This window comes from Sitophilus oryzae, unplaced genomic scaffold (genome assembly GCF_002938485.1).
Source record: "Sitophilus oryzae breed Bouriz unplaced genomic scaffold, Soryzae_2.0 scaffold_637_pilon_pilon, whole genome shotgun sequence".
NCBI lineage: Eukaryota > Metazoa > Arthropoda > Insecta > Coleoptera > Curculionidae > Sitophilus > Sitophilus oryzae.
This window is the reverse complement of record NW_022147237.1, coordinates 1133981-1278159: the sequence shown is the minus strand read 5'-3', so window position 1 is coordinate 1278159 and position 144179 is coordinate 1133981. Positions and strand designations below refer to the sequence as shown.

The 144179-nt window shown below is 31.3% G+C and overlaps 2 protein-coding genes across 2 annotated transcripts; one reads left to right on the top strand and one right to left on the bottom strand.

The window, feature by feature from the left end:
- The first annotated feature begins 29656 nt into the window (after positions 1-29656).
- LOC115887752 (calcium-activated chloride channel regulator 1-like) lies at positions 29657-98553 on the top strand. The gene is made up of 5 exons (XM_030907239.1): positions 29657-30279; positions 92153-92306; positions 93172-94370; positions 94433-95078; positions 96562-98553. The coding sequence occupies exons 1-5, from the start codon at positions 30124-30126 to the stop codon at positions 98028-98030; spliced, it is 3624 nt and encodes a 1207-aa protein (XP_030763099.1). The 5' UTR covers positions 29657-30123; the 3' UTR covers positions 98031-98553.
- Positions 98554-103513: 4960 nt separating this feature from the next.
- On the bottom strand, positions 103514-127448 carry LOC115887775 (voltage-dependent calcium channel gamma-8 subunit-like). The gene is made up of 6 exons (XM_030907272.1): positions 127370-127448; positions 117346-117435; positions 117137-117277; positions 108311-108506; positions 108063-108251; positions 103514-105227 (listed from the first exon to the last, which is right to left on the bottom strand). The coding sequence occupies exons 1-6, from the start codon at positions 127446-127448 to the stop codon at positions 104798-104800; spliced, it is 1125 nt and encodes a 374-aa protein (XP_030763132.1). The 3' UTR covers positions 103514-104797.
- Between the last annotated feature and the right edge of the window lie 16731 nt (positions 127449-144179).

Here is a 144179-nt window from a genome sequence, read left to right as displayed (position 1 = left end):
GAGAATGGGTGCAGATATAGAAAGGGGACAAACACAATAGGCCTCACAGGTCGCAGTGTTTCCGGCAGAGGGCGGCCCCTTGTTGTGAAAAAAAAGGAGACAGTGTCCTGTTAAAAACTGATATAGAAAATTATACACCCAGAGAACCAATTTGAAAAATTCAATTACACCAGAGAAGAACTAAACCAAAATTAAAAGCGATTAAATAAATGATAAAAGAAAAATGTACGATACATTCTGAAGCAAATTTACATATTAAATTTAATATTGTACCAACTCTGACTATCGCGATACTTTCTGATTTCTTTAAAATGCACCCTTTATAAGTTAGCAGGCAAAAGTAAACGAAATTTTTGTCCTTGCATTAAACATGGAAATATACTGTACGCAAAAGAGACAGGACTTGTTAAAGCATTTGAAATTCACCGAAAAACTTTTCTCTGGAGCTCGTTAAAAAGTCTACCAAGAGGGTTTACTTGGAAACTCTTTATTTTGAAATATATAACAATGACTAACGCTCTCACAGACGATTTATAAATACTAAAACATTACTAGAAAGTATTTATTAAATATTGACAAAATATATAAACTATCTAGTTTTTAATGGAGATTCAATATCTTAGAAAGTTAACAATGACATAAAAATAGCAGTCAAAAGAGTGTTCTCTGTATTGTTAGATTTCTTAGATATTTTCATTACTGTTAGATTTTTAATATTGTGAAAGTTTTTTAATTTTACATATTTTAGTTTTTATTTTTTTCCACTTCCTTAAAAGTTGCAATATCTTTTTCAGCGACAATATACACGATTTTTACAGTCATAATATGGTGTCCCTAAACATACTTCAGAATCTCAAATATTGAAAAATCCTAGATTCCATCTTTGAATAATATTTGTTGTTTGCTGAGCTTCAAATCGCAAGTTATATGAATTTATTTTCTTTTCAAAAAGCCTTGTGATGCATTTTTGCTGTTCGCGAGTTTACTTTAAGAATAACAGATTTTTGAATCTTTTTCAGAATGCTCCTAACAATTTCACATATAATAATAATAATTTCACACAGAACAAACAAAATTTTTAAACCAAGAATATGAAAATTCTTAGAAATATATGCTTCCATTAAGAATATTTTTCTCTACTTAAGATATTTTTCAAATAAGAATTTCAAAGTTACTTTAATGATAGAAAAATATATTTTTAAAAAAATTACTTGTTTTAAAAATATATGCTTTTAATGAAGAATTCTGTTATTCTTCGTTATAGTTACATATTTTTTCTTGATTTAAATATATGTTACCAAACCAAACCAAATCATTTTAATACAGGAATATTGTCTTTTTAATAAAAAAAAATATAATTTTACGAAAATTAAAGCGAAATTTCTGCAAAAATCTTGTAAATAGTTCAATCAACAATTTCTAAATTAGATTGTTTTAATACTAAGAATACAATTATTTGTCTTAAATGAAGCAAATATATTTTCTTGAACGGAACCGAAGACTTTCTTCATCTAAAATAAAAGTATAATATTAAATTAAATAAATATATTCTCTAATGAAAATAATAAATCTAAGAATATAATATTCTTTATAGAATAATATATTCTTTTCGTTGTGCACAAAGCATATATTATCTCAAAATAAAACAAGTTGCTTTGAAGGAAGAATTTATTTTTCTGTGTACACAGTTCAGTCCATATTTTCAAAATAATATATTAAATAGCTTCCAAAAGGGTTTCTCAAAAAGAATAATGATATATGTTCTAAAAATTGCAAATAGAAATCCTTTTTTTTTAGAAATAAATGTGATCATATATTGAAAGATAATGATTTTGATTATTTTTAATGGTTCGGTTTAAAAACTGGTACTTCCAGCAATATATGACTTTTTCGAAATATTATTTATTAGCTTCATATAGCCTCATATATTCTTTTTAAGATACAGTGTTTATGCTGATGACTAAATTTGATGATTCTGCTATATGTTTTTCAAAAACTTCAAAAGTATTTTCTTTTCTGCAAGAGAGTTAATTTAAAACACAGACTGATATCAAAATTAACCAATTTTATGTAGAGAATGTAAATCTGCAATTAAAAATAGGGGTCGTCATTTGAAATAAAAAAATGCTGTCAACTTTAAACAGCTATCTCCGAAAATGTTGCAATTCTGAAAAAAAATTAATTGAGAGATATCTTCATCAGATTTATAAACATGGATTTTGCAATTATCAGGCCACTTCAAATATAAATTCAGCCAGAGAATGATAAAGCGTTTAAAAAAAGATGTTAAATTTGTATTCTTTATGCACAAACTGATCGAATCTCCTATATTTCCAGTCTATTTAAAGTTGAGCTTCTACAACCTATCCCTCCTTTGAACTCATATGTTATCTAGCTAAGTCTCTGCAGGGTCTGCTTTACATCCGAAAATTTCACAGTACAGGAAGAGAAATGGACTTTTTTTTCGTCACAAAAGCACACACGTTCCTCGTTAGCTGCAACTACCGACTAGGTATTTATTTTGATAAATGACATTCCCGAATTTAAAATTTATATCGTGGAAATCCGATATCGTGTTTATTTATACGATAATGTGTTTTTACTGCATAGCGCATAGTCAATTTGCTATCATTTTAAATGTTGAAAACACAAAATAAATTATTGACGACACCTTCCCGATTAATATTGCATCAATTTACGTAGCGCAACTTTGGCAAATATTGAAATAAATATTTATGAATGAAGCAAAATATATTTTAAAATAAAAAAGGTATTTTACATTTTGAATGGAAGAACAAAATTTAATTTTGCATGCTTTAATTTCATTTATAAGATAGCTGAAGATTAGTGAATTATTATTTTAATATATGCAGCTAATTACAGTGGGTTTTCTATTGCATATTCATTTTTATATGCGCTTCTATGTTTTGTTGTTGTTATGCTATTTGTCATCATTTTATAGATTCTTTTTCTCTAATGATATAGATTCATCTTAGATATGGGATCTCATAAGTATTTTTACTACAATCAACTTGCATCACAGGTGCCATGAGAACATGTCCGACAGCAGGAATGGAGGTCATTCTAGACCACCACTGAACATTGTCGTCGGTAGTTATGACATTGTGACAATGATTACAATGGTCATTGACGGAAACAGTAGTGGGAGAATTTTCAGGTCAGTGGCTTGGAACTCCCTCAAAAAAGAAAATTTCACTTCTCCAACTCCCAGTGGATGACATACCAAGAATTTACAACTCTAAGAAACACTTCACTGTAGTATTGAGTAATAAAATGGATTGGAAGGAAAAAACGCTTACTCAGCATGTAAAAGACCATACCGTAACGTGGTATACTTATGCTTTCAAAACCAAAGCAGGGACAGGGATAGGAGTATTTTGGTCGGGCAAAAAAAAAGGCACTTACCCCAGTATCCTTCAGGCAGAAATTTACGCTATCGAAAGATGCGTACAATTTATTTTAGATAGGAACTATCGAAAACAGGAAATTACCATCTTATCCTATAGTCAAGCAGCACTAAACGCGATCAACTCAGTAACCATCAATTCGAAGTTGGTCAAAGAATGCCTAGAGAAGCTCAACAAGGCAAAGAAAATAAGTCCTCCTACTCTGGGTGCCTGCTCATCAAGTGATAGAAGGCAATGAAAAAGCAAATGATCTAGCTAGAAAAGGAGCGAACACTCTCACTAACTGGACCAGAACCGTTCGGTTTTCCAAACGGGAACCAACTGAAAGCGGAAATGAAGAATCTGCAAGACTCCATCCCGAGGGGTGTCTCACTAGGGTAAAAAATGTACATGTATTGCCAAAATGTCATTTTATACAAGACTGCCAGTGACTGCCGACGACTGCCAGTGACTGCCGACGACTGCCAGCGACTGCCAGTGACTGCCGACGACTGCCAGTGACTGCCAAAGACTGCCAGCGACTGCCAGCGACTGCCAGCGACTGCCAACGACTGCCGACTCAGCGGTATCTTAAGTTCCGGGCCTTTGTCGACCCTTGACATATACTCTTTATCAACACATACAGGGTGGGCCAAATTGGACGCTTTTAAAGGGAAACACCTTTTTCTGTAGGAGATAGACGAAAACTAACATCGGTGTCTGGAGCTTAATTTTTATCAAAAACATGACGGTGAAAACCACACATAGATATCTGTTACCGTTTCGGAGTTACGGGATGTTTTCAAAAAAAGTGCATTTTAAACAAATCACCGTAACTTATTTGTTATTTATATAATTTTTTTTATTTTTATGAAAACATTTCCAAAGCACCTTTTTATATAGAATTTAATGGTTTAAGAACTTAGGTTTTAGGAATTATGAATAGAAAATTTGATTTTTTATATGGGACACCCTGTATATTTTTTATTCATTGAAAAGAATTTAAAATTAACTTGATATTTTGCTCGTTTCCTCTTCTCTCCAGATATACAGTTTGTAAAAATTCGCCCACTTTGAATAAGTCGGCTTTGAACGGCGGAATAATATTTGCAATGAGAGATGCAGAATTTTATAACAATTTAAATTACATTTAACAACATCAACACATTTAAACTATATCTAATAACAATAAAAATTAATATCAAACCATGACTTGAGAAATAAAAATTCATAGGAACTAAGTCCGCCGCGCCGGCCTCGATGTCCAACGCCTGGGATCTTGGTTAGCTATTCAATTATTCTCGAAATTGGCTGCAAAAATTTGCTGATAACTTCAGCATTCTGAGGCGGTGCCATGTCTTGCTGGAAAAATAAGTTTTCGTTTTCGATTTTTTCGAATATACAGGGTGTCCCAGAAATAAGTGCAAGTATTTTAAGGTGTGGTAAATCTCAATAAAAGAAACATATTTTCTCTTTTTCGTTTTTCAAATAAGTCCAAAATAACGGGTTTATTTTACTTTGAAAATTTCGAAAAAACATGATTTTTTGCTAAAATTCTGAGATCTGATTTTTTTTTCTTGTAAATTTAATCTAATACCTATGTTGCCATATTATCAAGAAATTATGTTTTTTAATTAAAAACTAAAAAAAATACAAAAAATTTCTCAAAAAATTTCGAATTTTCAAAAAAAATTCCTCATAGGCGTGTTCCTCATAGGCGTGTTCCTGGGATTGAATTATGCTACCAGTTAAAATACTTGCACTTATTTCTGGGACACCCGGTATATACAGGTTTCAAAAAACATGTACCATCTTTCCTCACATAAAAATAAGATTTATTTTCATATCAACATAGGTCCGATTCTGCTTTGTTTCGTAGCTACAGAGTGTTAAAGTCTAATAATATTTTATCGATTTATTGTAATTTTCTTCCAAGTGCTTTTAGCGATTCGAATGAAATTTTGAGGGTAAAAGTTACTATTAATACGATATATTTTAACGCTAAAAAAGTGTCAACATATTCACCAGGGACGTGCATATGGGTTTTCTTTGGAATATTTTTCAAAAAAAGCATGTACGCCACTGCCTTTTTTTTCTCTTGTTAGCGCAAAAGTGTAAGCCGTTTAATGCCGATTAAAAGTTGTCTCTTCATATTTTGTCCATTTCGCTTTTCATTTGATTCATTTTAATAAAAACCTTTAAAAAAAATTAATATCATTAACTTGCAAAAGTTTTAAAAAGTACTTTTTGATTCCTCATCAAAAATATGAAAAAGTTATTATAAACATGGGCATGGAAATGCATAGTTTCAGAGTTACAGAGTGTTAAAACTTTTTAATATTATTTTTTTTGTAATAATTATCTTAAACATCATTATTTTTTTATTTGAAAATGCTGTATGTTGGACTGTATTGGAGTAATGATAACAAACAGTAATAATATTTAATAATAAGTTAGGTAAAATATATAATTTATTAATTTTATTTTTATTTTGATTTTATTAATTTTAATAATAAAATTGCATTTATCTCATCATGGAGCAAATACTGGCAAAATATCAAGAGATAACTTTTAATTGGCATTAAACGGTCTACATAATTTTGATACCAAATGAAAAAAGTCAGTGGTGCACATGTTTTTTTTTGAAAATATCCCAGTGATAACCCGTATGCACGTCCCTGATGCATTTATTAACACTTTTTTAGCATTAAAATATGTAACATAGTAACTTTTACTCTCAAAATTCCGTTCATATCACTAAAAGTACTCGGAACGAAATTATAATAAATCGAAAGATTATTGAGACTTTAACATCCTGTAGCTACGAAATAAAGCAGAATCGGAACTATGTTGGTATGAAAAATAAGTCTTATTTTTACGTGAGGAATCTCCCCACGAGAGATGGTACATATTTAAAAAAAATAATAATATAAAAGTAAATTATACACCCTGTATAATTTTTGTTTTTCGATTAGGGGCAGATCATCAATAAGAGGTCCACAGCCTACTAGATAAAAGTGACGAACTTTTAAAAATTCTGTATTTCAACGGGGACTATAACAAAATATTAAGTGTGCTATATTTTTGGAAAGGTAATTTTAAGTTATTTTCATTTAATTAAAAATATTCCGAGAGTGTCCCAAATAAAAAAAATATTTTTTCTAGTGATAACTCGAAACTTATTATTAATTTAAAAAAAATATACTTAAACCATTAAATTCTACGTAAAAAGGTGTTTTCATAATACATACAGAATAATACAACAATATGAAAAGTAATGTTTTTATTTTTACTTACTTACTGACGGCTACGACTGTCGACTTCGTAGCTTCAACGTATCTGTACCCCAGAAGCAAACTATAGGGAACTTCTAGGGTACAGGCTCGGGTACAGGTATGTAGTTTGTATACTTATACCCCCTAATACTAAATCCTTGGTGCGTCCGGACTGAACTCGTCTGTGATCCAGTCGCATGCATTTTATGCAGCGCTGCAGTATGGCACGTTTTTTTTACTAACAATAGTAGAAATAAACAATAGCCTTCCAATTACGAAGATGAAAATTATAAGAATTTTATTTCTTCCTGATTAGGCAACTTTCTTGGACCCATTTACTTCGAGATTTACTCCTACGCCAAAATTTTTATAACAATTGTTATCCTCGAATCATATATAGGTGGGTATATTTTTATTTGTTTGGTTGAAATTTCAAAAATTATTTTTTTTTATAAAAATGAAAAATTTAAAAATTATTCAGGGTTTCTATTTTGCAGAAAAATAGTTATTTGTACTTATTCAGGCCTATGTCATATCATATACGAAACATAATAACTATAATTAATATATTTCACTGTCTGTTTCTATTTCTTTAATCGGTGCGTCTCGATTCTAGATCGAGACGCACCGGGCTCGATGTGGCACCGAAAGCACACCTCAACTGCAATAGCGAAAAATCGTAGTCGGCGGCACAGAATATACTAACGAAAAAGAAGCCCAAGTTACTTATAATAAATCGGTTTGTAAAATACACTTTTTTATTTTAATTATTTTTATTCGCTTATTATGTCAAACGATTACATAATATGTTTTAAAAATAAAATTACAAACGGAAACAAAAGGAATTAAATAATCTGAAAATCTACTAAGTTTATTGATAAAAAAGTTATTGATGCAAATTGATATATTAAGTATAACCTCTTTGGTATAACATTGTTAAACAAACATTAACAAGTCATAACTTATCAGATCATAGAACTAAAAAAAGTACTATTACATAAAAACAGGTGATACAATACTTCAAAATTAATTTTAACATAATATCAAAACCGAAAAATCAAACTGCAAACACAACCACACTTATCACAACAGAAATTAACACATACTTCAGGCAAATGTCCAAGAAAGACTGATCGTTCTGATTGGTCCTGGTCGTAGCTCACGTATTGTCTGTAAGGAAAATCCCTGTACAAACATTTTTCCATTATTTTGACGATCAGCGCCAACAGTCGTCGATATTTTCACAAAAATAATTCAAAATATTTCATTTGATAATAAAGTATTGATATCTCGGCTCTATAAGATAATAATTCGTTTAAAAAAATTATAATAATTTAATGTAAAATTGGGTATATTTTTGGGATTTCCTGGAAGATCGTATCAAAAATGATACGAGTGCAATGTGACCTTCGATATACAAAAAAGTTACCGAATTGTACGTAGAATCTAATTATAAAATAAAAATAGGGTATTCTCATTAAAGATATATGTTATATCCGAACAACAATCACAAACCCAAACATTTTTTGAAGTACCCTGTATACTCTACAGTAATTTTAAAATGTGCTCCTTAATCTTCCTTATAACTTTTCTGTTTAACATTTTGTTCTAAAAAGCGTTAAAAAAACAAAACCAAAACATTTTTGATATACCTTGAAGTCGATAGCTTTTCTTTATATATTATACTGCAGTTATTATGAATTAATTTAACATCATTACATAAAACAAAAATCTATTTGAATCTATGTGAAATTTTCGAGAAAATTTTCTTTTATCCGATCATCATGAGTCGTTTTATATATATTTTGTTAAATAAGAATTATGCTGCAAGTTTTTTTACATTAAATTGAAAAAAGTATATATATATTTGCTTCAAAATTGACAAGTTTTTATACAAAACATCCCAAAATTTGCCGATTGACTTCTGAATTCCAAGAGACTGCCAGTGACTGCCGCGACTGCCTAGCGACTGCCAGTGACTGCCGCGACTGCCTAGCGACTGCCAAGCGACTGCCGATCGACTGCCGAGTGACTGCCTATGACTGCCATGTAATTATAGGCGACTGCCGTAAGACTGCCAAAGACTGCCAGCGACTGCCAAGAAAATGTACATGTAATTCCAACAGTGAGACACCCCTCGCTCCATCCTAACTTGGAATGGGTGTCCTCCGGTCTAAGACACTCGAAAAAGTTCCTCAGAACTTACGACCGAGAAAAATCAAAGGTTTTTTTTAAGTAAAAACAATCTTCGGATTGTCACGGGGTTTCCAACAGGACGCTATCTCCTCAACGAACACCTCAGTAGGCTGGAGCTGAGAAACAACGGCGAATGCAGATTCTGTGGGGAAAATGGGGAAACACCAGAACAACTTATCACTGTGTGCGCCGAGACGACGACCATTCGTGCCATGAACTTTGGTACGGCTGATGTCGAGGATGGAGAGCTGACCTCTGAGGAGCCGTCTCAGATACTGGCTTTTGTTAAAGCCCTGAGACTGTATGATGAGTTATAACCCGTTAAAACTCAAGAAAGGTGAACACACAATAGATCTGTAAGGTCGCAGTGATTAACTCTCCTCCTAAAGATTCTACATTCTACAATCAACTTACCTTTGGATATTCATTGTTTACCACCATTGATCAAGCGTGTTCACCAATCTGGATCTATTCAATCTACTTATTTGTGGCCTCTTCGTTTGTTATTCCAAACATACATGGCAACTCTGGCAAAAAGGAGAAGCAGACTGAAGAAACAGAGAGGGGCACAAACATATCATCCAAGAACTTAATTCTAAAACCAAAAAGGACCTGTTTAATACTCAGCAGGAATAAATGGAGGATAAAAACATGTCTCTTGACAGCATATAGGGCTGTCAAAAACTCAACTTGTATCAAGTAAGCCCTTGCTGCACACGATAAAGATATATAGGTTCGACTTTAACTTTATATTCTTCATTGCTGGTCTTATTAATCTCATTTATTTACTTATATAGCTCTTCAGTGTTGTCAAAATTTAGGAAAATGTCATCAAAAATTTTTGGATTAAGGTAAATACCTTAATCTATCTTTAGATCTGTGTTGATTGTGAACAAGCTTTGGAGAAGTTTTACCTCCTTGTGTCTTTGTCTGTATTGTTGTTTATCCCTAATTTTAGGATTTGACAAAATTACTTAACTGTTACTCTGGTCAATATACAGGGTGTCCCAGGCTGAGCGTTCATTAGAAGTTTCTAGAGAATTACAAGATCTAGATCCGAGATTTTTTGCACATCCCTGTTTCACAATGAGATCTATCAATTAAAAATATTTTCAATATGGCGGCACTTCCGGAAATGCCGAAGTTGACAGCTACTTTCTTATTTTAAAAGGGTATCCCCATTTTTTATTACATACTTAAATTATCTGTCAAATGTTATGAATTTTAATAGGAAAGACTATGCTTTAAAACTAAACCTTAAATAACTCCAAACGATTTATTTTAGGTATAGGAACATGTATAATCAAAAATTAACGAATTAAAAACCTTTTCACTAATGAAGTAAATATAGTTGGTTTCCATTTGAAAAAAAATTATTTATGATAATTTTTCAATCTCTCTATTCCATGACAGCTACGGCCAATATTATATGACATTCAAACAATTTAATTTTTGAAATAGTCTTCTCTTATGTCTTCGCTTTATATCACAGTGGCTGTGACAATCATTAAATTTGACGTTTAGGCTATACAATTTTTCTTGAGAGGCAGTTTTTTCCTCCAATTTTTTTTTCTCAAAAACGGTTAATGTTATGTATAAAGTATAGAGTGTTTGATATCAAAATTTATAAAATTTTACAGAGAATTTAAGTGTGTAATAAAAAATGGGGTACCTATTAAAAATAAGAAAGTTGCTGTCAACTTCCGGTATTTCCAGAAGTGCCGCTATATTAAAAATATTTATAATCAATAGATCTCGTTGTGAAACAATAATGCGCAAAATCTCCGATCTAGATATCCGTAGTTGGCTGTATATGTTGGCTAGAATCTCAAAGATTTAAAATAAATAGAGCTGAATTAAAGAAAATTTATATAGAGAAATAATCAGGTAATCCTCAAACTAATAATTTAATCATCTGCATATATGATGCTAACATCTATCACGAAAATAAAAATGGGTTATCTATGGGTGAATCTAAAATTATAGGGTTGTTTCCATATAATTTTACGTATTTTTATTTTAATTAAATAAAGTTAAGAAATTAGTACAATAGAGTTTGATTTTTTTTACAATTGGTATCCAATTTTGTACTAAAATTTCTTGTGTATTTTCTGGTGGTTATTTTAGTGGAAACACGAGGGCCTTAAACCGGAAAATTTCGCCTATAACGAAAATATTTTGACGTTTATTTTTAAAGGAGTGTGAGGCAAAGACTAACAGTTTGTAGTGTTTGAAGTGAGGGTTGTTAAAGAAATATAACGAAAGTATTTTTCGCGTAGTTCGGCTTTTGAGATCGATATGAAAACGTGACAAAGTCTAACTGTTATGTTTCGTTTCTTGTAAAGAAATTAGTCTATAAAAAGGATGAAAATAAATAAAGTAACATGTGCTTTATACTATTACACATTATTGTCTGTCCAACGAGCCAGATTTTGACAGACGACACACAAAAAATTACAAAAAATGCAATTTTCCTTGTATTGTTAGGTCACTGATTCTCTAGTTAACAGACTATACCAATATTCATCAAACGTGAACTTAAACAGATATTTTATGGTAATTTAAATCTAATATAATATTTAACATCTGACATGTGATTATAGTGATATAATTAGTGTAACTTGTGCCACAAGTTGTGGCTTATGAATTAAAATAATAGACAACAAGTGTACTGTTGTGTGTACCCTCGCTTGACAGACTATAATATACTCAGTATACCGGGTGTATACGGTAACAAAGGATTCGTAAAATAATGCTTTTTGGAAACATACCAATGAGCTACCCTCGTTCAAAATTGAGTTATGATTAAAAGTACAATTTAAGCATCTTTTCATCAGCCAGGAATAGTCACGAAAAACATTAGGGGATGACATATATTTTCTAAGGCTTCTTGGTGATTTAATCACAGCCATGGCACACTAGATTGAAATTTAAAACACTATTTTTTCTAGCGAAGATGTCAAACGTTGACATATGATATGACGTTCTATTCAGAGTGTAATTTTCACTCAAATAAAGTAAAAATATACCGAGGGTACCATTTAAATATCAAAAGTTGCAGTAATTTCTGGTGAAAAAGGAGGTGACCGAAACGAATAGAATACGTCAATCAAACCTGATTTATGTAATATTCATATTTGGTATGTATATGACGTTTTGGTATGTATATTGACGACTCGTTTTATGATCTGACAAAATAAAAAAGTTATAGGTATGAACCACGTTTGAAAAACATCCTGTATATCGAGAAATAATGGTTTGGTGAAGTTAAAATCACAATTTTCTTGTTTCTCTATATTATTTATAAATATTACCGAATTCTAGGATTCCAAATATAAAATATTTTTCCATTATAGAGTTAAAATTTTTTATTTTAACGTAATTGCAACTCAGTTCAAGTAAAAAATATTTTAAGATATACTTCTACACGTGCCGCGCCGAAATAAATTGAGAAAAAATGCTAATGAAAATATTTATTATTAAAATATTCAAAAGAAAAACCCAACATGTCATGCTTATGTACCCTTAGTCTAAGTACTGTAATTTGTGGCTATAATTTATATCGATAAATTCGTAAGACTTACTTTAAGCTCGAATATGCAATTTGGCCTAATGGTCTTTGAAATTAATTCAATGTTTCGGCTACTTGGCGCAAGGTAATATTTAAACGAACTACCTCTCATAAAATTGTTTAATTTACAGAGCAAGCTATAAATAGACTTGCATTATTTGCTCTCGGGTTGTTATACAGGGTCTTTTATAAGTAAGGTATAATATTTGAGGTGGTAATTTCATGTTGGTATATTTTTTTGAGAATATGTCCATAGAAGCCTATGTGTGGATAAAGATGAAAATGTTTAATTTATAGAGAGAATATAGAATAGAGATTTTGTAAAAGTATTTTAAAAAGTTTCATAGAATAGAAATTATCTTATAAGAACAGCTAATGGTCTGTCTTTTAGGAGTCTATTACGCTGTACTGTTCGGATCCCTTTCAGCGGGCGCCACTTATGGGGTATTTTACCTCAAAACCTGGCCAATAATATTTATATTTTTTTTTGCATTCTTCCGCCTTTTAAAACACGAGAAAATAAGGAAATTGCTTCAAATTTTAATACATACCTAGCGTTTTTTTATTGACAAGATTAAGATTGAACTATATAATGTAAATACATAAGTTTATTCAGGGTGTCCCTCAATAACATGTCAATACTCGAGGGAGTGATTCCTCAGGTTATTTTATGGAGAAAAGTTCCCATAAACATAGGTCCAGAAATGCATTGTTTCTAAGATACAGGGTGTTGAAAGTGAAAAACACTACATTTTTATTCAATAAAAAAATTGTACCTGCCAAACTCGCAAAAATTAGCAAAATTTCTTATCAACGCCTTCTAAAGGAATACTTAAGCTACAAAACCACCCAGATTGATATACTTGATAAGGTTCGATTACATACTGAAAGTTTACATAAACATTCTGTTAAAATGAAATAATATGTCTATTATTGAAGTAGCAGATTAATATTGTTCTAACTACAAAATAACAGTTATACTAAAGAGTAATACTAAACAAGTCTTTCTTCAACCCCTCCATACTAATATAAGATCAATAAAAGATCGCGATTAGCAAAAAAAACTAAGATAATTATTATTAAGTAAATTTTCTAAAAGCACAGCGATACACAACCCGTCTATTCGAAGAACAATTTATGATTGACGCGGAGTGGTCATTGACCCCTACCACCCACCCTTGAATACATTGATGTTTTTACAAATAATTCCTGGTATTGGTTGGTTGATATCTTGAATTTAGATTTTTGAATATTGGCCAACTTTTTGGGTTAAATACCCTTTAGTGCGGGCGGATAAAGGTTGATTCTCACTATACCTTCCACATCAGCTCCCGTCCGTTACCCTTCCGTTTACATAAAATATTATATCATGTAAATGAATAGGACAATGCACACTATTCGTTCCGTTTCCCTACCGTTCCATATCCTTTCCTTCCATACATTTTTTGGGCGGACGGACTGAAGCTTATCGGAAACAGCGTTGTCAAGTTCTTACATTTGTACCAGCTCTGTTAAAATTTTGCTGATATTTATTATTTCCCTTCTTCTTAATTAAATCTGTTACCTTTTTCAAAAGATACAATTTTTTTAAATAAAACTTTCGTAATGATATAAATTCTAAAATAAAAAGTATGGAACTGATAAAGAACGGAAGCTTACGTATAGCGTCAATACAATAAAAATACGGAACGAATATGGAATGGATATGGAATGGAAACGGAAGGTATAGTGAGAATCAACCTTAAAGCGGGTGTGTGGCCGAAGAAAATATACATTATATTTCAGAAATCTGCCTAAGGCTTAGCCCGATCCTGTCGTGTTAAGCCACACCCAAAATTCCAAACACACGTTCTTTGATTAAGGCTTGATTAAGGTTTGCAGAGCTTCAGCATTTGCCATAAAATAGCGAGCAATTTGTTAAAACCCATATAAATTATATATTGTGTCCACAGATTGACTCCCAAAAAGGGAAAACTTTTTTATTCGTGGGTTTATGAAAAAAAGTCACTCTTCATAAAAACTCCTGCTTGAGCTTAAACGACCAATAGGCATATTATTTTTACAAATGTATATACCGAGTGTTAAAAAGTTTTAAAAAAACCAAACCAAACCCTAAGAATAAAGTACTTGTATATGTAAAAATACGATGAAAAGTTATTAATAAAAGTTCTAGGGATTGAAAAACTACACCACGTTACCAAATTTTATCTCACTACCTAAATGTACAGGGATTGGTAAAAGATTCCTCTCTATATAAAATACCATTTACTCTAAATTAACTTAATTCTTTTGAAACACCTGTTACAACCTGCCTTTATTATCTATTATTTGTTTGCAACAATATTTTTTTATTTTTCATTCGTTTCGTTTTCTAAAAAAAGTTTAATAATTAATCGTGTACGAGTTTTATTTTATATCCTCCCTTGGTTAATTTAAAAAGGGAAGTAATGAAATTGCGTAAAGGTAAACAAGGATTTTGATTTGGGAAACAAAAGTTATTCAAAAAAAATTAAGTTAATTTAGAGTAAATGCGGTATTTTATATGGAGAGGAATCTTTTACCAATCCCTGTACATTTAGGTAGTGAGATAAAATTTGGTAACGTGGTGTAGTTTTTCAATCCCTAGAACTTTTATTAATAACTTTTCATCGTATTTTTACATATACAAGTACTTTGTTCTTGGCGTTTTCCATATTTTTTAAACTTTTTAACACTCGGTATGTCCATTTGTAAAAATAATATGCCTGTTGGTCGTTTAAGCTCAAGCAGGAGTTTTTTATGAAGAATAACTTTTTTCATAAACCCACGAATAAAAAAAATTTCCCTCTTTGGGAGTCCCCGTGGACGCACTGTATATCACTGTGATCAAAAAACTTCAATCTATTTCCGTATTGTAAGGAAATTTTAAATTATGCCTTTATTTTCGAGCAAATTTAGTCCAAGCATAAGGAACATTTTGTTGATATTTGACCATCAAAATCTAAAAAATAAAGAAGTTGTCTAAAAATGTGCTACAATACGAGTATAGTATAATTCTTTATCTTTAATTTCCTTCTTCATTTGTGTAATAATACCTCGCCAGTTTTACATAAAACGTTAAATGCTGAACGCTTATTTTGCTACTTTTTCGGACTAGTGAAATGGACTCTAAACTTATCATGGTTTCCGACGACTTCGAGAGATATAATACTTAAAAAGTAAAATGACTCGTTTTACTAAAACAAATTTAGTGGCCGATCGTTGCTCAACTCGAGAATACCGGGTGGGAATCCCAACAAGAATGGTAGTTTTATTTATTTATATGAAATTATGTATCGAAATCCAATGCCATCAATCTGCCACTCAAGCGTAGCAATGCCAAATCACCTTTAGTGACTTTGCTTAGTAGTACTTCTCAAATAGTGTCTCCTGGATTGGGAGATAAAATACAGGAGTTTTTGGTCACATTTTCCACTAAAATTTAGAAATTAATTTGAATAACCTTTGTGTGATTAAGTTAATAGATGACATTTTCTTAAACCACCGATAATTGACTTTTATTAACTGTACTTTTAGATACCGCCTGTCATGGCTATTGTTTGTGCTATAAACTCTGTCCAACGAGTCAGGGAATATTTACGACGTTATGGACGGCATCCAAAAAATGACAGAAAACCCAATTTACATGTGAATTAAAGAAAAAAACAACTATCTGAGACGGTTTTACAGAGGTTAGTTCTCCATATCCACTATCAGTTTTACCAAAATTTATGGCACGAATGGTTGTCTTCTCAATGATGAGGTGTTCTTCCGTATTTCCCCCTGTTTCCCCATTTTCCCTACAGAATCTGCATTCACCGTTGTTTCTTGGCTTCAATCTCCTGAGGTGTTCATTGAGGAGACATTGTCCTGTTAAAAACCCCGTGACAATCCGAAGATTGTTCTTAATTAAATCAAGGAAAATCTTTGATGTTTCTCTTTCGTAAGTCATGAGAAACTTCTTCGAGTGACTTAGATCGTTGCAGGATTCCCATTCCAGGTTACGGATGGAGTCTTCCAAGTTCATAAATTCCGCTTGGAGTTGGTTTCCACTTGGGAAGCCGAACGGTTCTGGTTCAGTTAGTGGAGTGTTCTCTCCTTTTCTAGCTAAATTGTTTGCTTTCTCATTAGCGTCATCTCTTGGTGGGCTGGCACCCAGAGTAAGAGGACTTTGCCTAATTTGTAAAGCTTCTCTAGGCATTACTTGACCAACTGCGAATTGATGGATACTGTGTTGATCACTTTTAACACTGCTCTCATTAGATAAGACGGCTATTTCTTGTTTCCGATAGTTCCTATCTAACATAGGTGGTGCGCATTTTTTGATGGCGTACAGTTCTGCCTGTATTTACAAAGGCTAGTTCTCCAGTGGCAAGCCGAATATTGCTCTTAGTTAAATGAAGGAAAAACTTTGTTTGCCATTGGGTATCAACCACTAATCAATTCAGTATCAATTTTAAAATCATCTAACACAGCATCGTCAAATTTTCAATTATTGATGATCGCTCCGTACCTACTTATCTGCAATATTTAGATTTCAATTTAAAGTAGAAATTTGTAATTGACTTAAACAAAACTTTACATAACAAAACTTCTAGAAGTATGAGTATAGAAAAAACGAACCACGTAACCAAAAACACCTGGCACTGCGTTATTAAAATTTTCAATGGACCAGACTAATAAGAAACCGCCGAGCTGCATATCGCAAACGGGGCACAAAAACTGGCAAAACCGACTCATTGATACCGCGCCGTGGCCCGAGGCTTTTGAAGTTCGCTTTTTACCCCGATGGAATCCGGCCTCGCTTATATTTCTACCGGATTGAATAGGAGAAAACAAATTCGAAGCATCCGACTCGGCGCAACAAAAACATAAGCGAATAAATTGATCGATGACAAATTGGAGAGTAATTGAGACCGCGTTGAATGTTTTAGAGTTGAGTTTTTTCGTAAATTGCGTGCGACCGGCGATGGTTTAGAAGAAATGACTGGCGTGCTTGGCTCGAACGTGCACTCGACTCGAACGTTAGTTAATTTAAGAATTTCCAATGTCGTTTTAGATAATGCCTCAAATTGCTATCAAATAAATGCCAGTCGTATGTTTTTCTTCTGTAAATGAATTGAGCTTGTTTGTTCCTGCAATTTTCTGTAAACATCGCCAACCCCATTATACAAAAAAATAAGCTTCTTGTAAAAAATATATATATATATATATACTTTTGTGACGGACTCATCTCTTCAAAAAAGTCCTATGGGTATTTCGCTACTGTAAGAACATCTACAAAATAAAATAGTTATTTTTTGTAAACACTGCAACGTTAATCCAACGGAGACTAATTGTCAGCAGTGATTTGCTAATAAACAAATTTGCCAAACGGACAAAAAAAAGCTTAACATTTCGGGAAGTATATCTCTTCTCGTCGTCGGAAGCAAAAACACAAAGAAAAAACAGTTTTAAATATCTAAATGCAACTATTCAAGAACACTTTAGTTTTTTTTTCAAAACAGATACCTCCATAAAAACCGTTGACGTGTTAAAATGACATTATATCAAGTTAAACTTCAAAATTTACAATTGCTATCTGATAACAATTATTTAGTAAGGCAAAACCAAAAATGTTCAATCTTTCTGTATGATTATTTTTTAATTTGTTTTTTATTTTTACGTTTATTTATGTTATGATCTTTAAAATCAAAGAAGCGATTGTCATACATTACTAACCTCTACAAATGCACGAGCAATACATTTATTTTTATTAGATTGTATTAAAAAGCCTGTTTATTTTTCTTATAGGGGCTATCGCTTCTTTCATTATATTACATACATTCACGCTCGAGCCGCAGGCAAGAGCCACAAATCGAATGAGTGTACAAAGAAGTTTTCGAACGAGTTTTTTACGCTATTTTTTCTACGACTACAAATTAGCAGCAGACTCACTCAGTTCACTCTTTTGTCAGTTTTGTGGAATAATTTGCGATGTAATGATGACACTTTTCTTACGGCTGCATTGCGTTTGGCGTTTCAGCTAAACATAGGAGGTTAAAAATGTTAAAACTGACAGATGCTGTGTGCTAAATCCTTAGCACACGACAGTTTACAAAACGCCAATTTCAGATCGAGTTTTCCGTGTGTCAAACTGCATTTTCCAGGCTAGTCGTAGAAAAACATAATATTTTCTCATTGCAGTTTTTTAAATAAGTCCAAAATTACGGGACGGCATGAAATTTCAATTTTAATGAAATTATTAACTAGCATATTTTTACATAAAAAGGACCGACCTTTTAAGTTGATAATTTATATATTTTAAATATCCTATTATATAATACCTATCTGTCCATCTTAATTAAGGCGTGATTAAATCCAAATGAATTTTACTGTATCTATATACTATCGTCAATTTAACTGAGTGCGCGTTTAATGAAATTCCGTTGCTCAAATTAAATTTGCTTAAATCGACGTTATATAAATGAAATACATATATAATTTCCTGTCATATGAAATAAAACGCTAAATCATGCCTGTTTTTATTTCGGTAAATATAACAATTGCCAGAATTGAATTAAAGTATTTAGGATATGTCTGTCCAATTTAAACAAAGCCCAACTGCCATGTATAATTTCATTTATTACCGTAATGGCGGTATATTTTATACAAATACTGTTTATATTTAAATCTATTCGAAATTATTATTACCGAAATGTTTGGATATAGATTCGGAAAAGGTATATTGCACAAGTTTATTAATTTAGACACTTACGCCAAAATAAAATCAGATATTGAAATTAATTTAAAGTCTATAACTGAATTAAATTTTCAGAGTAAGAATCAAAGGAAGTTATATTGTTTTGAGTCCTAAAATCCTGGCTTTTATATCTTCCAAAGATTTAATTAAGACGTTATAAAGTTATAGGATTTTGTTTATTTAATTAAGTTCTATTCGTGGGGAGCAAGTCGTCAAAATAAAGATTTTATCTTCAAATATATATTCCTTATTAAAATTCTTAACAGCATTGTCTTTAGTGTTAAAATAGTTAATAAAAGTATTAATTATTTTATTATACAGCGTGAGTCTGAGGTAAGTTCAAATATTTTTAGAGGTGGTATATTCTGGCCCGAGGTTTAAGAAAATTTAATGTAAGGTAATATCATTACCATCATCATGAACGAGCCTAATTTCCACTCTTCTCGGTCCTGTGCCACTTGGATCCAGTTTCCTCTAAATCTCCTTAAGCCATCTGACAATCTTGTCGGAGGTCTGCCTCTGCTTCTGAGAGCATCCTGTCTTGGCCGCCATTCTAGTATTAGCTTGGTCTATCTATCGTCCGTTCTTCTGGCAATATGTCCAGCCCAGTTCCATTTGAGTTTTAAGCAGATATATAGCATCTGTTATTCGTCTACGCTGTTTTATAACTGCATTGGGTATCTTGTCTCTTAGAGATATACCAAGCATTGCTCTTTCCATAGCTCGTTGGGCTACCGAAATTTTTCGTCAGTGTAAGTGTCTCGGCACCATATGTAAGTACTGGCATAACGCACTGGTGGAACCTTTATAAGCACATTGGATTTTAACACATATCTTAGTCTTAGTTTGCCGAATGTTGCCCATGTGAGCCCTATTCTTTTTGTATCTGGTGTCTGGTTATCGCGACCAATTATTATTTTGTACCCTGGTAATATGCTGCCTTTTAAGTATTATTGGCTAAATACTATTATAGTGGATTTTTTAAATAATTTTACTGACATTTTTCTGGGGCGTAAATTAGATTGAAAGGGTAATATCGTTTTTGAAATTATCTAATTTTTTTTTAGAAAATACACTTTTGAACTGAATGAAACTTTTGAACTCTTGAATAGAAAAATATTTATGTATGTGTAAAGGATATGGGTATAAGCAGATTAAAAAACTCTTCCCTCGGCTCGGCCTATAAAAACTATACTAATAAGTATCTATAAGATACATAGTTGCAAGTATTTTCATTTAGAAAAATTGCAACATAAAAGCTTTTATATCCAATTATTTGATGCATCCTGCCAGCATTTATTTAATAAAAATATAAAAGATAGACATAGGAAAGTAAATTTAAATGGCGATTAAAATTTATGTCGCGCACAAACTATAACAGTAAATTCCGCAAAATAATGTATACATTTTTAATATGCACAGTATTTAGTGTAGTGAACATTTCCCTCTTTCATACTTCATTGTTTCAACTTATCACCTTATTGTGTATATTTTTATGCTTGTAACATAAACTTTAGTATTTTGCGTATTATACAGAGTTAATCGGGGGGTTGTTTTTTAACATAATATTAAAACACCCTGTGCAATAATTTCTGCGTAATTTTTTCTAAAATATAATTTTACAGTCGGAACCATGTCCCTTGAGCATTTTATTTTTTGGATCATGTCAATACATGCCTAATTCTTAAGAGCAAAATGAACGTGCCACCAACAATTTGCAATTTTGTCAATTATCATTTCTTTTTGAAGTTATTTTTCTATATGACAAGGCGGCTTTGGTGATTATTGTGAATTATATAATACTACTAGCGTGTACCAGCGACTTCGTTCGCGTCGAATTAATCATTTGTAATGGTGATGATAAAGCAAAGCAAGAATTTCCATTAACATACAAACTGGATTAAATTTTCTCACATTTATGTCAGCATGAGAAAAAACAATATGGCGATATTATTTTATAACTTGGTAATATTTGAGAGGTAGTTTCATCTCGTTGTAATTTGACTTTCGAAAAATCCGTTTGCCAAAAATAAGCTTTTTACGTCAAGCAGTTTAAGTAGAATCGTGGTTAAGAAATTACCCAACTTTTTGGAACACCCTGTATGATTTTTTAAAAAATTTCAAAATATGTAAAAAAACCAAATAAATTATGCTTGTTCAAGCGTTTTCCCGAAAGACTAACCGTTTTTTAAATAACAAATATTGTAATATTTGAGGGGCGTGAGGGGCTCTTGGAATTTGAGATTCGAGAAACCCCTCCTTAACGAACCTCTATACCCCACAGTCAATCCGTTTGCCAAAAATCAGCTTTAAACGTCAAGCAGTTTAAGCAGAATCGTGATTACTTAATGGTCATATTTTATGAAACACCCAGAATAAATTTATAAAAAATCTTAAAATATGTAAAACAACAAAATAAAATATACGTGTTTAAAAGTTTTTCCGAAAAGCTCACCGGTTTTTAAATAAAAAATATTTTAATATTTGAGGGATAGTTCCACCCCCTTAGAATTCGAGTTTCGAAAAAGCCCTTCTTATCGAACCTCTATTGCCTCTACACCCTAAAGTCAATCTGTTTTACATAAATCAGCTTTTTACGTCAAGCGCTTTAAGCAGGATCGTGATTAATCAATGACCAGATTTTTCGAAACACCCTGTATACATTTTTAAAAAATCTTACAATATGTAAAAAACAAAATAAAATATAAGTGTTTAAGCGTTTTTTCGGAAACTTGACCGTTTTTTAAATAAAAAATATTGTAATATTTGAGGGGTGGTTTCACCCTCTTGGAACTGGAATTTCCAAAAATCCCTTCTTATCGAACCTCTACACCCTAGAATCAACCTGAATGCCAAAATTGAGCTTCTTAAGTTGAGTGGTTTGAGCAGGATCGTGATTAATCAGTATGTCAGTCACTTAAGGATTTTATATATTAGTATAGATGAACTGCCCATCATGTTCGACGTTTGGGAAATGCTTGGCAGGAGGGTTAGAGGTCGCTAAGAGGTACCAGGCTTCATTAAATGAACTTCGCTTGGTCCTTAAAGAGGAATAGGAAAACATAACGCAATATGATATACGCAGCCTCAATAACCGTATGAACGGACGTATACAGGCAGTTATAGCAGCCAAGGGAGGCAATACAAAGTATTAGGGTATTGTTTGCATTTTTTTTTCTTTTTGTATACTTGAGTATTGCAGATGCGAGGGGTGTCTCACTTGGGTGAAAAATGTACATGTACTGCCAAAATATCATTTTACTGCCAAGCGACTGCCAAGGACTGCGAAGAAGACTGCCTATGACTGCCATGTAATTATTATAGGAGACTGCCGTAAGACTGCCAATGACTGCCAGCGACTGCCAAGAAAATGTACAGGTAATTCCAATAGTGAGACACCCCTCGTGCAGATGTTTTCTTTAATATCGTTAATTCTGTTATCATTATTAAAGTTTATTAAAACTAGGATGGTATCGTTAATATTTAAGGTTTTCTTTTTAGTTTAGTATAGAGTACCCAACGCAGCGTATATGACGTTACGACAATAGTCACCAAAACCCTATCGTCATATTAAAAAAATACATAAAAAATAATAATAATTGAAAAACATTGCAAATTGATCGTAATCAGTTATTTCCTTCTAAAAAATTAACCAAAGCATGTATTGATATGAATCAAAAATCAAAATGCTCAGGGGACATAGTTCTGACCCTAAAATAAAATTTTAGCAAAATTTACACACGAAATTATTGCACAGGATGTTTTTAAGTTAAGGTAAAAAAACGACCCCTCGATTAACGCTGTATAATATGCAAAATACTAAAGTTTATAGAAAACTGAAGTAGGGGTAGAAGGCCGATTCACCATCAGGAGCAGGAGCAGAGCGCACTGCGCATGCGCGTAAATCAGCTAGGAACATGTAAAATACGCTAATAAACAAGAATAAACAGGTTTGGTTTGGTTTGAACAGCTTTTGATCAGCTTTGAACCGCTTTTTAGCTTAAAACAACAGACCTGTTCATTTTTTGTTCATACCTGTTTATTTCTGTTTTAAAGCTGTTCAAACCAAACCAAACCTGTTTATTCTTGTTCATTAGCGTATTTTACATGTTCCTAGCTGATTTACGCGCATGCGCAGTGCGCTCTGCTCCTGCTCCTGATGGTGAATCGGCCTTCTACCCCTACTAACTGAGTTTACGAATTAAAGTTGATATCATTATATACAGCTTGCCAAAAAATTCATGAAAATAGTGCTAAAAATAACAAAAATATAACGCTTTAAATTTAACCAAAAATTTTTCCGTTGCGTTTTTTGCATGAGAGTGTAGATTAAATTACAAGCAATCAAACATTTAATTTACAATTTCGATTCATTTAATGAAGTTCGAAGTTTCCCATACCCTTTCATTCTGTCTTTGGCGTTTAATCTCTAACGGTCGCGCTCGCTTTTTTGTCAATAAAGCTTAATCAAAAGCCTCGTTTCCAAAGGCGAGCCTGCTACTAAGAGGCGCTTGCATGCGTCTGATACCTCTGAATTATTTATTTGCGAAACCAAAGCTGATTTTAATGAATTTTAAATGAGGCGACGCTCCACCCCATCGTTCTAATTAACACTTCGTTACTACTGCAATTAAAATATAGCCGGGGTGAAACACTAAAAAGATTTACTACAGTTGTAGGGTCGACGGGGCATTTGAATAAAATATCGTTTCATTTTAATTCCGGCCAGTGTTGCCGAATCGATAGTTTTTGCATCGCTGATGGCCTTATTGTATTAACAGTAATGGTGGGAGGAAAATTGAATTAAATTCTACCTACTTTCTTTTTTTTTGAACTGCTTGAATCCTTTTTTGCTGTTGATCAAATCGGTGTGAGAAAATATGAAGCTATAAAATGTTGTTTCGGGAGAGTTGAATATCCGGGAAAGTTGAGTTATTGAATGTTATTACATCCAACAACACCTTAATTACGCTTTTCTTTACGTGTTAACATTTTTTCGGCAATTTTATTAACATTTGAAATTGTCAACAGCGTTACATCACACAAACCTCGTACCTGTTTTATAGTTTCAATAAGTGCGCTAGCAAAAAACTAAAATACCTAATATTATGACAAAGCAACCATTTCAATATTATTTTAATGCGATCAACATGTACTGTAACCGGGACGGCGTAAAATACATAATAATAATTTCCTATTTCTGCCATTGAAGCGCTGCGGTCGGGATTGGTTGAAATCAACTGAAATGCACAAGCCTATAACAGGTCGAAAAAAATTAGACAATCAAATATATTTTTTCCTAAGCTACCTTGGGACACTATTCGGTACAATTGTCGGTATCGGTAAGTTACCGACAGCTATCGGTACGTACTGCCAATGAACGTCGTGTGGATTGCTGTTGTCATAGTTTTAGCTGTCATTAATAGGACATATATAGCAAATTTGTACCAACGAGGATCGGTATCTCTACCGTGCCCTTGTTAACCTCACGTACAAATTTGCAATATCTGCCATAGGGCCGATCGGTAACTATGACCACAACAATTAACACATTTTTACTATATACAAATACGGTATCGAGAGCTGTCGTAACTTACCGATAGCGACGATTGTCGATGCCGTGTACAGAATAGCGCCCCTGTTAAAAAAGAGTTTTTAATATAGCCATGGTACACTCGATTAAAATTTAAAATACGATTTTTTAATTAAAAATGTCAAAAGTTGACATATGATATATCATTCTATTCAGAATATAATTCTTCACCGAATAACGTAAAAAAATAACAAAGATGCCATTTAAAAATCAAAATATCGATAAATCGATATTTTGATTTTCGAATCGAATAATTTTTTAATAAGGATTGAAATATTTCTGTTTCTATTAAATGCCGTGAATGTTACGTAGAATATTGTTTAACGTATATAACATTTTTAACAGTAATTTTTCAATATACGTGTCCATTAATTTAATTAATTGTATTGATTTTAAAATTAAATTATTATTATTAACCTAAACATATTCCATTCCATAAAACCTATTTATCAATCGAAATTAAATTTCAAAAATTGACCAACTAAAATAATCAAGTTGTTAAATGCATATTCCAATATTTTTTTGTATTTTTGCCAATTCTCTCTAATAAATGTATACATAATAATGTCAGGATAATAATTTTCCACCCAAATTAATACTGAAAATTGGAAATAATCCATTTCAATTTATAAACCCTATCCGAAAAAGAAGCATCGCATGAACACACTAAATAAACCATATTATTTACTTTTAATCAATCATATAAGTACGAAAAAAAGATACATTGGTATAACGGGTTTCGTTCAATGTTTAAATATTTATTTAACAGAAAACTCTGTTTTGGTATAAGAAAAATGTTTGTTGGCGTTATAGAGTGAAATTTTCGATTATATCATATACTGAAAACATGTGTCATACTTTGCTCTTTCGATAATCTGAAAATAACGTTTTTTGTTAGAGTTAGAAGAAAGAAAAACATAAGATATCACTAAAACAGCCCGAAAATTGGATTAGGCTCTTCCGTTGTTTTGTATTGTTTTTCGTTGTTTTAATATTTTATAGAGCCTCGTTGTTTCTAGGTGATTTTAAAAACATTTCCTTTTAATTTACTAGAAAGCATTTGAAAGGAAAAATAATATGTATAATAGGCGTTTTGTTATTTAGATCCATGTTGATTTTTTTCTTTCATCTTTATAATTTACTCTTCATCTTCAAAAAAATATTTCTTTTTCTGTTTTTCATGATGATTTAAATTAAATCAGAATACATTTTATTCAATAAATGTTACTATTCACTGAATGTCTGATGTCATCGTGGTAAACCATCTATTTTAATATGAGAAAATATTCCTTATATTTTGTTGGAAATATGTAAATGTATGCAGTTTTTATATAAAAATGGAATAACTTGCATTAAATATGTAAAGTATGCAACGATATGCATTTTGTTACTAATCCCAGTTTTCTTTATATTTATTAAACTTGCTGAGTTTTATTTTTTTTTTAAGTCCTATTACGAAATGGAAACCATTAGAGAAGTTTAATACACCGGGTGCGTCTCAAAAGTGGCTCACCCCTATAACTTTTTTTTATTTTTTAAATAAAAAAAAAGGAGATATGGTATGTTAATATATGACATAAGTTAGGATGGATCACGTAAGACGTATTCAATTGTTTTTGGTCACTTTCTGTTTCACTTTCTGTATTTTTAAATAGCACCCTCGTTATTTTTTTAATTATTCGATATAAAATGACACAATAGAATGATTGAACTTTTGACATTTTCGCTTGAAAAAAAATCTCGTATTTTAAATTTCAATCTAGAGTGCCATGGCTGCGTTAAAACACTAATTTTTAATCAAGGAGCCTTGAAAAAATAGTTTTGATCGTTTAATGTTTTTCGTGTCTTATCCTGGTCGGTTAAAAGATGCCCAAATCGTATTTTTAATCATCTCTCATTTTTTTTTTCAAATGGAACAAGAGTGGCTTATCAGCATATTTAGAAAAGGCTCTTAAAATTTCATTCAAAACGCAAAAAGTAGGTAGTTAATAAAATTATAATAAATTGAAAAAATATTAAGACTTTAACACCCTGTAGCTACGAAACAAAGCATGATCAGACCTATGTTGATATGAAAAATAAATCTTATTTTAACGTGAGGAATCTTTTTTTGAAACACCCTGTATAGACATATGTTTGCAATATTGAAGCAGCTATCTCTAAATTTGAAACAAGTGCTTCTTTTTATGAGCCTAATAATGATCCTTTTGAGTTATCTATACACGTCTGTAAATCCAAATTAGAGAAAATATATGTTATAAATGTTTGTGGGTTGGCCCAGACTAATCTCTAAAACGTTCGAACCCATTTCAATGGGACTGTCCATTGGCAGGTAGAAACAAATATTTTAAGTATTTTGAAAAGGTACGTCCGTTTATTATTAGTTTTCTTAAATTCCTTTACCCAAACAAAAATTATATTTTTCACCACAAACAAAATAAACAAAAAATATTATTCCATGATTCCATTGAAGTACTTGTCTTTTGGCTTTGTAACCAAGGTTTCCTAATAAGGTTTTGAGATGTCTACACACGTCTCTGAATTAGACGAAATATATTATTATGTATTTTACCAAAATTAAATCAACAAAAACAAATGTTATTCCTTAATTCAACTCAGTGGCTGAAGATGTTCCAAAAAATGTTCTTTGCAAATACTTGTATCAAAACTAAGAACAATAAAATTGTTCTTGACAGTACTGACAAGATTTAATTTTATCGGTCTTTAGTTCGGAGATCATATTGTATATTTTTTGAGTATTTCATGTTGTGATTTCAAATTTTGTAGAAGTAGGTCCTTTGGTTATTTTTGATTCTAATGTTACTTTAATTAAATTGTGATCAGAGATATTAGAGGAGATAATGTTCATTTTAATTGACTTATCTTTAATATTAATTTGTGATAACATTATCAAGTGTCGAGTTGTTACAATGTTCATTGTAACGAGTGTATGCGCATGTTTTCTTTTTATTCAGGATTTTGTAGTTTCGTTCTCGATATATGTTGTAGTAGTTGTTAATCAGAGTGTTTTTTCCATTATATTTATATTGAAATCTCCCATGATGATATGACTTTTCTTCTTATTTACAATATTATTAATCAAAGTGTATTATAATTTAGTAAAATCAACATGAGGAGACCTATATATAATAAGAATGATTGATATTTTTTCTTGTACTAGTCTATGATGCTGTTTATTTTTTCTTTATATTCTATTCCATGTTTAAAATTGTACTGGCTCTATCGAGAATGCTAATATTTCAAACAAAAATGCCAAAAATGTTTTTTTTTTTCACAAGCCGCCGTTATTCCAAAATGAAAAGCATAATTTCTTCTAGGTTGAAGCATTTACGGATCCATTTTAGAAGCAATTGCAAAATAACTAGAGATGAAAATATACAGAAATAAACAAAAACATACTTTTTGTAAAACCAAATAACAGCTAGCAAAACTGTAACTAAAACTATCAGTAAACTTTAATATGAAACCTTTAAGGTGGTTTTTATTGGTTATTTTCAGTAAATTATAGTAATCAATATTTCAACACATAGAGTGCTAATATTTCAAACAAAAATGCCAGAACTGATTTTTTTCAAACGTCGTTATTCCAAAATGAAATGCACGATTTTTTCTCGGTTATTCTGTTGAAGCATTTTATTTAATTATTTATTTTAATATTAATTTTTATATAGTTTTTATTATAATAGTTGAACTATATCATGTAAAATTTTAACATTGAAAACATGTCAGCAAAATAAAACACTATTTTTTTATTACAATACACAGCAACTGCAAAGTAACTATAGATGAAAATATACAGAAGTAAGGAAAAAAATACATTTTGTAAAATCAAATAACAGCTAATAAAACTTCTAAGCAAAACAGTTATCAGTAAACTTTAAGAGTCCATTTCACTAGTCCGAAAAAGTAGCAAAATAAGCGTTCGACATTTAATGTTTTATGTAAAACTAGATAGGTATTTTTACACAAAAGAAGAAGGAAATTAAATATAAAAGATTATACTATATCCGTATTGTAGCACATTTTTAGCAACTTCTTTATTTTTAAGATTTTGATAGTCAAACATCAACAAAATATTCCTTATGTTTGGACTAAATTTTCTCCAAAATAAAGACATAATTTAAAATTCCGTAACAATACGGAAAAAGATTGAAGTTTTGTGATTACAGTGATATATAATATATATGGTTTTGTAACAAATTGCTCGCTATTTTATGGCAAATGCTGAAGCTCTGCAAAATTCAATCAAGCCTTAATCAAAGCACGTTTGTTTTGAATTTTAGGTGTGGCTTAACACGAGAGGATCGGGAAAGCATATTTCTGAAATATAATATATATTTTCTTCGGCCACACACCCGCTTTACTCGACCCGAAAGTACAGCGTCACAGGCTCTTAAGATGAAACCTTTAAAGTGATCTTTATTGGTTATTTTCAGTAAATTACAGTAATCAATCTTTCAACACATACGAGTGTTTCAACTGTTTACAAGTTTATATGAAACTGAGAAAATATTTAATACATTTCAAAAATATTATCTATTAACTAAAAACTACGTAAAAAGTGTTAATACATTTTATTTACAATTATAAGTATATAACTACAAATAAGTGCTATTACAGCGTTGGCTATTAACAACTCTGTCTCTTCCCTACAACTACAAATCCCGGCACTTTCACCAAAACTTTTCAAAATTCATCTCGACCTCTCATCGCCAGCGCGCCATACACTCGTACACACATAGGAAGAAGAAGAGCACGACCAGTGGTGGGGATAGAAGACCCCTCGAGCGCCTGCTACCTGACTTACTCAAAACTCGTGCTTTACCGTAAAAACGCATCAGATGCATCCTGCATTGCCGCCGTAGAGTAGTGGGAGTCACACCAGTCAGTCCGTCTTCGCGCGACTACGACATCGCACAGCGTTTCGGCCGTTCAAACTCGCACAGTCCTCAGTTTGACGCCATCCGCTCGCAAGCACCGTTTGCCGGCGTGTTGTTGAACTCTTTCGCCGATCCATCCGCCAGTTACGTGGCTCTAACTGTTCACCAAAGCGGAACGTCATCGGCAGTTGTTTTGTTGATATTCGGCTGAGTATCCGTGGTTACCCGGTGGAATCGATAAGACAACAGAAAACACCGGCTCCTCAGTCGGATTTTGTGATTTAGTTTGGAAAGTGACTGGATTTTTTCGTGGTTATTTTTGGAGCGAGAACGACCAACGGTCGAAGATGCAATCCTAGTTTACCATTGACGAACTGTTTTTTGTTTCACTGAAAAAAATACTAGAAGCTGATTTCTGCGATGGAGTTGAAGACGTCTGCCATCATCTTCAACCTGTGTCTTCTCAGTATCGTCACCTGCTTGGACCTTAAAAACGGAGCGTATGAAGAATTGGTCATCAAGATCGCTGATAATGTTCCTGAATCTGATTGCAGAATAATTTTGGAAAATTTAGAGGTAAGCTTCATTTGTTATAACAGCTGAGGAATAGAAAATAAAAAATACCAAAATAAAACACCAGTTTACCAGAACACAGTACAGAACCATGTTAGCATCATCGTCAGATGATTAAAACTGAAAATTTAAACTTAGTTTTAATCATCTGATGATGATGCTAATGTGATTAGCGAAACGGTAGCGATTAGTGTTTTTTTTTGCTATTTTTGTTTTTGCTCTTCAGTGATTATGCCAGAAAAATGTTGTAACTACTTAATAGCTGTTACATGTTTTTCATTGGTGACAAAGTCACAATCTGCGATACTGCCACTGACAGTTACTTTTAAATAATCGATCTGTTTTCTGTGGGCCACTCTGTCAAAGACACAGAAAATTTGATCTGTAGTTTCTGGTTTGCTAATGCAGAATGCTCATTGAGATCTTTATTAACGCTTTATAGGGCAGTACTAGTTGTTTTCAAGTTTTATCAAATTGACTTCAAAAATATATAAACTAGCTCAAAGGCAGCATATCTTCTTAATAAAATTTTTCAAAAACTTAACAAATTTTTAACGTTTTTTCAACCAGAGACTGTTAAAGCACATAGATAATATCATAAGATCTAATGTATAAACTGTATGTGTCATATCCAATGTAAGAAACAAGTGTAAGTTCATTTTGATTATTTCTGTTAGATCTCTACTCAAAAATATGTCCAAATCAAGTAAATCAAGTTTTGTTTTTCGAGAAACTCGCATCCTATGAGAAATGATCGAAATACACAGGATATGTTAACGATTTTAGATAATATCACCCGAGCCGTAACTTTGGTGCACTAAATAAAAAGAAATAAACGTCAGAGATACTTTGGTTTCTATATTTTTAAATTTTTATCTCACAAAATTTGCATAGAAAATGTTTAGACGACAATTATTACCTGTATGATATACAGCAAACTCAGTGTCACCATTGCTCACTGGTAGAATATTCAACTGCTTACACTAACTTTTCACGCCAATTCGGCCTACGTATAGATATGGTTGATTAAATGACTAAGGCGCGCATAGAAATAAGAATAGGAAACAAACTGGGCGACTGATTAGTTGGTTAAATTAAAGTAGTCGATTTAGCGACCATCAAGCTATAAAAGGTTAAAAATATTCATATGATACAGGTGGCTTTATATAGGAGCATGTCTTCTTATATAGAGGAAGCATTTCTTTAACTCTTTTTTGCACGGTTCGCAAATAATAAATAATTATCATGGAGTTTAAGCTTAACTAGCTTAATGAAATGATTATTCCAATTAAGGCATTAATTAAACCTAATTGAACGATTTTATTAAAGTGAAGCTCATAATCCTATTGTGTTCATTACTTCAAAGAATCTGATTGTCAAGCTACAACGTCAGTATTATAGCGGTATGGGTACCAGTAGAATACATCAGAGTTTCTAAAGCCCTTATGCATAAGCAGTCAGATATTCGATAACTTCTTACATTACAGAAAGGGGGTACCTGTTTTATTCTATTTTCGTGGCTGCCCTATTGATCAAACAAATCTATAACGGATAAATTTAAAATAAAAAAAAGACTCTACCATAAATTCTGAATTCTGATGTGGTGCATGCAAGAGCGAATCCATTTAATTTCAGAGGTATTTTTACAGGAATACTTTTAAGCTCCTCGGTGAATAAAAAAACGATTCATTAGCGATGATTAACAAATTACATGTACGAGGCTTTACAAATGCAACAAGTTACAGGTTATTTATCGGATATTGCGAAAACCTTTGGGTTCGATTCGGTAAAAAACAGGTGCGCTTAATGAAGCCGATTTTGAAAATGTTCGCGGAAAATATGGCGAGGGAATTACTTCCAGTCGGAATTAAAAAGCAGCGATTTATTCGCTAAAACATTCATTACGTCTATACAATTAAAAATTCGCCATGGGAGGTAAATTATCCAATCCCCCTGATGCGCTCCAACCGAGTTAATCAATTTTTCTTGTAGTTGCTTTTACGTGTAGTTATTAATTCGTTTTTTTTAACTTTAAAAACATAAATTATGTTGTAGTAGGCCTAAGATTGTAGTAAGAGGATTAATGTATCGAGAGTAAAAAACTATGTGGTGTTTGCAGTGCAAATAATTAGTAATTATGGCAATATATATTTTTTCAATAATTACTTGATCGTCTACGATATTGAATTATGTAATGTCATTATTTTTTATAGGAATTAATAGCTTCCTTCAATTTTTATTCAGTTTTATAACAAGGTGGATTTCAAAAATAATATGTTAGAGGAAATGCTTGCATTTTGCTTGATGGGTAGTTCGGGCATTTTCAAAGAGTCGGATCTTGAGTTACACCAAGCTTTGTGGACTTACATCCAAGTTTCAGTACTGCCGAATCTATATCATTCAAACTTTTAATTTAACTAAACTTTGTGTTGCATGAAGCAATCTGTGTTCAACGGTTTTGTAGTCCTTTAGGGAAATATGATGTTTGCGCATTGCCAAATCCTTACCACCTGATGTTAAAGGCTCTATTTATTTGCTGGAAGTGCCTTAAGGTTCAAATTTATGACTATGAGGCAAAGCATTACGAGTTTTACATACTAATAAAAGATAGTCGAGATTCAATTACAGCCGTCCATCAAAACTGCTGCATAGGGATTGCTTCATAGATAGAGAAGCTAATCTTGTAATTTACTAAAAACTGACATTAATTATAGAAAGACAAGGAAACGATGGAACTTTTCCAAACCCAGAAATCTACTTCCAATTTTTTTCCAATTTTAAATTACCTACGCCATTTAAAAATAATTTTTATTCAAAAGAAAAATAAATTACAACCTTTTTAAACCTAACTGGTAGTAAGCACCGTTAAAAAAGAGTACGGGCTAACTAAATTACGTCTAGGGATTGACCTCCAAATTACTATCGATTGCCATTTGCCAGCCATCTTTGACGCCTTTTTTTTTCAATCGTATTAATTAAAAAAAATAACTTTAGAAATAATACAGCATAAAACATTTGGTACAAAGTATATAAAGAAATTAAATAATGACACCATAGTAAATATCATAAAACTCTAAAATAACAAAGGAGCAAACTTCTTTAAGAAATATATTAACTTAATGCAGACTTCCTTAACTTAACTGACAAAGGCATATTCAGAATGACATTATATTTCTGATCGCATACACTCTTCACTATATCTTTGCATTCTTTTTGCTTGTGTCCCTTATAGGTCGATCAATCATTTATATTATATATTATCCAAAAAATAAAATTACATTCATTTCTTTATTTATTGTATAGGCGAAATAAGACTGAATATTGAAGAACCATTGACTAATATTTTCAAAAGTTTTGGGCGATAGTTAATAATATAAAATCAATTCCTTTTAATGCAGAATTTATAAGCAAAATCCCCTTAATGTGTTTCAATAGGTTACAAGTACCAAAAAATCACCGCACGGAAATTTCTGTAGTACTAAAACCACTAACCGTGTTATAGCACTAATAATGGCCTCAGTTCCTCTTTCCTGGCAGACGCGTTTCCGTTGTGTACAGGGTGTGACAAAGTCCGGTCAATCCTTTATTTCTGTTTAAATAACCAGCTCGGCGAGTCTTCCGGCAATTGCATCACCGCGCTCCGTTGATTTTTACTAATTCCGATGCTCATTGTTTCGGCAATTACTACAATCCTTAAATAAATTCTAGGTCTCTTTTTTCCTATAAATAAACGGTATTTTGTGTAAATTGGTGTTCGAGTATCTCCGGAAAAAATCGGAACCAAAATAATTTGCGTGAAGTCGTTTTGTTGGTTCATCGAAATGGTTATGGCCCGCCGTAAAAATTCAATTTTTTAAGAAAGTTTCGCATATTTTTTTCCGTAACTACAGCATAAAAAATCGATTTATAAAGAGAAAACCAAATTTTCTGAATTTATCCGAATTATTATGCGGAGCTGTTGTGTTTTTGATACAAACGACATTAAGTAATTACTTCGATTCGTTAATCACGAGTTTGTTAATTTCCTAAACGGTATTCATGAATAACGAATGATAATAACGGGGTATTCGCAGCGTCAACAGAAACACACAATAATAGGGCGGGCTAAAATTATTCGATAGAAATTTGGCCGCGAGAGGTAAATTATTCATTTTCGTAATATGCGAGGAAGTAGATTTGTGTAATAAGGTATGCTAATTCATTTGTATAAAGAATAAATGGGTTGATATAAACATGTTTTATTATTTTCTTTTTAGTCAATTGATTAAGGCTGATACACTATGAAAAAGTGTAAAGTTAGAAGCATCTGTCACGGTATGGTTTTTTTTGATGAACTGAATTTTTCTGCACTTTTGGGGTATCATCTAAACCAGAGTTTCATTTATATAGAACATGAAAAATTATTATACAATATCATATGTGTGTCATTTGTTAGATATTTTTAAAATAAGATTAATTAGTTGCATGGTTAAATGAAAGACCTGTCTTTGTTTAAAAATCAATGATATTGAATTAAGAAAGGAAAAGGTAATAAAGACAACAGTCATCAAATCGAATGTAAAACAGTCGTCAAATCGAAACATTAAAAATAAATAATGATTTGTTATTAATGTTTCAAAATTGTTCGATATTTCAAGCAAAAATACAAGGGCAGTAATGAGTAAATGATAATCGAGTGATATTTGAATATTGTGAATTCATCCAGTTATCTGTAGGTATTGTTTTTTTAACACTGCTCTTCAATGCATTATTGAAACAGCATTGTAGTCTTTTATCAAAATTAACTTAAAGAGTTCTAAACTTTAGCTTTTAAGCTCTATGCCAAAAATGAATACTAAAGAAACTTATAATGCTGGAGGATACATAGCCAGGTATAAGATTAATGCAATCATAATATTATATAGATTGATAGGTTTATAAATGATTGATGGACCTATATAAGGGACAAAAGCAAAAAGAATACAAAAATATAATGAAAATTGTGTGTGATCAACAGTATAATTTCATTCTGAACATGCCTACGTTATTTAAGTTAAGAAAGTCTGCTTTAAGTTTTATGTTTTATGATTTTATTATTTATTTTTAATGGCGCTTACTACAAGTTAGCCTTAAAAGAGTTGTAATTGATTTTTATATTTAGTAAAAATGATTTTTAAATTGTGTAGGTAATTTAAAATTTGGAAAAAAATTGGAAGTAGATTTCTAGGTTTGGAGACGTTTTCTTTCCTTTTCTAATCTTTTTATAATTAACGTCGATTTTTGAAATTTTTTTTGTCAATATTTAGTAAATGACATCTAGAGATTGACCTCGATAAATTATGATGGATTGTCATTCCCCAAGTTCCCCAGTTATTTTGAGAGACAATATTGTGTTTTGTATACATTTTAGTTTTATATGTAAAGTATCTTCGTAAAGTATGTCAAAATTCGGCGGAAACTGTATCTTTTTGAAAAAAAAAGTATTTTAATTATTAATTGGCATACAGTAAAGCTTCATTCAGAACCTCGCAATTAGTGGAATAAATTATTAGTTTCAATTACACTTTATTCTTTTAGTTTACGATCATTCACAATCAAATACAATTAAAATGAATAGAATATCCTAGCAACAGCTTGCGGTAGTCGTATCCATAGAGAAAATCTAATATTTAGCTTATAAAACAATCAAATTTTGATGTCTAAACCAAATTTTGTCTTGACGGATGATAATCAAAGGCCAAAATGACATTCGTGTAGCAAATTTTTAATTATAATTAGTGGAAAAGTTAAAAGTTTTAAAACTTTTTCCACTAATTAAAAATTCCTACCGCGAATTTTGAGGTTCTGAATGGTTAAATTAAAATTACAGAAACAAACTCCTATGCTAATTGAAACCACTAATTGCGAGGTTCTAAATGAAGCTTAAAAAGTTAATAATTGCACACCTAATATAAACAATTACTTATATATGCACTATGCAGCGATAAAATTTCTCTCAAACATATCGAATTTTTTCGCCCCGCGCCTATAAAAAATTCAATTCCTCTAAAACCTAATCCATTTTACCATGAACAACGTTCGAAAAATATGTTCGCCGCGTAGAAAAATATGTAACCCGAGCCATTTGTGGCACTTAACATTCTTGCGGCTCGGATAAAGAAATGGATATAAAAATGGTTCTAAACCTAACCCATTAAAAATGTCTTTCCTGGTGAAACAATTTTAACTGCTTCGTTGATAAGCGCGCTATGCTCGGATTCCTAATGGTATCCCGGACAATGATTTTCATAGAAAAATGCCCCATTCGAGATAAATCATGTTTTTTCTAATTAGTATTTTTGAGAAACAATTTTCTATTTTCAAAATTGATAACTAGGAAACACTAAATACTTCGTTAATGTGTTTATAAATAATAATTTATCTATTTTCCGGTATTTTATGTTTGGAACGTAACGTCCGCACGATAAAACTTTATTTTTCAGTTCAACAGCAATAAAGTTAGTGCATAACGTACACCCCACCGTATTAAGCCTCAGCTGAAAGAATACAATCTATATATCGTCATGGCAACCATGCGTAACATTACTTAGCAGGTCAAGTGCATAGAGAGGTAGCGAACGTTTACCCATATGAGAAATTTTTTACCATGAATATTATAAATTACATGATTATATATTACGGATTTTTTTTTGCTGTACAGTTATATTCACATATTACATCAAATAAATGATTTTTACTCATTATTTTATATGAAGATTTTATTTTTACTTTATAACATAGATGAGATACTCACAATAGTATGAAAATCGCCTAAAAATTTTTTCATAATATATGTTAATGTGTTTTGCATAATAAAATATAAATTGTACTAAACCACTGTATACTGTGAACAAGCCAAACCTTTGCTAATAGAAATAAAAAAATAATATTTCTGAAATCTTAAAAAACTGACAATTAAAAGCTTGTTATTTTAATACCTTTTTTTATTAATTTATATAGGGGCAGCTTCAAAAATTTTCTTTGATTTAAGTAAGAACAATCTTCGGATGGTCACGGGGTTTCTAACAGGACAGTGTCTCCTCAATTAACACCTTAGTAGATTGAAGCTAATAAACAACGGTAAATGCAGATTCTGTGGGGAAAATGGGGAAACATCAAAACATTTCATCACTGAGTGCGCCGAGACGACAGCCATTCGTGCCATAAACCTTGGTACGACTGATATCGGGGTTGGAGAACTAAGCTCTGTAAAACCATCCCATATACTGGCTTTTTTTCAAAACCCTGAGACTGTATGATGAGTTATTATTACTCCAGAAAGGGAAAAACTTCTCCCTCCCATACAAATTACATCTACATCTACAAAGGGCAGCTTAGAACCATCTATCTCAGTCCTGATATTATAAAAAAGTTTTGAAAGAATATTTTACATGATGAGGTTAGGTTTGGCCATAACCAAACAGTGATCATGACAATGAGCCACTGGTTATTTTGAATCACTGTTGGGAGAAGAAAACTTACTATACAAATCACTTGAACTACTACACATAGTAGTACATCGAAAAAAAATATACACATTTTAGTTTAATTTGTCATTATATATTTATTGATTTATATTTTTTTTATGAATCTGATGTTCTAAAGCGGACTCAGAGTGATAATGAATTGGAAGATGATGATACTGAAGTCCACCAAAGTGATGTGATGGAGATGGTTCAAGAAAAGCGTGAATCATCTACTTTATCGGTTCAATTAGAGAGATCAGCTTGTCAGCGGCTTTTTTTCTTAAAACGATTTGCGTAACCAACAGAAACGCATAAGTTTCAGGTTTGGTTTGGACACCCGTCGCGTCGTAAGAAGCCAATAAACAAAAAAAAATTAAAAAATATGTAAATGTAAGTGCAGAATTTATTTCAAAGAGTAGATATATTCTGGAAATGATGTGGGCTGAATATGAATTTGAAGAAAACAACATTTATGATTATTACAAAAAACACGAAAATAAATTTCTTTGCAGTAGAGACATAAGCTTAGGAACAAGAATACTCCGATGATATGTGTTTTTAACCTTAGGGTATGGTGTCGAAGCATGGACACTTAAAACAACCGAAATCAACACCTGGTGGCTTCCGAAAGTTTGTGTTATCGTCACACGTTACGAATTTCTTGTGTCGACAGAGTTACAAATATCGAAGTGCTACTCAGTATGAACAAAGGGGAAGAAATATATGAAACCCTTAAGGGAAAAAATAGAATATTTGCACATGGTCCTAAATACAAATGACTGCAGAATATTATGGAGGAAAAAATCCAAAGAGGACGTAGTCCTGCTAGAAGAAGAACCTCAGAAAGCGTTATGGAATGACATCCTATGGATTATTTAGAGCGTTAAGATACGATAGTTGAAGAAGAACAAATGTAACTAGTTATAGAAAGAATACGTTAATTTTTTACTACTACACGTCTATTAGAAGTAAACACAGTGAAAAATATAGACCAAGATAGTTTTTAGAAGTAAGCTTCTACGAATCAAATTAATTTATCTTTATTTATATGTCGATAAAATTAATTCTCTAGCTGGGAACACGGAGCGCAGTTAGTACCTGGAGCCTTAATTACGCAAAATGCAATGTTTTCATGGCCAAACCGTGGCAGCCTAACATCATTAGGCCCGTCAAATAATCAAGCCGAGAGCCGCATTAAACGAGGAATTTTCTCACTGCACACCTTTGACCTTCGCCGCGGCGCAGTACCGCAGCAGTACCATCCAAGTCCCAAGAAGTAACGGGAACCCAGCATCACACTTTCTTCCGTACGACAGCGTAAGAGACTTATCTTCGTATTTAAATGTGATCGAGGACAAGTTATTTAATTGTAAATGTAGGACCCGTGCTAATCGAGGGCTTAACGGAACTTTTTTCGGTAAAACCGGTAGTTTCGATTAAATTAAAAAGTGGAAAGCTTAATTTCAATGAGCTCCGTCGATTTTTTGTCGCTTTAATCGTGATATATCATTTTGTATCGGTACGTCCGTGACAGCTGCTTTAAAAAGGCACAATAGCACGTGCTCACGATTACTATATATTTTATTACTTATACAGAAAGAGGTATACAATGAGTATCCGCTATATATATCTAGCCCTTTTTAATCTGTTGAAAATTTGGTTGAGAACAAAGACTTTTTTGGCATATACACCAAATATAAATTCTATGAACGAAATGAACCTCTATTATTCATCTCTGTTATCTATTTTAGAGGGATAAAAGAAGTATAGATAACCTCTGTTCCTCTGATTATTGATTTCAGATGAAAATAGGTGTCTGTGTGTTTTTTGACATGAAAATTGTATTTTGATGTCAATATGACTCCTATTTATAGGGGACCTACACGTTTTAACTGTTTTGAAGAGTAATAACTTTTTGTCCGTACCTGTATAAAACTACTGATTGAAAAAATATACATTTCCGTGACTTTTTATGTAAAAAATGTCTCTAGGTAAAAATTGCTACGAACAACCGTTCTCAAGATATTTAAAATGGAAATAGTCAATACATGTCATTATTGACAAAAAAATAAAGACAGTAGATACGTAGATACTAAAATAATAAATTAGGAAAATCATCATTTCTTTAAATTAATTATAAATTTTTCTGCCAAAAAATGATGATAAAATAGTTTCTGTTCAACTTTTCGCACAAAAACATTTCAAATTTATGATTTCAGTCTAATAACTGTTTAGTCAACATGTTTAATTTATGTCAATGATTATAGGTATTGATAATTTCGATTCCAAATATCTCGGGAACTATTACTCGTGGCGATTTCTACGAAGAGACCCTTTTTACGTAATAAAATGTCGAAAATTTATATTTTTTTACTATTTTATTACTCTTTAAACCAGTTAAAAAATATGTAGGTGGCGGCCTCTACAAGTAGGAGTCATATTGACATCAAAATCCCAAATTTCTCATGTCAAAAAACTCCCAGACACCAGTTTTCATCCAAATATTGATTTTACTTCATAAATTATTTAGAAAAAATCGAAAATAAATATGAAACTTTTACACCCTGTATCTCCGAAACTGAGCATTTTAGAACATACATTCATAAGAATTTTTTTACCTATTTTTATCTGCAGAATATGTTTCCGGAATACAGTTCGGACCACTCTGTATATTTAGTTTCATAATTGGTTATGGTATGATTCTCCTTTTATATGTAGTTACAGAAAAATACCAGTCTATCATAAAACTAATATGTCATAACATTGCTTCTGTTTTGGTTGTAATATTTTTATTTCTGTCTGGTTTTAATCATTATTTAACCAGGAAATCATGGTTTCAAGAAAAAGTATTAAAAATTAATTATGCTAATCAACTAGCTAGTCATTATTACTAATTATTTTAATGTGATTTCTAATAAGCCTTACAGTTTATTATCGGTATATTTTTAAATATTTCTTTGGTTTATTAATTTCATATTTCTTTTGTTTTACATATAAAAGATGTAGTTAATGGTGATAAAATATTAAAATATCGAAAATATAATATAATACTAACATTTACTCATAGATTTCATAAAAAAATATAAGTTTAACTCACTCTCCAACTGCATTCAGCTTAACTGAAGATTTATTACTGATATTGAATTTTAATACAGCGACAATGTCAAAACCATCGCGCCATCTGTTCAATTACTTGCGAACTAGCTGCAGCTTTATACCGCTAAATGGAATATGTTGGTTGATTTGCATTTCAAAGAGGAGCTTGAATTAATTTGAAACGATGATGTATATCTTTGGACAAACCGAGTGGACTCGTGAATGTTTATGTCATATTGGCTATTGGGCCTATTTCGAACATATTAGATCTTCTCTCCCTATTTAGTGATACAAATTTCATAAAAAACATGCCATGGCGTTCTTCTGTATATATTGTTACCTTCATTTTTAACTTTACTATAAATTATTAATCTACTTGTCTTTCAAGCATTATTACTTTAATTATACTTATTTATTACTTATTATTACTCTATAAAGGTACAATTTTATTTGAAACTTTACTTAGCGTATAAAAACATTTATTTTCCTGCGTCTGAAATAAAGAATAAAACTCACCAAAAATGCCACCTACTTCTTGTTTAAAATGTTACTTTATATATTTGCTTCTGAACTAGTCAAGAAAAATAACAACACCAACAATGACATGTTTCTTTACTTTTCGAAACTGTCGAGAAATAAAGTTTCGCCCCATTTTACAACACTATAAAACATGTTGAGGAAATATGTTATGCCCAATAGTACTAAAAATTCGCCGTGAATGTCACGTCGGCTTTCAGTGATTTATAGCTAAACTTTTTCCCAATGCACTACAATTTTTAAGTAAAAAAGGAAATTTCTTAAAAAAGTAATGCTTGAAAGGTTGATTTTTTCTCATTATGATTTTGGGAATGACTTTAAAGTTGTTAATAATTGCAAAAACATTTATATGACATTAATTCTGTACGCGCAATAAAAAGTTAGTGAATGCGAGTACAGAATCCGTGTTATATTTAAAATAATGTGTGTAATTTACGTTGGTTAAAATAGTGCAAAATTTTCCCTATGCGTTGTGCAACAACCTGTGTATTACAAAGTAACGGTTAGTTAAATTTCCTATTATACATCAGGAAATAATGTTCCATAAAATAATAGAAAATTAGCTTTAGAAAATTGAAATTAAAACAGTTTTATTAAAACATTTTTTAGTTTAATCATAATGTTACGTTTCTTTATTATATTTTGGATTTGTTTTCTTTTTTAATAAAATATCTACAAAAAGTGGGTTTACTTGTTTTCGTCTGTTGTTTGAAATATAAATTATTTATCAGGAAACTTTTTTATTTCTTTATTTTAGACTATTTTATTTCTTTATTTTGAGTAAAAAATTCCTTCCTATTATTATAATTTAATTTAATTTTGTGTTTTTTTTTATTTTCTTACTGTCATCTCCAAATACTACTAACATGTTTATGCCTTTTAATTTATAGTATTTGGTGACTTTAGTTTCATTTATTATTGGATACCTTATTAATGGTAGTTCCAATCCTTTTTGTATTTTTTTAAAATTAAATTTGCATTTCAATTTAGAATCCACGGCAAATTTTTTGAGTAGATATTTTATACAGCATAGTTAACTGTGTTAGTTGTTTACATAGTAAATATAATCCGCTATAATGCTTCAAGAAATTTTTCAGCAATCTCAATTTTTTATACAGGGTCTGTAAGAATTTTTTTGCGAAAAAATAATTTGAAATTTTCTGGAAATTATTTAAATTTTATTGGTTTGGTTAGTACTTACTTATTACGGTTTTTGGGATGTCTCTCAGCATCATCAAAAAGGAAAATCAAAAATAATACAAAAATTATTAAAAAAGACGCAATAAGTTCATTTAGAGTCATGTCTATATGCCGTTGACATTCTGATTTTTGATTACCTATTTGATTTTTGTTAGACCACTAAATATTTGAAGTAAGCAATTACTATATAAAACTACAAATCAAAACAAGAACAAAGGTTTGGACAATTATGGTATAGCACGGAGATTTCCTCAGAAATATTTTTTATGAAACCATAATAATATAAAACTTTACTTTGGCGCACACTATACTTTTTTAAACAATGGGGAAACGATAAAAGCCGAAAGATAAAGAAAGTTGTTGCTTAATAACGTTAAAAATAAAGTTTCTTTGCAATTGTTGGGCTCGTTATTCGAAGAAATAAGTAAAGCTCTTCCCCCATAATTGTTTCAATAACGGATTTGCTTTCAGCGGCGGCGATTTCATTAGTATTCAAAGGCGAAGCTTTGTGGGCGAAGTCTTCCATAAGGTAAGGTTCATTACTCAGCCGACTTCCTTACGTTAAGCGAACGGTCTCCTTATTGTGTTTTATTTTAACATTTTTGGGTGTATCGTCTTCCTCCAAAGACGTTTATGGCGAGAGTTAGTTTGACAGGAAATAATGATAATCGCCCAACAATAGTTTAAGTTTATAATAGATTTGTTGTTCTATTAAGAAACATGTATAAAACAATATTTTTATAATATGTAAAAAACCACTGAATTTAGAATTTACAAATTTCTCGGTATATCTTTCCTAACTAACGAAACACATTTGATGATTTTAGGTAATATGTTATACACTTAATCGATCATATTGTACTACCTAATTACAACTATCTTATTTCTGCTATTATTTAGATATTTTACTTACGTGTGTGATTTTTAAATGGTTACATAAACGATAGCTACACATTGCAAATATCTATACAGGGTCCGGCAATAGTGCGTCGGGCATCTGTAGCTCCTAGAATAAAAAAACTTGTGAATTTTGTTTAAGTGCAAAACTAAAGTATTTCCTAGGATGTATTTCAGGAAAATATTTTAACTTCTATAGGGTGGCTCAAAAAAGTGTGAGCGGATCGGGATGATTTTTTTTAAATGGAACACCCTGTATATTATTGCATTTATGGCTTCCTTTTAGATCACTTTACTTAATCCTAAGACATGAGTTAATATATTTCGTTAATTTTAGAGATATCAATAAATAAATAAAAATTATATATTTTTCAGCCTTTTTTAAAAAAATTATTAATAATACAAGAACTGTCCTGAAATCAAAACTATATTAGATATTTACTTTAGATGGTGTGTACTTACTTTGCTATAAATATGGAAATCGTAAATCATACAGGATGTTCAAAATTCTACGCCAAACTTTCTAAGATATAAAATAATTTTTCTCCGTTTTTTTAAACGGAACACCCTGTATATTATTCTTTCAATAGATGGAGAATTAAAAAATGAACATTTTTTGCATTTAGAGTATTTCGAAATTTTAAACGGTTTCGCAGATATCCGCGGTTTTATATTTCATATGGCATTTTCCACAGTAAATTTTTATCAAAGCCCTCCATTAAAATGACAAAGCTGTTTTTCCCGTGTAGTCTTCAACAATCGATGTTTTTATTCTTATTTTTTTTTTCATTATTCCAATCAATTTTCATAATTTTTGTTGTTAAAAGATCTTTGAACAAACCTATGTAAGTATGTTTAATAATGTTTTATTTCTTTAGTTATTTTATCTCTCTTTTTATTTATTATTTTATTTTATATTATTAACTTTTTTTGTGATTTTTTATTTTTATCTTCAGTTTTATAAAAAAATAGAAATCATCTCTTAAGGCCCGCCTAAACATAGAGTTTCACCTGCCATTTTAACCTGTCTAGTCAAAATATATCACGTAAAACTTTGTGTGGGTAGACGAAAAAACAGACTTTTTTACTTGAACCAAATTAAGAGGGAAGACTGTCTAGAGAATTGACTGATCGCTCAGTTTTACAACAAAATTGTTATTTTGCCTGTAGTAAAAAAAGTAAGTAAATTACAGGAAATTATATGGATATACCTGAAAATCTAATGTTTTGGCATAGTAATTTTATATAATTATTGTTTAAAGACATTTAATGATTATTACAAAATAATTGCTTCTTTTGAAATTCTCATCCTCTTGTTTTGATTTTTAGTATACTATAATATTATTTTTACTACTATAATAATTAAATTTCATATATTCTCAGTTTCTTTTACAGTCTACGTTTCCAACGGTCCTAGTTTATCTCGACTGCAGTACTAACTTGTGAAAATATTTGTTCTGTAGTAAAACAAACATTTATGTGTGTGCCGACCTGCTTTAAACGTTTTGTCGGAAGACGTACTTCCAGGTAACAACATCATAATTTAAAACTAATTTAATGAAAATTAATTATAATTAACCGTGCGTGAAGTTCAGTGACATTGCTTATCATTAAAACTGTCCGTTATCTGGTGATATGTGTACTTCACAGTACCTGTTACAGTACAAACAAACGTATTTTAAAAGGAGAGAAAAAAGTTAAAGAGACAAAAAATTACGTGCAGTGCAATAATAATAATCATTAAAAATTTATAATTTAACTAGTCGTCAATTTAATTTCTTATGTGTTCACCTGTTCTTGTTTGCAATTGAACTTTATTACTAATAATAGCAGTGGAGTTATATAATTTGCATTTTAAGTTTATTAGAAGTAGTACGTTACCTATACCGGGTGTTGCATCGTCGGACGGGACATAGGAAATCCCATGTAAATTTTAATGGGGTCAATTATTGGCTTCCCTAATTATTTTAGAGAATAATTCTATTTAGGTTTATCGAAGAGCACTAAAACCCACATTCAAAAGAATAACTTTAGATATTTTTGATTAGTCCGTTTACGAGTTATCGCCGATTTCTTTAAAAATATTTCTCCTTTCTTATGGCCCTGTATTTACTAATTAGCACCAGTCAAGGTGAAAGATAACTGTCAAATGAAGTTGCCGTTTCAGAAATTTACGTATTTAGTGCTTTATTATTATTGGAAACTCCTTCCTACATCGGAAATCTTTAAGATGTATACAAATCAATATGAATTAAAGTAAAATAAAGTAATCAATGACAAGGTTAATTATAGTATTATTACAATATTCAATAACTTATTAATTTAGGTACTATTAAATGACAACTTCATTTGACAGTTATCTTTTACCTTGACTGGTGCTCATTAGTAAATACAGGGCCATAAGAAAGGAGAAATATTTTAAAAGAAATCGACGATAACTCGTAAAGGGACTAATCAAAAATATCTAAAGTTATTCTTTTGAATGTGGGTTTTAGTGCTCTTCAATAAACCTAAATAGAATTATTCTCTAAAATAATTAGGGAAGCCAATAATTGACCCCATTAAAATTTACATGGGATTTCCTATGTCCCGCTCGACGAGGCAACATCAGGTATATCTCCAGCTTGAAAAATAAACTACATTTCCTTTACAATTTGAAACTGAAAATCAAACAAGCGCAAGTAGTTGAACGAGATGAAAGTTTTCATTTACTTTATACAAAAATGAAACAAAAACTTTATTTACTCCACGTAGTATATTATATCAATTACTGCTGAGTTATTTGTCTTTACATTTGAGTAAAATATTTTGTATAACTAGTCATCTTTTCAATTAGTGGTAAAATGATCCAATACGAGATGGGGTAAACACAAACTTTATATAGTCTAATATCTATCGAGAGTAGAACATTCCGACCCGAGTATGAGTAAACTTGAAACGTGTGCATCGTAAAGATGGCATACAGTATTGGAAATTGGAAATGAAGTTATATATGTCCATAGTTTCAAATTTATTATCAGTAATCAATCGAATTATGAGTATATATCATTTTACTTTACATAATTGAAACAATCATTATGAGACTTGTTTATGCTCTTACTATTATTATATCAAACCAAATCAAATAGAAAGACCAAAGAAGCAAATATATATCAACAAAATCATAGCGACCATGATGGATTTTTAATATCCTTCAATTCCGATTTATCAGGGGCGATATTTGATAAAATTGTTAACAAAATATATTAATAATTAAAATTAATAGTTAATATAATTACTTATTATCAAAAATACAATACGCCACTGAAACAATAATGTATTCAGATTGGCCAATCTTAATTATTTTTGACAAGCAGTAAAAAATCCCTAAATGTAAGAATCAAACATAAATAGTCCCTCCCAAGTGCGATGAAATCGCGAGTGAATTAATTTCGGGAGACGATAATGCAATTTTATCGTCGTGTATAAAACAATATTATTTTCCATAGCGAGTTACGTTTTAAAAAATATTCAGAAATTATTATTTCAAGGAATTTATTACGAGTAGAAAAAATATTGTGCTGGGTTAGCGTTGGTTTCTATGTAATTTGACAAACAAATAAAGCTGTCTCTTTAGTTGTCAGTTTTGAGTCAATATTTTTTAATTCTCTTTCGTGTCGATTGCTGATTGAATTGGAGCCAGAAATGGATCAAAACGAGATAAGTAATTACCAACAGATATTCAGGCTGAGGCGACAAACGCCATATCCAAACTACTTCCATTTAAATCCCGAATAACTTATGAAAAGATACAAAAATTTTCAAAAATGGAAGCAATTAAAAAACGTGCGAGAAGAAATAAAGTTTTTAACCTATCCTCGCTGTTAAAGTATCATTTAATCTACCCTTGCGGTTAAAGTACTATCTTATCTACTATTTTTGATAGATATAAGGCAATTTTAACAGTTCCTATAAAAAAAAAACATTCTTAATAAGTTAAATACAAAATCCATAACGATTCACAGACATTTAATCCGGACATCAAATCTGTCTCATTCTTTTCTTTTCTTAATATTCAAAAACTATAATCTCATAAAATTTATATCGTACGCACAGTGTTACAGAACACCTTTTCTATTGTACCCGCCCGCGTGGGAATATTTCAGGTACATAAAGGGACGGTAACCTGAATTCGAGTGGTCTCAATGGCACCAACCTGTGTGAAAAATATTTTACAGAAAGGGATATTTCTGTTCGGTGTCCCACAGTCCATTGAGCCGATGATGGGCACCTGATCTTTTCAGTTTATCGGAGAGCTTAAATTTTATTTTTTCAGTTAAGCCGGAGTGAATTTTATTTAGAAGAAAAGGATTTCGTTTTGGTGACATTTATGAAAACTTAGTGTACTATAAATAATAATTGATTTAAACATTTATAATTAAGTATAGACAAAAATATAAAAAAAAACAATAAAAAATAATTGTTGTAGTAGTGGTTTCGAATAAAAATATTAAGGAAGGATTATAATATTATTCATATATTCATGCATGGTGGAAGAAATCGACATCATAGGTCCCCATCTTTGACAGTTCTGTTTGACGTCTCAATTGAAACATTTGAATTTGATTCATAACTGTGTGGATTTGTTTGTCTTTATTTTTATTTATAATTTATACTACAATTGGATTTGCTTAGAGGTAGTAAATATAGAAGGAATTTATTTTTGTCATAGAATTTAAATTAACAGTGACACTAATGGGATTTATAAAAAAAGACTGTAAAATTGGTGGTTGTGCAGCGTGTGGTAGATCTCGCTCAAAAATCGAGGGAAATAGTGGAATAACTTTTCGCTGGTAAGTCACTGTACATGGTGGGTCAAATTCGACGCTTTTAAATGGAAACACCCTTTTCTATAGGAGATAGACAAAAACTAATATCGGTGTCTGGAGCTCAATTTTTGTCAAAAACATGATGGTGAAAACCGCATATCGATATCTGTTACCATTTCGGAGTTACGGGGTGTTTGGTTTGGTTGTCAAAAATATGCATTTTTAACAAACTTTTACGCATTTTTAACAAGCACCTTTTTACGTAAAATTTAATGGTTTAAATATATTTTTTTTTAAATTAATAATTTAAGAATTATCAACAGAAAATTTGATTTTTTATATGGGACACCCTGTATATTTTTAATTTATTGAAAATAATTTTAAACTTACCTTTCTAAAAAATATAACACATTTCATATTTTGCTCGATTCCTCTTCGAGATATAGAGTATATAAAAATTCGCCCGCTTTAAATAAGTAGGCTTCGAACGGCACCGGCTGTAATGCAAAAAAAAATTTAGCTCTGAGTATCAATTAAAACGAAAATAATATTTGCTATGAGAGATGCAGAATTTTATAACAATTTAAAATATATTTAACCAACATCAACACATTTAAACTATATCTAATAACAATAAAAATAAATAGCAAACCAAGACATGAGATTTTGCTACAGGTGTTCGACATATCGACCGTCTTCTGTTTTATGGACAGACGGGGCAGCTTTTGAACATTTCTCGCGGAATTCATTAACTCAGTAGGGTGAAAGATACCCTCTCATAACTGCTAAGTATTTCTAATTCTTGTCGAATTTCGAAGGGGCTAATATAACAAAATATCAAGTGTGCTATATTTTTGGAAAGGTAATTTTAAATTCTTTTCAGTTAATTAAAAATATAGAGGGTGTCCCAAATAAAAAGTCAATTTTTCTGTTGATAACTCTTAAATTATTAATTTTAAAAGAATTATACTTAAACCGTTAAATTCTACGTAAAATGGTGCTTGGGAAATGTTTTCATAGAAATACAAAATTTTCCATAGCAAAAAAGTTACAGCGATTATTAAAAAAGCTACAACGTAAAATAAAACAACATATATTGAGTCTACTATGCATTATATTTTTATACGTTTTGAATAACGTTATTTTTGAAAATTTCAGACTGAAACTATGTTTCTCTTGTTATAACTCAAAATTAGCCTAAATGTGCAGCATACCTAACATGGTTAAAAACTCATTTAGACGAAACAGCATAAAGTAAAAATGCATAAAACCTGAGATACTGAAATATTTCACTATAAAAATTTTGCAAGCAATGCATTTTTCTGAATATATGAAAATACGTTGCATATTTCTAGTATTGTTTTTTAATAATGACAATAAAATATAGCGGATTTATTCTACATTTTCAACATAAATTAATATCGTGCGCTGTTGCATCAAAAAAAAACAGTAATATATTTGCAACGGACGGAAACGAAAATTTAGACGTGCAACTTTATTAACATACAAAATGAATTTATTACGTTATAAAATTTTTATTACGCTGCATTATTTTCCCAGGTAGAATACGGGGCTCTGATATTGTTTATTATTAAATAAAAATAACGTATATATGGTGTATAGTCTAGAGTTAGGCTGGGGCCACACGTGACGGACACTTGCTATTACGGACTCATTACAGATTTTTCGGTCGTCTGCCGTACGAAAAACACAATTTTCGAGACCGGTTATTTAGGTGTAGTCGCGTCCACGATAATGCCTGCTATTATCGAATTTTATTTACGAAAAGAACAACAATGGACGATCTTTTCAGACTGGTCCCATTATTCCATAACAAAAATAGCAATTTTGTATCAAAAGAAATCATTAACGATGAAAAATTAAGATGGGGACGTCATTTAAATCGATTTAAAAGTACTTTAATTCGTTTGTAATAAAAATAAATTTTCTAAATTAAGCTTCTATAATTTTTAGAACGGATATACAAGATGTTTTAATTTTTAATTTTGTTTTTTGAAGTAAAATTTACTTTTTTAAAGAGCCTCGACAAAAAGTCTCGTTTGAAATAGATCTTGAACATTCCTTATTTTATTTCCTGATTTATTCTTATCTTTTGCAAAATATTACAGCATAGAATCTAAAATTACGAAATTTTCAACATTTCAATAGACCAAATTATCTCCGGTCGTCAGAAACAGAAACAAAACAAAGAAAAATAAAGGAAAACTATTTAAAACATCTAAAGGTAATTACTAAAAGAACACTTTATAAAAAAGTATGTTACATCTGAGTAAAAAAATTATTATATTAAGTTATTTTTATTTATCCAAAAAGTTTTTGAGAAAGACAAATAGCTAAGCATACATCTGTTTCATTTTGTTATAACTATCCTGGAAAAAACTTTTCTCATTATTTTCACAAAAACTTTCAGCTGTTTGTTTATAATATTGTCTTAAAGACCTTTATTCTGAAGTAAACGGCTTAGTTTTACAAATTATTATGTCCAATGACCTTTGCTTAATATCTTTTAAATATCCGAAATAATAACGATCACATATAAAGAAGATTGGATGTTTTTAGGCAAAATATAATAGTGTGCCCAAAGAAATCGTTAGAAGCTTATATCGTAAACCTCAAACCTCATACCGTACCTGGTTTTTACTAGAATTTCATAGTTAATTTAGAAACTTCCACAGGCACTAGACAAGGATGGGTCTGTAATTTGTCAGTATTCATATAATTTGTTACACTATTTATAGAATTATATTTATTTCACGATGTAGTAAGCATAGTAAATTGAATAATTTGTACATTGGGTGGCATATTGGGGTTATAGTGTATTTATTGTATTAGTATTGTAAAAATTGGTCAAGTGCGAGTCGGACTCGCGCACGAAGGGTTCCGTACCATTCATTATCTATACAAAATTAGACACTATATTATATATATATATATATATATATATATATATATATATATATATATATATACATATATATATATATATATAAACTTTTTTTCCGGTTTAGCTGAAATTTTGAATGCGAGTATAAGTTATTAAAAAAAAATGAAGAAACACATTACTAAAAATTGTAGTAATCAATAATAAATATGTAAAAAGTCAAAACAAAGATGTAAAAATATGTAAAAATTAAAAAAAACGATTAAAAAAAGTCGCCTTGACTAGGATTCGAACCTGCCTTACTACGACTCCAGCGTCATAGCAGCGTAAAATCCTAACGCTTTAACCACGGGGCCACCGAGGACTTCTTCTAGAAAGATTCTATGTAAAATTCTTACTTAAAAGATAATGTTTAATGAAAGTACTTTTTTATTTATAAACATTTATTTAAGTCTGTTTTTAGTCTTTGTTCTTATAACGGTAACATAGATACATTATCTGTAAAAATTTCAACTGTCTAGCTATAACGGTTCATAAGATAGACCTTTGTGACAGACGGACGGACGGACAGCGATGTCTAAGTAACAGGGTTTCCGTTTTTATCCTTTGGGTACGGAACCCTAAAAACACGATTTATTTACACCATTTTATAAGAAGGTATATGGAAGCATGGCAACAATATATACTGAACTGTAACTTTAAAAGTACTCATTCTCATTATTTATCCTTAGGGACAAAAGTAAAGGCATGTTTTTAATGCTAAAATTGTAACTAATTCGTTACTGTTTTCTTCAAAAGCGAATATCACCACCATAAAAAAATTTAATGATATTATGTATCAAAAAAAACAAACCAGCGAAAAAAGATGCAACTTGAGAATAAAGTGGTTTTTAAGTTCTTTACTTTAATATACTACTCCACAGGGTGTTTTAAACTTTCACCAAAATAAAAACATTTTATTTTCCCTCGTATAGTAGCTAGATGGGAATTTTAATTTTTAATTTAAAAGAAGGTTAAAATGTCAAATAACTAAGCCACAAATTGCTTAAAAAATCAGCACAATCGGCACTTTAGAAAAAACAGACCGAACTTTATAATACATGAAAAATATTTACAATAAATGTAATATAATTATATTTTATTTAATAATTACGGGACGTAAAAAAGTAAATTTGGTATACCTATCCCATCTCTGATAGCAGCATCACCTTTTTTTCAAAGTTAACACCGTTTCGTGACTATTAATTAAGCGTAGCTTGATTATTAACAACATCGATGTGCACTAAAATCATGTGCACTCCATCGGAAAATCACAAAATATGCCATAAAAATTGGAGAACTATTGGAATATGTAGCGGAATTCAATTACCTCGGCAGTTTGATTTCGGAAAAGGTCCATATCGATTCTGAAATTCATCACAGAATTAACAGCGCGTGGAGAGCATTCTGGAAGTTAAAAGACAGGGTTTTCTACAGTCATGACTTGGGCACGAAAACGAAATTTGCAGTGTCCCGAGCAATAATAATCCCCACCATGTTATATGGAAGCGAAACCTGGGTGCCGCATGCCGTACCGCCGCCACATGAACGCATTAAACAAGTTGCAACAGAGACACCTTAGACAACTGTTAAGAACAAATCATACCACCATATATCAAAGGTATCGGTTCTTGAAAAAGCTAACTGCGAGAGCACTGAAGTCGCGATTACTAAATCCTGCTTAAGATGTGCTGGTCACGTATGTAAGATGCAAGAAAACCACCTACCGAAATCTCTTCTTTACAGTGAGCTTGCAGACGGTAAGAGGAAACCGCGTGGACAACTCAAAAGGTACAAGGATATTTTTTCCAATAACAACCAAAAACAAAAAGTAAAGAGGCAACAGAGTAATGAGATTTTTGAATGCCCCAGTGCGGAAGAGAGATAACATCACGTATTGGGCTTTTCGGTCAGAGAAAAGCTCATGAAAGAAAACGCCTTGGGTAACCATCTTCTGATGCGTGTCAAATACTCTTCAGCGAGTAATTGCAGTAAGTAATTTGTATGTAATAATTACGGGACGTAAAAATAGAATTTGAGAAATCCCATCCCTGATGGTAGTATCACATTTTTCGAAAAAATTCTCTGTTAAGCGCGTTGGCATTCTTCAAAGTTAACGCCGTTTCGTGACGATGACTGTCGAAAATGTATGATCCAGAGTATCAATTAAATTTTTTGTCTTCGTTCGGATGATTTTATTTCATGGCGCGTTAACGCTTTCAATTTGAAACGAGAGCAAAAAAACACAATTTAATTTGTCCCAGGTAAGTGGCGGACGGGTTTTATTCCATTTACATCCGATATGTGTCGCATGTTTTGTGTTATTTTACTTCAGCACCGGATTAATATCGCGGACGAAAATAAAAAGCGGGGATAACGTACGCAAACAATTCTTTTCCTCTTTGGCTATAAAACATAGACGGCAAAATACGAAATAGATTGGACGTTTCCGTGGAAATATTCAATTAACTACTGGGCTTTCGTTAGCCGCTCAAAGATATGATCAAAGAGTAATTTAATTCTAACTTAATCTGTTACTGAAACTAGTCAAGGAAGTATTATAAAGACTGGATTTTCAATGAAAATAGAAGCTATTACTTGGCTGATAATACTTGGCCAAAATCATAGTAAACGAAGAGTCAATTTCACTAATCCGAAAAAGCAGGAAAATAAGTGTTCGGCATTTAACGTTTCACGTATTTTTACAAAAATTACGAAGGAAATTAAAGATAAAGGATTATACTGTATCCGTATTTTAGCACATTTTTAGACAACTTCTTTATTTTTAATATTTTGATGGTCAAACATCAACAAAATATTCCTTATATTTGGACTAAATGTTCTCGAAAATAAAGACATAATTAAAAATTCCGTTACAATACAGAAATGGACTGAAGTTTTGTGAATACAGTGATATATAATTTATATAGTTTTGTAACAAATTGCTCGCTATTTTATGGCAAATGCTGAAGCTCTGCAAACATTAATCAAGCCTTAATCAAAGCACGTGTGTTTGGAATTTTGGGTGTGGCTTAACACGACAGGATCGGACTAAGCCTTAGTCCACGGCCACACAGAAAGCGTTTTTAACGTTTTTAGCGTGAAGCGTCTTTAGCGACTAAAACAAAATAACAAGATTATGTAGGAGTGGCCACACCAAAGGCGTGTAGCGTTCGGCGTGTCTCGCAAAAAACGCAAATGAAAACAAATTAGTTTGTTTTTTGTAGCGTCTTTAGCGTTTTCTAAGATGAGACCCCGTCATAGGCGGACGTTATATTTAATAATACAATAAAACTAAATTAAATAGTATGCATTTTTTTATTTTAGGGTGTTATCTAAAAATATGTTTATAAAGAACAGCTACTGTTTAGGAAGATTGTATTAAATTCAAAAATTTGAAGGAAATGTATGAAAAAGTGTAGTTTGAAATGTTGAAAAAGTAATAAATTAAAGGAATATTTTCTTACGCGTAAAAAATAGTTTTTTATGCGTAAAAAGTGTTTTTTTTTTTCTGCGTAAAAAAGTTTTTTTAACAGAAACAAATAGTTTTTGACGCGTAAATTTTTTTTTTACGTGTAACAAATAGTTTTATACACGTAAAAAATAGTTTTCTACCAGTAACATATAGTTTTATACGGGTAAAAAAGTAAAAAATAGTTTTTTACGTGTAACAGTTTTATTCGCCTAAAATAATAAAAATAGTTTTTTACGTGTAACAAATGTATTTTACACATAATAATTTGATTCACTTTTACAAAATTTGTATTAAAATATTAATATTTTTGATAAACACGTGGACTGCTCACAAATACACGTCGCGTCACTACGTATTTTTAGCTCGTGCTTCGTTAGCTCGTGTGTCAAAGCCGTCTCACCAGCTCGTATGTCACGGCCTTGAATTTTTAGCGCGCGTAAAGAAGTTACTCCAAAATGTTTCATAAATCATGTCCTGAAATTGCATTAGCAACTAGAAATATTGACTATTCTATTATATAATTATAATTATTTATTATATTATGTTATAATTATAACAAGTACTAACCACAACACTACAACATAAAAAACTATACACTTATAAACTAAAATTCCAAATAAAATGGTAAATAATAATTATTATTTTTACACACACCACTAGCAGTAGATTGTGTTTGTCTCTGAATATATGCCCCGGCCCGTCCACAGTTCAATCCCAGCATCTTTTATCTTCGTCTCTTCAACGCTAACGGCGCCGATCTCGTCTATCTCTTTCTCACAGGATTGATTGTTGGACGGGCCGGGAATCCACGAGCTTGCGACGTTACTAAATTGACATCTTGATAGAAACTGCAGACCTGCCGCGTCTTTTGCGTGTTTTTAATGGACACAAATCGAAAAAAGCGCTTAAAACGGTAAAATCGCAAAAAACGCTTGAGACGCAAAAAACGCAAAAGGCTAAAAACGCTTTCTGTGTGGCCGTGGGCTTAGACAGATTTCTGAAAAATAATATATTATATTTCCTTGGGTCACACACCCGCTTTACCTGATCCAGAGCGACCCGAAAGTACAGCGTAATAGACTCTTAAGGTATTAATTAAAAAAAAATTAATTAAAAAATAAAAAAAAGCATATATTAATCATATTCATAGGAACTTTTTGTTTTTTATTTTGTTATATCACCAACTGAAGTTTGCAACACTACTTTTTTTACACCCTGTATTTTTCATGCCTACTAATTCTAATTATATGAGACACTTTTTGTTTTAAATATTTAACACATTCAAAGTTACAAATTTCGCAAATTTCACACTGTAAATTTTGTGTTTCATGTCATGCGAATATTTGGTACCCACAGTATTTCAAAATCCTTGATGAATTCATTTTGAATGAATAATTCGTGCTTCGTGATTTATTTCTTTTTGTCTGATGTTTTTTTGAGATTCTAAGAAACGGAATATGAAATTATATGTCAAAGTATTGTTTTATTACAGCATATCATTGTCGAGATTTTTGTTATTTAAAGGTCAAATAATTCCAAACTTATTATATTACTTGTTTTTTCGACTGATGTAACCTTTAGATGGGTGGAGTGCTTTTTATAGAATCTATGTTAATATACCCCTACTCACTAGATTTTAGATCTTAGTATATATTTATATATTTATGAGTTTAATTTCTCATCAAAAGATCATCTCAATTATTATGTTGAGATACTGACATACTATGAGATACACATTTATATAAATTTAGCCTAGGTTATGTAAAATTAAAAAAAAATGTCTTCTGTAATGGAAAACATAAAAAACCTCCAAACTATAAATACTATGCATAATATTAAGTCAAGTATAACGAATTTATTGTGATATACAATTTCGTTCTAGTTGTTCCAATTTTGCGGAATTCTTTTTTACAATGAATTCTTACAAATTTTCTATTTCTCTATTATTTTATACATTACCTTGGCACACTACATTTTTTCTAGGTTTACACAATTAGTCATGTGTTAAATATATAAATACCATAACGAATATGAATCAAAAAAATGAGAACTGATATTGGAACGTTTCACAGTAATTGTGGTTTGAGGTTTTGTTTTCCTATATAGTAATTTTTAAAATCACTTGTATGGGTATTATATACCTTAGGTATTAAGTATCTAAGTACGTATATTGAATAAATAACATTATTTTTTTCATTGCCTGGTACTCTGTAAATGTCATTAATAACTTATTTGTATTATTGTTACTATTATTTCTAACCGCAAAATTTCCAAGCTGTAACATCCTATAAAATATTTATATTCTCTATGTGACAACTACTTATGTGGTTGTTTCTGTTATAATAAATTGAATATATGTGATTCAAGACATTCACAGATTTACCATAAGATTTTATAAATGAATCAGCATTTTCTGGAAACACACAGCTTGCACAGCTAATTTTATTATTTTCAATAAAAATACGCTAGTAATATAATCCATAAAATAAGTTTTACTGCTATTGATTAACTTCACCGTTAAAATATCAGTTTTTAAAGTAATATGTCTGCAGCTTTGTAGTTTAGAATTTTTACATATATTATATTTTATAAATAACTCTTATCATGATTAAGATAAATCAAAACTACTTTTTTAGAAATAAACATTCTTAACAGTCTATTACGCTGTACTTTCGGGTCGGTCTCAGGGGTCGGGTAAAGCGGGAGTCGAAGGAAATACATATTTCAGAAATCTGCCTGAGGCTTAGCCCGATCCTGTCATGTTAAGCCACACCCAAAATTCCAAACACACGTGCTTTGATTAAGGCTTGATTAAGATTTGCAGAGCTTCAGCATTGGCCATTAAATAGATAGAATTTGTAAAAGCATATAAATTATATATCACCGTAATCACAAAACTTCAATCTATTTCCGTATTTTAATGGAATTTTAAATTACGTCTTTATTTTCGAGAAAATTTAGTCCAATCATAAGGAATATTTTGATGATATTTGGCCATCAAAATCTTAAAAATAAAGAAGTATATATGGATATAGTATAATCCTTTATCTTTAATTCCTTCTTCATTTGTGTAAAATACCTACCCAGTTTTACATAAAACGTTAAATGCCTATTTGTTGCTACTTTTTCGGAATAGTGAAATGGACTCTTAAAAAGAATTTTAGTAAAAATACAAAATATTAAAATGTTCACAATGAATATGATACTAGCTCGTCAAAATCACCAATCAGATTATCAAAAAATTACCAAAAGACGTCAAATTTATAGTTACTACAAAATTTACATTATCAAAAACTAATTCATTTGAATTATAATATCTTGTTAAATTATGTGCAAGATCTTTCACATGACACAGAGATTCACATAACTTTTCAATTCAAGAAAACATCTTTGTAGGTGTACACGTTTCTTTTCTCGGAAAACAAAATATACACAAAAAAGACGAAAGTAATAAACAAATGAAATACGGCATTTTAAAGCAAAAACAAATTATTTGTCCTGTCCAAACTGGTCGCTGGGCCCAAAAAATAAACGATAAAATTCAACGACCATTTTGAATTAATTATAATTCGAGGCGGAGTCGCCAAAGTAATAATCATAATTTCGAGTGATAGCATCGGATATTACATCGCCCAAAGCAGAAGAGAATCCCGAAATGCAAATGAATGAACGGATTTGTCGCTGGCTTTTTTAATTGAGCCCGTACCAAGTTACAGAAGAAAATAAAACGATACGGAAAAGTTTTTAATTTAGTGTTCAAGGCTCGGCGAGTCCACTCCATCCTTTGTTGTTTCATTTCAGACCATTTAAACTTATTTCCACTAAAACAGTTGTCATATGCAGTTAAAGTAATAATTACGGAAATCGTGTTGGGTTATCCAAAAGGTTTGTTTAAACGACTGGAATTTAACAGCAAAACACAATGTTTATACCTTTCCGGGAGGATTATTACAGGAAATTATGCAGATAATTTACTACTGAAACAGAAATAAAAACAGATATTCTTTTGTAAAGTGCCTGTAGATTTGAGTCCAACAGAATCAAGCTTTTTAGTGGCTCAAACAACAAAATACAGGCAACATTTTATTGATATTATTGTATCTTAATGTAGCTAGATTAAAATTGGTTTTTTGCTTCTGAAGTCGGAGGAAGTTTTTTACAAGAGACACCATTTTCCAAGAAAATAACTAAGTATTTAATTTTTTTATATTTCTTCAGCTTTTTTGCAGAAATAGTTTACGACTTTGAACTAAAGTAATTAAAGCATAATAAACTAAATATTTATTATAAAAGAAGCACAATTACTTTATTATAAACATTTTTTATAGTAAGTTTATACCGAGAATATACACAATTTTTGTATAACTACATCTGTTCCCATTAAGTAATTAAATTAAACATTTTGTGGTTATATTCAATGCTAGTTTGCAACTAATAGCACACTCACATCTCTCTAATGACCTAATATAGCGGTTGTTAAAATTCATAAGAGAAGCTGGTTCAGTTTCAAAATAATGGATGTAACATGGACGGAATCTTTTATACGTTATTACAATAGGAAAAATAAACTTTAAAAGTTGTTCTAACCGCTAATATGTTATAACGATTAGAATCTGCTAAGTAGTAACGTAATTTTGTTTGTGATCTGTAAATTATTACATTTAAGTTTTTGTTACTCGTAGGTGCCTTTTTCTATGTTTTTTTAGATAAAATATCCAGATTTGGTATGTTAGTATATGACATAAATTAGGATTGATTGACGTATTCAATTGTTTTCGGTCACTTCCTGTTTCACCGAAAATGACTATAACTTTTGATTTTTAAGTAGCATCATCGGTATTATTACTTCATAGAAAATGATACTCTGAATATAATGACATATCATATGTCAACTTTTTACATTTTCGAATATGGTTTATTTGAAATTGCAACATGCGATTCAAAACGACAATTTGACTAAAAATACCAAGTGTGTGGTACCAAATTATTCGTGAAAAAATGCTTTTTCCAAATATGCTAGTGAGCCACCCTCGTTCGATTTGAAAAAATTGAGATATGATTAAACAGACGATTTGGATATATTTTAATCGGCTAGGACAAGACAGTAAAAGCATTATACGATCCAATCTATTTTTCTAAGGTTAGCCATGACACTCTAGATTGAAATTTAAAATACAATTTTGTTTTAAGCGAAAATGTCAAATGACATATGATATGTCATTATATTCAGAATGTCATTTTCTATCGAATAAAGTAAAAAAATGCAGAGGGTGCCATTTAAAAATCAAACGTTCTAGTCATTTTTGCTAAAACACTAAGTGGCCGAAAAGAACTGAATACTTTAATGAATCCTAATTTATGTCATAGACTAACATAACAAATCTCGTTTTTTTATCTGAAAAAAAAAATAAAAAAAATTATAGGGGTGAGCCACTTTTGAGACGCACATGGTATAGTATCTGAGTCGGTTTTACAGAGGTTAGTTTTCGGTCTCCAATATCAGTCGCACCAAAGTTTATGGCACGAATGGTTTACATAGTATAAACTAAGAGATATTAGAAGATTTGAACACAGTGACTTTAACGATATTAATCACTCGCTAACATAATTGATCAAGGAAACAAATTCTTGCATAAAACACAATCGAACTCTTCATAATCATCATACTAGGCATGTAGCAACGTAACCACCCACGTAACAATTGTATCAATTTCTCTTTAAAAGAATCTCCTAGAATTATTATACCTCTCCTTAGAAGAAAGAAAAAAAAAGTACACATCCATACCGGCTTTCTATTAAATCCGATTAGCAATCCACATATTCAAATCCATATTCATAGTCGCAACACAATACGTCATTGTTCTCCGTTTTGACGTTGAGGAATAACCAGTAGTGTGTAATGGGGCCTCGGGTTGACCGATAGCATCGGTGAAACGGCACCGAGATGCCTGGGGTCGTATGAACTTGGGCTTATTGGCCAACCTGATTGCCAGTTTGACGTATCCACCCGTCGGTAGAGAAAAACTAGGCAGAAGGGAAAAAGAACTAGACGTATAGGTATGTTTTGCCAGAATGGCAAATTGTTTTCGATTGCAAATTACTTCGGTTTCCTGTTGATTTTAATTCAAATACAGGACCAGCACGCGATCTTTTGTTTTCTTTTCGAGTTGATAGAACTGTAGTTGTACAAACTTAATTTAAGGTAAATAGTTTCCATGTCGGAAGTGTCAATTTTCTAATACATCTGCTACTGGATTAAAAATAGTTTGAATTTTTATTTCTATTATAAACTCATAATCAGTGGAAGGGTTAGGATTTTGTTCTTAGCTTATTAAAACATTTTTTTGATTTGTGTAAATGTTGGTAGCAGCAACAAAAATGTAATGTTTAAAATAAATGACTTAGATTTCTTGATTATACAAGTGTCTAAAACGAATTATTTGTGACAAAAGTTATTAGAGCAAAATATTATGCTTACAACAATAACTGGTAAAATGTATCAAGTTAATCTTTAAACTAGGAGAAATTCAATGCTCAAGTGACCCCTATTGTGTCTTTTTGTATCTCTTTGTGTCTTTTTTTTATTAATAAAACCCAGTAAAAATATTAGCAATAACATAGTGAAAATACAAATTAACAAAATCAATGAAATATATAATTTAGTGTATCAAAAATAGTAATGTCCTTTCAAATTGACATTCATAATCTTCTATTTCTCTCAAAATTCGTCTGTTATTTTATGTCCTACAGTTATTAATTAAATTTTTCTTACAGTATAAAAATTTTTAGTTAGGAAAACTTATAAGATGTGTTATAAGTTGATATAATATTATTAGTTAAATAAACTAATAAGACCATTCTCGATAAAAAATTTCAAATATAAATTCCAATCGCAAATAGTTGTTGTAAAACCAGCAGTACAAATGATTTTCTTTCAGAGTTCCACTTCCTATTGAAGATAAATAAGATGTAATAACCTAGACGACACAGAGTTGTTATTATTAAGAGGCATCCCTAGATTTATGAATCATGAAAGGAGCTGCAGTTCTTTCAGAAGCTTCTTTACCATTTTTCATCGTAGCCATTGTCAAAGGAAATCTTTTAGTAATGACGGTGCGGTAGTGGAGAAGAAAAGGGAAATATTTCGGATGGACTGTTCGGAAATGCACCGTAATTGTAGCAATTTAATCGAGGGGTGGGCGACGAGTGAGGGAGAGACGACTGGTTCCGATTCGGGAGGGTGAGGGTTGCAAATCATCTCGAACATATACGGCCTGATTAAATTTGCTTATTAACTTGAATTATGCTGATTATGGGGATCATAACCGCACCGAATGGCGTCTATTTGAATCTAGCATTCTCGTGTATCTATTTGTGACAACCAATGTATCTCGAAATGTTTCATTAACTTCAAAACAGTTTCCCGTTTATGTTCGATGTACCAAAGTTTATGCAGTATTATTTGAATTTAAAGTTAAGTTGAGTTATATCAACAAAACTGCATCACTTTATGCCAGATTTAGAGCTATACAGGGTGAGTTTTAAATAAGAGCAAATATTTTTAGGGGTAGTATATTTTGACTCCAGAAACGCGTCTAAGAGGTTTTTTTTTGCAAAAAAAAATCTTGATAATATGACAACATAGGTAGTAAATTAAATTTCCAAGAAAGAAAACCCACAAAAGATCCAGTGGTTCTGAAAATTTCAGCCAAAAATCTTTTTTTGTTTAAATTTTGAAAGTAAAATATTTTGGTTATTTTGGATTTGGTAAAACGGTAAAGAGAAAGTATGTTTCTTTTATGATTATAGTATAACCTGAAGAAACAAAATAATCTGAATTTTCTATCTACTATATTATTCTATCTAATAGTATCTACTATATACCGAGTGCGTCTCAAAAGTGTCTCACCCCCTATAACTTTTTTATTTTTTCAGATAAAAAAACGAGATTTGGTATGTTAGTATTTGTTGACATAAAATAGGATTGATTAACGTATGCAATTGCTTTTGGTCACTTCCTGTTTCACCGAAAATGACTACAACTTTTGATTTTTAAATGGCACCCTCGATATATTTCTACTGTATTCGATAGAAAATGACACTCTGAATAGAATGGCATTTCATATGTCAACCTTTGACATTTTTGCATATGGTTTATTTGAAATGTAAACATGCGGTTCATAACGACAACTTGACTCGAAATACTAAGTGTGTGGTACCAAATTATTCGTAAAAAAATCTTTTTCCAAATATCCTAATGAGCCACACTCGTTCCATTTGAAAAAAATGACATATGATTAAAAATACGATTTGGGCATCTTTTAACTGGCCAGGACAAGACACGAAAAACATTAGACGATTAAAACTATTTTTCCAAGGCTCCTTGATTAAAAGTTAGTGTTTTTAGCACAGCCATGGCACTCTAGATTGAAATTTAAAATACGATTTTTTTAAAGCGAAAATGTCAAAAGTTGACATATGATATGTCATTCTATTCAGAGTGTAGTTTTCTATCAAATACATGACCAAAAACAATTCAATTCGTCAATCAATCCTGATTTATGTCGTATACTAACATACCAAATCTCGTTTTTTTGTCTGAAAAAATAAAAAGCTATAGAGGTGAGCCACTTTCGAGATGCACCCGGTATTGTAGCAAATTAAAAATAGAGAAATAATTAATTTAATAAATTACGAATGAATGATGCCAGGTAAATGTCAGCTATGCTGGAGAATTTAATTCCATGTAATTAGTTTTTGATATTTATTTTACTTACATTTCTGAGTCGCGGAGATTAACCCTCTCCCCCTCATTCTACTTATTCTACATTTCTGAGGGGACACAATAAGGTCGTGGTGATGACAAATTCCCTCCCCACCTTTCTAAATGGCAACCTATGAAGAAACCACGTTTTTATGATTTTCTTAATTTTGAAATGATATTTTATTTTTGAACATATGTAGTGATTACACATTGTAAACTATCGAGTAACAACGCGTGCCAAATGCTTCTCCCTTTAAGCACCAGCTCCATATGCTAAACGTTCGATCGAATAAACCCGATCGCGTCCTTCCGATAGCTTAGGAAAATCACCGAAAAGGAAAAAACGTCTTAAACTCGTACGAAAGCCGGCAACATATGGCTCCCACAGGAACCCATGGAAGCGTCAAAAACGTTGGAAACGAAAGCAGAAACGCCGCGCCGGCCGTGGACGAGTGGGACGGTGTCGAATTTCAATTAGCTGGATGATTTTTCTACGGCCTCGCCGTTTAACAAATTAAACTGCCCTGTCAGATCGGCTGATGTATGAAGACGCGCCAAAGGTTTACGCAACGGCGGACACGACCGCTTGCTCATATACGTTATGGAAGTTGATTAAATCCACAAGCGAGGTGAAATGGACAGGTATCAATTTATTAACCGAGACGGAATTTATTTAAATAATTTCTCGACGTGAAAAAACGAGAGGGATTTTAAGCGGTCTTGGCCATAATTCAGCGAATCATTTTGACAGGAGTAATTTAGTTGTTGGTATGGGATGAGAAAAAATATGCTTTCTTCTTCATATTTATTCTTTTATGTTTGAGAGTCGAACGTAAACATGAATCACTAATAAAAGATTGATTTTTTGAATGTGTACAAGGTTTTAACTGTTTTTAACTTACTACACTCATTGCTCTTGTGACACCCTCCTTCCAAGTCTTCTTAGGTCTTCCACGTTTTCATCGATATTGGGGTATCCATTGCATAATTTGTTTTGGAAGTCGTGTGTCATCCATCCTCTGGACATGTCCGTACCACATAAGTTGTTGGCGTTCGATGTCGGTTGCCAAAGATCTCTCTATTCCTATCCTCTGCTGGATTTCTCCGTTTCGGACTCTATCTCTTCGGGAAATTCCTAAGGTTCTTCTATAGGCATCCATTTCTACCGCTTCCAGTTTTTTTCGGTTGGCTTCCGTTATTCGCCAAGTCTCTGCACCATAAAGTAGACTGCTCTTTACCAGGGTCTCGTATATATTGATCTTCCGTTTCTTCCCTATTTCATTACTCCAAAATACTCCATTCAGACAGCCAATTGTTCTTCCTGCTTGTGATATTCGTTTTTTAATTTCTTTGTCATCTTTAGCTGTTGTATCAAATATCACTCCTAGATAGGTGTAGTCATTGCAGGCTTCTATCTCTTCATTTTCTAGATGTACGCTAGATAGTTCTGCACCATAGGTAGATATTTAGTTTTTCCTGTATTTATTTCCAAACCCCATCGTTGATATTCCTCTTGTAGTTTCCTTGTCATGTACTCCAAATCATCTTTATCGTTGGCCATAAGAACTTGATCATCTGCGAACTGCAAGGTATATAGACAGGTATCTCCCAGATTAATGCCCATTCCATTACATTTTCTCTTTCATTGTCTCAAGGCCTTTGCTACATATATTTTAAATAATGTGGGAGAAACACAGCATCCTTGTCGTAGACCTTTATTGACCAAGAATCTTCCAGAAAATGTGTTGCCTATTTTAATTTGTGATGTCGATTCTTCGTACAAGATTTTCAGAGCTCTAATTAAGGTGTAGTTAATGTTGGTGTCCTGTAGTACCTTGAATAGTCTGTTAACTGGAACGGTATCATATGCTTTGTGAAGGTCAATAAACATGAGGTGTGTCTCCTGATCAATACTACTTTTTTTCTCTATTAGTTGTTTCAGACAGAAAATATTATCGGTACAGGTTCTCCCAGTTCGAAAACCAGATTGTTCCTCCTCTTCTTGTTGTTGGTATTCCTGTTCTATTAAATCTCTAAGGACTAAATATCTACCTAGTCAATAACATTATGACTAATATCAAATTCACTTTAACAATAGTTAAGAAGTTTATCGATTCAACCTCATCATGTCAGAGAGGCGTTTTCTAAAACCAGTTCAAAAATCATTCCTTTTCCATTTTTAATATAGAATAATGTTCATTTACTCACAGGTTTAATAGTTTTGTAGAATGTATTACTTATTAGAACGAGTAAGAGACAGTTTCTACAGGTATCACCCAGAAACTGAGAGAGAATACAATTTATTTTTGGATTCTAGTGACAGATATCTGTTACTGTCAGATTTATATCGTTGGACATGGCATGTCAAGTAACCAAGGTTCAAACCATTGCGATGATTTCGTAGGTTGTCGAAAGAAAGATTACTGTTGTGTTCTGAACGATTTAAATATCTTAAGAAACAATTATTGAGAATAAGATTCCATAACACCATGAAAGATTTAGATTTTCTAAGGAAAAATTAATGGAAATAAAGCTTCATTCAGAACCTCGCAATTAGTGGAGTAAATTAGTGGTTTCAGTTACACTTTATACATTTTAGTTAACGATCATTCACAATGTCCAAAAAAAACACAATTAAAATTAATAGAATATCCTAACAACAGCTTGCGGTAATCAGTTGTATCCATAGAGAAAGCCTAATAATTAGCTTATAAAACAATAAACTTTTGATTTCTAACCACATTTCTCTCTTGACATATGATAGTCAAAGGCCAAAATGACATTCCTCGTAAATTTAAAATATAATATAATCACAGATATAATAATAGCTCCCGTATATAGCGTTTAACGCCTTGGGAGTAGCAAGGTACAGCTTGCCATACTAGAGCCGTTCGGTATACAAGGAAGGTAATGTGGCTAGCACTACGCTTCAACCGGCTATTATTACCTCAGGATTGTGAATGCCAAGTACTCATTTAAGGCTGAGTCGACCTAGGTACCCAAACTATTTTTATTTTAATAAAAATAGTCGGCTGATGCAATGCCGGGTGTGGGAATCGAACCCACTATCTTGAGATTGGTAGACGAGAGCATGTACCTCTACGCCACCGGGCACCTTTAAAATATAATTAGTGAAAAAGTTAAAAGTTTGTTAACTTTTTCTACTAATTGAAAATTCCTACTACTAATTTTGACGTTCTGAATACTTACATCCAAATTAGAGGAACAAACTTCTATGCTAATTGAAACCACTAATTGCGAGGTTATGAATGAAGCTTTCGATTTAAAATGTAAAATTTAGACTCCATAACGAGAAAACGTTAAAAACTATCAATATTGCCAATCTGTTGTTGAAGTTGAAGATGTATACTTTGTTCTCCGTACAACAATTCAAATCAAAAAAATATTGTTTGAGGATAAATTTATTATTATTTTGGTTAGCATTTGGAGTAAGTTGACAGTTTAGTAAACAGTTGATTTCTTTAGACCAAAACGAATCAAATGCTCAGTTCAGTATGAAACCATCCCATCAGTTGATGAATATTGAAAATATTTAAAGATTGCGATGAAACACGGACTTGGTACACCTTGTAGCAGCTTGTAACTTATTTTCTGAGTTTGCAAAAAAAATGAGGTCTAATAAGAAGGAATTTAGAAGGAGATATTGTGGAATGTCAACTTAATAATGATTATCCTTCCTCTATAAAAACATACCAATTACTTATTTTATTCATAAAAATCATTTTAACAAAGCGGAAAGTATCAATATAAAAAATCAAAATTAAAATGATCCAATCCAATTAATGTTAAAAACGACTCAATTAATAAAGTAAAAGTAATTTTACGAATATCTAGTCTAAGGAAGTAAGAGCAAATTTTTAATACTTAAGTCGATATAAATGTAACACTTCAGTTCTGTAATAGTAATTTTAGTCGAATAGATCATTTTTCAATGAGTGTTCATTGCGGATATCCTCCACTTCTTATCCCCATAAATCTTGACTCAGCCTTTTACAGGAACTGACTAACTGATTGGTAAATATAACGCGTTCTCCGAAGAATTATTTGCAATTACTGCGAGCGAAGAGGCTGCTGCGTAAGACGAGATGAGCGCTGGTTGATGGAAAGTAGGTTATGATCCCTGCTAAGGTCTCGGCATCTCGGCATTTCGCTTGCATCGTTAGTTGAGACATCGATACGATCGAATATCTGAGGAAAGTCGACGTATAATAGAAGTTATTAGATGTTCGATGCGGTTTCTAATAGAAAATAAGCAGTACAGGCTTTTCGGTATTTCACGTTAAAATGAGTCAGTTCGTTATTTCACCATAAACACTTATTAGCGACTAATAATCACACAAAATAAGGATATTTAATAAGAAAGCGTTAAAACGCTTTTAAATTAACACCTTAGTGTTCTCAATTCTTTTGGAAAAATGATGCTGAAATGAGACCATTGTAAAAACACTTTGTTTCTCTGAAACCCTAACAAATATTCCCAAACGCTAAACAGTTAGGTAAAAGTCCATTTCACTAGTCCGAAAAAGTAGCAAAATAAGCGTTCGGCATTTAACGTTTTATGTAAAACTGGCTAGGTATTTTTACACAAATGAAGAAGGAAATTATAGATAAAGGATTATAATATTATATCCATATTGTAGCACATTTTTAGACAACTTCTTTATTCTTAAGATTTTGATGGTCAAACATCAACAAAATATTCGCTATGTTTCAAGTAAATTTTCTCGAAAATAAAGACATGATTTAAAATTCCTTTACAATACAGAAATACATTGAAGTTTTGTGATTACAGTGATATATAATTTATATGGTTTTGTAACAAATTGCTCGCTATTTTATGGCAAATACTGAATCTTTGCAAACCTTAATAAAAGCAAGTGTGTTTAGAATTTTGGATATGACTTAACTCGACCGGATCGGGCTAAGCCTTAGGCAGATTTCTGAAATATAATATATATTTCCTTCGGCCACACACCCGCTTTACCCGACCCCTGAGAGCGACCCAAAGAGTACAGCGTAATAGACTCTTAATGAAGTTTCAATAGTAATTTGGAATATTTTTATTTAGAAACAATAGACAAGAGTGAAATTTGAATATAGAACGTTCTATTTTAGTGCATAAATTTTAGGTCGCAGGTTACACCAACAAAATTCAGGAAATTAATTAAATTATCGACTGGCAAAGTGATGCCAAAGGCTTCTTTACTATAAAGTTACAAAGGATAACTTTGTTATATATTTGAGTACAGTTTTGAAAACTAGAGGGATAACAAAAATACACTTCGCAAATAGTTTATCTTTCGTTGGAATCTCTTTTTGTTTCTCTGTGTTCAACTTTTGCACTCTCGTTTTTTTTAATAAATCTGAACTTTTCTTTCGTAAAATTATTTGCCTCTGGTTTGTAATGTGTTGGGTTTGGTTCATTTCTTTATCTTTGTGTTATTTTTCCGTTCCTGTGTTATTTCCTGTAAGTATTTTAGTATTTTTTGTAGACAAGATTAACTAAAATTAATGTAACCACAAAATATCCATGTTTCTCGAAAAAGTTTTTTTTTCAAAAAAATGAACTCTCGCCACAAAGGTTTAGATAAAATCATTCTGGTTTGTGTAGAATGTAGAATCATTTTTCTCAGTTGTTTAATGAAATCATCTGTCAGCCTATTTCTTGTATATCTTCAATATTACCTCAAACTATTCAATCGATTTAATTTAAATCCATATTCTTAATATAAAAAATAATTGCTTTTTTCACGACAATTATATTGTTTCTCCAATTTTCGCCACATCATTAAAAATATATAAATCTATGAATTGTATTGCCACCAACAACATCAATATTATAGTATTTATAAAACAGTAACAATGAGCTTCGATCATATCGATTAAAATAATAACATATAATCTGAAAAATATATTATTACCAGATATAAGCCTTTTAATGTATTGGCACCATCAATATCGTACGCGTTTAAACTACAGGATTTATGCATAACTAATTCCAGCCCTTTGAACGATGCGAACACATTGTTGACGTAACTTCCGGTTTTGTTGTCACTTATTTGAGCCGATCCGATTGGAGAACATGATTATCGCAATGCGACGCGATTGATATATTTTGTTTGCCTATATAAATCACAATAATTGTAACGTCAGTATGTGAACAACACAAACAGAATTAGACAAAAGCTTTGGTGTGTTGATATTTTGTCAGACGGTCAAACAGGTATTGGTAATTTTCTCACATTAAATTATTCATATTCGCTACATTTTGACGTACGGGTTTCTATATTAGACAGTTGCATAATTTATTGCCTGTTTAGGTATTCTGATAAATAATTATATCTCTCTGAATGTATATTTACTTGTATAAGTTCAAACAAGGAATTACAGAAGAAAACGTGATTAATAATAAATTTTATATATTGACGGTTTGGTGAGAAATAATGAATCTATTTGGTTTTCATTGTTTTTTCTCACCAAGCATGTATAAATAAACTAATACTCTGGTTTCGTATAAAATTAAATAAGAAAAAAAAATGTAATCGTGTTATATTTGTCCAGATTAACACCGAAAGGTGTTAGATACATATCGCAGTTAAATATACCGTAATAAGTTCTGATACTATGCGTGTTATATTTTGTTGCAAATTGACTAGAAAAACAATCATTCATTCTTGACTGGCTAACTAACTAAGACTTTTTTGACACGCACTTTGGAAATATCGTATAACAAGGTACACTTTGTTTCAGAAAAGTTTAGGGATATACATATTTATTATAATTGGTAATTACATTATTTTTTGGAAATTATTTATATTAGATATATTATAATATTAAGATATTATTTTCTAATGTTTAATTACTCTTAAACTAATTTCTCAAAATGTAAACAACATATAATACGTCCACTTTATTAACGCTATATTATTTTCTTTTTTGTTTATAACATTAAAAATAACAAATGTAGTGAACAAGTCACAATAAGATAAATAGGTATGCTACTATTATGAGGTGTTGGTGTTGGATAGGTATCATCATCAACATCATCATTTTCAGCTTATTCAACCATTTCCAAATAATTGGGCACATTCTTGTCTATTGTTAGCCATGCTGGCACAAGGTATCCATGCTAATTTCTTAATATCATGGTCCTATCTCAGGTTTAGTCTTCTTCTAGCTGTCTTAATTCCTCGCAGGTACATATTGTAATTTTAGTGGTCCATCTATTGTCCTACCGTCTTGCCAGGTGTCAAAATAAAAAAAATCAAAATCATAAACAAAAAGATATCATATACAGAAAGATTAAGCATTTTTGAGGTTTTGTCTTATGAAGTACTTGTAATCAGGTTGTAATTGTTTATTTGAAGTTTGACTTCACCACAAAGGATAACAGACAATTCTTAATGTATAAATGTTAGTCGATAACAATAATATATGTCATCTCTGTCAAAACTCTTTTAGCACCTAACTTCTTAGTTTTCTCTTGAATCTAATTATTAAATGCTATATTGTATTAACACAATTACATACATTATTAATTACGAATTTATGTGCCTTAATATACCACATATTTAATAAATACCGTTCAAAATATCGCTACTTGATAAAAAATTAGTTAGTTTCTAAGAAGATTCCAATATCTTTTACTTTTGGCTTTAACATTCTTTGATATATGTTACAGATACTTCTGCATACCTCCTTCGTCTATTTTTTGAACATCAAACAAAAACAACCCTAAAACGTTTGATTTTTAATAAACATCAAAAGCAATGTTACCGAACGTTGACAACAACAACCTTTTGTGCAGCTACTCCTTGTACTCTAGCTCTCTACATTTCAAGTCTGCTCGCGACATCTTTACCCTTCGTAAAGCAGTCTTCCCCACGCACATCCTTTTGATATTTCACCGGTGCGCGGTGGGGCCACGCACCGTCATATTATATCCCCCCTCGTGCATAATCCTCGAAAAGTTCAAAGGAATGTTTGCCAGAAGGAAATAATCGAGCCTTCTAAATAGTTTTCTTTGTCTCAAATCGTCGCATTTAAAGTTCTTCGGGACCGCCGCTGCCGCCTCGGGCCTTTTGATATGCAGATAAGGCCGGTCGGGTTTGAATTGCACAAAATATGTAGATGCGCATCGTGAGGGTAGGGACGGATATAGTCTATGACGATTCCGCCACTGCGAAATTTAATTACGAGGAGGACCTGTTCAAAGTCAGATAGGGTGCATAAACGGTCGACGACGTTTAAGAGTTTTAATTAAGGATCGAGAGATGGAAGAGTGGGCGGGAAAATGCGACCATCTCTTTGGAACTGGTATTAATTGTTATTGCGCTGAGGTTTAGATTAAAGTTAAGCGACAGTGGGGCGATTAATGAGCGATATAAAGCGTCGAAAATAAGGTGGGAATAGTATTTAAATAGTTAGCTGGCAACTACATCCAGTTTAATACCTCTGTTTTGTTCTTCTGTTTGAACTCTGTGAATAACGTTAATTTTAAACGTTTATGGTTTTATACCTTTATTTATCAATTAAATTGTATAGGCTATTTTGTCTAAAACATAATTTTAGCTGGTGTAAAATTCACCCTACGAAACACTATCCACTAGTATATCATCTAAAAAAACGGACATAAATGGAAATGCATTTTGATATCGCTCAAATTCAGCAAAAGCCATGAAGCTCCATCTGTGTGAGTTGAGTGATAACCCTCTTAAGAGCTCCTGCATCTTTGAAGAGCAAATTTAACGCTCAATAAAATAAGCAATATAACCCCATATGTGTCATAAATTTTATTCAATCTTGGGGGGCTCTTTGACAAGGAAAGTGACAACAGATTAAATCTATACAGATACATCGTAAGTGTTTAGAGATATTTAACATTTTCAGACTCATTCAATTAGTGGATAATCGGTCATTTATATGGCTTTACAAATGATTTGAGAATTTACGTTTTTTACGGCTTCGTTTTGAAATTCTCCAATTCGTTTTCTTTCAAATTTTTCGACAAAATTTAATATTGGTCCTATAATAGGAGAGATATTCTTATGTCATTTTAGAAATGCAATAAACGATTCCTGTCGTAATTTCAATCCTATCGTAAAAGTTCGACGCCGATAGAAATCAGTTTTGGATCGCTCTTTGGGGAACTTTATACTTGTCGTAGTCTCTTTCGCTCCTCTCTCATTCGTTAGTCTCTCTTTAATAAATTATCTCCTTTACAAATCTCGCGTTAACCTCGATTGCCCACTTTTATGTTTCAGCTGGGTAGTCGGTAGGACTTTTAAAGGTTTATATATCCTCGTTTTTAAAGATATCTGTGCCAGATCTGTAGTTTCCGCTTACACGTCTGAATTGTTTATATCCGTATTTGTTAAAATGTTTTAGCAACAGTTTTGCTGAAAATGTATTATAAAAAGTATTCGAAAAATGCCAATGTGCCAAATTTTAGGGGTCATTTCCTCATGAAAAAATTTAGAAAAAAGTTCATTTTAACGTTAAATTTTGATGAAAAATCGCCAACTGAAATTTAGCCGGTCATTTTTGGAACACCCTGTATATTATGATAAAGGTTATCGAGATATAACTACCCCCCCCCCCCTCCCTGCAGATATATATTACAACCTTTATAGCAAACTTTTAATGAAGGCAATTAAATGAAATTAATACCACTCATTCCAAGTTTTGTTAACTTATTCTTGGACTTGTTAGAAATTGAAACGTAACCTATATATAGTTCATATCAAATAAACGTTTAGGCACGTGATTAAGCTTGACTGGCACAGCGTTGCCCAATTTAACATATTTTCTTTTAATCAAAAGATTTTAGGAAACAAAAATAAATGAATTATAAATATATAAACAGTTATTATTTACATCAACAAAACTCACCTTCTTAACAGTGTTCGATTGCAAGGTCTGCTAGTAAAAAAATTAAGCTTAAAGTATCACAACACAATTCATTTAAACCAAAAACTCGTGATACATAACTAAAGTGTCAAAACGAATGACAATATCAGAAAATAAATAAATAAATGTGTCGACTTGACATTTTTTACAGCAGAGCTACCACTTTTTAGAGAAACGTTTTTGCATTACGTGGTCTTGTTGGTTCAATCTTTATTTTTGCCCATTTTTTGTGGCTTTAGTAAAGTACATTATTAAAGTAAATGTTCCCTTTTGCTCATTTCCTTTTTGTAATGTTTAGTTTTTACTTTAAAGAACGAAATTTACGAAGTTTCCGGTCTGTTATTAAAATGTAATAAGTTGTGATATAGCATTACGCATGGGAACAGAGATTAATGATAGACAAAAAAAGAGCAGACTAATAGAAGAGACATTATTTTATACTTTTTACTATTTATATTATTTTTTCTTATACTCTTAACAAAAATTTTAACGTTTATCTATCCCATAATGTATAATTTACGGGTATTTAAGGAAATATAGCCGTTATTTTTATGATAACGGCTCCAACTTTAGCAGTATTTCTGCAAACTGCAAACGACACCATAACATAAAAACTTTGTAACGAGCATGTGCTTAAAGCATACTTTTACCACTCCTGAACTTTGGAAAATGCATATTAATTCTCATCATTTCATATAATTATAATATGCACGTAATTAATGAGTAGATTTTAGATTGTGTTTTGTAGAGAAGGATGGAAGTTAATCACTCCGACCTTATAGATTTAATATGTCCCTCTTTCTTGTGTTTAAGTCTTCATACAGTCTCACGGCTTTGACAAAAGCCAGTATCTGGGACGGTTTTATAGACGTTAGTTCTCCATTTCCGATATTAGTCGTACCAAAGTTTATGGCACGAATGGTTGCCATCTGGGCGCAGTTAGTGATGAGGTGTTCCGGTGTTTCCCCATTTTCTTTACAGAATCTACATTCGTCGTTGTTTCTTATAGCTTCAATTAGAGGTTCATTGAGGAGACAATCCCCGTGACAATCCGAAGATTGTTCTCACTTAAACCATCATAATCCTAATCAATTAGTAAATATAATTACAAAATACAAAAATTAAATACTTGAAAGCCTACCAAAAAGTTTTAGGTAAGAGGTTTAAATTTAAATTTAAATAATACTTAACTGAAATAATAATGTAAAAATATATTAGGATTGAGTTTATGCTATAACGAACCATATTGTATATTTACATACGGACCATTTTAATCGTTTAAAAACTTAAACTAATTTGAAAGTAACTGTTGGCTGGGCAAACCCATGGGAACGCCGTGAGAACCTTACGTTGCATCTCGTGACTCGGAGGTGCTTCGTACGAAGCCTAACTGAAGTAATGTAAATATAAATACACTCTCGAGGATCTTCTGCCTTCTGGTCAATTACCACTTTAAGAACTTCAGGGACGGATCCGCTCCAAAAAAAAACGTTAGTTTTATAACATATGATACTTTTTTTGACACTTTGCTATAAGCCTTTGTTGAAAAATCATTTACCTACTCTATTTGTAATAAATATGTAACTGCTGATATTTAATTACAATAGATTAATTCATTTATGAAAATAAGCCTTTTTTACAATGTCATTATCAACAGAAACTCATTAAGTTTATACAATTGTTTTAGAAATAATTATTTTGAATTGTTCATGTATACCGGGTGCGTCTCAAAAGTGGCACACCCCTATAACTTTTTTATTTCTTCAGACAAAAGTACGAGATTTGGTATTAGTACAACCAAACCAAATAGCACCCCCGCTATATTTCCACTTTATTGGACAGAAAATTACACTCTGAATGAAATGACGCATCATATGTCATATGTATAGGCATTTTCGCATATGGTTTATTTGAAATTGTAAATGAAACTGACTCGAAATACCAAGTGTGTGATACCAAATTATTCGAAAAAAATGTTTCCCCCAAATATGCCAATGAGCCACCCTTTTTCCATTTGAAAAAATTGAGATATGATTAAAAATACAATTTGGGAATCTTTTAACACAGCCATGGTACTCTAGATTGAAAATTAAAATACGACTTTCTTAAAGCGAAAATGTAAAAAGTAGGCATATCATTCTACTCAGAGTGTCATTTTCTATCGAATAAAATAGAAATATACCGAGGGTGCCTTTTAAAAATCAAAAGTTGTAATCATTTCCGGTGAAACAGCAAGTAATCAAAAACAATTGAATACGCCAATCAATTCTAATTTATGTCATATACTAACATACCAAAAGTCGTTTTTTTATCTGATAAATTAAAAAACGTATAGGGGTATATAAAATATATGGGTTACTACTATTAATAGGTAATAGTGTCTTTTTTTTTCGATACATTGTATTATTTTTGTTAACTAGAATTGAATAGGAATGCTTTCTTCTTATTCTAATATAATGAAAGATATTGGGAAAATATTTCAGACGTTTTTATGATCCACTGTACAAAGTTATAATCATAGTAATTGAATTCCCCAAAACAGAAAATTAAATTACATCCCACTATTATAACGTAATTAGGTATTTTGGCTTAATATGTTCAGTTATAAATTACGTTATAATTTCTAATTATTTCCCCATATTTTGCCACACGATGCAATAATAATATACCGTGGTAACCGAATTCATAAACCGCGGCCATAAATATTTATCATTCGATATTTTAAAGCTGCAACAGCAAAAATGGAAACTTGGTGATTAAACATGTGTTATGTTATAATAATAGCGTTACATGCTGTATAGTTATTCTAGTTGTTTTATATTGATTGCAAACAAAATATTTGCTCTTAAATAATATCGATTAATAACAACATACATATATCATGTTTTGAGATTGTATTGTTTTAAGTATCAATATCTGATATTTATATGTTTTTAATCGTAACAATGAATTGAGTATCTCTTACAAACAAGGTTGTAAACTTTGTTTAAATACTTATGTTTAAATCTGTGTTTTGATTTTTTAAAAACATGTTTTATTTAAAAATAAGGAAACATGTTTTTTTCACAACCCTGCTTTTTTCCAATAATCCCTTATTATTTCCTTTCCTCTGCCGGAAACACTGCGACCTGTAAGGCCTATTCTGCTTGTTTCCTTGCTATGTCTGCACCAACTCTTATATTCCTGTACTCTACAACTTGTGCAGGTCCTTGATAGGATGGGAGCATAGTTCCTACGGTTCCAGCATTGCTTTCCTAGATAGAAAATGTCACTTGCGATCCAGAGCTTTGCAGTGACATGTCATGTGCTCTGCTATTTCGCGATCTTTATCGCAGAGTCTGCAGCAGAGACTTCCTTGAAAAAGGTTGAGCTTGTTCAAGTAGCACTTGAGAGCCATGTGTCCTGTCCAGAAACCCGTTATTCCAAGCACGTTATTCCTGCTAAACATTAGCAGTTCCTTTGTTGTTTTAAATTCAACTCTGCTTACAATACTTCATTAGTTATGCTAGATTTTCTATGCCTTTGTAATTTAATACGATTTATGAAATGTCTATATCAAGATAAATAAAAAAATAAAAATTACTTAATTTAACTTATTCAAATATTCCTAGTCCTGATCTGGACCTTATGTTTCTTTGGCAGAAACTGAAAGAGCGGTCTTTACATAATTACCTAACTAGGTATAACGAAACTGAAAAAAAAATATTACTTAAAGCGATCTTTAATTTTTCTCCCGCTAATGTGGTTTTTTACCTTCCTTCAAATAATTTAATGATAACCTTACTCGAGGAACATGACTAGAAGAAATAATGACGCCACTTACGAAATTATTCGATGAACAATATGATTTCTTCGCAGCCAGTAAATCTTAACACTTAATATTTCCCTCTCTAGATTTTTTTTGTTATAATTTGCTCGAAATAGCGGTTAATTTTGTTACATTTACTCACCATAGCGTCGTCATAATAGTGTAATAATCCCATTGTTTCGACTAGTTCATTTGGAAAACAATAAAGTAGTTTTCGCTTTAGTCATGCTCGTTATAGTACGGTTTTGACACAAACATCTTAAATCGAAATACATTTGATTGAGGTCAATACGAACGTTTCAACATCAGCTTTGTTTAACAGTGTCAAGGTTAAATATTGTTTGATACTAAATAAAAGCAAAATAATTTTATTTAGTCCATTTTTTATGCTATTAAATTTTATTGATTTATACAAGTAATTGTTAAGCGATTTTTGAAAAATACGGAGCTAACAAGAATTATTGAAATAGTTAGTAATACTACTGTGTGAGAGGATTTTAGGATTAATTATTGGTACTGAAGCAAAAAAGAGATTGACAAAATTTTTTAATTTTTTTAAATTTTAAGTTAAAAAAATAATATCTCTCTCTTGATGATATGGCAACATAGGTAGATTAATTTTACAAGAAAAAAAAACCAGAAAAGATCCAGTGGTTTTCAAAATTTAACCAAAAAATATATTTTTTAAATTTTTAAAGTAAAATAACTCGGATATTTTGGAGTTATTTAAAAAACGGTAAAGAGAAAATATGTTTCCTTTATCAAGAGCCCTCAAAATATTTGCACTTATTTAAGGCTCACCCTGTATATTTTAATACAATTACTCAATAATTAAATTAGAATGACTTTAGATTAATCCATTTATTTCTCATCTCCTTTTGACTAGTCTCATATCATCTTGGACAAATAATTATTTATATTAATAACGTCAAAAAATATTCATATGACGCTATAAATAATTCAATTTCTTAGATTTATTACCAACCAAACGTGCAAAGTCACGTGAATAGCCGACTCTTTCAATCATTGTTGTTCGCTCCGTATAAGTAATACTTTTCTAGTCATTGAAAATAAGAAATGTCAATAACAGATTATTTCTTCAATAATCGTTACAAAACCAATCCGACACTAATCTCCGACCTAGCAATAACTCACTTTTAAATCGGATTAAAGACGTTTCTAGAGCGGGCTTTTCGTAAATGGCAACAGAGTTCAACGATTTTCGATGTATTATTTTTGTGCAATTTAATTTATTTTCTGTCGCTACTGCTCTAATCTTTTTCAAATAAGTCACACTAAATAAAATTTGACACACTCCAACACTGTCTATTCGTCTTGTACAAATTGAATACTTAGCACACAAAAATAAAAATATCTTGTGTAGATTTTTAAATGCTTGCTTCTCTAATGAAACCTAATACCCTAGAGATAAACTATAAGAACTGTCATATTTAAAACAATTAAGAATTATGTTATATTTACTCACCATGGTCAAGCTCTTATATAGAATGGAATCCTGGACCCTAAAAATAACTATAATGAGGAATATCGGATACTGAAAATACCTTGAACACATGTCAAATAACCTCAGGAAGGACAAATACCATCTACTACACCTTATCATCAATGGTAAAAGTGAATTGTAAGCTAGGTACAGGCAGAAGACAAGCATCCTGGAAGGATTGGACAGGAGTGAATGTTCAAATACTCGTCAGAACAGCAGAAAGACGAGAAGGATTCGCTGTGGTTATCGTCAATCGTTGAGAAAAGGCACCTACAGAAGAAGTAGAAGAATAATTAATGATGAGCTAGACTGGTTTTCATCTTCCGGTTTTGGTCTTGCGCAAAAAGCAAGACTTCGTCTTGCATTTGCACTTTGTCTTGTCTTGCACTACGTAGATTGCCTTTTAAGTTTTTACAAAAAGTAAAACAGAAACGAACAAGTTCGAAACAAAGTGTTTTATTGCTTTTCGAAATATTCGCCCTTAAGGTCTATACATTTTCGAATACGCTCAAACCAATTCTGGAAACATTTTTTCCACTCTGAAACTGATATCGTAGAAATATGGTTCTGAAAGTCTTCAACGGCTTCTCGAGATGATGAAAATCGCTGTCCGCGCATCTTTTGTTTGACAATGAGGAACAAGAAAAAGTCAATAGGCGATAAATCGGGTGAATAGGGGTAATAAAACATTAATCCGATGTTATTCCCCTTCAAATATTCAGTTGTTTGACGTGCTTTACTTTATGGAAGCTTGTTCATTTTCCTTATTTTATCGAAGACCTTTGGCAAATAAATTATTGTATACCATTTGGCATTAACAGTTCTTCGATCCTCTAATGGAATGGTTGCAACGTGTCCAGCACAACCGAAGAAACAAGCGATTGTAAAAACTTAAAAGGGAACCTATGTATTAATAATATATTATGTAGAAAAAAAGCAATAAAAATAAGTTTTTTTTCCATGGCAACTGTTAAAATTGCCTTATATCTATCAAAAATAGTAGATAAAATAGTACTTTAACCACAAGGGTAGATTAAATGATACTTTAACATCGAGGATAGGTTAAAACTTTATTTCTTCTCGCACGTAATTGCTTCCATTTTTGAAAATTTTTGTATTCCTTTTCATAAGTTATTCGGGATTTAAGTGGAAGTATAGTTTGGATATGACGTTTTTCGACTCCGCCGAGCCCGAATATCTGTTGGTAATTTACTTCTTTCGTTTTGAGCCATTTCTGGCTCCAATTCAATCAGCAATCGACACGAAAGAGAATTAAAAAATATTGACTCAAAACTGACAACTAAAGAGACAGCATTATTTATTTGTCAAATTACATAGAAACCAACGCCAACCCAGGACAATATTTTTTTCTACTCGTAATAAATTCTTTGAAATCATAATTTCTGAATATTTTTTAAAACGTAACTCGCTATAGAAAAAAATATTGTTTTATACACGACGATAAAATTGCATTATCGTGTCCCGAAATTAATTAATCTTTTTGGTCGACAATAAAATACCATTTTTTCGTCTTGTATAAAAAATAACTAAAAGTATAAATCGTGGTTGTGGATAAAATTAGGTTTAACTTTGACGATGCTTTAATGAATGTTGTGTATCGTGATGACTATGACCTTTCTGGGCAGTTTTCTTATTGGCCATGCAACAATAACAAGCCACCTGTACAAAATGGAAACTTATTAAAACAAATTCTTCGACGTTCTAGGTGGCCTAATTCATTACAAATCTTTTCTTCAAAGTTTCCTTTCATTACTTCTTAGGCTTATTATCTCTATACAGTAAAACTTTGAAATGAACAATGGTACAATTGTAATCTTTGACATAGCATTTAACGTACTCTATCGATTACCGAACATCTTTAGACTCCGACGTAACAAAACCTAGTAATTGACCGCAATCCGATCTGAAATTCTCACTCGGTTGCTTTTTCCTCTGCCGTTCGTTAAGCCAAATTAACCGTGAAAATATCACGTCCGACGACGAATCGCTTCCATCACCGCGAACAACTACATAATAATGAAAACCGATCGACAGAAAAAACTGAAAGGAGGAAAAGAGAAGAAAAAACGGCCGGAGACGCGAGAGCTTTTTCCGACCGAGGCAGCGGCCAGATTCTCTTTAGGTTTTTTAATTAAAGAAAAGCTTAATTGAAGTATCTGGCGGGTGCAAGGAGGGAAGGAGGATGTTGCAGAGCGCAGGCCGCAAAAAGAACTCTAGTAATTCAATTTCGGTATTTCGCGCTGCTGGGTTCGGGTTTTAAAACGTCCGTTCGTGTCGCATATTTCTGTTAATTTTCTTTTTTCGGTTGCGGGCGCTAGACGAAGAAACGATTAGTTTATTCGGTTTAAACGTAGCGTGAATCTTGCAGCTACGTCAAAGAATTCTCGTTCTAATAAGTTTAAGTCGTGGAATTTATACATGGGTCTAGGGAGTGGAATTTTCTGTAACCAAGATTCGTCCGCTTGTAATATGATGCATTAAAAGAGTTTTCGAACGATTTTCTTATTGTTATAATGTTAAAGAAAGAGATAAAAAGACAAAATTTATCTTAATTAATTTTTTATTAGTTTTCGTTAACCTAAATAAAATATGATAGTACGATATGTAGAATAGACAGTAGTATGTTATACCATGAAAATTTTGAACTCTTCTTCGTATGTTGAAGACGTATACCCAATTTGAACAATTTTTGCAAAGCCGATATTAACTAAGTTAAGAAAAACTGCATCTCTTTTTAAATATAAACTGAAAAGGAAAGAATGCAAAACCAGTCAAATGTCAACATGTCTTAAGTTGCCGACCTATGAGTTTATCATTGTTAAATGTAATTTTGTGTACTATCTACACTACATACTACGTTATAGTATCTACGGTTAATGTCCTCGAAATGCAATTTGAAATTTAAAACTTGTTTGAAATAGGCAAAAATCTAACAGGATATTGACAAATTAAGGTATGTTGGCATTTGCTTGGTTTTGCATGCCAGATCAAACAATACCTTTTAATTTTTACCTGTTTTTTTTTCTAACTACATAGCAAAAAACGATTTACAACTTTGCTGTAAAATCAGCAGACGAGCAAATATTTAGACAGTTCAAAATTTGCATGCGATTTCCTTATTTCCAACGAAGATGCACCACCCGGTATATTCACCATAATATAAACTCACTTAAGGTATATTCAGGCTGAGCGTCGCGTCGCGTTTGCGTCGCGTCCGCGTGTCGAAATGGAATCAATTCATTTAACTTAAATTAGACCGTTCAGTCAGACAGCGTCGCGTTTGGCGTTGCGCTAGCGTCCGCTGAGCGTCGGGGTTTGAGTTCAATAGGGCGGACGCGACGCTCGGCGCTCGCAGCCTGAATGTACCTTTATATTATGATTATTAATGAAATATGAAAAGTATTGCTATGAATCACTTACAAGATTAAAACATCTTATTTTTTACAATATTCGCTTTCAAATCTTTAGACATTTGTCAGAGAATATTCTAAGAGGTCCAGATGAATGAATTTATACATGCAGATTAACAAGGTCCAAATAAAATGTTAGAAGTGTTAACTGATTCACATCAAAGGCTTACAATCACAGAAAATGTGTCTTGTTGCAGTGTACAGCTATAAAAATTCAAGGTGTATCAGGCTATCATAACTTACAGATTTTAAAGCATAAGATAGCAGAAGAGTCTTGCAACAACATTATTCAAGGAATTTTTGAATATGTATGTCGAACAGCAGGGTGCCAATAAATAAGCAGTGCGCGCTTATTCAGTTTGGTTATCTAAGTAATAGCTAAATTATAAAGCAAGAAATTGTTGTAGACCTTTTACAGTTACACAGAGTATATTTATGTCGTTGAAAAATGACATTTGCAGACGACACAGATAATATAGTAACTCAAGATAATGTAGTAAACTCAAGAACCTGGACGACTCCATCCGTGACCTAAAATGGGAAGACACTCGAAGAAATTTCTCAGAACTTACGACCGCGAAAAATCAAAGATTTCCCTTAATTTATTTCAAAGATTTCCCTTCATTTAAGAAAGAACAATCTTCGGACTGTAACGGAGTTTTAACAGGACACTGTCTCCTCAAAGAACACCTCAGTCGATTGAGGCTAAGAAACAACGACGACTCTGTGGAGAAAATGGGAAAACACCAGAACACCTCATCACTGAGTGAAACTTTAGTACGACTTATATAGATGGGATAGATGGAGAACTAACCTCTGTAACTGTAACCACAGTAACCTCAGATGCTGGCCTTTGTCAAAGCCCTGAGACAGTATGATGAGTTATAACTCAAGAAATGGGGAAACAGATCTCTAAGGTCGCGATGATTAACACTCCTCCCATACCATTCTACATTATAGGAAAACAGAGACGGGACTATAGACAAAAAAAGGATAAAACGAATTAAATAGCTTGCAATTTCTAGGAGAATCTAATAGAAGAAAAGATAACACATGCTGCAGTTTACTAAATATATTATTGGGAAAACTAAATTTTTGAATAAAAATAAATACTTTTTAAACAGACCAATATAAAAACATAATACAAGCTGTAAATATTATTTATTTAATAAGAGTTAGAGGAGTGAGAAAAAAAAACAGAAATATTAACCTTTATAAGTGTAAGAGAAGATCTGTATTGAGGTTATTTAGACAGCACTGTTAAAAAAACCTCTGAAAGAGAAAAGAAAAACAATAAAAAATGCAAAAATGAATAATAAAGCAAAAATAATATGTTAATAATTGGAATAAATACAATAAATATTAATAATGATCATTTCAATTTAAAAACAAATAACGAGACTTTTGTATTCGGATATGAAATATCAATCATTGGTCATCAAGATTTCTTATTGGTGTTTTCGTGTTTCTTATTTGTAGCCGAGACACTAACCTTTGCATAAATAAGTTTTTGTTTATTATTATTAAACAAAAAACACGAAAATTAGATTGACTAAATAAAATAATTCGAACTACACTTATGTACAGTACTGTATAAAATTATTTCGGCGGTCATTGTCATCTACGGATACCGGTATAACAAGCTTAACAAGAATTTAATTAACAAAAAGTTATAAAACTATTTTTATCTAAGCAACTTGATCTTTATCTCGAAAAAATTGGTACTTAAATTAAAATTTCACGGAGACATCAACAGTCGCTTGGAGCAGGCACGTTCTGGCAAAAACGCTTTCAATAAAGTTTTTACCGGAAAATAAAATATGAATGACGTATTTTCAAACTATGATGAAATTGAAAATTATTTAAAAACTTTGTTCCGCATGACTCACTCTCAAAGATAATTTTAATGCCAACACAAATACGTAATTTAAACAAACTAAATGTTTAAAACCTTGTTTGATAGTTATTTTAAGATATGGCACGTTTAAATCACTAATCAAGAATACAATAAAATAAATATTATAGGAATGCTTTTAATACGTTAAAAAATTAAAATTAAGGCCAAACAAACTTTAAATTTTAAATGCCTCAGCGCGATTACGATTCGTAATAAACAAATCTAACAAATTGGATGGTCTATTATACACCTGTCGGCTGTTTTAAGTGTGTTAAATCGACAATTTAAGGCAGATGGCCTAGTTTTGGCCTAACGAAAAGAGAAAAGGTACGAATAGTGCGTGGAAAACTGACATGAAAACTTATGTAGTAACATAACGGCTAAAAGATATATAATTTGTAATACAAATATAGTTGGATATTAACAAAACCATTAGTAAATGTAGGATGTTAATACAGGAAATGTATTACTTTCACTAAAAGTTTATTTTAGTATATTTTCATTTACCCTTTAAACAACAGCTTTGAAACAGTATTATGATTATGATTATATTTTGGCACTTTCTGGATGTTCATTAAAAAAATTATGATTGATTAAAAATTAAATTATTAATGATGCATTATTGCATTTAATATAATATCTCCAGTTCAAATGTTACGTTTAGTGATAGGATATTGAAATAACCGACATCGCTCGATTATGAAAGAGCGATGCAAGTGCGAGTACCAAGCGACGAACGCAAGCGATCCTAGAATGAAATAGATTGAAATCCGATTTTAATGTGACATACTCGATAAAAAGCCGAGCTAATTTTCTACATACATTGCAGGTAGCAAATTTATACGACGCCGTATATATATTTATCCGTTGCGTACCTGAGGGACAAAATTTTACGACCTACATCGATAATGCTTTGAAATAAACTAAATCAAGCGATCAAGCGAATCGCTCGCCGCTTGCTACTTGCCACTCATCACTGCGCACGCAACTTACTGCTTGGCGGTTGGCGTTAACGAGTACTTACAACAAGCAACGGGTGAAAAACCGTATTTTTAAATACGAGTGATATTTCGCTCGAGCGATCACTCGGTTATTGCAATCGCTTGAAACTCGAGTACTCGATTATTGAAGTTAATCGGTTTTCCCATCACTAGTTACGTTTATTTCAATCAAGTTTAATTTTACCTCTAACTCTTCCTAGGTATGATCATTAACCATTGTTATTACTAGAACTGCCAACAAAACTGCTATAACAGCTTTTTGATACATCTACCTGGTTTAAAAACAGTTCCATTCAAACGGTTTCATTTCAATTTCAATCCATTTTTGCCTCTTTAAACAGAGGAAAGCTAACAAAGCCCACAATGTCGAATTGTAATGAATATTAAATTTTAATTTTTGAGGCCGAGTTTAATTTTCGCCGTCAAGGGGATTTGAAACCGTTCCTTTACAAACAGAAAAAGGGAATATGTTTGTAAAAGGTTGATAATTCATGTTAAGGTGATAATTGATTTTCCATAGGAGAGTGTATATTTTGATTTAAGATATTCTAAAAAATTATGTAATAAATAAGAAAATCAAAACAGTTTTCAATTAAAATATTTATAATATGGTAATATTTTTAATACATAGGTAGTTTAACTGAAAATGAATAAAAATGGTAAGTAAACTACAATACTAATAAACAAAAAAAAAGAAAATTAGAAAACAATAATTTTGAGAAAATCATCTGAATATGTAAACATTATTATTTTCATATAACAACGATTTCTTATATACAGGGTGTTCCTTAATGATGCTTATATTTAAGGGGGTGATTATTGGACCTATTCTAAAAGAAAAGCTTCATATGAATGTATGTTCTAAACATCTGATGGTTAAACAAAGCGTTTGCTTTCATGGGCTTTTCTGTGACTGAAGAGCACGATACGTGATGTTATCTCTCTTCCGCACTCCGGACATTCAAAAATCTCGTTACTTTGTTGCCTCTTTACTTTTTGGTTGTCGTTGTTGACTGAGTTTCCAATTCTTCTCCATTGCGTTCTATTGCGCTTCTTCCTCCCACTGATTCCGCATGCTTATCCCTTTTAAATTTTCATGGAAAATATCCTTGTACCTTTTAAGTTGTCCACCCGGTTTCCTCTTACCGCCTACAGGCTCACTGTAAAGAAGAGATTTTGGTAGAGGGTTTTCTTGTATCCTGCATACGTATGCTGGTCACGTGATGGGCTGGTCACGTGACCAGCCCATCTTAAACGGAATTTAGTAATCATGACTTCAGCGTTCTCTCTTTTTATAGCTAACTTTTTTAGCGTTTGAAACAAGGTGGTACGATTTAATTCTTAACAGTTGTTTAAGGTGTCTCTACTAACTATAATAATAATAAACAAATAAAAACAAATTAAAAAAAGTATATGTCGGAAATTACAAAAAAATGTTTTAATAATGATTTACTATACAAAGGTTCTTTTGATCTATGCAAAACCACAAAACGTCGACTGTTTCTCACAGTGGTACACACGGCCAGGCTAAATGTGAACCTAAATATTATCGTAAAGTGAACGTCTCGTGGCATTTGCTTCTAAAAAGCGATCGTGATCGCGGGTCACGATTTCGAGCATCTTCTCTGCCCACCACGCTCCGGTACCACCTTCGATCTTTACTAGATTAGTTGAAATACAATTCTGTTCCATTTGGTAGTACGGATCCTCTTCAACTACGCCGAGAAAATTCGAACTATTTGTTTGAAAACACGGCTTTGTTCGTTGACATTTACTTGCGTCCGTTTGCGGCCGAGAAATGTTAAGATGGTGGGTGATGGGCGGGAATTTTTAGACTGAGAGCAAAAAAACATGATCGTTGTTCGCGTGCTTGAAGAATATTATTAGTTACGGCTGTAGTAATAGTAGAAAAAAATGAGCGTGTTAAGCGTGTATAATATAATGGACAGATATTTCCTTGAACATTATGAAAATTATTTTAAAGATATATTTTTTCAGTATTTTATTGTTCGGTCATTAGTCTTTATTTTTTAATAGCTGTATTATGCAAACATCTATGATTGATCTATGATCCATTCCTATGATTTATTTTTTGTAACAAGTAGCTAGATATCCTGACTCAGTTATACATATAAATATTTAACTTCAGTATGTCTATATAAAGAATATGAAGAAATACATAATAAAAGGAAAAATCGATGGAAACCGTAGCATAGGGAGGAAAAATAAATCATGGCTACGTAACATAAGAGATTGGACCCACACCGACGGAAACGCTCTTATTCACCAAGCTCTGGACAGAGAGTCATATGCCATACTAGTCGCCAACCTTAACAGAGAAGGCACGTAAGAGGAGGATGTCTATATCCTGAATGAATTAATGTACAACGAACTAGTAGACAGAAAAGACATTTTGGTAAATAACACAACACTGGAAATAGTAAAAGAATATACATATTTGGGACAACTAAACACAGCTCTGGATCTCCATTACCATAAATCAACAAAAGAATTAAGTTAGCATGGAGTAATTATAGAAGATAGATAATCACTTTATCTAAAGACGAAAACATTCGACCAATATGTACTACCAGTCATGACCTATGCATGCGAAACCTGGACATTTAAAATGGAAATTGCAAGAAAACTGCAGGTCGCACAATGCTCAATGGAACGAAATTATACTGGGATTAACCAAGAAAAACTTTAAAAGAATAGAGTGGATACGACAAAAGACCCAGGTAATAGATGTCATCCACAGAATCAAATCCCTCAAGTGGCAGGACACCTGGCAAGACGGAATTCAAACATGAGATGGGGCCATGATATTAAGAAATTAGCAGAGATAAGTTGAGCCCGCATAGCCAAAAATAGACAACAATGGACCCAACTACAAAGAAAGTATCTCAATATGTGAGGGAGGCTACACCATAAATGGAAATGGTTAAATAAGCTGAAAATGATGATGATGTTTAGTATACTCATTTTTTACAACCAAACCAAACATAGCAATGGCCCCATTAATATTTGTCGAAAGTTACCAAAGAAGGGTGAATGTTCTCAAAATTCTCACTTTTCTCGAGAATAATTAGAAAAAAATTCAGAAAAATGTTAAGAAAATATAACTGATTTATTTAACGTTTAATAAGTAGAAATACTCAAGCAATTTATAGAACATTAAAAACAGATTCACATTATCATTCTTCAGAAAATTGTTGTTTTATGTTTTATACAGGCAAACTAGCAGGCTAACCAGATAGAATTTTAGTTGTATAAATAAACGGTTTGGTGTAAACAGAAAGTGAAATGAAAGACCGCCCTAAACAGTTAACTAACTGAAAAAAGTACAAGTTTTGGTTTCGGTACCGTGGGATTTTAAAATATTTAACTATAACCTTGCGCTTTGCCCAACCTATCGTTCGCGTTCAGGTGCTAACTCATCAATAAACAGTTTTCGTGTTTGTCTTTCCTTTTACGTTGCACGTAGTTTTTAGTTTCCAACCGTCAGTTAGCCGCGAAGAGAAGTGCATGTAGAGTAGCCGTAACTAAAGAAGAAGCCACCGCGTCATCAATGACGACATGATTTTATTGCCACCGTTTAGACGCCCGGAGAGTCGATGTGAGCATGAAAATAGATACAGTAGTTATTCAAACGCAAAACTAATATTTTGAAATTACTTAGCGTGGCATCACTGAATCCAAGGAAGCGTTCACTGTTCACCGGTATAAGTAACTTTGATGCTTGGCTTCTTCTCTCGACGCGGCTACTTTACCGATTCTAAACATATACATTTATCATATCTAAAGTGAAATTTGTCACACGAGTTAAAAGGGAGAACAACGATTGTATAAATACATGTTTCGAAATAAAATGGATGCTTAATGTATTTAAATAAATAGAACAACGCATGTTTGCGTGTTTTTAACCGTTATTATTCGGTTACAATGTAAATATTTTGTTGCTTTTTAAAATAAACTTTCAAAATACGCGAATAAAATATGTATGTTTGTTTATTTTTCATTTTTAATACTTTTATTATAAAAAGGGTAGAGCAATATATAATTCAAATAAAAATTCTTTACCGTAGCTGCTGTTTTTTTTTAATAATCGGTGAGTTAAATATATCCAGATATTTTAGTTATTTATTTTCTTCATATTACGACTAAAAATATTTGGATCATCAAGAGTAAGAAATGGAGAACTGAGTTATCTAGATTCTAGTAAGTAGTAAGTAGTAGTTTGCAAAATACAAAAGATCTATGCTACAAATTGAAGCTTTAGGCTCCCGTTTGCTGCTTGTATGCTTTTTCTTTTCTCTATCTCGTAATTCGAATGCTCCTTAAGAGTCTATTACGCTGGACTTTCAGGTCGTTCTCAGGGGTCGGGTAAAGCGGGTGTGTGGCCGAAGGAAATATATATTATATTTCAGAAATCTGCCTGAGGCTTAGCCCGATCATGTCATGTTCAGCCACACCCAAAATTCCAAACACACGTGCTTTGATTAAGGCTTGATTAAGGTTTGCACAGCTTCAACATTTGCCATAAAATAGCGAGCAATTTGTTACAAAACCATATAAATTATATGCACTGTAATCACAAAACTTTAATCTATATCCGTTTTGTAACGGAATTTTAAATTATGTCTTTATTTAGAGAGAATTTAGTCCAAACATAAGGAATATTTTGACAATCAAAATCTTAAAAATAAAGAAGTTGTCTAAAAATCTGCTAAAACACGGACAATCCTTTATCTTTAATTTCCTTCTTCATTTTTGTAAAAATACTTAGCCAGTTTTACATAAAACGTTAAATGCTGAACGGTTATTTTGCTACTTTTTCGGACTAGTGAAATGGACTCTTAAGAATATAAGCCAGAAAGACGAGTCTGCGGTTATCACTCTCTATGCCGATATTTCTTTCCTTTTTTATATACTTTTCAGCAATAGTATCCCTATTTCTTTGTATTACTACTTAGCTAAGGGTATTAAGAGCCGGGTTGTTATTGGCTACCTCCGCAGATATTCTGGACAAAGCCTACAATCCTGGAAGACTCTGGTTATAGGCTGCAAATTTAACTTTTCTTTCTTGACTTGACTAAGAACTGTATAATTTATTTTTTTAATGAACCTACTTAAATAAAAAAGTTATGATCAGTTAAATATAAGATAAAATAAAATTCTTGTAACACTGTAAACACATTTGTACAATAAATTACATTTTATAACTTTTTGATCGCACTTTTTATCATCATTCTATCCATAGTAATGTAAAAATACAAAGGTATTTTAAATCCTCATCTCCTTGAATTAAATTATGTAAAACAGGATTCTATAAACAACCTAACTTGTGCTATATAGCTATTTCTCGCTTAAAGCAACAACATAAATATTTTTCATTCAAACAATATTCATGGGATGACGCAAACCCTCATAGAATCAATTTATAAAAAATACGTAGGATGAAATAATGTATGATCAAGATGCACGCAAGGTACATTCTAATGGCAGTGCTTTCAAGGTAACAATACGAGGATTTTTTAGCATTACAAATTACCTGAACAATGACTATAATTAATGACGAATTACTTATTGTAATAAAGTTCTAAGAATATTTTCTTGATGATTAAATACAAGCATTACACTGTGCCAAAGAAGAACGTGTTCTTTTATTTGCCAACTTTCACGATACATCATAATTCAAAATGAAAAAAAAAGTTTAGGTAAATGAAGAACGTACACAATGCTGTGTATTCCGGGAAGCTTTCACTACAAATAGCATCAATTTTATTGTTGGACGTGAAAATAGAAATTTCCAATCAACTCTTCGATAGGTAACAATGGAACGACGAGAATAATTTAATCATTTTGCTCTTATTTTCTACCCTAATATACATTTTAGATTTTATATATACGCTAGCGTGTACCCGCGACTTCGTTCGTGTCGAATTAATCATTTGCAATGGTGATGATAAAGCAAAGCAAGAATTTCCATTAACATACAAACTGGATAAAATTTTCTCACATTTATGTCAGCATGAGAAAAAACAATATGGCGATATTATTATATCACTTGGTAATATTTGAGGGGTAGTTTCATCTCGTTGGAATTTGACTTTCGAAAAATCCGTTTGCCAGAAATAAGCTTTTTACGTCAAGCAGTTTAAGCAGAATCGTGGTTAATCAATTACCCAACTTTTTGGAACACCCTGTATGATTTTTTAAAAAAATTCAAAATATGTAAAAGACAAAATAAATTATGCGTATCCAAGGGCTTTCCTGAAAGACTAACCATTTTTTAAATAACAAATATTGTAATATTTGAGGGGCGTTTTCACCATCTTGGAATCTGAGATTCGAGAAACCCCTGCTTATCGAACCTCTACACCCCACAGTCAATCCGTTTGCCAAAAATAAGCTTTAAACGTCAAGCAGTTTAAGCAGAATCGTGATTACTCAATGGTCATATTTTACGAAAGACCCTGTATAAATTTTTTAAAAATCTTAAAATATGTAAAACAACAAAATAAAATATACGTGTTTAAGAGTTTTTCCGAAAAACTCACCGGTTTTTAAATAAAAAATTTTCTAATATCGAGTTTCTAAGAATCCCTTCTTATTTTCTTATCGAACCTCTACACCGTAAAGTCAATCCGTTTTTCAAAAATCAGTTTTTTACGTCAAGCGCTTTAAGCGGGAACGTGATTAATCAATGACCAGATTTTTCGAAACACCCTGTATACATTTTTTTTAAAGCTTAAAATATGTAAAAAAACAAAATAAAATATACCCTTGGAACTGGAATTTCAAAAAATCCATTCTTATCGAACCTGTTCACCCTAGAATCAATCTGTATGCCAAAATTGAGCTTCTTACGTTGAGTGGTTTGAGCAGGATCGTGATTAATCAGGGACTCACTTAAGGATTTTATATATTAGTATAGATATACATTTTAGATACTTTTCTGATTTAAAATTATTGGTTGAATAGTAGAGTTGCAATAAAGTGTTACCCTTTCTATGAATGAATTTTATATGCTGCCAACTAAAAAATATTATTCTTGTCACGTGGCACATTTCATCAATCGTTTTCTTCTTTTGTTTCAGGGAACTCTGACAAGTGCATCGCAATACTTGTTTTCCGCTCTAGACAGTAGGGCTTATTTACGGTCTGCAACTGTTTTACTTCCCTCGTCATGGCCCGATTCCTGCGCGCCTTCTGCTGTCTTAGGGGCTTCCGGAGAATCATCGGACATAACAGGTAATTTAACTTTGTCTTTTAAACCGATTAGAAGCAATATTAAATGTATTAAGCCTTCCGACAAACAGCATCAAAGTCAAAAAGAAATCGAAATATAATCAAAAAAGATACTTATGTTCTTTGACGAGAAACTTTCTTCATTTAATTTAAAGAGAAACAAAACTTTGGATAAAAACTAAATAATGTGTAACTTTGGTGATTGTAATAAACTTATCACAATCATAGACAAGATAGTATCAAGAAAGCATTTAGAAGTAACTTTTTGTTAAAGTCTTTTGGTTTAAACTCATAAAGTCAATTAAAGTCTATTAAAAAATTATATCAAAAAGTAATAATAATTAAAAAAATTGCAAATTGATCGTTATCAGTTCATTTCGCTCTTAAAAATTAACCAAAGCATGTACTGACATAAATCGAAAAACAAAATACTCAGGAGTCATAGTTCTAACCATAAAACTATATTTAAGGAAAATTTACAGACGAAATTATTGTACATGGTGTACTAAAGATAGAGTATAATAACAACCCCTCGATTAACCCGGTATAATATGCCAAATACTAAAGTTTATAAAAAGCTGAATTTACGAATTAAAGTTCATAGAACTATATACAGCTTGCTAAAAAATTCATGAAGCAATAGAGCTAAAAGTAACAAAAATATAACACTTTAAATTTGACCAAAAATTTCTCCCTTGCGTTTTTTTTGCATCTGAGTTTAAACTATCAATTTTAGTAGCAAAATACCAAGCTATGATAAACTGAATAAATAACTGCAGTCTCTTTTTGACTAGTGTTTAAAAAGTTTCAATCAAATTATGTTTTGCATTGATGAATTCTCAGTAATCAAAGACTCTTTATTTTCCAGTTCTACCATCCGGTCCTGTTCACGGTGACATGTACACTCAGCAATCTCTCGGATGTGGACAACCTGGCGACCAAATTTTCCTTAACTATGCGACGTTGCATTACAAGAACCCGACTCTCGCTAGATCCCTCATCAAAGAATTTGCTATGTATCGCTATGGAGTGTTCGAAGAGCAAGGTTACTTCAACGATCCCGTCTACCCCATGTGTTACTACGACGATGTGAACAAGAAGACGAAAATTTCTGGATGCTCAGACCTACCAATTTCTGAAAATGGGTTGTGCCATTCTGATTCTACTGAATTTAACGTAACACAATTAGTCGATCCCAATGCACGATCTTCAATAATGTTTGCCGCTGAAGCACCTTCTGTATCCATGTTTTGTGATGACGGAAACCACGATAGATTTGCACCCACTAAACATAACTTAATATGTCAGAGGAAGAGTGTTTTAGAAGTAATTTTAAGACATCCTGATTTCTCCAGCCGAAATGCCCAGAACAATTTTAACAATAACCAAATCACTGACACGACACCTAACATTGTGTACAAGAAACAGAATTTAACTCGCTACCTATTTGTCGTTGAAAATAACAAAGACATGCTGCAAAGGGAATCTTGGAGCTATCTTCGTCTAGCAATGAGATATTGGGCTCTGTATGTTGTTCCGGATAATTCTGAATTGGGACTGGTCTTATCCACTTCTAACCCCGTGCCAAATCTGAAACTACTGTCTGCTAGAACGAGCTTTAGCGATAAATTTGGTACTACCAACAGAGATAAATTCTATTCTGCTTTACCGTATACTCCAAGCGAATCAATTCAACCCGGCTGTCTTCATTGTTCGTTAAAAGTAGCAATGAATATGCTAATTGATCGTACAAGATCACACGGTCCAGCAAATAACGTTATAGTTGTAATAGCACCCGGTATGGCTGTCACTGATCAGATTAAAAATGCGGCAAAAGAATTGAAGAAGAACAAAATTCGAATGGCTACCATTAACTATCCTGAGATTGTTCGTCCAAATACATTGAGACTGTTAGCAGAAGAAACGGGTGGAATGGATTACACCATTTTTGAAAACAAACTAAATGTAGATACAACCATGCTCACTACTTATTTTGAACTACACAATGTGTTGTACGATATAGTCGAAAAGTTTTATTCTGGAAGCAAAGCTGATCTTCCTATTGAGGTGAGTTTATATTCTGATGTTATATAAAGACGAACATAACTAAATTTTATTATTGTTTTTAGATTCACCGCCGTGAAATCACCGATAAAACAGGAAGACCTCTTGTTAGTGGCACCTTCATAATGGACCCTAGCCTAACCGAACCAGCCCAGTTCACATTCTTTACATACAACACCGTTACGCCTTTGTTCAAAGGTTTAAAACTCACCAGTCCCAGCAATCACGTCTACGATAGCAGAACAGATAAATTCATCGACTTCAAAATGATCACTTTAAATGCAAATCTAACTGAAAGTGGAACATGGACTTACAACGTCGAGCCCTATTCAGGAAACCCTCAGCCACATTTCTTGAAAGTCATGGCTACTCCTATATCACCATACGTTCCTGTAATTCGCACTTCATTTAGAATCCACAAATTAAGTCCTGGACTTCTTATTTTATTGGCCGAAGCCAAATACGGTGATTTGCCGATTCTTGGAGCCAAAGTAGAAGTTACTGTTACGAAACTTGTAATGAACGAGACAACGCCACAGAAATCAATTATCTATCTTCTGGATACCGGTTCTGGGGATCCAGATATTACACGAGGTGATGGAATTTATACTAAATACTACAGTGCTGATGATGCCGGCTTATATACCTTCCAAACGATCATTACTAACAATGACAACACAGCATATACTTGGAGTTCGTCAAAAAATAGCGGTGAGTAGTTTTTCTAATAGTCATATTGCTATCAATAATCTTTATTTCTTACTGAATTTATATAAGTTTATATCGCCTTGGTTATGCTAATCATAAATAGAGTTATTACTCCCCTGGAACATTATTAACGGCAATTAAGACGCCATAATTTCCCCTACCTTTTATAGGTAACAACCATGAAATACAATAGAGATTTTGAGTAGTAATATAAAATAATAGCACACTTATCTAACTGCTCTAATAATTTATTTACATCACTAACGTTATAATAAATTTACAAGCTAACTTTATAATAAATTTACAAGAGAACAGTTTCATCAGCATCCCCTGCTACAATATTTTTCTGTCCCAACCACTGAAGGTATTTTTATATTCCTTATGGTAAATGGATTCACTTTTAGGGGGTAGAAGTAACGCTTGTCGTGCTTCTTCAGCTTTTTTAAATATATATTCTCCATTTTAATGGAAACGTTCAACTGAACTCGATTAACAACAACCGTCAATTTATAAACAGGTCATTTAATGCAATACTAACCTGGCAACAAACAAATTTCCTACCAGCAGCAGCTTTAATACAAATACACCATAGATAAAGGAAACGAATTTAGATTGGAATGCTCGGCTTGCCGCCAAAACTTATAATTGTCTTGGAGAGCAAACGTTGTAGGGCGCTGCTGTAGCGGTTGCTAAGAACAACCGCAAACAGTAACAGAAAAAAGTTTCTCTTGTCAAAGTCAGAATCTTTAAAAATTATAAAATCTTTCAAAATTTAAACCGCCCTCATTGAAAAATACCGAAAAGTGTTTAAGGCGTCCATTTTCAAAGTAATTATTGCTATCTTGTGAGTTTAATTTAAATTTTATTTACTCAAACCCTTGATAATAGTTATGAAAAAGTGGCATCAAAAACTTAAAAAGCTGTGTAAACTGTGAACTGCATAAACCATCGTGGATCGTGGCATAACGTCGGTTTCCGTTGTTTCGTAGGTATTATACCATGTGCTTATATAAAATAAAGTTTCTTATATGCAAAATACTGTATTTTATTTAAAAAATTAAAACAAAATAATAATAAATTTGAATAAATAATATTTGGGGACATAATTCCGGAAAAATCCGAACCGCTCCGAAATTACTAAAAGCTTTGGAGAGCGACCGTTGTAAAAATAGCGCCAAATAGTATTTACATTATCCTTATGGGCACTTTTCAATCTAAACTTGTTCATTTATGTATGGAATTCACCGAAAGATTAATAAATGCAACATTTATGTCATTTTAAAATGGGACAAAATATAGTAAATTCAGTAAGAAATAAAATGATCTATGTTCCACGGTAATTATAAAGTGTTAATAACCTCGAGCAATTATTGCCCTAGGGACAAAAACTTTGCCCCCGGTAATTAACACTCATTATAATTCCCTGGATACATAAATAACTATTACATGTAAACATTTATTTATGTGATATTTTTTCTATTTTCAGAGGAAAAGCCGTGCTGTGGTAGTTCAATAAAAAGCAACGGTGCTCAACAAATCTCCCCCTTCCAAAGAGTTCTAACCAAAGAAACATTAATGATAACCCCCGAAGATGTCCGAGTTCAAACTGACAGTCTATTATCAGTGGGCCGAATTGGTGATTTACGAGTGGTTGTTTTTCCCGAAGACATGAAGGCAAAACTCACATGGACTTCTCCCGATATGGGTGGACATACAGTATCACGATACGAGATTAAATATGCTAGGAATGTCGTAGACATACTGGATAGATTTGAAACATCAGCTCTACTTTGGGAAACCGGAACAGGAGCATTATATCCTATGGACCCTGGATCCGAGACAAGCTATACTATCGATATGTCCCAAAATAAAGATTTGTTAGATAAGCCACTGTATTTTGCGGTTAAATCTTATGGAACTGTAGGCTCAGAACTAGCAGGACCCATTTCAAATTATGTACGAGTTTATGTTCCTTCCCCACCCCCACCACCAACAGTAGCTCCAACTGCATCACCAAACGAACATTCGATCTGGCCCAATCACGTGAATCCTGTAGGTGCTGATTCCGTTGGACCCAGCATATCGAAACCACTCTCCTTGGGGCTAGAACTAATATTGCCAGTGGTTATCGGAATTATTTTGCTCGTTGTGCTGTTGGTAGTTTATTGTTATTTCTGCGTGGTGCGAAAAAAGGCTACAACCAATCACAAATCGGCTAAGGAGAACGCCATAAAGAAAGATAATTTGAGCTCAACTATAACAATTGTTCCTAATTCCCCGCAAAATACTTCTCCTCAACATCAAACATACCAAAGCAACGAAACCCCTGATCCTCATCAAGTTGGAGTGCCAGTGAGTAACTACGCGTACGAAGATGAAACTAAAAAAAGGTATTCTTTGGTTAATCAGCAAGAACAACAGTTAATCGAAGAACTGAAGCAACAACACCAAATCCACCAGCAGCAACGTGATAACCTCCCTCCTGCATATTCCGGCTTAAGTGTCATTTCTAACAATACCATTAATAGAAACGGTCAACCTTTAAGTCCGTACAACTCCTGGAGTGCTTCCCAGTTACTTCACGAACACGAAAGGAGATACAGTCCTATGGATAATATGATGAGCGAAGAACCGTTGATGACGCACCAAGAAGTACTAGCACAAATGGACCATATGTCAATTAACGGACAAAGTATGGATCACATGAGCGTAAACGCACACCAAATCACCGAACAGTATCCTCCTCCGGTACCTCCGCTACCAGCATTCAACAACGGAGGATATCCAGTGAATTATAATATATACGGTGTGCACCAAGCACCCTCACAACAAAACCAAATATACCAAAGCATGCCTAGATCGGAACAGGTAGTACCCTTCAACGCTAGTTTGCAGGGATCAATGAATTCAGTCAATAGCGGCGAGAAGAAACGAAGGAACGTTACGATGGTATAACAGATGGTTGTCCTCAAGACTGTGAGCATGGAGGAAAGCGAAGCCAGTACAACTTTTGTGTGAATGCGACATGTATATTGTGTATATTTTTAATATTGTAAATATTTTTGCTAGTCAGTGACTTGTATATTGGTTATTTTTCTATTGATTGTGAGTTGTTGTTAGTATTTAATACGTTTTGACTGTCTCCGTGCAAAATCTATAGAATTATTGTTCTACGTGTACATACATACATAAAACTATTTTGACGTGTTAGATTTGTAAGTAAATTTTTCTCAAAGCAAAGCCAGTACTTAGAAAAAATAGGATTACACCACTAGATGTATAGCTAGCTTAAGGCAGAGAAAAAATGCTTTTTTATTTTTTATGAAGACTGATCTCACATTGAATTTGTTTTTCTTTTCGTTACTTACGTGAGGTTTTGATTTTATATATTTTATTGTAAATATGGTGTTTAAAATTTTAAGAGACGATTTTGTACAAATAGTTTTAATTCATATGCCAGTAAATTAATTTGTACCTATATAGTTTGTTTTATTCATTTTCAACCAAACCAAACCAAACCAGTTACGTATTTTCCTTTTAATATGATTTGCATATAGGTACAATTATTAGATTTTTGGTTGATTGGAAACAAAATTGACAATGCAATAATAGAACCTGAGAAAAAGTATATAATTAAGAGTTAATAATCAGTTAAATAAATTATTTTTAAAAAAAAAACACTAAAAAATATAATTTTAGAAACAAAATTTTCAATGTTTAATCATTTGTTGAAATAGTATAAATTATGCGTCATGTAAAACCCATTCATTTTGCTTCAGAATAGACTAATATAATTGTTTTTATTTGACATATTTTGCAGTCAGTAACTTACAACACCAAACAAAATTAAACAAGATCTATTAAAAAAATAATTTTTTGAAATACTCGAAAATTATATTTATTTGAAAAAAAGAACAATTAAAAAAGAGGAAAATAAAAAACAAAAGCAACAATTTTTTAAAAAATAAAATATTTTGAAATTTAATACCTACACTGCCAACTGGCAAAAAAATAACAAATTAACATTTAAAGGCTACAGGAATCTGCATAAATATTGATTAGGTAAATGTTGAATATAAGACTTTGAGAAAATAAAATAGCTCCTAATCCTAGATAGCAGCCCAGGAAGAAAACGATAAGTCTCAAAGCTTTCTACGTCTCAGCTCTTTAAATATAAGAACAATTAAAAGAGATGAAAGAACAATTAAAAAAGAGGAAAACAAAACAAAACAAAAGCAACAATGTTTAAAAAAATAAAATATTTTGAAATTTGATACATACACTGCCAACTGGCAAAAATATAAGAAATTGCCATTTAAAGGCTACAGGAATCTGCATAAATATTGATTAGGTAAATGTTGAAACTAAGACTTTGAGAAAATAAATAGTTCCTAATCCTAGATAGCAGCACTGGAAGAAAACCATAAGTCTCAAAGCTTTCTACATCTCAGCTCTTTAAAAATAAGAACAATTAAAAGAGAAGAAAGAACAATTAAAAAAGAGGAAAAGAAAAAAAAAAGAAAAAACAAAAGCAACAACGTTTTAAAAAATAAAATACTTGGACATTTGATACATACACTGCCAACTGGCAAAAATATAAGAAATTAACATTTAAAGGCTACAGGAATCTGCACAAATATTGATTAGGTAAATGCTGAAACTAAGACTTTGAAAAAATAAATAGCTCCTAATCCTAGATAGCAGCACAGGAAGAAAACGATAAGTCCCAAAGCTTTCTACGCCTCAGCTCTTTAAAAATAAGAACAATTAAAAGAGAGAAAAGAAAAATTAAAAAGAGAAAAACAAAAAAAGCAAAAACAAAAACATTTTTTAAAAAAATAAAATATTTTGAAATTTATTACATACACTGCCAACTGGCAAAAATATTAGAAATTAACATTTTAAAGCTACAGGAATCTGCAAAAGTATTGACTAGGTAAATAATGAAACTAAGACCTTGAGAAAATAAATAGTTCCTAATCCTAGATGGCAGCACATTAAGAAAACGATAAGTCTCAAAGTTTTCTACGTCTCAGCTCTTTGAAAATAGATGTCGCTTTCTAAAAATTTATCAGTGGGTATATGCAACTAACAATACAAGTAACATTAACCACCATTAACTATAAACAGAAAAGTAGAAATTTACTTAGATTTGAAATATTTTATGCTGAATTTTTCAGTTATATAAATTAATAAAAATATACCACTATATAAAAGGGATAAAATCTAATTAAATAAGAAACTTTAACAACAATTTTATTAAAAAATTACCAATTGAAAGGGTGTTTGATATTTAAAAGAGACTTAAATAATAACAACTCTTTAATTTTCGTATAAGTTTTATTTAGAATAAATATTTATATATAACATGGTACAAATAAAACATATCAATATATACAGATAGTACACCCGAAGTGTATTTTAATATTTTAATAGTTATATCAACAATTATTTTACTATGACGATTTAAAAATTTCAATCAACAACTCCTGGTTTACCTAAAAAACATAAACATGCTACTGCAACGGGAAACAAACCAGAAATATTATTTAAGTATAACCGCCTTGGCACATTATTATTGTTATTGGCTATAAACAAAATAATGCTATAAAACATAACATCATATTTTCCAAATGTTCCTTATATATTAATGTATATGGGAATAATAAAAAAACTACAGACTTGTTGAATGTACTTAAAGTTGAGTTAGTTTTATTCCTGTAAAGTGGGACATTTTATACTGATAATTAAAGGCATTTATAAAATAACATTGAACGTAATGTATACAAAATTATGTTTAGTGTTGCATTGGATATGTAGGACATTTCTTTTTATATTATAGGTAATATTTTTTTCGGATATCAAATATATCTAAACTTATATTTTACTAACTGAACAATAATTGTTTTTATAATAATTATTTATTAACAAATTAGAACTTTCATTGGTGTATTTGATTATTTCTATTAGTAATAGAAATTATTCCCTACAAATATAACAAAACAAAAAAGAAGAAAAAGTTAGAAATTTATTTTTAAATCATGTGTTTAATGAGTTCTGATCTCATGATTCTTTAAGATTTTGATGGTCAAACATCAACAAAATATCCTTTATGTTTGGACAAAATTTTCTCAAAGATAAAGACATAATAATTTAAAATTCCGTTACAATACGAAAAGTTTTGTGATTTCGGCGATAATATAATTTATATGGTTTTGTAACAAATTGCTGGCTATTTTATGGCAAATGCTGAAGCTCTACAAACCTTAATCAAGCCTTAACAAAGCACGTGTGTTTGGAATTTTGGATGTGGCTTAACACGACAGGATCGGGCTAAGCCTTAGGCAGATTTCTGAAATACACACTCGCTTTACCCGACCCCTGAGAACGACCCAAAAGTACAGCGTAATAGACTCTTGACTGTTACAGAGTGGTATATCAGACACCTAGCGCTCAACATTCCTCTATATTTTGTAAATGCCTGCAATAAGTGTAATAATTATAATTAATTAGGATGCTAAGTCACAAAAATGATTAAATAAAGTTAAATTGATTTAAGTCTTTACAAAAATGTCTTGACTTCAATTAAAATGATTTAAGAAATGCTAAAGACTTTTAGTAGTGACTTAAATCATTTGAACTTTATGTTGAATTTGACTTAAGAATTAAATCATTTTAATCTTAGAAATAACTTAAGACTTAATTTTATTTTAAAACTGACTTGTTGCAGCTCTGGCGATGGATTTGAAATAAATTCCTGCGAATCATATTTTTTTAAATTATGGAAATATTGACCACGTGTTCTGTAAATGTATTGTTTTCAAAATATTAGGCAACAAAATCTCCTAATCCAACCTACTAATAAATGCATAAATTTGGACAGCTAACTGTAGAGGGAATAATAAGCTAACTTATAGGTTAGTGTGGGTTTAAACTAAGGTTCTTCTTGCTTGTCGAATCTTGTAATTTAGATAAATTAATAATTCTTTTAGGGTAATGGCACGGCATATAAATCACACGGCAGGCCGACTCGCTTTGGCGGGAACGCTACGCGCATATCCTCGCGCACGCCGCCATTTGCGTTTCCATCAACAGAAAGTAACCAGTGTCGTAGTTTTTTCAGCGACAACACACAGTTACGGCAGATTCGGGTCAGTAGCGTGCGACTTAATTTATTTTGATTTTTCTTGAGTGATATATTTTGTTTTTGTTGTTTTATTTTTGTTTATTATGTGATATATTTGGGTTTTCTAGTTTTATTTTCGTTTCTTATGTATTATAATTGCTAAAAGGTGCCCGGTGGCGTAGAGGTACAGGCTCTCGTCTACCAATCTCAAGGTAGTGGGTTCGAATCCCACACCCGGCATTTCATCAGCCGACAATTTTTATTAAAATAAAATAGTTTGGGTACCTAGGTCGACTCAGCCTTAAATGAGTACTTGGGATTCACAATCCTGAGGTAACGCGAAATTTCGAGAAACAATAGGCGGTTGAAGCGTAGTGCTAGCCACATTACCTTCCTTTGTATACCGAACGGCTCTAGTATGGGAAGCTGTACCTTGCTACTCCCAAGGCGTCAAACGCTATATACGGGAGCTAGTATTATTATAATGTAATATAATTTGTTTTAGTAGTTTTATTTTTGTTGTTCAAGAAAAGTTTCTTTCTGTTTCCTAGAGATCCTATTAGGTTTGTATATATGTGATTAATTATTTTAACATATTTTAGTTGTGAAAAAAAAACAGTAGTATACATATTAGGACATTCAGCTAAATAGGAAGATCTAATTAAAAATTTTAACAAACTTTAATATTAGTAAGATTTAATGTTAAATATTTAGTAAAATTTAATGTTGTATCTAGACATTAAAAACTAAATTTAAAAATCATTATACTATTAATTTAATTATAATTATAAAAGTAAATAAAATGAGTATATCTAAAATAAGTTAACAATACATTTTGAATATATAAATAAGGCCCACAAAAGGTACAAGTTGCGTTCTGTTCATTTTGAATTTAAAATGTTTACCAATTCACTTTGTAACCGTATAAAATACAATGCGGTACCTACTTTGTTTCCTGCCATGAAAAAAATAGAAGTTTCTCAAAAAAATTGTGGATTTATTAATTTGTGAAATTTGAATATTAATAAAATTTGCTACGCCCATTGATGGGCATAATTTGTACGTAGCCTCTTTATATTGTTCAATAAACATTTTATTGGTATTTCTTTAATTCTTGTTTTTTAATTTTAATTGTCTATTCTCTACAGTGAAATATTTAATTGATTTTTTTCATTTTTACTTGTCGAGAAGTATGCGCGGTTAAGGATTCATTTGTTTGGACAAAAGTATTGTGTAAATAAAATTCAGTTTCAGTCAATTACGGTATTTTTTTTAATACGACCTTGTCGTATTTTCTGAGAAATTTTTTGATACGTTTTAATCCGGCCCTGACTAGGAAACGATAATGGCTCCGTCAAGGTCAAATTTTATAGAAATTTTAAACAAAGGAATCTGAGCAGAGTTGGCGTGCCGATTGTTTTATGTGCCGTGGTAATGGCATGCTTTGGATAATAGATATTTTTTGTAGGTGTACTCTTTGTAAACATGGCTGAATGCGTTTGATTTATTTTTTTAAATATTTTTGTTACGGATCATAATTCCAAAAAATACACCTTCAAAAATATAAATTAATAATTTGAGTAAACACACTAAAGTGTAGTAAGTAATAGATATCCGAAGCTCATGGGATTTACGGTCGAAGCCATATGAGAGGGGTTCAGAAGTGAAGTTGGTCAAGTCCTAGGAGATAATTAAAGGGAAAACGAGAGTTAAATTTTTTTAATGTTACTTAATTAACTAACTAAAATAACTCAAAATACAACTGTGGCCATTTTTAAGAATGTTTGTTTATACTTTTTTAGACTGGAACCATTTTATCCCTGAAAATATTTGAAATTCTAGATATACATTGCTTCATTGGTACATTCTTCTTCGTCATTAAGCGATTTGTTGACTTCACATTGTATCTTAATAGTCTTTTCTTCGATTTTTATAAAAATTATGGTATATAGGCGGGATAAAAGGAAGATCTTCCATGTGTTGCCTTTTAGAGTGTGTTACGTTACCTCTATATAAAATGATAAGATTTTTCTTCCTCGTGCAGTTTTATTCAAATCAACATGTCAGATATCTATGTATTTGTAAAAAAAAACTGGACTTAATTCATTTTAATTCAGACCACTCCAAATATGTGGATTTTGTAAATCTGAAGGAGAAACGACAGAACACATTGCCAAAAGCCTGGCAAATGTGAGGTTTTTTGTACTAGGTAATGATAACCATTTGACAAATATCTATATGAAGGTTTCAGTCTCCAAATTGCTAGACTTTTTTATTAACAGGATAGGATTGAAGAATGTAACCTAAGCATCAGAAGAGGACGCATGCTGTTGGTTAGCTTTGACTAGAAGTGTAATTATCTATATCGAAGCCAATAGGAATTTTACTATGTCTGTTAAAATTATCTTGTATGATGATTATGTTGGACTCCTGCTACCAGGAATGTTCTAAATAACACAAAAAGTTCTAAATTGTTATCATTTAGTAAATCAAAGTCATAAAAGCGTTCAGTTAGTAAAATTTCAGCTCTATTACAAGTTCAATTACAAAACAAAAAATATCAACAAATCCGTTATCCTTCAAAAAATACCCTTCCCTACACCGGCGTAGTCCTTCGCATCGGATCACTTTCGTAGTTCTTCCTCGACGACGATCCTCCGCCTCTCGAGCTGATGCTCACGATGCTCTGAGCCCGGATAGGCAGCGGCTGGTCCAGGTCGAACGTCACGAACTCGTGCTGGACGCTGGGCGAGTAGTCGCCGAAGAACGGCTCGGGTAGCTCGTCCACGTTGACGTCCGCCGTCGTGGATACGGTGTTCATGGTGTTGACGGTGACGTCGCGGGGCATGCCTCGCTCCACGCGGCTCTGGTAGTGCTCGTCGAACTGGTAGGATATCGTGGGCGGCGGGGGGAAGTCGTAGAAGGAGGTGGCCACGTCCTTGAGGGAGGGTGTGGACTGGTGGAAGCGGGAACGGTGCAAAGAGCAAGGCGATTCGTGGGATTGCCCTTTCGGTGATACTGGATATCTAAGTGCAAATAAAAATAAGCATGATTGTTCAAATATTTTATAAAGCTTCATTTAGAACCTCGCAATTAGTGGAATAAATTAGTGGTTTCAATTAAACTTCATACTTTTTAGTTTACGATCATTCACAATGTTTAAAAAACACAATTAAAATTAATAGAATATCCTAGCAACAGCTTGCGTTAGTCAGTTGTATCCATAGAGAAAGCCTAATATTTAGCTTATAAACTTTTTCTACTAATTGGATATGTCTACTACTAATTTTGACGTTCTGAATGCTTACATTGAAATTAAAGGAACACACTTCTACACTAATTGAAACCAATAATTTATTCCACTAATTCGAAGGGTCTGAATGAAGCCTAATATAGAAAATTTTAACGCGGGTTGACCACGATTCAGCTGTACTTGGACCAGCTATATTTGGATAATGCCATGTAAGTATATTGCTATGGATGTTGAACGTTTTTTACTTAAACGCTGCTAGTATCATATAAACTGTTTTATCCAAGTCGAGTTGCAAAGTTAGCGAGGTCCCACTGATATGGACACTACGAAACTTTCCAACTCGACTTTGATAAAAGAGTTCATACCTTAGATGTTGATATCATAAAAACAGCCCGTGTATTTGATCCAAGTATACTTTATTTTTTTTATTTTTACTTTACAGTATTTTGGAATTTTAAAGTTCAGAGTTGAAATTTAACATAATTTACAGGTTGGTTCGAACTGTATTCCGGAAAGTTCAGTAGCATATTCTGCAGATAAAAATAAGTAAAAAAGTTCGTATAAATGTATGTTCGAAAAAGCTTAGTTTCGCAGATACAGGGTGTAGAAGTTTCATTTTTATTTTGATTTTTTCCAAATAATTTAATAAGTAACGTCAATATTTTGATGAAAAGTGGTGTCAGATTTTTGATATGAGAAATTTGATTTTGATGTCAATATGACTCCTATTTGTAGAGGGTGTCACCTACGTGTTTTTTAACTGTTTTGAAGAGTAATAACTTTTCGTCCGTTCCTGTATAACACTACTGAATGAAAAAAATGTACATCTCCATGACTTTTTACGTAAAAATGTTTCTTAGTAAAAATCGTTACGAGCAACAGTCCTCAAGATATTTAGAATGGAACTAGTCAATGCATATCATTATTATTGACAAAAATTAAACACGTTCAGTAGATAGTGATTTGACTGAAATAAAATAAATTTGGGAAATTTTTATTTTTTAAATTAATCATAATTTTTTCTGCGAAAAAATGATGATAAAACAGTTTCTGTTGAACTTTTCGCACAAGCACATTTCAAATTTATGAATTCAGTCTAATAACAATTTAGTAAACATCATGTTTAATTTATGTCACTGATGACAGGTAATGATAATTTCGATTCCAAATATCTCCAGAACCATTACTCGTAGCGACTTTTACCAAAAGACCTTTTTTAAGTAAAAAACGTCGTAAATGTACATCTTTTACTCAGTAGTTTTATTCAGGTACGGACGAAAAGTTATTACTTTCAAACCAGTTAAAAAATATGTAGGTGGCGCCCTCTCCAAGTAGGAGTCATATTGACATCAAAATCAAATTTCTCATGTGAAAAAACTTCCAGACACCAATTTTCATCCAAATATTGACGTTACTTCAGAAATTATTTAAAAAAATCGAAATAAAAATGAAACTTCTACACCCTGTATCTCTGAAACTAAGCAATTTTATTTATTTTTATCTGCAGAATATGCTGCCGAGTTTTCCGGAATACAGTTCGGACCACCTTGTATACTTTAATTCAGTTATTAGCAGAACTGAAAGAAAAACATAAATTTTTAAATACAGCTAATTAATCAAATTATTTTATAGAAATTTTATTTTTGCGTTGAACACAATGTTTATTTATTAGGATTATTGCTACATTTTTGAATAAACATTTTTAAAACATCAGAATATGAAGTAAAATATTATTTATTTTTAAAATGAAACAAAGATTTTAAAAATTGACTACACCATATTGTCAACAATATATTTTATCAGAATAAACCAACTAAATGCATTTTTATTAAAAATTTAAAATTATTAATATATTTTGACTCGAATACATATACGAATAAATAAATGCCCATTTTTAAAAATTAAAAGTAAATAAAACTTTATAAAAACTATTTCACCATATTGTCAAGAATTATATGGGAGTAAAAGCCCTGCGGCCTGTGGTCGAGTCTGTAGTAAAAGCATGCAGCTGTTTCCAAAATATAATTTTCAAATACAAACCAAAAATTTACAGTATTTTTGTAAGATTTGTTTTTATTACATTTAAAATTATTATTTCTTATAATAAATAATTATTTTTTATGCAAATTTTTGCATAGTATTGTATAGATTTTGTAGCCCATTAAATAAATTATAATTTCAGTTGAGTATTTATTAAATTAGATTGTTAGAAAAATTAAAGGGGCGCAACATTTTTTTTAAACGGGAGCGCAGGTACAAAAAGTTTGGAAACCACTGCCTTAGACCCTTTAATTACTTTGAAAACATAATTTAACAGATGAGATTTATAAAACAAACTTCGTCATACTGTCAAGAATAATTTTTCTCAGAATAAATCTATTGGATTTATATTGTCTATTTAACAATATTTATTTATTAGTGGTACCTCGCAGATACACTATTTAATTACTATTAGAATCTTAAAAATTCATTATTATTAGAATTTTAATTAAAACAATAAATTACCTTAGTTAATCCTTTGTTTCTTTTTTAGTGAATGTAATTGATATTTTCTCAAACTGTTATTAGGTTTAAATTAAATTTTACTGTTCCAAAAAAAATAATTTACCTGTTTCTCGCAGGACTCCTGGGAAACGTAACCGTACTGTTAGAATTAATATAATAATAAGGATGTTTCCTACAAGGATAATCCATGGAAACCGGAGGCTCCAATATCCTGTTCAAACTAACTATCGATGGTGGAGTATTCCCTTTCTTTAGTTCATCATATTCTTTCCGTTTCCAATGATATTGCACTCTGAAAACAGATCATTAAAATTAGTATTTATTTAGAGTTTATAATTTATTAGATATTACCTGTACATAAACAGAAAAACACAGCCAATACCAGATATTTTCGTGGAAAATAATCCTATTATGTACAGTAAAAATGAATAACCATATTGGTATTCAAATAAGGGAGGGCTGATTTGCGACTGAGGTCTCAACTTGATGCCAACCTCTGCTTTGAACACTGATATATACACAATTAGTCCTAGTAGCATTAATAAACCTAAAAAATGGGATATAATTAGTATATTCTCAAGCAACTAACTTAACAAAAACTATACAGATATATCATAAAAGTGTTATTTCATGATGTGTTTTCCATAACTACCATCAGTGCTAAAACCTCCACCATATTATTAAAAATAATAAATTATCAAATCAAAACAAAAATTTAATTAGCAAATAAAATAAAATAACTTACCTAATAGAAAGAAAAAATAAATAAACTTACCTAATTAAATAAAGATTTAAAATAACTGAATAATTGAAACAAAAAAAAACACATTATTGTACATACATATATCTGAAAAATCGTCAAATCATGTTGTCTTTGCAATTTAGGTTAACTTTTGTTTAATATTCTATTTATTATATTTTATAAATGTTGAATGGAATAGAAGATTAAACATGTGTCCACTATTTAAAGAGAACTAAATTGAATTAGAAAAAACAACCACAAAAAAACTACTAAATATTTATTTAATTTTGTTCAAGCAGCAAAAATTATCTTCTACCTAGCATAACTGCAACTATCTTTCAGGAATGACATAAAATTATAAAATAATAATAAAAATAATGATTTTATAAAGAAAAAAAATAACTTGTATAAGCAACCAAATTAATAAAAACCAAACTCTCTCAATGAATGCACAATTAAACAAATATTCATGTCATATTTTACAAATCGTTTCATGTCGCGCGGTCGAATTGTTATAGTGTCATAAAATAAATTATCCTTGGCCATTTTGTCAAGAACAGAGTGGGTGTATTACCAATTATTTTTTTAATCTTCTATTTATTATATTTTATAAATGCCTGAATAGAAGAATAAAAATATGTTCACTATTTAAAGAGAATTAAATTGAATTAGAAAAAATAACTACAAAAAATGCTAAATATTTATTTAATTTTGTTCCAACAGCAAAAATTATCTTCAATCTAGCATAACTGCAACCATCTCGTCAGGAATTACATAAAATAATAATAAAAATAATGATTTTAGAAAGGAAAAAAGAAAAATAACTTGTATAAGCAAAACTAAATTAACAAAAACGAAACTCTCTTAATGTATGGACATTCAATGAATGCACATTCAAACAAATATTCATGTCATATTTTACAAATCGTTTCATGTCGCGCGATCGAATTGTTATGGTGTCAGAAAATAAACTTTCCTTCGCCATTTTGTCAAGAACAGAGTGGGTGTATTACCAATTATTTTTTTAACCTTCTATTTATTATATTTTATAAATGCCTGAATAAAAGAATAAAATTATGTTCACTATTTAAAGAGAATTAAATTGAATTAGAAAAAATAACAACAAAAAATACTAAATATTTATTTAATTTTGTTCCAACAGCATAAATTATCTTCTATCTACCATAACTGCAATCATCTTGTCAGGAATTAGATAAAATAATAATAAAAATAATGACTTTCAAAACAAAAAAAAAAGAAAAATAACTTGTATAAGCAAAACTAAATTAACAAAAACGAAACTCTCTTAATGTATGGACATTGAATGAATGCACATTCAGACAAATATTTTACAAATCGTTTCATGACGCGCGATCGAACTATTATTGTGTCATAAAATAAATGTTCCTTCGCCATTTTGTCAAGAACAGGGTGGGTAAATACATTACGTTTTAAAATTATAAATACACGAACTTTCTTGTTTTGATTTTACAAAATTAATATCATTAAATATTAATGGACCTGTAATGACCTATTAAAATAACATAAATTATTATATAAAATTACAAACATATTAAAACCGCCACAATATTTTTAAAATAAAATAATTAAATTTACAAATCTTTTGCAGCGTAAATGCAAAAAATGCATATATTCAATTAGGAAAAACTAAATTAACAAAACTTCCTCAATGTTATAATTAAAAAACAGAAGATTAGTATTTATTTATATTAAGAAAATTAGTATAGATTAATTAAAAAATAATTTAAAATATTCCTTCACCATTTCATCAAGGTAATGTAATATTTTAAATAATACAACTATTAATTTATCATAATATATATAAAGCGTATTTTTAGTTTTGGTTGGTGAGAGGCAAGGATACTATAGAGATAAGGATAGTTCGATTCCTATCTTCCTGCACTGTCAGTTACTGACCGAGTTGAAGTTGGCGCTAAAGATTTTAGACAGTGACAGTTATTTTTGCATTTGACGGACGAGCGCACAGTGCGTTGGAAGATAAATTTAGCGGGACAAAAGCGTTTGGTTAGAAATAAGCCATAAAATGTGTACTGATAAGAATAAATAGTTGTTCTGCAGATATCAAACTTTCACTTTTTTTTCAAATATCGATATATTGAATGATGTAGATCTTTTGAGTTACCAATAGTTACCAACACAGGTAGTCACAGTCGCAGGGAGTTCAAGCTTAACAGGTGAATGCCCAAAAAGATTCATTTCAATCGGATAATATAAAAACAAAACAACTCCATCAAAAGGCACTGAATTTAAAAAATTGTCTTAGATACTTACTATATATGAATTTACAATTATCGAGTGTTAAAATTAAAATTAAAATATCTATCTTATTTATTATTTTCAAAATAAAATATATTTTTTTTTTAAATAAATTATAGAGGGTGTCACAAGATTACAAATTAATTAAAAAAAACTGCTAAAGAGTTTTTTGATATCATAATTTTATGTATTTGGCAATAGTTTACAATACGATTTTTGTGTGTCATGTACAAATAATATCATAGTTTTATTATCTTGTATTTATTTATTAATAAATTAAGTTGTTAATAAATAAATAAATTTAACCCTATAGTTGCTATATATTAGACTATTTGCTACGTTCTTAGATTTTAAGTCCCAAACATTGCTCTCGAGATTTTGTCCCGCTAGAATAACCATCCGCCGCACTATGGAGCGCTGGTCGGCACGTGACGTAGCATTCCACGGCGACTACGACAGCGGCGATTTGACGCGATCGAACAGTCCTTTAGAATATATACAGTCCTTGGGCGAGAGGTAAGTTTTGAAAATAATAGAAATTATAATATATGAAACACTAATATCAAAACAGAAACCTCTAGGATATACGTATAATAACTACGAGAATAATTATAAAAAGATCTTTAAATTGAATTTAAATGTGAGTTAAATTTGTAGAGTTTTTTTAGGTTTAGAACTCAATAAACTTTAAAAACTGATATTCAACTCATTTTTTTAATTATTTTTGATAAACTAAGAAAAAAAAAGACACATTTATACACTCACACTCACTGCAAATTTTAAGAGGGCCTAAGGTATCCTGTTATTTATTTAGTCTATAATTATTCACTTTTTCATATAAAGTTAAAACAGTATAAAACTTTGTTTAACTTAGGTTTGACCACAGACTATTATAGGTTTGATATATTTAAAAAATTAGTCAATTTGAAGGCAAAAATTTGTTAAATATCAAAAAATGTATTTATTACTTATATTTCGTACATATAGTATCGGATGGTAAAAAAAGGCGTCAAAGAGGGCTGGGGAATGACAATCGATAATAATTTTGGCGAGGTCAATCTATAGATGTCATTTATTAAAAATTGACATAAAATATTTTTTTCAAACTTTCAAGCACACCATATAAAAGTCATTTTTACTTAATATAAAAATAAATTACAACCTTCTAAACGCCAATAAAAAATAAGGAATAATACGGGTCAAGTAAATGACGTCCAGACCCAAGTAACATTTTTCGGAGCCTAAAGTTTTATTAAAAGGTAACGGGTATTTATAAGAGGTTTATAAGGAACCTTAACATTTATAAGAGTGTTTAAAGTCTTATAAGAACACTTAAAAGTTTTGTAACACCTCGAAAAAATACCAAAATACTTGAAGTTTTATAATATTGCATCCAAAATGTTTTCATTACCTTATTTATAAAACCTTTGGTGTTGGTTACTTAAGGTTTTTTTAAGCGTTCTTAAAAATCTTATTATAAAACTTTTACTCTTGGGGTTTTATAGCTTACTTCGTAAAACCCTTATAAATTTTAAGGCACCTAATAAATATTCTACAGTTACTACAAAACCTAAAGAATTTTATAAAACTTATAAGCCCAGTAGCAACTCCTTTCATGTGTAGAATAGGGGGCGCTATATTTTTAAGGTTAGGTTATGTTTTATGTTCCTGTTTTGCTTTTGTAAATTAAAGATGGAAGAAGAAAGAAAAAACTGGAAAAAAGGTATATACAGCAGCAGTTTTTATAGAAAGTGCGTTAAAACCCGTGAAAATATTTTGGGAAGCACACCACCCACAACTACTAAAAACTACCAAAACTTAGACGTTCCTCAAGAAGATATATTGCCAAATAATTCGACTGAATCGTGTAGCGTTTTTTAAACAACTACCACTGCGAACGGCAGCTTTTCATCGGAGAGCAGTCGTGGATAAGGTATTTCACTAGAGAGAAAATTAATCAATAATAATAAACAAAAGATATATAGATATTGGGCGCCAGGCATGTACAGAGAAAGAAAACACAGTTGTATAATACTTAAAACTAATGACTATATTTATTCGTGATGAATTCTGATGGTAAATAGCATTGTACAATTAATATAATTATTATAGTGGTTACTTGTTGAGTAAAACTATATATGTAAATAATATTAAATACGTTCTATGAAAAGACTATAAAGAAAATACAATGCGTGTAACGTTATAGAAAATATAGGAAAAGTAGCATTACTTTATTTAAATTGTTAAATTTATACGGTGTTAAATCAGATGTGTTGCAACCTGTAGATTCTAGAATCTATCTCGTTATTCATCTGTTAGTATAGCGTAATAATAATGTCTATAGAAAGTAATACTATTACAATGCGTGATATTATGAAATCTAAAATCTAAATCACACTTTTACTACTGCATCGACATAAATATCCTTAATAATCTAACCACTAAATATAGTCTGTACGCTATTGTTTAAAATGTACGTTACTGTTTAAGACTGAAAACATTTTAGATGTTAAATGCAAAACTAGAACTTAAATATACACTTAGCTGTTCTTTTATGTAACCCTGCTTCAAACAGTAGCAGCGCGAGGAGGTCTAGCATCTCTGTACTGTCTGTCGGCGATCCAGGCTTAGAAATGGGGGTGAAGCAGCACGGGGCTCAAGCCACATCCACGCTGGGGCACTCTATGTGTAAGACAAATCAATCCTACTGGGGACACTTGTCCATGGGACATCCGTCCATAAGATAGTGGCACAAGAGAACACTACTAGGACCTTGAAAAATAGTCCATACCTTGGACACTTGTCCGTAAGACAATGTCCGTCCGTAAGACCCTAAGAACACGAAACTCTTGTTTAAAATCAAACACCGTCTAATAAACAAAATGAACCTACCTCGAAATACTTCCGAGGGCTCAATAAATAATAAACAATCTGTCCTTTCTTCCAAATGACATTCTGGAGGACAAAAGCAAAGGGACGCCAACGTGCCAGCCAAATACAAATACAAGTTGGGACATCCGTAACTCTACCCTAAAAATATTCACTAATATTATCGAATCTAAAAGGAAAATAACTCAGCTTTACCTGTAGCTTCGAAATGGCAGCTGATTCAGATAATACAGCCAGATTTAAATGACCACCATTTCTCAACACTGGGACTAATGGCGTCTAAGAGGCCGAACAATCCAACCAAAAGTGAAGTTAGATCACAGAGAATTGACAGAAGCGATGTTGACAGCGCGCGCTCCCACAGAGCGATACCATAAATCCTTACAGCCGTAGCTACTGACTAGGCTTATAGCTGGGAACGTAAAAATTGCGCGTCAAATAAACTATCCGGCTTGAACGAGAGGGAATCCGGTGATGATAGGCCAGACATCATATATCATATGTAAAAAAGACATGTAACGAACTAAAAACGTTACAATCGACTGCCACTGATGATGAAGGAAGGAGCGAAGGACCTTTGGAAGAATGTATAGATATCAGGGAAAATTGGTCAAAGACGGTGTTGATTTTCCATCCTCTGTGGACAATTTTGATGTGCATTGAAGGGCTTTGTTTTAATTATTTAGATTAAAAGATTGTTTTGCAAAAGCCAAAACGCCCGAAACAAAGTGGGGTTATGGTCAATGGTCAAGTTTCTATAAATACCTTTTTGGTAACTAATAAAACTATTAAGTATCACAAAAGCACCTAAGGTTTTATGGCAAGAGCAAAATTCCCACCTAGGGAAGTGTTATAAGAGTTTTTAAGGTGCTGATGATTACTTAAAGGTCCATATAAAACTAGAGGTTTTTAAAAGGCGAAATGGCGAACATGACGTCCTTTGACAAGACGGCCATTTTATGTTTCTGTTGTTGTACTCAGGGGGGTGACAGTAAACCGGAAAATTGGAAACAGTTGTGGCGCCGTTCTACCCAGGCAGAAAGCATGGCCTTCTAGACTGTCCTAGACAAAAATCTGAATATTTCTATATGATTTCTGTCAATTTCTGCTACGGAACATTTTTATGCCGTCGGCGTCCTGTTCTTTTGTCTTTTGTCTGTGTGTCAGCGTCAGCTCCCGAGGCCTCTGGCAAGGTCGGGCGCCATTTTAATTTTTGCCGTTTAGATTTGATTGGAAGGTTGTTTCTGATATTTCGGCTGAAATTTATAAGTACAAAGATGTTTTTTGGTATAAAGTTCCTTGTTAACACTCTAATAAAGTATATATGATATTAATTACATGAAGAAAATGATGAAATCGACGTTTCTGCGTGTAATAGGTATGGGCCATATTATATGTAAAAATAGATAATATGTTAACTGTTTTTATATTTTTTTAGCTTTAAACCCAAGGATTTTGGGATATTCTTTGCCAAGGATTTTTCCGTATCTCTCCTTTAAAGACTGATCGGTGATTTGAAAGCAATTGAAAGCAAGTTATACAAGGTAAATTATGATTATTGAACTATTATTAGCCTATATTAATTTTCTACAAGATGAACAGAAATGCGTGATTACATATCACATAGGTACCTATTATGTATTTTCATAGCAATAATGCTATAAATCTATGTATGTAGATTATTTTTAAAATACAAATGAGGTATTAGATGTATATGTATTATATTTTTTATTCATTTTATTTTCATTCAAGTCCTGTTTGATTTAATTCACAAAAGTCTTATGTACCTATATTTATATTTTTTACATATTTTTTTGATTCCAGGTTTTGTGTGGGTTCCGGATGCCTTTTTCCTGCTTCCAGTTATTTAGTTTTATGCCCGTGAAGCTGTGAAAACATTTATTTATCTTCAAGTTTCTGTAAGTCAATGCACTGTTACTTTACTAATTCAGTTTAACACAGCATCTCTGATATTATTTAAATATTTGATATTGATACAGTAGTTTATTGGATTATAGCTCTTTAATTGTGTTGATTTGCATATTTACATTCTCTAAATTCCAAATAAATATTTTGAGTAATTTTGTTGTATTATTTACTACTAGAAAGAGTAAAAAGTATATTAACCCTCATTTAAACCTCCTGAACAGCCCGCCATTAAAAACCGGAAACGGAAATAAATTTCATAAAATTGAAATTGTCATGTCTATGTCATGTCAAATGTCCCAGCCGCCATATCTGAAAATTAGTTACCCAGGCAGCCACGCTGTTTCCATAATTTAACATTGACTTGACACTTCTTCTTGTATTTATTATTTTATGGTTGTACTTACACAAAAAAGAAGAATACTGCTTTTTAAGGAATATTAACGAAGCTTTAAGACGTATTTTTTCAAAAGCATGAGGTTAAGTTTGGTAATGTTGCGCAGTTTATTTGCAAAAAAAACAAATCATGAGACGTAATTTTAATTTTTTGGTTTTTACAAAATAAATTATATTTGTGTTCTAAATCGAGGCGCTTTAGTTTTAAAAAGGGTAAAATGTTAATATTACTAGATAAATCTTCCGTGCCAATAAAATTTAGTCCTCATAGAATTCTTACAGAGTATTTAATTTGTTATGATAATTATTATAATACGCCATTTTCATCAAAGTGAAAATCCATTGCTGTCAACTTTAAAGTACAAGCAGAATAATAATGACAAGGACTTGAAATAGAATATATTGCAAACAAACGTTGTAGAAAGAGATGAACTAAAAAGGGGCGTTTTTTATTTTGGTGTTTATAAACACCGTAAAGATCAGGAAGTTTATAATAGCTATTATAAGGAATATTAAAGGTTTTAAAGCGGTAACGAAAATGTATTCCTTGCCGCTATAAAACTTATTTGTGGTTTATAAAGGTAACGACAACCTCTTAGTTACCAATAAATGGAGAGTAAAGGTCACGCTAAAGGTTTTATAAGGTACTAAAATTTGGTCACCGTTACCTTTATAAGATTCTCCATTTAAGTGCTATAGGGGTGTTATAAGGGTAACGAAAACGTTTCGCGAACAATTGATAAGCTCTTAGGTTTTATTAAGTAGGTTACCGAAACGTAACCATTACCATTATAAAACAAAAAATGTTAGTTGGGGAGCTTGACCTCGCCGAAATTATCATCGATTGTCATTCTCCAGCCGCCTTTGATGCCGTTTTTTTCGATCGTATGTTACTTTTCTTAATAAATTAAATTAATAAAAATTACCTGTAAAAATAAATAATAATCCTGAAACAAACGTATAAATTCCTCTATATCGCACGCATTGCCCTAATAAGCAGCATACAAAAGCTGCTAACATTAGACAGCTCGCCAATAAAAAAAATATCGCCGATTTTGAGACGACATCTGAAAATAATAATAATTAATTAACTCAAATGGCATAAAAATTAATACATTAAGTATTAAGTACTTACATGGGATAACTAATGTTGAGTCTTGTGGATCGGGACTGTAGTCTTGAGCAAAATAGTCAATTCTCCTGCAGTAGAAGTGTGTTTCCCCAGCTGAAACAAAATTAAAACATTTCATTAATATAACATAAAACAGTTTTTTGCAAAAATAGATTGTTGATTTTCAACAAATCAAGAAATAATAACCTGTTCTAAAAATAATCTAAAGTTCTTCTCGTTTCAGGAATAGATATTCTTTCATTATGATTCTTGCAATAGTAGCTTAATATCCATAAAGAGGTAATAATATTAAAGTAAATTGAATTTTTCAATTATGTATGTATATGTTGAGTTACTTTTGTAACAAACCAGTAATCTTAGTTATTTTTTATGAATATTTCTAATTTTAATACGGTATGTTATTGCCTATTACACAGGGTGGTCCGAACTGTAATCCGGAGTGTATCCGGATTATATTAGTTTCGGAGATAGAGAGTGTAGAAGTTTCACTTTTATTTCGATTTTTTCCAAATAATATCTGAAGTAACGTCAATATTTGGATGAAAATTGGTATGGGTGATTTGGTTTGGTTGGTTTTTACATGAGAAATTTGATTTTGATGTCAATATGAGTCCTACTTGTAGAGGGCGCCACCTACATATTTCTTAACTAGTTTCAAGAGTAATAACTTTTCGTCCGTACCTGTATAAAACTACTAGGTAAAAAATATATATTTACGATGTGTTTTACCTAAAAAAGGTCTCTTGGTAAAAATTGCTATGAGTAATGGTTCTCGAGACATTTGGAATCCAAATTATCAATAGCTGTCATCATTGACATAAATCAAAAATGTTGACTAAATAATTATTACACTAAAATCACAAACTTGAAATGTTTCTGTGCCAAAAGTTCAACAGAAACTGTTGTTTACGAAAGACATTTTATACGTAAAAAGTAACGGAAATGTATATTTTTTCATTTAGTAGTTTTATACAAATACGGACGAAAAGTTATTACTCTTCAAAACAGTTAAAACACACGTAGGTGGCTCCCCCTACAAATAGGAGTCATATTGACATCAAAATAAAATTTCCTATGTCAAAAAACTCCCAGACACCAATTGTCATCCAAATATTGACGTTACTTGAGAAATTACTAGGAAAAAATCGATATAAAAATCAAAATTCTACACCCTGCATCTCCGAAACTAAGCATTTTAGGACATACATTTATACGAACTTTTTACATATTTTTATCTACAGAATATGCTGCCGAAGTTTCCGGAATACAGTTCGGACCACCCTGTATAGAGTGAGTTTTAATTAGGTACAAATATTTTCAGGCCTGGTAGATCTCGATAAAAGAAACATATTTTTTCTTTACCGTTCTTCAAATAAGTCCAAAATAACCGAATTATTCTACTTTCAAAATTTCCAATAAAAAAATAATATTTTGCTTAAATTTTGAGGAGCACTGGATCTTTTCTGGATTTTATTTCTTATAATTTTAATCTACTACCTATGTTGCCATATTTATTATCAAGAAATTATATTTTTTAACTAAGAAAATTTCTAAAAAAATTCTCAAAAAGTTCCAAATTTTTTTTTTTTTTGCGAAAAAAGCTCACAATCGTGTTTTTGGGGTCGAAATATACTACCCCTAAAAATACTTGAACTTATTTAAGACTTACCCTGTATATTACTAGCTAATACGTATCCAATTCGCTTTGCATAAAAATTTCGAAAGATATATTTCTTTATAAATCTTGCAATGTTGGGATACAGTAAAAGTCTTTAAAGTGAAATAAATTCATTATATTAAACAGAACTTAAACAAAATGCTTGAACATGTCAATTATTATATTAAGTTTCTCATGTAGAAAACGTAATTTTATCAGCCGACTGTTTTTATTAAAATAGAAATAGTTTGAGTCGACTCAGCCTTAAATGAGTACTTGGGATTCACAATCCTGAGAATAGGCGGTTGAATCGTAGAGTGCTAGCCACATTACCTTGCTTGTATACCGAACGACTCTAGCATGGCGAGCTATTATTATTATTATGTGGAAAAAGTTAAAACTTTGTTAATATTTTTTACCAATTGAAAATTACTAATACTAATTTTGACGTTCAGAATCATAATTTATTATATTATTTTGAAGTTCTGAATAACGCTTTAGTCACTCAGTATGTAATGTTCAGTAATAAATATAAATGAAATGCGCTTGGAATGGGCTAAGCTGATTTAAAAATCAGTTGCCACATGTATTATAGATATATGACATGAAACTTTTAACTCTGCTATTTGTTCACATAGTTTTTAGCCTTTACCCTTGTGTCTGTAAAATAAATCCATTTTCACGAAATACACACTTTAAACTGAAATTGCCAATTATGGATTTGTTTAGAGTTCGTAGTTAAAACAATTTCGTTTATATAAATCAAATATTATTTTAAAATAGGTTTCCAATTAGTATTCCAATAAAATTTCAAAACGATCTGACGTGTATAACATTCCTTTTGTTCTATTGACACGTTGATACGTATGTTCGGTACTTAATATAATGTTTTAGCTTCAATTATTTTGCGAAATATTTAGTGTTTTCGACACGACAATTTAATAGATTGAAACGCCAATAAACTATAAAAAAGGTAAAAATTTTATATATTAATAAAGAATACTCTACCCCCCTCAGTAAAATATGTCGAATTTAATTGTTATTTTTATTTTATATATTTTTCTTTGTATTAAACTATTAAAAGAGTATTATGTCTATTTATTAAGAATATCCAAAACTAACCAATTTATAGTTTTATAAGAATCTTTATTAATTTGCCATATTCTTATTTTATTATTTATTTTTCTCTGCAAGATGAATTTTAGCAAAGAACGGGGAATCGTATAATCTATTATTAAGAAAAATGCATTATGGTTCTTATGTGGATTTTTACGGATTTTTTTACCTCAGTGCTTTTATTTCCTTCCACGTTAGAATTATTTGGGAAGGAGGAAGAAAAGATTGTAGCTAATCTGGTTTACAAAAACAATTTTCCTAATTTGTAGCAAACAATATTAAAAGATTAAAAGAAACGTAAATTTGAAAATATAAATCTTTAGCAAAAAATGTAGTTTACGTTAATCAATTTTTCAAATATCATATCAAAAATCAAGCAATCCATTTCAAACGTTGTGGTGGCTTCTGAAAAAGAAGTAAACATGAAGTATGAATAAATATCATTAGTTTGTAATGGAGTGTAATGGAATGCTACTTATAATGTAATACTATATTAAACTGATATGAAAAATTAAAAACAGTGCATTTAGAAAAAAGTTACCGATAGTAGATTAAGTAGGCTGTTCCTCTAAGGTTACACAATGATATTTATTTTTAATCATTGTCTAATATTATTAATTATTACAATATAGTAAAAAAAAATATATTTCTAAAACTTAAACTTGTAAAACTGTAGGGCAACAGTGACTAACTATTCTAGAGCTCCGCCTTTACGGTGCTAAACTATTTAAAAAGTCCTCTAATTATTTCGTATTTTTGAATGGATTTATATCAAACCATGTTATTTTCATATACAAAAGTATCTGTTACAGTTTTCTTTTAAAACAATAAAAGAACATTGTTTTTTAAAAATGTACGTAGACTATAGTTTTAATGACATCGGGTCAATCAATAATTTTCTCAATCAACTCGATATACTGATGATGTTGTCAGTATTACTGATCAAGCAATACTACTGTTATATTAATCAACCGCTTAAACAAACATAACATACAATTTTATATACTAATAATAACCTCATACCTCATAATATATAACCTCATACCCAAGGAAGGAAAGGAAAAAAAAATATATGAATATAATCTAATGGTTAAAGAAAGAAGAAACAATAATTAATCTATTTATAATATACTAATTCATCATAATAAAATTAAATAATAATAATATTGTAATGCATAATAATAATATTGTAATTTTATTCCTGGAGATTAAGTGAAAAATTTTGTTCTTATATATGTAAATATATCTTATATTATAAACGCGTGTTCAAATATTATTGTGGAATATATTATATAAACATAAAACGAGAAGTAATTATTAACGAAATATCATCGTAACAACAGATATTTTAAAAACATCTAGGTTTACATATTTCACTTTGATTTATGAAAAAAAAGTCCTCTGCCTCGGGTATAATACCGACATGTTCTAGACATAGTTCGAAACGAAACGAAATTGAACGGTATAACAGGAAACGCCAAAAAATTATCCCAATGCCCTTCTCTGTAATTTCACGAGTAGTTTGGTGGCGCTTTTGTGAAACAAACGTATACAACGGTCGAGACAAAACGAAATAGGTCAAGGCAACCAGAGATAAGCCGAAATACAACAAAGTTAGGCGACGAAACGCGACCTTGGCCTGCTTCGAAGTATTCTCGAATAGTGTCGAGCGCGTATGTTCAATTGACGGCGAATAAAAGATACACACAAAATGACTGATTGCAGAAATAAAGGGCTTCAAAATGACTTGAAAATGGCGATTATATATTTACATTCTATATAATTTTATATATAACTAATCTTTTTTCGAAGCCAATTGTTGATTTTTTTTTGGTTCGAACGCTATGTTAATTTATAAAACAAATTATAATTTATTACACTACAATATTACAAAACAGGCATTTAAAAATCAAGATATTTGCTATAGTTAACAAGGTTAAAAAATATAGTTATCACGGTTTTTTTCTTAATTTGTTAAAGACAGTATGGATCGCCAGAATGAAAATCATTGTGTGTACGACATTAGAGAATGACATTGCACGTAAACGGTGGTAAAATACGGTAGAAAACAGGAATACATACCTATAAGATGATTGGAATGAACTACATTCAGGAGTGGTTAAACGCGCTTTAAGAAAGAAGAAAATGGGTTTTAAAAATATTAAAAATATCTATTCATTCTACGGTCCATTAAGTAGGCACGAAAAAGACGATCGATGGCATTCACAATGTATGCTTAATTTCCAAACCCACTCTGTTGCATTGCTTTTCCTATCGTAAGTTATATTAATTTATAAAGCAACTTATTATTCACTATACTACAATATGCAAAATTAATATTTAAAAATCAAGACATTTGATTATTTTAACACGTTTATTATTTTAAAATTATTTTTAACACGTTTTTTTATAATTTGCCAAACACTAGAGACTAGCCAAAGCATTATACAAAAAACAGAAAATTCATAGTTCATTAAATACTACGAACTAGGTTATTTTAATATTCCTACTTATGATCCTGTACAAATTAAACTTTGACAAAGAAGGGTGTATCATATAATGTATAATTATGAAAAATGTTTTTTTATTTATACATTAAACCCTCTTTACGCGCGATGGGAGTAAAAATTCAAAGCCGCGACATTTGACAGCCTTGACACGACATGGCCTTGACAATGCCTTTATGCACGAGCTTGCGAGAAAAAAAAAAACCTGGTGAAACCTGAAAAGAAAATAAAAAAAAACATCCTCTGCTTGTGTGCTAGGAAGTAAATTTTCATGCATATTTTCATCGATAGGTTTGTAGCTTCTGAATAACAGTCTAAGTAAAGCATTTAACTCATTTGATAGCTCTGAATTAGAGTTATTAGAGTTAAGCAACCTGCATTTTCATTGGAGGACATAGTCATATTTATTTCAAACCAATAATCAACGAGAATATTTGTATAATTTAAAAAAATTACTGAAAACCACTATAAATACGAATTGTGGGTTAGATTCATTTCTTTTTTCTCTTCTTAAATAAAATTAAGCGTTAACATTATTAGGAATTTCCATAAAAGTGTGTATTTTGAGTGGTATTTCACAAAATTTGCAGGCTATTGAGGAAACAGAAAATGTACAGACTACAGAAATGAATTGAAAATAACCTTTATATTAGAACAGCATTATATGTCACTTTTTCGAACATGTCTTCAAATGCTCCAATTTAATGGCTGTTAGTAAAGGTGCGTCCAGATCTGGCAAGACAAAAGCGAGGAAAGAGCGAGACAAGAGCAAGACGAGAGCAAGACGAGAGCGAGACGTGTTCTATCCATTTTTTGAGGCAAGTCTGCCACGAGACAAGCGAGTGAGATTATAGTGAAAGGAACCCAAACACATTTTAAATTGTAATTGAATATATCGAACGATGGCCAATTAATAACGGATAGAGTAATAAATGTTTGTATCTTTAACATGGTGTTTGATTTGTAGTATTTTATTCATCGTCGGTTTTTTTTCTTTTGGTTCATTTCCCCTTTAATCGTTCATTTGTTTCGAGACACGACGTCTTGTAGAACTCTTTTTAGAACAAAATATTAAATAGAAAAATTATAGGAAAGGTTAAGAAGCACATTTTAAAATTACTGTAGAGTATACAGAGCACTTCAAAAAAGTGTTGCGGATGTAACATATATTTTTTAATAGGAATACCCTATTTTTTATTAATTCAATTTGTTTAAAGAAATTGCTATATTTGGGTACTGTAAAAATTAACAGTGGCGCAAAATTTGTAAATTCTATCAGAAAAAATGATAATACAAACGGTGTATCATTTAAAAAATTTGAGATTATTTAATTTTAAATAGTCGAAATACACAAATCAGAGCTAATATCTCGCAGTCGAGCGTCTACCAAAAACACGTCCAGAGTGTGGCGCGAACTTTCTTTGATCGGTCGTCGCAAAACCGACAGGGTACGGATAGCAACGAGGCTCCGTGGGCTCTAACGCTCCGAGGCTCCGTCTCGCTCTCGTCTCGCTCTCGTTTCGTCAGATCTGGACGCACCTTAAGAAATTTCACTTCAAATATGCGCACATAATGCACACACAGTTTTTTTAATTATAAAAAAATTTCTGTTGTGGCAGTTTACTGAATTTCCGTCAGTGATATTTTCTTCTATTTTAGGATTATTTCTCATTATTTATTTCAAAATTTAAAAATAATTTTTTTTTAATTTTCATTTTTATATGTAAAAATGTGTTAAACTTTGTGGTCTAATAATAAAGACGTCTTTGAAATAAAAAAAAACGTCTTTGTCAGCTAATTAACTATCAAATTTATAGTTTTATAAGTATTACTAACTACCATGTTCTTATTTTATTATTTATTTTCCTGTACAAGATAAACTTTAATAAAGATCGCGACATCGTATAATCTATCATTAAGAAAAATGCATTAAGTTTCTTATGTGGCAGTTTGCGGAATTTCCTGCGCCGCGCCGTGCTATTTCCTCCCACGTTAGAATCATTTGTTGAACTTTCCGGGACAAGAGGTTATGACTAATCTGATAAACTTGCAAGAATAATTTTCCTGACTTGTAGCAAACGACATTAAATTTCTCCTGTTGGGTTCGCAATTAAGCCGAACGTAATCAGGGGTTGAACGTGATATGTTTCTGTTATCCACGAACGTTCGCTATTTTTATCCCTTTGTTTCAGGTTGCAACCTATTTAGAATAGTGTTTTTTTTTGTAAAATATATATTAAAATGCATATATGCATACTCTGTGTACAATAACTTTTGCATTGTGTTTTTTATGGTACTAAAGGATATATAAAAAATATTATTAATTTAAAAGAACGGATCTCTCCACAAAAATCCTGTATGGGTATTTCGCCATTGCAAGAAAATCTACAAAATAAAATAGTTATTTTTTGTAAACACTACTGCGTTAATCGAACGGAAACTACTTGTCAACAGTTAAGTTTACAGCTAAACAACTTTGCCTAACGAACAAAAAAATTCTTAACGTTTCGGCAAGTTTATCTCCTTCCGTCGTCGGAAGCAAACAAAAATACAACGAATAAAGAAAAAAACTATTTAAAATATTTAAAATTCAACTATTCGAGAACACCTTTAGTTTTTTTAAAACAGATAGGTCTACAAAAACCGTTGACGTTCTGTTAAAATGACATGATATCAAGTTAAACTTCAAAATTAACAATTATTACCTGATAGCAATTACTTAATAAGGCAAAACCAAAAAGCCTCAAATTTTCTGTATGATTATTTTTAATTTTTAAATTTTTACGTATGTTGTTTATTTATGTTATGTTCTTTAAATTCAAAGAAACGATTGCCATACATTACTAACTTCTACAGATGCATGAGCAATACATTTATTTTTATTAGATTATATTAAAAAAAGCCTCTTTTATTTTTACTTTCGAGGCTATCGCTTCTTTCATTATAATTTTGGCGTTGTTAAAATTTATTCTGTGCTCTGTGTCCCATAAATGCTGAAATTTATGGAAAACATTCAGAATTCATGGGACACAGGGCACAGAATAAGTTTTAACAATGGACATACAGGATTTTTTTAGAGAGATGAATCCGCCACATAGGTATAGACATTTTTTAAAAGAAAGAATATAATACCATACGATCGAAAAAAAACCGGCGACAAAGACGGCTGTGGAATGGACAATCGATGATAATTTTTGCGAGGTCAAGCTCTAGACGCCATTACTTGGTCCGTATTCCTCTTTATTATTTAATTAATTGTGCTTACTGCCAGTTGGTCTTAAGAAAGTTCCACTATATTTTTATATCGGGTAAAAATTATTTTTAAATGGTGTAGTTAAAGTATAAAACTTGAGTAAAAATAATTTTTAGAAATAGATTTGTGTCTGGAAACGTTCTATCCTTTTTTAATCTTTCTATAATTTTGTTTATAGTAAGGGGTTAGACAACGACAAAATAAAATACTAATTTACTATAAAAATAAAGTGTTTTGTAAGTGGTAAATTAGTGTATGAAATGGCGTGCACAGGTTTAGGACCAGGAAATAAACAACCTTTTATTTAAAAAATTGGCGACGTTACGACGTGTATTTACTTTGTGACGTGTATTATGTATGCAATTTTATTAAATAAAAAGTTGTTTATTTCTTGGTTCTAAACCTGCGAACGCCATTTCATATACAGCATGCCTCCCCGGATTGACTTTACAAGAGGAAGAACTTTTTTATTATTGGCATTTTGAGAGAGAGAAAACAGTTTTCTTCAGTTTCAGAAAACAACTTCTTTAACATTTTAAAACAACAAAAAATATTACGTTAATTAAAATTCTAATAATAACAATCTATCATCGACTATAAGAAAGCATATGACTATGTTCCTCATTCTTGGCTTAAAAAGGTTTTGGAAATTTATAAGATTAATCCAAAAATTACAGAGTTTCTCAGTCATGCAATGACACTATGGAATACAAAACTAATTGTGACTGGACCGAAACAAACATACGAAACGAGAACCATAAAGATCAACCAAGGTATATTCCAGGGCGACAGCCTGAGTCCAGTCTGGTTTTGTTTGGCCTTAAACCCCTTGAATAAGATACTTTCAAACAGCAACTTAGGCTACAAGGTCACCAAGCGAAACAAAGTAGTACTAAATCATCTTATGTACATGGACGATATTAAAATATATGCAAATAATCCCGAGCAGCTTCAAAGTCTGTTGGAATTGGTATCCCGTTTCAGTAAATCAATCCATATGGAATTTGGCTTATCTAAATGTGCTACTGTACACTACCAAAAAGGTAAGCTGATAAGTCATGAGAATGTTACACTAATGGATGGTACAGAGATAGAGACACTAAAAACATCTGCATACAAATATCTTGGAATGTTACAAACGGGGCAGATCAAGGATAAGGAAATAAAGACCAGAATGAAAAATACTTACCTAAAGAGAGTGAAAACCGTTTGTAAAACATACTTACCGGGCAGACAGAAGATTGCAGCAGTCAATAGATTCCTGTCCTGGCGCACACATACGGAGTCTTGAAATGGTCCAAAACAGAGCTGCAGGAAATAGACAGAGCTACTAGGAGAACACTATCTCAGTTCAGATTGCACCATCAGTCATCTTCAGAAATCAGGTTGTATCTCCCCAGGATCCATGGAGGGAGAGGACTTATCAATGTTGAAAGAGCATGCAACAGACAAAATAACAAACTAGCAACCTATTTTATGCAAAGGGATACTTACCTTCATCGAGCAATATGCGAGATTGACCGAGGCTACTCTTTCTTGAACCTGGCTTCCCATATCCCAACGGAAGTTCCATCGGTTCAGGAACAGCTGAGGGAACTTCGAGGAAAGGCTCTGCATGGAAGGTATGCCAACGAAAGCCAGGCAGAAGGAATTGATAAAAGTGGATCTATAAATTCCTTACAAACATTAACCTCATGGGAGAAACCGAGGGCTTCATATATGCAATACAAGATCAAGTGGTTAGCACTAGAGCGTATAGGAGGCATATTTTAAAACAAAACATACCAACTGACAAATGTAGAGTATGTCATAAGATTAGCGAATCCATCCAACACATCAGCTCTGGATATGAGAGTCTTGCGTCAGTCCACTACACGGAAAGACACGACAACATAGCAAAGATTATTCACCTGGAAATGCTAAAGTACCTAAAAATCAAGAACCCTGAAAAGAAATATTATGAATACAGGCCACAAGAATTACAGGAAAACGAACATCATAAAGTATACTGGAATACGCAAATACAGACAGACAGATCAGTAGTTCATAATAAGCCGGACATTGTTTGGATAGATAAAAACGAAAAGAAAGCCTACTTAATCGACGTAGCTGTACCACTAGATGACAACGTAGTCGAAACTGCAAAGGAAAAAATTTCGAAGTATCAAGACTTGGCTTTCGATATGAGGCAAACCTATCATCTAAAAGCAATCCGACTAATACCACTCGTCATTTCAAGCAATGGTTTGGTTCACATTGATTTTGAGAAGAACTTAAAGGAGCTGAAGCTACCAGAAAATATCATAAGTCAATGTATTAAAGCAGCTATTTTGGGTACGGTGAACATAGTCCGCAGAGTAGTGAACATGGAGCCTTGAATGGAAATATTCCGGCGATACGTCAGGGTACAACCGAGAGAATCGTGAGAAGAAAAAAAAAAAAAAAAACAATCTATCAAAAAATGAAGAACGATTATTATTGATCTTTACGACTTTAGAAAAAATTCAACCATATTTCATGTTTTTCTTAATTTTCTCTAAATCAGTATGAAAATTATAGAGATACCCATAGAGAACATCGTAGAAAACTCACCCTGTACATATAATTATACTAAAAGTGTTAGGAAGTATAATTTGTGAAAATTCTTAAAATAAAAAAAGTACCGATATCTTCAGAGGGTCTAACTTGCATTATAATTTATTATTCCAGCTAAAACACTTTTTAGATGAGTTCAATTACGCTAGCGAGCATAGTTTCATGCACCGGTTTTGCAAGTGGGGTCATAATCGGGGCTATTTCGGCTATAATGAAATTTTCTAAAGGTACATACTTATAATTTTAGAAGATGTTCATAAAACATTAATTTTTACCGTATTATCACTAGTTGATTGAAAAAAGTGTACCGTTAATATTGAAAATTATATATAATCCTCTCTTAATATATGTCTATTTATTTTTTTGAGTATGTAACGAGCAGTTTATTTACTCACTTGTTTCGTCAAACTGCTTAAATCCATTTTTTCTTTTGATTAAATCGGTGTGAGAAACTATGGAGCTATAAAAGATTGTTTCGAGAGACATAGACATTAGAGAAATATCCGGGAAAGTTAAGGTATTGAATGCTGTTGCACCCAACAACGCCCTAATTATGCTCTTGTTTACGCGTTAACATTTTTTCGGCAATTTTATTAGCGTTTGAAATTATCACAATCACAACACGATGCCTAGTTCGGATTCTTTTTTACTTATTTTTACTACCAGAAACAGCGCCAGCGTTACATCACACAAACCTCGGACCCTGAGTGTTTTATATTTTCAATAATTGCACTAGCAAAGAACTAAAATACTTTAATATTATGACAAAACCACGATTTCAAAATTATTTTAATGCTATTAAAATGAACAGTAACCCTAAATTTCTGATATCTGCCGTATACAACGCGGAATTTTTTGAAATCAACTGAAATGCACGAAGCCTATTGGAAATATCTATTAATGTCTATTTTTATTACAATTTTGAGAGAAATCTAATTTGAAGAGGCTATGTAGTATTTTTTTTCTGTCTATGACAATTTAAACTGAACTATTATTATATTAAAAATTAATTGACTTTAGAAATATTTTATTATTAACTAAATAAAATTTAACTTATTCAAGCTTAATTTCTCTCAAACTGAACTTTGTTTTGATGCCTATTCCAACCAGAGGAACGAATTTTCAACAATACAATAGAAAATGTCTTTTTATTTTGCATCTTTCGTTTGCATTGTTTCATTCGCTATCATTAATTAAAAAACTTTTCAAATTATCGTTTTTTGTCTAGTCTAATTACATACAAACAATCGGCTTTCGCATTTCAAATGAAAACTTTTCTAATGATTATGCGATTCTCCTTTTGTCTCAGCAATTGGACGTGGATTGTGATGCTATTTCCTTTCTTTTTAGAAAGTAACTTTATAATTTATATATAAATAGAAAGCCTATTTTGTGAGATAAAGGTTAGTTGAATTTAAGTTTTAAGGAATAGCAGTCGAAATTGCTTTCTTATACAGGGTTGCTTACCACATACGACACGGAGTATTGTAGCTAAAGGATTAGATTCTTACAAATTGTAAGTTTTGGGTTCGTTGAAGGACTATTAGAGCTACAATTTAAAAATATTTTTACAAGATACAGAGTGTCCCAAATAAATAAAAAATAACAAAGTTGTATTTTTTTAAATGAACCACCCTGTATATTATTACATTTTTAGTTTCTACCATTAAAATAAAGGTAAATTTGATAAAGGTTTATTACACTTAAACCTTACCGTTTTTGAAATATTTTCAATTTTGTGAAATTGCAGTCAAAATTTTAAGGCTTCATTTCTCCAAGGGTATCAAAGTGTTTAATACTAAATATTTACTGAAGTTTATTTATTGATCAGTTATTGTGCTGCAATAATAAAAATTATACTACCTTATACAGAGTGTCCAAAATTTTATTTTAAATAATTACTAGTTTAAACGGCAATAACTCGTTTAATTTAAATGGAACACCCTGTATATTTTATGAGAATCAGATGCACAATTTAATTGTCTATTAAATTGTATTATAACATTTTTACCTATCTCTTCAAGTTTCCATAGAAAATGCATTTTCTTGTAATTTAAAACTCTTTTATCAATATACCCATGGAATACTGACATTTTAGATCATTTTTAAAGATGTACCAAATTTTTAAAGAGTACAGATACTAATTGTCGATGTAGTTTGTTTATTTTATTAAAAATTAAAAAAAAAAGTTTAAATATTTGTTAAAGAGGACCAATTAATATGATTTCAGTATTCAAACTACATTAATTGACTGTTTGCGTTGATTAATAATAATTGCTCAAAATACTAAAAAACTGAATTTTGTATGTGTAACCTTAAAAATAATATTTAATTTTTTGACAAATGCGTATTTATAACAACAGAGACATTCATTTTCATAAGTTATTATTATATTGATTTCTGATTCAAATCCACATTTATTTAGAATAATTTATTAACGAACATAATTAAGTATGTAATTAATTAGCATTTGGGCGGAAATAATGGTGGTATATTTAATTAATGGTATACTCTTTTATAAAGATTTAAATAGTTTTCTTTTCGCAAACAAATGGGCTAGTAACATTATCATTTTGCTAAAAACGATAATATTACTAGCCTGTACATTTTGTACCTTTGTTGCTTTAAAAAAAACAATCTAAAATGTCAATAGTCCATGGGTATATTGATAAATGAGGTCTAAATTATAAGAAAATGCATTTTATACGAAAACTTGAAGGGATAGGTAAAAAGTGGTGTAATACAATTTGATAGACAATTAAATTGTGCATCTGATTCTCCTAAAATATACAGGGTGTTCCATTTAAATTAAATAAGTTATTGCCATTTAAAGCTATAAATAATTTAAAATAAATTTTTAGACACTCTGTATGAGGTAGTATTATTTTTATTATTGCAACCCAATAACTGATCAATAAATAGACTTCAGTAAATATTTAGTATTACAAACTTTGATACCCTTGGAGAAATGAAGCCTTAAAATTTTGACTGCAATTTCACAAAATTGAAAATATTTCAAAAACGGTAAGATTTAAGTGTGATAAACCTTAATCAAATTTTTACCTGTATTTTAGTCGTAAAAACTAAAAATGGAATAATATACAGGGTGTTCCATTTAAAAAAATACAACTTTGATATTTTTTATTTATTTGGGACACTCTGTATCTTGTAAAAATATTTTTAAATTTTAGCTTTAATAGTCCTGCAACGAACCCAAAACTTACAATTTGTAAAAATCTAATCGTTTAGCTACAATACTCCGTGTCGTATGTGGTGAACAACCCTGTATAAATCCATTTAATTTTGAATTTACTCATTCATTTTGATATTTACTCATTCGACCACGGAAGTAAGCCACCTTTTCGCTATGTAATTTAATGTAATGATGCTTCTATCTACTAATTATTATTTTAGAGTTTTTTGCAAAAAAGTATAACACACTTTAAAAGTCCCATATTTTTTCATGTCCATTTAAAACTTTAGAAATATTTCTAAAGCAACATGTCATTTGGAAACTAAAGTATATATTTTATAATATAAAAATTATCTTTTTTAACATTTAAGGTTTTATAGTAATTTAATTTCTCGACTTCAAATTTGTGTTTGTTTTGTTTTTTTCTTCTTGATATTTTCGTATTCACTATCTGCAATAATGTACAGGATATTTTATTCAAAAACAGAAAGTTGATGCTCAAAATTGGACTCAATTGAACTTCAAAATTTGTCAAATGTTTTTTTAACATTATTACCGTATATTTTAAAATTTGCCTAATTGGCAACTGGCGAAGGAGTACCGAGAGAGAGTCGCTAAACAACTAGAAGAAATCTTCCGTCAACTAGACTGGACCAACAAAGGATTAAAAATAAATGTAGAATATCTTAACCATCTAAGCTGACATAGTCCTAATTGCCAATAGTTCTGAAGAGCTACAAACACAAATTTATGAACCTAAATACAGCCAGAAATAAAGTAGGTCTTAAAATAAATAAAGCAAAAACTAAAATAGTGTACAACGAAATAGTAGATAGAAAAAATATTCTAATAAATCTAAAAAAAACTGGAAATAGTAAAAGAATACATATATTTTGGACAACTAACACACAGCTCGAGATCTCTACTACCAGAAATCAACCGAAGATATAAGTTAGAATGTAGTACTTATGGAAGAAACTCAATCACATTCAAATCTAGAATGCCACTTTATCTAAAGAAGAAAACATACAAATTAAATGTGTACTACCAGTCATAACTTATACATGCAAAATGTGGACAACTAAAACGGAAATTATAAAGAAACTGCAGGTCACACAACGCTCAATAGAACAAAATATGCTGGGAATAACCAAAAACGACAGTAAAAGAGCAGAGTGGAAACGACAAAAGACGCAGGTAATAGATGTCATCCACAGAATCAAATCCCTTAAGTGGAAAAGAGCAGTACACCTAGCAAAAATGACGGACAACAGATGGACCATAAAAATTACTGCATGGTACGCACGAGGAATTAAAAGACCTAGAAGAAGACCGAACCTGAGATGCGACCATGATTTTAGGAAATTAGCAGGGATAACTTGGGCCGGCAATAGACAACAATGGGCCCAACTATAAAGTATCTAAGTATGTGAGGGAGGCTACACCATAATTGGAAATGGTTGAATAAGCTGAGAATGTTGATAATGATGATTTATTTAACATGACTGTTGTAATAAGCAACTACTTGTGTTTTATAAAGTTTATGACGTTTTTGTTTAAGTAAAAATGTGTTTGAATTTTCAGTTTGAGTTGGAAACAGAAAAGTATTAAATAATAACATTACAAACAATATTTTAGTAGTCCGGATACTACATTAATTCTCTCTTAATCAAAGTTACTATTGTATATCATAATTTATTAATGCCTAAATATCGAAATATAATAAAAGTCGAAGTTAAAATTATTCGAGTTGAGAAAAGTTAAGAAAACTTTTTATTAAATTCAAATTTAATTGAATATTTCAATATAGAACGGCTATTTATAGAATGTAAAAGCGGTGTAAGGTACTTTGATGGAAGTTGCATGGGGCTTTTAATATAATTATTCCTGACAAGTTTCGTATTGATTGATTATATTCCTTTTGCCCCAACATCGCCGGTATTGAGTTAATGGATTATTTATTGCTGAAGTTTTTTCAGCAAAATTCTTAGATCTGTTCTGATCGTGATTAATTAATAAAGTATTGTAATAAGGTAAACAAACCATACTCTTTATATTGTATTAAATATCCTTTTTTAAATATATGTGTACGTTTAATTTTATTATTTTTGAAGCACTATGCATTGTTACCATGAAATTTTTTATTTACTGAAACTTTAGTCAAAAACAGTATGTCGGAAAATTCTTTATTAATAACCTGTAGTAGATTTCACTTTATTAATGCTTAGCTATATTGTCTTAAACAGCAAAGATAAATTCGCGAAGGAAAATTCACATTATCTCATATAGGGTATTTTTTAGGGCTTGGATAACAATGGAATGTTTAAAATGCTCTATCTAATTTTTTTTAAATGCAACACCCTCTATTTAATGTGTTAATCTAAATTGTCTAATCTAAATTTTTAACGGTTTTGCAGATATTTGCAGAATTATATTTTATATGACTTTTTAAATAGTAAAATATATGTCAAAATAACATTAGGGGTCTTTGATATACATTTATCAACTGAGGTCTGGAATCAATCATTCCAGACATCCTTACACTGTTGCAAGACCCTGTATATTACATGAAAAATGTTGAGAGCATTTAAGTATCAAAACATTAACCCTTAAGTACTAACATATTGAAATAGTCGCGCCTATACTAACAGACCGTCTGAGAGACGCATTTAAAAAAATTCATATTTTGTTCGTGTCTAACAGATTTTTTGTAAGTGGAGTGAATCATTAGCGTTAAAACTACAGGAAAAAAATATCTAATGCTTATATTATGCGAACATATTTTATATTTTTGAAATAAAAGTACTAATTTGGGATTTTTGACATATCTTAGTTTCTCATCGAGATAGAAAAAAAAGCGAAAGGAAAATGAAAAAATATATTGATTATTATATTTAGCATATAAAAACCTATCTATTAAGCACAAAAAAGCAAAAGAAAATATAAAGAATAAAAAAATGACAATGCCTAAAGATGGGCTTGTTCCCTACACACTTTTTTGCGCATTCCAAACAAAATGTTCTCTTCACTTTCTTCGATATTAGTTTACTGATCGTTCACATCCATATTTTCATCATCTATATGAAAACATACACAGCTACATACCATTACATATTAGTTAAAACCCGTTTTTTTACCTTCTAATTCGAATTCAGAATTATGATCGCTCTCTATGGCAAAATTTTCCCCACATTCGGATTCTTTGTCACTATTTTGCTATTATCGCTGCCAGTCCCTTCAAACCACTTTAGAAGAGTATCCTTGTAATCTTTCTTGCCATACTTTACATGTTTTGAGCTACTAGGTTCTTGATTCATTCCACAAATTTAAAAAAAAAACTTACGTTAACGCTAACACTCCGTCTGTCAGACGGCATCTACAGTTTGAATAAAATATTTCGAAAACTACACACTTTCGCAAATTACCCTGCCGGCCTTTAACTTGTTTTGATGCGTATTGAAATTACATAGTTGGATGATAATTAGAAGTGGAGAGGAGAGGAGATGTCATATGTCCAGCTAGTCCTTTGCGTCTGTGAGACGGGGTGTTAGTACTTAAGGGTTAACGCATATTTTAAAATAATATTCTTAATATTCCAGTAGAGTACACTACTTTATGATGTATTAGGGGTTTTCACCGCAATTACTAAAAATTTGCTATAAATTTGACATTTCATATAATTTTCCTTATGATGTTTTTCGCAATATACAGGGTCTGTATATAGCATCTGTAGCTCCTAAAATAAAAAAACTTAGGATTTTTGTTTAGGTGCAAACCTAAAGTATGTACTAGAATGATATTTCAGGAAAAAAATTTAACTTCTATAGGGTGCTTCAAAAATGCGTGAGTGGATCGGGATGATTTTTTTAATGGAACACCTTGTATATTTATGAAAATTTAGCTTTCTCTTAGATCAATCTACATGATCCTGAGATATGAGTAAAATATATGTTGATAGTTTATAAATAAATAAAAAATATAGGTATATTTTTCAGCCTTTCTTAAGAAAAATAATAAAAATACAAGATCTGTCCTGAAATCAAAACTATAATATGTATTTTTTTTAGATGGCATGTACTTACTTTGCTATAAATATGAAAATCGTAAATCATACAGAGTATTCAAAATTCAACCCAAACTTTCTAAAATATAAAATAATTTTCCATTGTTTTTTTTTAAATGGAACACCCTATATATTATTTTTTTCAATCGATGGATAGAATATATACCCCAAACATTTTATTGTATTTAGAGTATTTCAAAATGTTTAACGGTTTCGCAATTATTCGCGGTTTTATATTGCATATGGTATTTTCCACAGTAATTTTTTATCAAAGCCACTCAGTGATTTTTCTCTCATATTTTACCGTTGAAAAAGAAATTTGGAATAATACTGCGTGTATCCATTAAAAAATTAATATACTTTAAATGCAAAAATGTTCATTTTTAATTAACCATCTATTAAAAAAAATAATATACAGGTTGTTCCATTAAAAAAAAAGAAAATGTATTTTATATTTTAGAAATTTTGGCCTAGAATTTTGAACACCCTGTACGATTTAAGATTACGAAATTTATAGCAAAGTAAGTATAGACCATCTAAAGTAAATACCAAATATAGTTTTGATTTCACAACAGTTCTTGTCGTAATATACAGGGTGTTCCATTAAAAAAATCATTCCGACCCACTCACACTTTTTTGAGCCACCCCATTGAAGTTAAAATATTTTCCTGAAAAACATACATCTTCGTACATACTTTAGGTTTGCACCTCGGTTTGCACTTAAACAAAATTCCCAAATTTTTTATTCTAGGAGCTACAGATGCCTGACGCATTATTGTCGGACCCTGTATAACCTCATTACCTCATGAGAATAATCAATATAAAATTATTCGTAATTATTCTACTCCTAAATAAACAACTAAAAAAACGATATACTTGTTAGAAGACAAATATTTTGAAAATATAGGTAATGTAGGTTTCCTTATCTTAATATTTCTTTCTCTCTCTGCAGTATAAAAATATTTTTTAATGAAATTAACAAAACGATTAATGTTGGTCCAACACAATAAGATCGAGGGCATAATGCGATTTTAAAAGCCTTTAAACATTCGTTGCCGAACCTCACGTAAACTAGCACTCCGTAAACCGCGAAGGCCGCAAAATGGACAATTACTGAGAAAATTCATATTATTATTGTCTGTTGGGCAGTTAGTCTAGCAGGTATGGTTTTAAGTCCAAAAGTTGATCTCTACTATTATTAATTAAAGCAGCAATAGCCGATACTTGAGAACTTAAAACCATCTCTACTAGAGTAAACGTCAACATATATAAATAATATGACTTTTCAGTGACAGAGACATTTTACATAAATCTTAAAATTACAAAAACAATAAGCACTATTTTAAAAGTGTGTTGATGAGGACCCAAAATCAATGCTAAAATTGCTGTAAATCGTTCCTGTCTTATTCAAAACCGAATATTTCCAATAAAAATAAAGCTATTGAGGTAAATCAAAAAACAAAATATCGAGAAAAGATGTATCTCTATGATAAAATTATTTTTAAATTCCTTGCTTTGTTAACATATTCCACAGAGTGTTTCAAACTTTCACCAAAATATCAACATTTTGTATTCCCTCGTATAAATGACAGATGACAACTCTCATTTTTAATTTAGAAAGAGGTACTAAAAGTGAAATAATTTAGCTACAAATTACTTATAAAATAACCGAAATCAGCCCACTAGAACAAAATATATTAAACTCTAAAATACATCAAAATTTTAAAGTGCCGGTTTTTCGTGCCGATGAGTGTAGGTACATAATTTTCCTTATCTTATTATCTCTTTCTCTCTATGCAGTACAAAAATATTTTTAATGAAATTAACGAAAAGATTAGTGTTGGTCCAAACACAATAAGACCGAGGCCATAATGCGATTTTAAAAGCTTTTAAACGTTCGTTGCCGAACCTCACGTAAACTAATAGCGCTCCGTAAAGAACCGCGAAGGCCGCAAAATGGACAATTACGGAGGGAAATTGCGCGCACTTGCCACCGAGCAACGTAAACTTTAATAGCGGTGACAAATGTCCTTAGGAAACAGTGTCGCCCTCTGGCGGGATTATTATTCCCGGTTAAGAGAAAATAATTTACTATACGAGGTGAGAAAAGCTCGCCTTGGCGGGCGATAACTTTTACTCGGCACCAGACAATGACAAACACGACTTCAAGCTAGTTTAAGTGTAGTTTATGACAGGGGAGGGGGAAATCCGAAACAATAAGTGACGAGTTACGGATAACGCAAAGTTGAACAGAACATTTTTTTTTATTAGGCATGATATATTGAAGTACAATTTATGTACTTATAGTTGAATCCATAGTTTTACCTAAAATGATGTCAAACGTCAAAATTTTTGGATATTTTTAATAATTGAGGAAAAAATACATCCTTAAGTAGTGTGGCATCAGGGAGTCTAAAACAAAACTAAAAATAATATTTTTAAAGTGTGTGTTGTTATATTATATTATTATTTGGTAATTCTTTTCTTTGTTAAAAGTATTTAGTAAACAAACAGGGTTAATTATAATACAATGGCGCCTTTCATACGCCGCGGAAATTCCAAGGAGAACGGTAGTTTATATCGAAATGAAGTTTTGGCAGCATATGTTGGTTAACTGAAAGCATTTTATAAAAATATATAGAATTATACAGGGTGTCCCCAAAAAAAGTTACATATCAAACTTGTGTTTGTTCTAACGGAACACGCTATATATTAATTGATTTTCGGATTCTAGGAAAAAAATAAAAGTGAGTTTTATTAAAGAAGTATATACCTAAAATCTAAGGATTTTGACATATTTCACATTTTGTGAAAATGAAGAGTAAATTTTAAATTTCGATAACAGCTACCTAAATTTTAGTTGACCTTGTATAGCCTGATATTTAATTATAGTAACCATTGTATGTCAAACCAAATTAAAATTTGACCCGAAAAGTTATACAGGGTGAGACAAAATTAATATGGAACATTAGTCACTTTTAAACCAAGTTACTCCTTTATTTTAAATAGAACACCCAGTATATTATTCCGGTTTTCAATGGGGAATTTATATATCTTCAAAATACTATTAAAGTTGCGTACCCCTCAGACAAAGATTTTCCTAGATATTTTAATTTTTATAATTTTGCGTCAGTAGATCTTTATTATTTGGAAAAATCTAAGTGGCTGTGATATACCTATAACGGTAATAAATACACGTTTAAAACATATTTTAACTATTACAGAATTAAAACTAGATATACACCTATAATTATGTGACAAAAATTAGTTAGATCAAATCAAATGCTACCTTTCCTATTAACTGCATTTTTTTAGGTACCTAATAATTTCCGTGTGTACGTGGTTCGTATGTATTAGAGATATCATAGTTATATTCCTGATATATACTGGTAAATTCTTGGTAAAATACTTGGTATTTACTATGCGGTCATCAGGAAATTCTGTCGTAAAATTAGGATGTTCGTCTAAATATACAAGTATACACAAAGTTTTATTTATCTCCTCGTTGGGTATTTACCTCAGTATTTACTCACCACTCATCACTGTTCTCACTAAAATTGCACCAGCAACCTCAAATTTAGAATCTCTATAAAAGATTTAAATCCAGTAGATGTTAATTTAAAATAGTAGATGTTCTCTATAAACGATTTTTAGTTAAAATCATAAAATTAAAAAATATATACAGGGTGTCCCAATATTCCGTGGACAACTGCTACGTATTTTTGGAACCAAAATAAGGCCACTGGACACAATGTTACATCTATACAAAAGTGCTTCGTTGGTCCGCTAGAGATCAAACTTGTGAAACACATCGAAAAGAGTGAAAATTATCCCCACCCCTACATAAATTTTAGTTAAAATATTTTCAAATTCAACCGACAACCAGACAGCGCAAGCTTTTTGAGAAAAAAACGAATTTCCAAAGCTAACTCTTATAAAATATTTTTTGTCCCATCAAGCTATGGAGGCAGATTAAATCTATTATGCTAGCTGGCTATTTTGGCGAAAATATGGAATTTTCTTTTTTTTTGTAAGTATCAAAATTTATATTTAAGCTTCAAAAAAGCTTCAAAAATTCTATATTTCAAATTAATTAACGTTTCATTCAAAAAATACGTAGTTGTGCTATGTCCACGAAATATTGAAACTCCCTGTATATTTTATAGGTCTGATTTGAACAAATAAATTCTCCAAAATTTTGTTTTTCAGAAACTATACGATGTGGCGTTTTTTTTTTATAAGAGACAAAAGATATAGTAAATACTAGAGGGGCCATTTTACGAAAAGAAAATCTGTCGTGGGTGGATTTGGAAAAAAATTATACTAAAATTTTTGTAGGGGTAGGGGTAGTTTTCACCCTTCCCGTACTTTCTCTTGATTTTTATGAAAGAATCTCATTCAAATCTGAATAACGGTTCTTAAAATATCTGAAAAAATGTGTTAATTTTTTTAGTGCCCTCTAGCGGACAAACTTATGTACTTTTGTACACTAACAGAATATTGGGACACCCTGTATAATACATATAAAAGACTACGCCCGCCTATCATTTAACTAAGCAGTCGCCGACAAAGTTTTTTTATACTGTTCCAACTGAGATCGGATAAAGTATACCTATGCATTTTCACTTAAAATAAAAACCACGCATATTCCTATAACAACATATTTATAGTTTCGATTCTCGATAAGAATTGTCGAAATGCTCTTTATAAATGATTGAAACAACCAGTTTACATTTTCACCTGACTTGTTTTCCAGCTTTGCCTTACAATAGCTAAAGAGCCGGCTCGCACGTAGAGCCAGAAGCTATCTTTAACATCAAAGTTTAGACAAACAAAGCGACTGTATTTAGAAACGGCGCATTGTTGAAACAACTGTTTGTTTTAAGTGTATTAGTTATTTCACCGGTAGTTTATTAGGGAGAATATTGATTTTCTATACTTGACGTGTAAAGTTTCCGGACAAAAGTTGGAGAGAAATTTGATGTCTTTGTTAGATAACGACTGGAGGCGATACATAAAACAAGTTAAACTTTTCAATGCAAGCTGCTTTCATTTCGAAATTTTGATTTTGAATTTACTCTGAAACTGACTAGCGATGAAACTCTGATGAATCACGGCTGGTTCAACAAAGTTGAAGAAGTAAAATTTAGCAAACTGTATAACAACACGTTAAATGAAGTAAAGGAACCTATGTTGTGTTATAAATAGTTATTTTTATTCTGGCTTACCTCGAATGCGCTTGACAGAAGCAATATTTGGAAGATTTGAAGAGAATAGGTTATGATTATAAATCAAGCGCTAAATTTGTAAACAGCCCTACTTATTTTTTAAATGAAATGACAGGACAATGAGTCCCGAACTCTGCCTAGAATTCACAAGTAAAATAGCACGGCAGAGAAAATCTTGATCATTATTCCAAAGAATCCAACTACTACGCTATTACCAACTTTAATAAAAGAGAAAATAATAATAACACAAATATTATCTTCATACCAAGCTTTGAAGTTTAACACACTTAAAACATTCATAACTGAAGCGGTTTTGTTTATTGTGTTAGTTACCTACAGGTACTGAGATCCCTGGATTAGGGAGACTACTCAGCTGTAGTTGATATCTTTGGTGCCAATATCTTAAGACTCGTCAGTGAAACGTGATAACCTGCTAATTCCATTTTTTACATTAATAAGTTTTTTTATACCAGAAGAAAGAGTACCATTAGAATACCATTAGAAAAAATACTCTATAAGTAGGGAAAGCAAACATTTTTTCCAATTAAAGAAAATTTGCTATTTTAACTCAATAATATCTGCTAACTCCTAGTGATCTGAAATAGCCACCGAAATGCTGCTATCTCCGGAATTTCCGTTACGATCACGCTAAAGCAAACACACAGATTCTTACTCGTATGTTTCTTTAGTACAGTACGTCGATCCAGGGTCGCACTAGACCAAAGGGGCCCGGGTGGCAATGTAAGGAGGGGCCCGTGTGGATTTTTTTTGCGTATTTTTTCGCCTTACGTTTTGGTCAATTTTTCCCTATTATATACAGGGTGAGTCTTAAATAAGTGCAAATATTTTTATGGATAGTATATTTCGACCCAAGAAACACGATTATGAGCTTTTTTGCGCGAAATATTTTATTTTAATTTGGAATTTTTTTAAAAAACATTTTGGACATTTTTTTAATTTTTAGTTTAAAAACATACGTTGTTTGTAATATGGCAACATAGGTAGTAGATTAAATTTACAAGAAAGAAAATCCGATGATTCTCAAAATTATAGCAAAAATTGGAAATTTTAAAAGTGAAATAACTCGGTTGTTTTGGATTTATTTGAAAAAACGGTAAAGAGAAAATATTATGTTTCTTTTATCGAGATTTACCAGCCCTGAAAATATTTGCACTTATTTAAGACTCACCCTGTATAGAAATCAGGGTACTACCCTAATGCAAGGTAAACCAATGCAATGCAAATGTCATAATGCAATGGAAAAGCAAATATTGTTAAGAATAAATAATGAACTATAAAGGGGGCCCGCGAAATCTATGGCCTCCCTAATAGTTATATAAATATTTAATATGGCCAGTCCGACCCTGCGTCGATCCGTTCTGTAAATACTGAGTGTCCGTAAAGGGTAAGGGGAAAAACGAAATTCTCTATATACGAGCAATTCATCGGCGTGCTATAAATAGTTTAAATAACAATTACCTGTACAAGAATTTCCTTAATACCTAATCAATTTTATTTTTTTCAACGGTTTTCCACGTAAATGATACATAATTTTTATAAAAATTAAAAAAACAAGGAGAAAAGTAATAAAATCAGGCACTGTTTTCCAAGCTACTACCCTTGTATAAATATTAGGATATAAGCATAATAAGAATTCTACCATATCTTCTAAGAACTCTAAGGTTAATTTTTAAATTATTTTCATATTCATTAAGTCCAAAATGCTGCTACTCAGTTATTTAAAAATGAATTAAAAATTTATTCGTTTTTGGACTTGTATGTTTTGTTTCTAGACCGACGATATTATAAATATATGGTTAGGAATATCATATTTTTTAAATTGATTATTTCTAAATCTGTTTAGATAATATTCAATTCCATTTTAAAAATTTCAAACAATAAAGATTATTGCTATTTCCAGTAGTATATTTTTATTTCTTATTTCTGCAAGACGAATATCTCCTTATTGTGTCTGAAAAAATGATGTGACACGAAATATTGAGTTTTATTGTTCCCCATCAAATAAAATTCTTATCTTTTTATCATATTAACGCATGAAAATACTTCCTACATGTGCACATATTTTTTGTACCGTTTTTTGCTCTAATGTAAAATTAGGAATAATGGAGTTAGCAGTTTATCACATTTCACTATGAGCCAACCATTCTTTGGTTTTGACTGCCCAGTTGTTTGCTAAGATATTCACCCAGGCACGGTTAGAAACTAATAGTAAAAGCAATAAGGCCCTTATTGTCACACTAAGTCATACTGAACCAAAAACATCGGCACGATAAATACATACACTCGCTATATAATATTTTTGTCACATCAAACAAATAAAGAAAGCTTTAACACAGTATATTTCAACAGAAAAATAAATAATATGCTTTAGTTAATATTAATTAAAAAATAAGGAAATTTACTTTACCTTTAATAACATTCTTTGTCACAATCACCAAATTTTACAAACTAAAAATAGCATCAAGGTGTCTCGAACTGTAGTCTAGAAGCTATTACATAACACCTATCATCTCTGTTCATTCTCTGATTTCCCTCTCCCTAGTTTGCGGATAACATTTTAAAAATCAATAATTATTTATGTATACAGAGTGTCTTAAAACTGAATGTTTTGAATTTAAAGAAATACCGGGTGACCAACTAAGAATGGACGCCGGCTGTATATCAGCTATATCTCAGGCTGTATCTCACTACTTATCGTATAATTTTGGGAAAAAATTCTAATAAGTAAATCGACCAAGAGAAATCTCTGGAAATTATTTTGAAAAATGTCTGCTAGGGGGCGTTTCTCTGATAGCCAATTATAAAGCAGGATTTTTCTTAAAAATATGGAGGTAAACAGGCATTTTGAATATTACTGTTGTAATCATCGAGAAATTTGTAATTTTTTTGAGATAGAGTATTTTATTCTATCTCATAAAATAAAGTGGTGGGGGAAGGTTAAATTTGCTTTTATTAAAATAAGGATAACTCTGATTTAGGTTATCCGATTTAAACAAACGAGGGCTCGTTTAAAAGAGCTTTTCTTCCTTAATTATCTCAAGTATAAATTTTGTTTCCCTATTTTTTTTGTGTAAACTAGAGGGCGCTGTTTGACATCATAACAGATATTCTCACTCTATAGCAAGTTTAACCTTCCCCTATACCACTTTATTTTATGAGATAGAGCAAAATACTCTATATCAAAAAAAAATACAAATTTCTCGA

Excerpts from the sequence above, each read along its gene's own strand:
- LOC115887775 (XM_030907272.1), bottom strand. The coding sequence starts at position 127,448 with ATGGAACTTCCGTTGGGATATGGGAAGCCAGGTTCAAGAAAGAGTAGC. Across the intron at positions 117,278-117,345 it reads CTCAACATTAGTTATCCCAT|ATGTCGTCTCAAAATCGGCG; the intron begins GTAAGTACTTAA and ends TATTATTTTCAG. Across the intron at positions 108,507-117,136 it reads ATTATTATTTATTTTTACAG|GTTTATTAATGCTACTAGGA; the intron begins GTAATTTTTATT and ends CCCATTTTTTAG.
- LOC115887752 (XM_030907239.1), top strand. The coding sequence starts at position 30,124 with ATGGAGTTGAAGACGTCTGCCATCATCTTCAACCTGTGTCTTCTCAGT. Across the intron at positions 30,280-92,152 it reads TAATTTTGGAAAATTTAGAG|GGAACTCTGACAAGTGCATC; the intron begins GTAAGCTTCATT and ends CTTTTGTTTCAG. Across the intron at positions 92,307-93,171 it reads AGAATCATCGGACATAACAG|TTCTACCATCCGGTCCTGTT; the intron begins GTAATTTAACTT and ends TTTATTTTCCAG.